A 144,179-nucleotide genomic window follows, 5' to 3' on the forward strand; every position below is an offset into this window, starting at 1 on the left:
CTCCCCCCTCCCCTCTCTTCCCTCCCCTCTCTTCCATCCAGTATCCTCACACCGCCTACTGCAGCTCCCAAACAACATCCAGTACCACCCGATAAGACGGCTGGCCCCATAATACCAGCATTCAGCTTGTTTTGGGACCCGGGAGATCGTCCCGCGCTAACCCCAGGAAAGCTGATACACGGCATTGATTGTTGTGAATTATAAATAATTATGAGAATGTTTTACACAAATGTAACCGGCACATGAAATTGTATGTAGGGGCATGATACTGCCATAACTGCACATTTAAGGACTGTTTTCTAACAGAAGGATTATGTTATTTAAAGAGTAAGCATTGTGATGCAATGAAAAGTACCATGCTAAGATGGCCGCCATTATCGATGCATTGTGAGAGTGTTCCCTACCGTCATCGAGTTTGTTACTCGGGTGACGTCAATTAGTTTAAATAGCTTCCTCGCAGTGATCATAGTTGACACTGACGAAGGATTTTCCGAAACGCGTCTGTTTGGTGGAGTTGTTTGCTAAATAAAGATCCACTACGCTACCCCCTTGGAGTGCTTGACTCTTTTGCAAAAAACGAAGGAAGTCGTGGCAGTATATATATATATTTTACACACATCTAATTGGCACATGTACTCCTAATAGTCACATTTTCGCTTCCATCTCCAAAACAGCTGAAAAAGAATTAATTGCATCAAAAAGAGGCATTGGATGACGAAAAGACTGCTGTGCCATTAGAATTTGGCGTATTTCTGTTCAATGGTTTCAGGGATGAGTGCAGAGAATGTTTCCTTTGGGAAAACCAATGTCAGTTACAAATTTCACCCTCACTCACCCTCAACCCCTCACCCTCACTCACCCTCAACCCCTCACCCTCACCCTCACTCAACCTCAACCCCTCACCCTCACTCACACTCACTCACACTCACTCACCCTCACTCACCCTCACCCACCCTCAACACCTCATCCTCACTCACCCTCACTCACCCTCAACCCCTCACCCTCACTCACCCTCACTCACCCACCCTCAACCCCTCACCCTCAATCCCTCACTCACCCTCACCCTCACTCACCCTCAACCCCTCACCCTCACTCACCCTCAACCGCTCACCCACCCTCACCCTCACCCACCCTCACCCACCCTCACCCTCACTCACCCTCACTCACCCTCACTCACCCTCACTCACCCTCAACACCTCACTCACCCTCACTCACCCTCAACACCTCACTCACCCTCACTCACCCTCAACACCTCACTCACCCTCACCCTCACTCACCCTCAACACCTCACCCTCAACCTCAACCCCTCACCCTCACTCACCCTCACCCTCACACACCCTCACTCTCACTCACCCTCAACCCCTCACCCTCACTCACCCTCACTCACCCTCAACCCCTCACCCTCACCCACCCTCACCCTCACTCACCCTCAACCCTTCACCCTCACACAGTGCAATAGGTCTCAGACCATTTCAGTTAGAGCTTTAAGAAATGTTTATGGCTTTTTTTATTTGTAATTCTTTAGCATTGGCTACAGGAAACAAAAATGCTAAACATTTACAAAAAAAACCCATAAACAATTCTAAAAGCACTAACTCTAATGGTGCGAGACCTATTGCATTTCCAATGCTTGTTTATGTAGCAAGTGGCGCAGTGCAGACGGTACATGCATAGATGCTTTTCAGCCGGCCCGGTACCCTCTAGCGCAGTCCACAGTCTCGGCAGATTGGGTGCTTTTACTGTTTATAATGTGTCTTTTTTAAAGCGCACATTCACGCAAGGGCATCCTGGCACTGAATAACAGATGCTTATTGTTACCCAACTCATTGGTACTTCGGGTAATACTCTCTGCACATGTCTCTCAAGCATCCATACCAGTAAGTTTCTTTAAACTACACAATAGCACATGATTACTACCCAGTCATCGGTCATTTAACGGATGTCTCTCTAGCTGCAAGCTGCAGCACCTACTGCCAGTGCCAGTGCAACGCCACCCTATGCATAGCGGCAGACTTCCGCCGCCATTTTCCACAAGCTTAACATGCGGAGAGGATATCCACCCTCAAAAGTGCTGCCACACCCCAACTGACTGTTACAAAGAAACAAGGGAACACAAAAGGTATAGGTATAGTATAGGGACCTTGGGCAGTATCATATTCTAGAGAACAGTGGTCCCTATTTTTGAGCAGAAATCACAAACATACAATAATCATACTGTAAATAGCTAGTAAGTCTTTTGTCCAGCCGGACAAGAATTTATTTTCAGAATAAGGGTGAAAATAAGGAGGTATTTCAAACACTGACAGCGGTTACAGCCAGACAGGCCATTGTGCTCCTGCATCTAAAATCGTGCGATTCTGCACTTAATTGGACCCGAACATTTTCCACTTGAGCAGGATATCCAACCTCTAAGGTCCAAACAAGCTAACCTTATTTATTAAATACGAACAATCGCGCCCTCACTTGGTGCGCGCGCTCACACGAGCGGGCTGTAATACTATTACAGTAATGCGATAAAGGCAATGTGTAGTTGGTATTAATTAAGACAACAATGATTGATCTAAATGTCCTGAAGATGATGCCCAGTATCTAGTGCGGGCATCGAAACGTCATCGACATCCACACGCCATATGCAATATGACTAAACAATATTGTAATGTGCAATGGTGGAGATAGTAATGATTTAAGTCTGAAAAAATCTATGATTACAAGTGTACAGACAAATTTTACCTTGCCCTTTGGCCATTCTGTGTTCGTTGTTGTATCTTAATGTTCTGTGGGTCACGGCTGTGCCCACTTGTCATCTAGTGTTTGAAATACCTCCTTATTTTCACCCTTATTCTGAAAATAAATTCTTGTCCGGCTGGACAAAAGACATACTAGCTATTTACAGTATGATTATTGTATGTTTGTGATTTCTGCTAAAAAATAGGGACCACTGTTCTCTAGAACAACCCAACTGACGGCCATGCTGCCAATAATAGCAAACCAACCACGCGCGACATCGTTCATTGTTACCCTGTGTTGCCCCACTCAGCAGAATTAATTGAAAGCATAGCAGCGGGCTGCACCAATTTACCAAAATGTTCACAGAGTTATCGTATCGCATCTCTGCCTTAACACCTCAATTTTGTAATCTGAATAACCTGGTGGGCGGTTGGCCGAGGCAACAACAATCGCAGAAAGCACGCCGCCCATATGGGCTATTTACGTAGCGGTCCATCTACGTCCTGCCTGACCTCTGCGTGTCAGTGCTGGAATTAAACGTTGGAGGTCCCTGGGCGCCAATGTATTAAGAAGCGCCTCACAGAGCAGCTGGTGGTAGACACCAAGCCCGCGAGACAATGTAAGAGAGGAGAAGTCGAGCTAGCGAGGACACATTCCCGACGCGTGGCATCAGCTGCTGCGGCACTGGGGGCACGTCTGGGACCTGAACCCCGGTCCGAACACCAACCCCGAAAGGGAGGAGTACACAGACTGTATGCGCCCACGCTCACATATTAATTACCACCGATCATAAATGCAGTCCTTAAACCTACTGTTACCCAGCAGCGACTACAGTCAGAAGGCGTCCCGCTCTGGAAGTACATGTTGTTACAGGACACAGGCACAAGACTTGCAAACGTGCTGTTTTTTTTTTTTTAAAAGCATGGTCCCCTTACCCCGTTACCACAAACAAGCAACTGGCGAGTATACTTAGGCCACACTCCCCCCGTGCAATGCTGGCACTCCAGTCTCTCCGCCTTCTGCGACCTCCCGATGAGCAGGCGAAGTGCCTCAAACCCATGCGCTCTTCCGCCGCTCGCAGTCTGCCGATAATTGCTTCTAGATAGACGCTCCAGCTATCCCGTAGTCTTTCGTCGGTGATCTCCCTGTGAGCCAGCGAAATTCCTTACGCTTGTCCGCTCTTCAGCCACCCAACGCCACCGCAAGCTTGTAACCTGCAGGGAGAAACAAAGACAAACATTATTTACTCCGGGGCCGATGCCCTCTAACGATATACAAACCTGGATAGAAGGGAAAGACAAAGAGAAAAAGAGTTAAGGCCTCCTAGAGGCTTGAAGGGCAGGCCGTGGCGTGCAGGAGTCAAAGAGGCAGACTCTCGCGCTCCACGGCCTTTTAATCCCTCTTGGTGGAGAAGCGTGGCTCAGTGGTTAGAGGCGGCAGACCCGGAAGCTGAGATCGACCGTGGACCAGGGTTCGATTCCCCGCCTCGGCGGGTCTCGGGCTCAAAATTCCACAGACTCAACAATTCTCGCTCTGGTGCCTACTCAACTCATGGGGTCACACTCTGCGACTCTGGGCAATAGCTTGCTTAATCTCCACTACGGCCCCTCGCGGCGGGATGCCTGGCTTTCACCTTGTGGACACCCTGCCGTGGTTTCTCACAGGGGAATACCAGGACGGGTTCCCTAAGCAAGCGCCGGGACGCTTACGGGCAGCTGTGCGCTTTACAAGTCCAGCACATTTACATTTACATTTACATTCTGCCAGGCCGGATCTAACCGGCCAGGCCTTTGTTCCCTCGTGACCCGGAAAGTGACTCAAGAGCGGGTGGGGGCTGGTGCGCCCCGCCATAACTTCGGCGGGGCCAATGTCAGCCCCGCCTTTCCCGGAGTGCAACCGTGCCCCGCCCCTTCCTAACTTTCAAGGCGTGGACCTGTCGACAGACTGCGAGAAGTACAGCACGTCTGCGCCCGTCTGCGACCCGTCCGCAACCAGCACCAGGAACCCTGGACCTCCGCCCCGCCAACGCTACGACCCAGCAGCACTCCACGCACTCAACCCAGGCTGCAACAACAACTGCAAGCTAGCATCACCAGCCGACACCCATGGACCCTTCAGCTGTCACCGCTGCCGGCACACCTGCAGCACCGCCAAGAACACAGATCCAGCACAACCCGCCCACAAGAACACAACCGAACCGAAGACCCTGCAATGCATCCTCCTCAACGTCCGATCCCTCCACAAACACGCAACAGAAATCTGGGACCCCCTCGACAGCCCCACCCCAGACGTAGCATTCTTCACCGAAACCTGGACCAACACCACCTCGGGACCGGACATCGCCATCGCCATCCCCCAAGGATACAAGATCTCCAGGAAGGACCGCCCCATCCACCCAGGAGGAGGAATCGCCATCGTCCACAAATCCAGCCTCCGCCTGAGCACACTCCCCGACGAGTCCACAGAACTGATGGAACACCTTCACTTCAAGATACTGGCCAGCCCCACCGCCACCCTCCGAGGAACCCTCATCTACCGACCCCCTGGACCCCGCGGACCCTTCGCCAACTCCATCACGGACATTATCTCCCCGCAGGCCATCGCATCCACCAACTACACCCTGCTGGGAGACCTCAACTTCCACCTCGACAATCAACTGGACCCCAACACCACATCCCTCCTGGACAACCTCCACAACATTGGACTCCGCCAGATCATGACCGAGCCCACGCACTCAGCAGGACACACCCTCGACCCCCTCTTCACTACAGGAAACTCCATCACCTTCAGCCACACCACCAAACTCCCATGGACCGACCAGTGTTGCGTCCACTTCACCTTCAGAACACCCACCATCCACAGACACCAGCACCTGCTTCCACAAAGAAACTGGACCAAAATCACCGATGACCAGCTCACCTCCTCACTCAACAACTCCACCCCAACCATCGCGGAAAACGACGACCCCAACACCGCAGCCCGAACCCTGCATAGATGGATCTCGGACAGCACCAACACCATAGCCCCCCTCAAGAAAAACAATACCCGTGCCAAGAAAGTCAGATGGTTTACCACCGAACTTCGAGAGTCCAGGCGCACATGCCGCCGCCTTGAAAAGGCCTGGAGAAACATCAAATCCACAGAAGCCCACAACAACTTCAGAGCCGCCACCAACGCCCACCATCAACTCATCAGAGAAACGAGGAAAAAAGCGATTGAAGACAGAATCTCCACCCACGCACACAATAGCAAGGAACTCTTCAGCATCATCAAGGAGTTCGCCCAACCCACCAGCGAGTCTACCGACATCCCTCCCTCACAAGACCTCTGCGACAAACTCAGCATCTTTTTCCACCACAAAATCAAGAGCATCTATGACAACTTCGACGAAGACAACCAACACACTGAACAACAGCCCTCACCACCGAAGACACACTGAAGACAATGAAGTCAATCCACTCAGGGGCCCCCACGGACCCCTGCCCCCACCACATCTTCAACAGAGCCGCCAACACCATCGCACCCATGCTCCGCCAAACCATCAACCGCTTCCTGGCGACCGCCTCGTTCCCCGGCGACTGGAAACACGCCGAGGTCAACCCCCTCCTAAAGAAACCCTCAGCGGACCCCACCGACCTCAAAAACTACAGACCCATCTCCCTGCTCCCGTTCCCAGCGAAACTCATCGAGAAAGCCATCAACAGCCAACTTGCCACATCAATTGAAGAACACAACATCCTCGACTCCTCCCAATCCGGCTTCAGAAAAAACCACAGTACGGAAACCGCCCTCCTCGCTGCAACAGACGACATCCGCACCTTACTGGACAAAGGAGAAACAGTAGCCCTAATCCTCCTCGACACCGTCTCCCACCGCACCCTAATACGCAGACTCTACGATGCAGGAATCCAGGACAAGGCCCTCGACTGGATCTGCTCCTTCCTCTCCGGCAGGACGCAGCGGGTCAGACTCCCCCCTTTCCTCTCGGACCCCACACCGATCACCTGCGGAGTCCCCCAGGGCTCCTCCCTCAGCCCGACGCTCTTCAACGTCTACATGGCTCCACTTGCCCCCATCGTCAGAACCTACGGACTCAACATCGTGTTATATGCAGACGACACCCAGCTCATCCTCTCCCTATCCAACGAGCCCAACACCGCCAGACGCAACTTTCGAGAAGGCATGGAAGCCGTCGCCAAATGGATGAAAAACAGCTGCCTTCAACTAAACACCAACAAAACAGAAGTACTCATCATGGGCCCAAACCCCGAACGCCTGGAGCGACACCTAGTGGCCCACCGCCCTCGGAAACCCGCCAACCCCCACAGACCACGCACGCAACCTGGGAATCATCCTGGACTCCGAGCTCAAAATGGACCGCCAGATCAACTCTGTTGCATTTTCCTGCTTCCACACCCTCCGCCTCCTTCATAAGACCTTCGAATGGATACCCCTCGAACACCGAAAGACGGTCACTCACGCCCTGGTCACCAGCAGACTCGACTACGGCAACGCACTCTACGCCGGAATAAACAAAAACCTCATCCGCAAGCTACAGAACATCCAGAACGCCGCCGCAAGACTGGTCCTCAACCTGCCAAAACACTGCCACATCTCCCAGCACCTGCGCACACTCCACTGGCTCTCCGTCGAGGTGAGAATCACCTTTAAGATGCTCACCCACGCACACAAGGCCCTCCACGGCACCGGACCAGCATACCTGAACAGCCGACTCAAATTCCACGCACCCTTAAGGACCCTACGATCAGCCCAGCTTTCCTACGCCGTGGTCCCCCGCACCAGAAAGACCCGATCGGGAGGCCGCTCCTTCTCCTTCCTCGCGGCCAAAGCATGGAACGCCCTTCCGCTCCACCTCAGACAGACAACATCGCTCCCCATCTTCGCAAGAAACCTCAAAACCTGGCTCATCGACAGACCCCCTCCTTGATGGAATGGAACCTGCACCCCCCCACCCCCTCCCACCCCTAGCGCCTTGAGACCCTTACGGGTGAGTAGTCGCGCTTTAACAAACTCCTGATTGATCGATTAATTGACAGCAAACCTGTGCTTTGAAATCCAGCAGACGAGACCAGGAGCTACATTCTGCTCGCTGCAGTGCTGCTTTCGTCAGATTCAGCGTTAGCATTGGCCTCATTGCCGTGCTGTTGATGTCGTCCCAGCACCAGACTGGAGCTCTATGAAGTGCTAGCATGGATCCCGCTGCAGCACAGCACGGATGCCGATGCAGCGTCTCCACGGATGTCTATGCAGTGCAGACACAGATCTTGCTCCAACCCGGAAAGATGGCATTGCTCTGGTGACACGGAACTTGGTGCCTGGCTAGCACAAGTCTCATGTCAACGCTGGCACAAATGACACTGCAACGCTGGCACAAATGACACTGCAACGCTGCTACAGATTGTGCTGCAGTGTTTCCACTGACGTCATTGCTTGGATTGCATGTATCTGGCTGCATTGTTGTCATGAGTCTTCTAAATTTCATTGCGGTTCTGGCCACGGTGTTGTTGCAGTCTGGGCTGGCATGAACCCACTGCTGCATTTCCATGGATATTATTGATTTGCTGGAAGCTTCTGAAGTGCTGACAGTGATCTCACTGCAGTGTCGGCTGTAATCCCGCTGCAGTGCTGACACAGACGCCTCTGCAGTGTTTCCACGCATATCATTGGTTGGTTTGCTATGACTCTGGCGCTATGCTGGCATGCATCATTAAAGTGCTGGGACAGATTTCGCTCTAAGGTGGCCTGGCATCAGTGGTCAAAGTGGGGTAAAAAGAGTAGGGGGGCGGCTGTGGGCAGAGAATCAAAGGGCAGGAATAACCAGTGGATTGGGTCAGTGGGTGAAGTCAGAGGTGTGGCAGAAAGCCAGTACCATTTACAATGACAATAGCTCACACTAGTGTAAATAGAATGCAATAGGTTTCGCATTTAAACTATTTTTTTTAGCAATTGCCATAATATAATTTACAATGCATTTTATTCATGTTTTACAAAAGGAAAACAAAACAAAAAAACTGTCATTTACAATGTCATTCAATAGCTCAAAACAATGTCAGTGCGAGACCAATTGCATTGTAAATGATTGTTAATATTGCCCACATTAGTGCCGGCTATACTACTGAGGCTAATCCCATTGGCTTTGCTACTAATCTATAATTCTGAAAATAATTAAAAATAAACCTTTTGATATTGGGCTGAATTGATTTGGGTGCGTTTCGTGGACGGGACGGAGTACAGGCGTAGAAATCAGCACACGCTGGTGAAAGCCACTTGAGCAATAAAGAAAGTACGGTGGCGCCGCGGCGGTAGGCCGCAGCAGAGGAAGGGTTTAGCAGAGAGCAGGGCATGGAGTAGGCGGAGCTGCTGCTATGTGCACAGCCGGGGAGGGGCGTGACTTAGCCAGGCCGGACTGCTGCCGCCTACACCGGGGCAGTGGAGAGGCGGAGGCGAAAGAAGAGTGTGGGGGCGGGGTGAGGATGCCCTCCCACTGAACTCACGCACATTGCCCGGGCAGGGACGGGCGCAACCAGCAGCAGGGAGCTTGAATTGTGAGGAGAGCCGCTCGGTGCCTTTCCACCACTGTGCCCCCGCCATTCCGCACACGAGGTGACACAGAAGCGACCCCCCACCCGCGCCCAAACGCCTTCGTGCCCTAGGTGAGCGCCCTTAAGTAAGTGTCCGTTGTTCTGTCGCTCATCCAAGCGAGCCTCAGATTCTTGTGATAGTTACAGAGCAGGAGAGGTTGGGTCGCTTCACGCTACTGACTTCGTTCAGTGGGTCAAGGCGCCCGTTTCTGTCGCGTAGAAGGGTATTTTGTTCGCTGACATGGAACCTGGCAGAGAACGAAACCGAAAGCAGCATCCGGGAGGGAGGGAGGGAGGTGACGGTGTGGGTAGGATCTTGCAGTGGTCGTTGTTGTCCAGTGTTTTCATGCGTGTGGTTGGACGTTGTTTCGTTTACAGGTTCTCAACAAACACTTGCAAAGCCAATAAGTTTCTCCTTTGCGGGACTGTATCGGCGGTTTTATTTATTTATTTTATTTAAAACGATATTTTTATAGCGTGAACATTACCCGAAGGTGTCAGGGAGCTTTACAAAAGAACCAGTTGCGTTACATAAGGACTTTGGATTACATGAGTTACGTAAGAGATGTGAACAGAAAAAAAATAGCAAATGTACAAGTGGAGCGAACGGAGGAAACAATTGCCAATGTAGAAGTTGTAGAGTTAGTCAAGGAAGAGATACAAACAGATACACTCGAAAATCACATAGGAACAGTAGTAAGTACAAAGGTCTACTACATATGCTAGTGATTAAAGATAAATTGCCGTTGTAGGTTTTTTAGGTCTCGCCTGAGCCAGCGCATGCGTTGCTCTGGCGAGACATTTAGTGAGTGGGCTTTCAAAAGTTCGACCACATCCTTTGGGGTGGCATAGAGCGTGCGGATACGCGTACAATGACGAGCAGAGGAGTCATCTGGCTTTCCTCTCGTCATGGTACACGCACATCGCTCGAGATCGCTTTCACTCACAGGCTCACCTCCTGCTCCCCCTCTCAGTTAACAGCCCCTCCATGCCACAGAGTGCGTCTTGTTGATTTTTGGACTCCTATTTTCAACTGAGTGCTGGGCAAAGCACAAACTACGACAACCCTCTCACACCAAATTACTGTCCTTTGCGAGTATTGTGGACATGAGAATAAACATGCAACGGCTTCCTGTGACCTGCACACTCCAAGATTTCTCCCCATGTGTGCATGTAATATGAAATAGCAACAGAGTCAGCAGTTACTACCATAACGCCACATCCTCTGACAATGTTTAAATCAGATTTAGGCGCGTCCGCGTCACTTTTACGGCCGCGCGGCTATCGCCCAGAATCGAAACCGAGTGGGCTGTTACTACCAGAACGCCACATCCTCTCACAATGTTTAAATCTCACTTTGTATGTGCGTTCAAGAGTCAGATTTAAACACTTTAGGCAAACATGTAAACACAACAAACTCTTTACACATGAGCGCCACCAGTCTTATCCCATGGCTCGCTGCGGGACTCCACTAAAATTCACTTCAAGAGACGCCACTACAGTAACCCATCAGATAGTTCGCTGCATGGGGTAGCTACAGGATCCAACCACCGCTCATTTCAACACCTGCTCCAAGCTGCTATTGTAGACTCCGATCCGCTTTTTCCAGCCAGAACTACCGACAGCAGCAGTTACCATCGCCTAGACAGGACGCCACTGCTCGGTCTGGGATATACTAACTCATCTCACGCGAGAATGCTGCAAACTGGGAGACAACGCCCGATAGCCAGGAAACCTGCTCAGTTCAAGCGCACGTGCAACTTCATAGCCTGTCAGCCCTTCGGACTTGTGAGCTGTGCACTTGGGTTGGCTTAGGTGCTGTCAATACGCCAATCTTGGGTCACCTGACACGTTAGCAGCACTGCCGACTCCCAAAGGATTTTCTAGAATATGTTCACTTGTGGGATTAGTTGTATACGACCCAGAAGTGTTGTAATCGCAAAAAATGACATCCGTTAAAAGATCAACAATGGGACACAGAGCTTAGGCTGTATTAAAGGAGGATCAGTGTAAGTAGAAGACGTACGGTTACCTTAGATACAAAATAAATTTCATGTCCTCTAAACAGTGACCACACGCAGAAGACGCCGAATATTTCAGGCAAAAAAGCCTTCGGTCCATGCAAGTTTTTCAGAGCTCCACGTCATGTTCGGGCATGATAATATTCCCAGCAGAGAATCATAGCATACCATTAGCATTGTTGGTGAGATAACAGCGAACACCAGAATGCATCATGCAAGGGGTAATGCAAAATGATGCACATTCTGGCCAATCAAGTAAGCTGAGCAAAATTTCAATAATACACAAATAAAAAAAACACATATGGTGCTATCTGCTGCCTGCTTAAACTTGAGGGGCAGGGCACGGCGGGAGTAGCGTTTGTTTGTGAAGTTGGGTCGTGCACTCGTCTTGAGTTTCTTCTTTTCCTGCCCGTTCCCAACATCTCTCCCTTCATCTTATTCCCCCGCGCCATCCCATCTCTCTCCACCCGCTCTCGCACCGGTTTCTTCCCCCCCTCCCACCCCCATCTGCTCGTTTTTTTCTGTTTTTATTGCACACTTCTCCGTGGCAGAGGTGAAGGAGGGGTGAGGGGCTGCGCTGTAAATCCATGCTCGCTGCGAGTCACTGGGCCTTAGACATTAAAGGGTACTGTGGTCAGAGGCAGGAAATGGATATTAATGGGACTGAAGAGTTTGGAGTGACTTTCTAAAAATACAATTGCAGGCTGTGCAGTTCAGCAACCCATTGGCGAGAACAGCTCGTTGAGGTTGGTTCGTGAGAGATAATGGGCACAGCGCGGGGGTCCTTGATGGCCCGCTTTAACCTATTATTTTAAAGGGTGCTGACCACAGCAAGCAGCACTGCTGGGATGAAAGCGCAGTTTATCTTTGATCTGGAACTGGAGTTTATTATCGGTGCTGGTCACGATGCTGTGCACTGGGTCTAAAGTACCGGTATCCACATATTATCACACGGTTATGTGAGACACTTTTCAGATATTCTGCAGTTCGTTTGTTTATTTATGTCACATGCCCGAAGTGTGTTAACAAATACAAATATTACTTTGTTGCTACAGCTCAGTGCGTTTTCGTGCTCAAAGGCCTATAACAAACTTGTTTCTAAAGGCCAATAATACCCATCCATCATGTTCTGTAGGTCACCGGTAGGAGTAAAAATCACAGAGTGTGATTAAGAAAGAGGGAGAAGCGAAACTCACGACAACACACCTCGCGTAAACATGAGAGTTTTAACCCCCAAATGTGACCCGTGGAATGGGGCACGTGACACAAGCTCCGGGCCAGCATCATAGAAGCAATCATCTGCACGGAAACGTCCAACAAAGGTACACATCGTCACACACACAGGGGCTATATGTGCACTGTACTAGCCACTGAGAATGTCAGTTTGGTTTTTCAGTGCGGTTCTTTCCGTCTTGTTAGCTAATAACTGCACACTTGGAGCACAGTTCCTTTTTTTTATCAGTGCTGCTCACTGGCCTACAAACTATTATCAAAGACATCAGCTGCATGTAAAGGACATAGTATGACTGCAGTCGTCGTGACTGAGCTGGCCTGTACTGTGGTGATGCTCACTCTGTCACTCACACGTGCCAAAGCTAAACACTTATAAGGTCCCAAAGGCGAGACCTATTGGCTATGCCAATGCTTGTTTTTAAAGATGTTGCATTTGCCCATCAGCGCGGGCCGTTGTACAATATGGCTCAAAGTAATTAAAAACAAAGCGCCACACTCGTGTCATAGCACCTTTTTTTGTTTTCTTTGATTAGTGGTTGAAGTGCATTCAAAAACGCAACGGAATTGTGATGCTACCCGCAATGCGATCGGGGTGAATGAGCATGGAGCAATGTCAAAGGTGTGTTTAAAATCAATATTCTGAAACTTTTTTTCTGTCTTTCACCTTCAGGCAACTACATATGAAATAAGGAACAGCTTAAATGAAAAACTTAGGCAAGTAACCTCTATTATTGAATGCCCTGCTGTAACCAGAGAGTCACAGAATTGACCCTGGTTGGTTCAGGGAAGAAAAGTGTCATTTATACATTTAGTGCTATGAGGACCCTGTCTGTGACAGAAAGCACTGTGAATATGTAAGTCATTAGTTTAAACTTGCATTACACACAGTATAAGAGATCACAACAAAATGTGCAAAAATGTTTTAAGGTTAAAAAAAAGTGCTTCCAAAATGTAGGTTTTACTAATGCCCAAACTTTATGTGGTGCATTTTTTTTAAATGACTATTTTAAAAGCACGTACTTCACAGCTCGGCTGGTAACTCTTTTGCAAGGCCACTCTAAAAGAATATAAATCTGTGTCATAAGGAAGCCCCAACAATTAGAGCCAATACTGGCTTCCGAGTACTCTTCGCTTTTACGGATTAACCAGTTGTGCACATTTAAATTTCTTTCAGGCAAGCAGGCACCCTGCAAGAAGGCTTGTTTATCTTTTTGACCTTCCCACGATTTCACAGCACAGGAGACTACTATCTGTCGGAATTAACCGCCCTGGGACAGTTGTCTTTTCAGAAAAAGTAGGTCAACTTTTCAATTTAAAAAAAATTGGGCACCGTATGCCCCTCAGATCCTGCAGACTTCGGCCACTGACTGTAAGCCATGTTGCACAGCAGCCAGTGCAGCTGTGCAATATGCCATAACAGCACTGGAGGATGTTGGGGGTGGCAAGCAATCCTCTCCTCGATGTGGTGTAATGGTCACTGCTGCCGACTGGGGACCCAGGTTCAGGTCTCGGCATTGGCTCAACATCCTGTGATTCTGGGCAAATCACTTAATCACCCATTGCCTCAAAACCAGGTTAATGTGCTTGTGCCTACGTTGCTTACATTATTACTTTGCATGGACGTTTGCCAGTAGCTAAACCTATACACATACTAGCGCCAGCTCCCACTAAATGCTAAAGAGCAAATACTGTTTGCACCTTTTTCAACCCTACTGCCTGTGCCTGGAATCCATGGCAGCAGCAGTCATGTTTAACCTGTGCAGTGTCAGGTGAGTGGTATGTAGATAATTAAGGTGATATTTAAACCTTTAAAGTAAATAAATAAATATCGGAATAGAGAATTTCTGGACCCCTTGTGGGGTTATTGAAGGACTGTATTCCAGTCTTTCTCCAACTTGTATCTGCCAACTACTCCCTCCTATACAGTTCTCGCTCTAGTCACATTTTCCATTGCCGTGGAGTATATAGTGTTGCATAGTCTCAATATTAGTTTTCGCCCCCTCCTCCACATGTCAATAATGTTGGTAAGACATTGTGTTGGTGGCTCAGTAAAAGTGAGCCCAGCCGATGTTCCTGAACGGATATCCTAGGAGGTCAGATTAGCGTGGGATTGATGCAGAAGCCAACTTAAGTACTGGTTTGAGTAGTCTCTTTGCCTCCCTGTGTCACTGTTAAATCGCACCTCCTAAAGCGTGGAACGACCACTCTCTGCATCAGAGCCTCCTTCTCCTCGCTTCTTAATTTCCGCAAGAAGCTGAAGACCTGGCTCTTCAATTAAACAACCTACCATAGGCAGGGCTAGGCACACACACCTGCTCATCTCCAGGACTCCCATGTCCCCCTTCAACAGTAATACAACAAGATCTAGACCCCTGGGCAATTGGTACACAGAGGAAATCCGACTGATGAAAGACCTCTGCAGATAATTAGAGCACAGATGAAGAATGAGCCAGGACAATGCAGTTCGGAGCACTTTTAAATCCGCCCTGAGGTGCTACCACCAAATGATCCAAACCTCCAAATGTGTTCCTCTGGCGGAATGCATCAATACCAGAACCAGCAGAAGCACATGTTTACCATTGTGAAAGATCTAACCTCACAAGTGGCTGCTTTCAACTCAATTACGCCTTGCAGGACTGCTGCAATAGACACTCCCAATTTATTTGCAACTATACCCCCGCCATATTGTCATCTTCAAGCCACAAAGGGCCAGATAAACCTCGCCAAACGCTGGCCTATGTTATCCAAAGAACCAATGCTAACCACAAGGCTGTCATACCACCAGAAGAAACGGTTGCCACCATAAATTCCATCCAGTCAGAGGCCCCATTTGCCCCCCCTCCCCATGCCTACTTCAGAGGACAGAAACCATGCTCCCACCCATTCTGAATGTCTCTGTCTCTAATGTGACCTTCCCAAATCTCTAATGTGACCTTCCCACACAACTGTCTTCCCATTGCTGAAAAAACCCTCTGTGAACCCTTCAACGCTCACCAACTACAGGCCAATCGCTCTGCTACTATTCCTGGCCAAAGGTCTTGGGGAAGATCATCAACAGATGCCTCACTGAATATATCAACGACCGCTAACTCCCTGACACCGCTCAGTCTGGTTTCAGACTCAATCACAGTATGGAAATAGACCTTATCGCTGCAATGGATGTTATCTGCATGACTTTGGATGGAGGAGACATGGTGGCCCTCATCCTGCTGGTCTTCTCTGCAGCATTTGACATAGTCTCGTCTCATCCCATCCTCATTTAATGCGTACACTACATCGTAACCCAGGGACATATACTCCAATGGATCTGCTCTTCTGGACTGGAAGGACTCAGTCCATCAGCTTGGCACAGTGTACTTCGGACGCCCGCAACCTCCTCCTCGGATCTTCAAGGATCGTCTCTGAGCCTACACCTCTTCAGCACATACATCATTCATCTAGCCCGCATTACCCGCTCTCACAACATTCTCTCCTACGCGGTTGACACGCAACTCCTTCTCTCCCTCGTGGACAAGAAGCCTAGTACCTGGATCAAGTTTAGTGTCCGCATGACTGAAATCACTCACTGGATGAAGGCCAACTGTCTAAAGCTGAACACCGTCAAGACCAAAATTGTGACCTCCATAAAGAACACTTCACTGTGGAACTCCTCCTGTTAGCCAACAGTGCTAGGACTCCCACGCCATGATAGTTGGGATCATATTTGACTGCAAACTCAACAAGACCGCACAAGTCCCACTCCATCATTGTCTCTTGCTTCCATGCCATGAAGATGCTGAGTAAGATTTTCAAATAGCTCCCAATTAGCACGTGGAAAACTGTCACACATCATGCCCTGGTCCCATGTAAGGTGGACTAAGGAATCAACAAAAAACTCACCATAAGGCTGCAGACCATTCAGCACTTGGCCGTCAGAATCACTCTCACTCCTCCATGCCTCACAAATCAAACCAAACCTCCACTGGTTCCTCCTGGACAAATGAGCACAGCTCAAATATCTCACCCACACTTTCAAGGCACTACATAGCATTGTCCAAGCATACCTTAACGATCGCATCTCGTTTCACAAATCTTCTAGACATCTCTGGTGATCCAGACTCCTACTTTCATACATCCTATCTTTACGAAAAACCCAGATCCTGCACTCGAGTCTTCTACATCTCTCAAGCATGGATCGACCTGCTGCTACACTTAACAGCCTGCTCATCACTACTTGAATTCCGCAAGAAGCTAAAGACCTGGCTTTTCGAGTAGTCCTACTAGGCTCTAGGTTTGGCTAAATTAACTCTTGCTCAGTGCCAGGATACCCTTTCGGGTGATGGTGCACTATACAAATCTACTTAGCATAACATACTAGGTTAGGCTTTTGACCAGCAATAACCTAACGTTGGAACTAGTATGGTTTACTCTTGTGAACAGAATGAACCTTCACTATTCCTATCCAGATTTGCACATTCATAACTAGACTATTAAGGATCATTAAATCAATTATGATTAATCCTGGCACTTCAGCATTGTGCCTTTCACAGACACCTAATACTTGAGTCCTCTTATTTCCAAAATTGCCACATCAAGTACAAAGATGTCAAAACAAATGACTCACAATGACATTTTAACCCTCACCATCACTAGTAATAATTTCAACAACCCCTCACAAACACAACAGAGACTCAATCCTCAATAACACGTTTCGCAAAACACACCATGCAAGGCACTATTAATACTCACCTAACTAATTTTCTAAACTGCTCCACAAAAGAATCTCTATCAGGCTCCAACCGCACACCAACACTTCACCACGGGACACCATCTTGGTGCTTCCAAGATGGCCGACAGGTGGGAGCTCCAGCCGGTAGCTCCCGGCTAGGGATTGCCTTTTTGGCTTTAATCCCCGAAAATCTACCCCCCACCTCCCCCCCCCACGGACCCTTTTTACTTACCTGGGGTCATGTTGGTCTGCGGTCATTGCCTCGCTAATCTCCATGTGGTTCCGAGTCCTCCAGAGGAATCGTGACCGATGTTCTTCCTGCGGAGCTAGAGCAACATGGCTTATGCCCAGTGAAGCTGCTGCGACAGCTATAGAGGAGATGGGCTCCGGTTCGCCTCAGCCGTCACCTACCCAGCTGGACATCGGACATAGCTCTTCATGTCCCTCCTCTGGTTCTCCTTCCTTCGCCTCCTGGACTCTGAGGGTCTGCCAGTTGCTGATCCTCTACGGAGCTGACCATGCAAGACTCAGCTGGCCTGGTGGCCCCTTCGAATGACACCTACCTTTCCGGACCTTTTCTGTATTGCGGTTGCCTGACATCCTGTGCTGCCTCTCCGGGACTGTAGCGGCGACGTGATCGGTCGTGCCGCCCTGTCGGAATAACCTACAGAGTGATGGGACGCCGATGCCCTTTTTACCGAGCCTGCCCTTCACTTTCTGTGTTTTGGCGCCCTCCTCACCCTGACCCTGCCTTCTCTTCAGGGGCTACTGCCTGGGCTGACTTAAACCCGGACTATTGATGACCCATGAGGGATCGACGACATCCAGACCTTCTACCCTCCAGAGCTTGTGACTGCCCCCCCCCCCCCCCCATCTGCCCTGCTCTTGGATGTACGGAGAAGAATGAAGCGTGAATACAATGACGCTGCTGCCCTGTTCAACCAAGCTCATTTTCCTTCCTCTACATCTCTCTTTGTAAGCTCGTACTCCTGACCCCTCTGCCGCCCCCCACTCCCTGGGCTGCCACCTGGGCACCTGAGCGGACTTCTCCTACTATCGCAGCTTATTTAATAGTAATAATGTTTAACATGTTGCCCGATTGCTCACCAGTGATGAACTGAGCTTGACTGGCTTTGCCAGCCTTTCCCCCGCCTGTTTCTTGTGGTGACATGGGGTTGTTTCCCTTGGTGACTTCTCCGAACTGATGTTTGCCTATCTGCAACTCCGCCATTTTACTGTGATGTTCCTGGGTCATTAATCATATCCTACATCATGGCGGCCTCAAGGGTTTTTCTGGCTCCAATGGTTTTTCTGTTTGATGTGTGCCCCTTGACTGCGCTCTTGTGCCCCCCTTCGCCCCCCCAACTCGTTTTTGCCATGTACTAGAACATCTGGTGCAATCAGTGAACCTGACTCCGGATGTTCCGATTCACTGGTCCTCAGCCTGTTTTTGGATTCTCACTCTGAGTTTTTGGTTTAAGTTCTTTCACCCTTTCCCGTCCCCCGGATCACTACCAAATCCCATCACCTCCTTACCTTACTCCTCTTCCTCCCTTGCCCCATTCGTCCTGTGTTGTGTACCTATGTAACATTGTTGTTTTTTGTGTTTGTATTGCTATGCTCCAGCAACTGTTTGTAACCATATAACTTGCAAATCCTTACGTAAAACGCCTCCACCTCCAATGCAATAGGTATCGCATTTACATGACTTTAAGCTTTTGGCATTGTAAATGACAATGCCTTTTATTTATGTTTTTAAAACAAAAACATTAAAAAAAGGCATTGTCATTTAAATGCCAATAGCTCAAACTCGCGTAATTCGAGACCTATTGCATTGCAAGTGCTTGGTTCTCTTGTCACCAGTCTGAAACAAACAACAGCAGGCGGGGTTAAAGGGTGACTTCTTGTACTCCAGAGCAAAACTATCATAAGCAGCTGCTTCCCAGCTTCCCGCCAGAGTGATTTATGGTGACTATTGGAGGAAAGAACAGAAGCAGGTAATTGTTGGCAGGGGTGGGGAATTCCTATCTCCCGACGCCCGAGACATCAAGATTTCTTACAAGGCCAAGAGGTTTTCATTTCTATTTTGTCCAAAGGACAAGTAGACAGTCTTACAGTAATCTGATACACAGCTGTTTAACCCTGTTGGTCACAGCCAGTTAATAAGTAGCTCTGCAAAGTTTATTGTCAGTGAAAGGGTAAATGTAAAAGCTGGGGTCTGCATTTTAATTTCCCAATAGCAGAAGCACAACATGATGAAGCTCTGCTGAGCTCAAGGTTGCAGCTCCGTATAATACTTCCACAGCACTGGAATCTTTTTGCTTTCTCCCAGAGGCTCATTTGTGGCTTTCAGGCCCTCCCCTAGTCCTTTCATTTTCTTAGAGCACAAAACGAACACGGAGCTTCTGCAGCGCCAGAACACTCACATAACTGGAAGGTAATGTTATCGGCCTCTTGGCTCCTGCTCAGACTTGAACCTTGTGACCCGCTGCCTTTTATTCTGTGCTTCACCCGTGGGCCTCAATCTGAACCCAGGATCGCTCCTCACCCTCGCCTCCGTGGGCCTGCAGTAAAGCACATGCTTTTCCTTATCATCATGCTCTTGCACAACCCTCCTTTGCACTTTGCCTTTACTGTGCACCTTATGTTTCACCCAGTGCCTGAATTAGCTAATCCCACCCCCCTCTGTTACCCCCCTCTGACTCCCCTGACCCGCCCCATTGGCCTCTCATATCCTGCATCATCCAGGGCTTACAATAACGCTCAATAGTTTCCCCATGGGGAATTCATGCAGTCTTCAGGCACACCCTCATGTCTGTCCTTGCACTGGGACTCTCGTCTCACTTCATGCGTGCACCAGGGGCATCTGAACACCCTACAGCAGCTGTAGGGTTCTTCATGGGCCTCTTCTTTCTGCAGGTCCAGACAAAGGTTCATAATTGACGTGAAAGGATATATACATGGATGAATGAGTTAAAGGATGGATGTAAGGATGGATGAGTAGATGGATGGATGGGTGCAAGGGTGAATGAATGGATGGGGTGAAAGTGGATGGATACGTGGACGGGTGAATGGTTAAATGAAAGCGTGGCTTGATGGATGAGAGAGTGGATAAATGGATGGTGGAGTGGGTGTATGGATGGCTGGGTGGAAGGATGGATAGATGGATGGATAGAAGGGTGGTGAATGTAGGGATGAATGAAAGGGTGGATGGATAGCAGGAAAAAAAGAGGATGGTTGGGGTGAAAGATGGAAGAGCAAAAGGACGGATGGAGGGATGAGTGAAAAGGTGAATGGATATGAGGGAAAAGAAGGATGGGGGGTGAAAGATGGAAGAGCAAAAGGATGGAGGGATAAGTGAAAGGGTGGATAGAGGGGGTGAAAGTGGATGGATGAGCTAAAGGATAGATGGATGGATGAGTGGAAGGAAGGAGGGATGAATGAATTTAAAATGATAGATCTAGAGCTGGAAGCATAGGTTTGGACCGGGGCATTGTGAACCCCTCTCTTTAGCAGCTACAGTGGGGGTTGAGCTTTTGATGGGCCTCATCTGTCTGCAGCTCAGCAGTCAAAGGCCCATAATTAATGTGTAACGGAGAGTGAGTGGATGAATGGATGGATGGATGAGTGACTAACTGGCTTACTAGATGGAGGAATGAGTGAAAGGATGGATGAGTGATGGGGATGGTGGATGGATGTGTTGATGAAGGAAAGGGTGAAAAGATAGATGGTTGCAGGGTGTATTGATGGATGAGTGAAAGCGTAAATTGATGGATGAGTGAAAGGATGGATGAGTGAAAGGGTACATTGATGAATGAACGGAAGGATGGGTCGATTGCTGAGATGGATGGATATGGTTGGGGATGGATGAGTAGGTTTGAATATGGATGGGCGGATGGATGGATGGACAAACAGAATGGGGAAAGTCTGATGAAAGAATGAATGTATACCAATGTAAAGGTGAAATGCTAGATATCAGTAGGTGAATGAAAAGATGAATGGGTAGATATAAAGAAATCACTAGTATTAGAAACCTTCTATAATCTGAGCCTGACATAACCAGAGAGGCTATTATCCGAGCTCTCTATAATGAGAATGCTGCCATTATTTGACGGTGCACTACATGGCACCAAAGGGACAAGTGGATTTAGTTACAGGACAAGTTGATTTTATAAAGCAACCTGTCCCATGGACAAGTAGATATTTTATTAAATTCCACACCCCTGTGTTGGAGTCCGAATACATTTTTACATACAGGTGCGTTCAATAAGGAATCACGTCGGGCTGACGGTACTTTGTGCGCATTAAAGTGCACAAACAATTCATTGCATGAATTTGCCTCGGAAAGCTGGATTGGAAACGATGTTTAAGAAAGAAATACCTGTGAATTTCTTTTAGGTGCGTCACTATTGTATTGCTATACATTTCACTTGCTTTACTTGTGTAATATTGAGTGCGCCTATATGTTTTATCATCCTTAGGACAGGCCAGAAGAGTCCTGCATATCCTTACTTGTATCAGGGTTATTTGGATTAGGCAGCAACAAAGAACAACATTTTACTGTAGATTTATCTAAATTATGTGTTAAGTAAAAGCAAATTATGCATCTCAGATTACACTGACATTCAAACTGGAGCCATGTTACTCCAGTACTTAACTAACTATATTGATTTAGCCTCTGCAATGATGGTTATAGTCAAAACCAAACCAGGAGCAAAGCAGTGGAAGGTCGTTTGCAAAGGTTGCCTGCTTACCTTTCTGTTACTTACAGATGAATTTAAGTGCCAAAGTGGTACAAATGAGGCGAAACATTTGCTCAGATACTGTTAACGCGCATACAAGTTAGAACAAAATAAGGTAATGTTATCAAAATGTGGTGTATTCTGCCACATAATTTGCCTATTTAAGCCACATAATTTAGACAGCATGGCCGTATAATTTAGTCCTTCTGCACCTTCTAATTTCAGCAGGCAGCCCTGATGCAGGGCGACACATTACCCGTGGCAAGCAAGACTCAAGCTGTTCTCCAAAGGCATAGCTGTGCTCCTGGTCATTTTCCTTCCAGGCTTTCAGCTGCCACGGCTCTGCTTTCCTGGAGATACTGTTTATCACATGAAAAGAGCAGAGATAAGGCCATGCTTTTGTTCTTGTGTACATGTATGTATGATTTGAGCGGAGATATGTTCATGAAAGCAGAAAGTAACAGTGCAGAGCTGAACCACCAGCGCATAGTACATTATTTATAGCAAATGGCTCTCTGTATGTTGGGGAATTGTACTTCGTAGTGTTGGAGGCTGGTGTTTCACTAAGGGCGTGCTAGCTACTGGCAGAGTAGGGAACAACAGTCCAGGAAGTAGATCAATGTGGTGCTGAGCATTTTCGGAATGGAAGGGTAGGCGCAATACGTACGTTGTTTATGCAAGGGCGCACTTCAATTTACCATGGCTGCTGCACGCTGTTGTTCCCTTCCCCATGGCGCACATGTGGCTCTGCATATGAACTGGAGGTTGGTCCAACCTGGTTTATTGCCCCTCCTGCATTTGCTCCACCGGACAAGAACAAGGACTCCAGTAGTTTCCTCTTTGCAACTTAAACAAGCATTAAAAAATGCAATAGGTCAGGCCTTTCAGAGATCTATCAAAGGACCATATTCTGGTGAGAGACTTAAGTCTCTGAACCTTTGCATAAAGATCTGTTTTCTTTACCGTCTTAAGAGGCGAGACATGTTTTGCTTTAACATGTGAGAATTACCTAGACCAACGAACTCTCTGTATGGCAGACCCACCTCTACCTGTGCACGGATCCGTCCACAAAATACATTCGCCTATACTATTTAAAGAGGAGGAAGGGGCGACAGATACATTTACCAGCCTTTTCTATGGTGCTGTAAATAGAAAAGTGTTGTCGAGAAACCATGAAACATGGAGAGTCGGGAATTACAGCATCATTAAAACTGGAAACCCTGCAAGAGGAAATAAATGAAATAAGAGGTTAAAACGAATGAAACTGCGCCCTGTTCACAGCAGACGATCAAAGGGACAAATCGATTTCTTTTAATGAGTAAGCACAGACGAGAGAGCGCGTTAAAGAATTAGAGAGAACGAGCAACAATACTCTTTCTTTGTCTGTGCATGAGAACAGAGAGCCTGGAGGCGCCGAGTGGGAACAGGCAGCGGGAAAGGTAAACAAACAAGTTTGAGAGGCAGCAGGGGGAGGGAAGAGAGGAGGGGGCCTGCGCCTGTTACCCTTGTGGGAGCGAGCAGGTTTGAAAGCTCGCTCCCACAAGGGAATTGTCCAAGGTGCATGCGTCGCCATTGAAGGCAATGCAACGCGTGCACGTTTTTGGGACAAAAACCGTAGCGATTGCTACAGGTCTTTTTCCTATGCAGCTCATGCGTGCTGCGTAGGCGAGACCTAAAAAGGCTTGATACGCTAATCTCATTTCTGTTCATTTATTCAAATAAGCAAATAATTATTTCTGAAAGCAAATTTATTAGTTAATCATCAAGTGAATTCGCATAATCCAATAGTAAAATCATAAACCAAAGTGTACCCTCGCCCTAAGTTTCAATCAGACTGATCTACTGTTGTCGTGATTCCCTCGGAGGCCTCTCGCGGGTTGGTTTGTTGCTCAAATGGGTCCACCTATTGACACCCTTAATACCGGTTTGCCATTATAGCACGGAAGCTTAAGGTGGTCAACCTGTGAAAACGAAAGACTTATTTAGAGCAACTGACTCCCAATACCACATCTAACAACAGAACAGAGTTTTTTATGAAAAACTTCTTTATATACCTGTAAAGGAAAATACTTTTAGGAAGGATGATTAGCTTTCGTCATAACCTTCCAAAAGTTGATAATTTTGTGTTTGTCTTTCTGAGCCGCAGAGGTATGGACTCAATCACTGTGCATATACTGTGAACAGAAACCAGGATTATAAGGCTTTTCCCCATAGGTATACACATAAACAAATAACGCCTTTATCGGTAATGTGAATCATACCCACCAATAGTGGTGTATGTTTAAGCTTCACAAGGGAGGAAGGATTATGCTTAGCTACCACCTCTCACTGTTTCCACCTGCTAGAAGACGAACAACAAAACACACCATATGTAACACATCAACATAAATGAATACAAGAATACTCTCGGTATCACTCCAATGGAATGCATGTTACATCACACATATATGAATACGTTTTTTTGCTGCATACACTTCATGGAAAGTAATTTATATAGTTCGCTATTTTGCAGCTGACTGTACCACCTGGTATTTTCGTAGTCTGCCGGATTGGCAGTATCCAAGAATGACAAAAATCTCCCTTAAGTTCCAGTGCCCTATTCCGAACTGAGATCAGGGCTCCTGTGGAAGTAAGGTAAAGAGAGTCTGTAGGCAAATCAAAGGTCGAGTGGTCTTTTCAAATAAAAGGCCTAGGCGTAATAGAATTAGAGGTGGTGTCAACGACACCCTTCCCGCACAGAAAGCAAGAGCGGATCCGACTCCGAAGTCCTGGAATCGCCAACCCGAATAGGATAATCTCCGGCGTCTTTCCTGACGCTGCAGGTTTTCATAGCCTTCTGGGTGATTTCTTTGATTACTTCCTGTGCGTGCGCGACGCAGCTCACAGGCTCTGGGAATTGTGGTTTCTTGCCCTGCGTGGCTAGAAGACAGCCAGGTTTTTTCATTGTTCCAGCTCGCCTGCAATACCTGATAGACTGTGAGGCATGCGTTCCAGTCCACCGCCCTCCCCTGTTGAAGACTGGGAGAGTGGTCAGCGGTCGTTAGCCAAAGGTATGTAGCAACAGTCAATCACATTCAAAGTCCAAAGCTAAGCTTTGCTGCATCCATTCTCCAACCCTCACTGTCTTGGGGCTAAAATTAAAATCTATAAAATGCAGGCTGTTTCCCATAATAACACATCTTTAGTAATGTTTTAGACCAGTGTTTTCCATACTTTTTAGATCCACGACCCACTTTTTAGAATGACGGTGCTGCGACTCACCTATCTAAAAAAATGAAAATGAGGCTGGTAATTTTTTTAATTTAATTTTTTTATGTAACTATAGCAGCGTGTGGCAGCATACTGTCATTTAGAGACCATACAGCACATTTCCATTGAAATGGCCACTAAATTTGCACAGACATGCAACTTTGCTGATAAAACTATAGTGCTCAGAAATTATATGTTGACATCGGGTTTCAGTGAATATTTATCATAGATACATCACCAGTAAAGTATCTTGGTTTGTTTTAATCCTATTTATAGATTTAATTCTCCACACATCATAATTACAATAAATGTGCTTCATTTTTACTTTCCTAACCCTGAAATATACAGTTCATTTACAGGTGTTTTTATTTTGTTGTGTGTTACAGAAAAGGACATCCTACAGCTTTTCCTTTCACACACTCTGTACCCCAGCAATATTGTCACTCACATAATTAATTCACAGTTCTTTCTCTGACTGCAAAGTTAGAGGACCTACTGTATAAACCTCCGTCTCCACAATAAAAAAAATTGCTGCAATTTGTCAGACATGTGTCGTGGGAGACACGCACCGTAATTTAAACTGGAAAATTTCAAACAGGTTCAAGGTTGTTGCGTGCAATCTAAGGTTTCGCTGTCTGGACAGCACAGCGTCGAAGTAAGTATCAAATGTAGCAATTCCCAATGGGAGTTGTCCCCCAGTGCACTGCTTTAAATGACCAAGAGGTATAAAGAAGTTCAAACAAACCAAAGTTTGTGTTTAGATGTGTTCAATGATTGTATTATTTCGGGCTTTTCAGTCTTCAAAATATCATCACATTTTAATAAGTCAGATGTGAATTTTCTTGTAGATCAGAAAGAAACATCCATAATCTTTGCATATAAATTCCAACCGTCCCAATGCATTTCGGGCTGGTATAGCCCTTCGTCAGGGGAATGGTCTGTAAATCAAGAGAATAAACGAACTCAATGGCGAGAAGACATCTCCACATATTCAAAGCATAACACTGTAAGGATGTACTGGTATCAATAAACAGCAAACGTATTAGCAGTACATCCATGATGACTATAAACAAAAGCAATGCGTTACCCCAAATTGTATCGTGGTACAGAAACGTGTGGCTTAACAGTGCAAGAAAAACCATGGAAAATCAGGTTTAAACCCACGTATACAGCGGTGTAAATAAGTAGGGGTGACTGTCTTGTGAAAATGATGTCGAGCCAAAAGTGAAGCGGAATCAAGAAAACGGGTGAAATAACGTAAGCGGAAGGTGAAATAGAGTGAGCAAAAAGTAAACAAACCGTGGCGTATAGAGGCAGAATACTAAGGGTGCTCGGAAATGGAGAGTAAACAACCAAGGTTCCACACGGCCGAAATCACGCGGTCCGTGATTCGGAAATCAGAAGATAAACATGCAACGGGCATATCAAGACTTAATAGTTAAATAATGCAGTCCGGGCGAAAAGTATCCGGATCCATCTGTGTTGCCGGTAAGCGTGCGCTGTGATTTAAAAGCGACGCTTCCGGGTACATAATAAACAGTGAAGACGGGCTAAGAAATGTCCGAGAATCAAAATAGGGGCCATATTGGAGTGGTGGAAAACCACCGAAAACACTAAGAAATGATAAGAACGGATAAAGAAAAGACAAATAGGAAGAAAAGTACATCAAAGACAACAGATAAATGTGAAGAAAGTTAAAGGGTGCTGTAAAACGTGATACCTAACGTAGGCACAGAAGATAAATCAATGGGGTATTCCAAAATCAGAAGGCGAAAGTAATTCATAGTTAACAGAAAAATGCAGTCTGTTCATGAGAAAATCAATATCAAATGTAAAGGGTCACAGATAACAGAAAAATTCCATGCGGTCATTCAGCCCCGTGGGCTTCATCGTGCTCCAGTATCGAATCCAAAAGTTCTCCCTCTGCAGTAGTTTGGTTTTGGGGTTCATGCCTTCCTTGTTCACAACATTTTCCAAAACCATGAACTGTAGCTGAGCTACATTATGTCTTCGATCAAGAAAATGTGAAGCAACAGACTATTTTGTGTTGGCTGTTCTTATGTTGCTTTTGTGTTCCAGAATTCTGGTCCTTATCTTCCTTTCCGTGTGGCCTACATAACATAAGCCACACGGGCATTTCAGTAAGTAAATCACATTAGACGTGTTGCATGTCGCATTCACTTTGAGTTTAATTTTATGGCCTTTCATCGGATGGTATAAGACATTACCTCTGATTACATTGTTACAATTGCTACAGCTGTAGCAAGGCTGTAATCCCTTGAATTTAGATGGTGAACATGCCGGTTTGGATGAGGTTAAGAGCTCCTTGATATTGGGTCCACGGGTGTGAGCAAATATGGGTTTTTCTTCAAAGAGTCCTCTGAAGTCCGGTTCCTTGCTGAGCAGGGACCAGTGTTTCATAATGATATTTCGGTATCTGTTACTCAAAATGGAATATTTCGAAACAACAGTCATGCATTTTTGGGGCGTTTTGTGTTTGGATATCAAAAGATCTTCTCTTTTCATTTGTTGACATTTGAGTTTGGCGTTGTTCACGATGGTATCAGGATATCTACGGTCAATGAACCTTTGGCACGTGACATCCATCTGTTGGTCTCCATCCATGTCGTTGGATACTATGCGTTTGATCCTCATTAGTTGAGACAGAGGAAGATTGTTCTTCAGATTTTGTCTGTGAAAACTATTGTAATGCAAAGTACTATTGCGGTCCTTGTCCTTCCTGTACACAGTGGTACGAAATTTGTTATTCTCAAATATTATTTGAACATCAAGGTAGTTCACTGTTCACTGTTCGTAGTTCCAAGTAAATTGTATCCGGTCATTCAGGGTGTTCAATTTCTCCAAGAAATGTAACAAATCAATTTCCGTTCCTGACCATAACAGAAAAATGTCATCAATGTAACGCATGTACTTTTTTACTGATTGTGTCCATTCTGGTAGGTTCAAGATGTTATTCTGTTCGAAGTGATGCATGAAAAGGTTTGCATAGACAGGGGCGGCACAATTGCCCATCGAAGTTCCATTGAGCTGAAGGTAGCATGTGTCTCCCCAAACAAAATAACTTTGATAAAGTGTGAAAACAAGTAGTTCCATAAGAAATGGTTGAAGTCCAGGATTGATATCTGAGTTTAAGATAGCGTTTTCAATCGCTTCAATTCCCAAGTTGTGCGGAATGGATGTATATAACGCTTTAACGTCAATCGTGCACAGCCAGTATTCTCCAGAGTCTGTAACTTGTATATTGGAAAGTTCATTGAGGAAGTGGTCTATTTCACCTTCCGCTTACGTTATTTCACCTGTTTTCTTGATTCCTCTTCACTTTTGGCTCGACATCATTTTCACAAGACAGTCACCCCTACTTATTTACACCGCTGTATACGTGGGTTTAAACCTGATTTTCCATGGTTTTTCTTGCACTGTTTAGCCACACGTTTCTGTACCACGATACAATTTGGGGTAACGCATTGCTTTTGTTTATAGTCATCATGGATGTACTGCTAATACGTTTGCTGTTTATTGATACCAGCACATCCTTACAGTGTTATGCTTTGAATATGTGGAGATGTCTTCTCGCTATTGAGTTTGTTTATTCTCTTGATTTACAGACCATTCCCCTGACGAAGGGCTATACCAGCCCGAAATGCATAGGGACGGTTGGAATTTATATGCAAAGATTATGGATGTATCTTTCTGGTCTACAAGAAAATTTACATCTGACTTATTAAAATGTGATGATATTTTGAAGACTGAAAAGCTTGAACTAATACAATTATTGAACACATCTAAACACAAACTTTGGCAATTTGCCAGACGACATAGCCTGACATTTGACCTCTGTCTTTGAAGCTCTGGCAAATGTAACAAGATAAATACAGAATGAAACACTGTTTTAGTCAAAGCACTCAATTTTCGTAGCACAATGTTATGTAAATGTGCAGCACTGAAATATTCCAAAGTACCAATCACGTCGTTGTGTAAAATAACACAATACGTACACTAACGGCACACATCATGTGTTATTAATGCAAAACACAAAAGAAACAGTAAGCTGTATTTACACATAACTTCGACATGTTATGTTACAGTATCAGAACATCCATTCTAGAGGAAGCTAGTGAAACATTATTTGTTACATGCAAGGAGAAACCATGGTTTTCTGTTGAATTAAATGATTTTGTGAAACTGAATGAACGTGCAGGGCTCCTGCACAGAAATAAACCCACCGTCTTAAAGGCCGCAGCCATATGCGACCTAATGATGTCGATTAAAGCAAACCTAAATTAGGCACCATTTTTAAAAAGGAAATTAGCTCCCACAGGGCAAAGTGGAGTGGTGTGGTCCCCTTTAGGAGATCTGTTGCATTGTAATATTACAGAGCAGTCCTGTACACTTGTCCTTTGATGTGCGGTTGAACTTTCAAGATTACAAGCTTACAAATCTTACTGAATATGCTTAAAGGGCTGCTAGTTTGCGTTTAATACCCCTGGAACCATTTTTAAGTCCTGGGATTCCGCATCCTTTGAGAGGTCTATTAGGCCCAGGTTGGGAAGTGGGGGTTGTTAGACATTCTACCAAGCTGAGGCTCACTTTTAGAAGATTTCAACGAGTGTTGAGTGTGAACTTATCAAGGTGTCAGGAGAAGATATGTTGCAGCTTTAAGTTATGCCTTAGCCTATCAAAGGAAAGGATTGGCTCCAATCTCCTTGGAAGAAGAGGGCATGAGGAGTGTTGATGTGGAGAAAATGTCTTCAAGAAGACCTTGCATTAAATGCATCCTTGTATGGACTGGCGAGTGGTCACTGGGTGATACGTGGGCTAGAATTTCATGCAGTTGGATACCACAGTTGTTAGGAAAGACCAGATCATCCTATCCAAGTATATAGTCGTCAGATATAGTCCAAGAGAAAAGTCCATTTTAAAAACCAGAGTAGGGTGGTGAGTATTAGCTGCACTTACAGGGAGCCCTCCATGGTTTTGTCTGTTGGCCTAACACGTGCACTCTTGAGTTTCTGCCCAAGCTCTCTTTCCTGCTAACACATTCCTTAATCTTCGCTATCTCATGCTGTGGTCTATCAGTCTTCAAACATGGTTGTTCTGTCATGTGCTATATCCACCAGTTTCCTACTACATATATTTATCCTAACCCCTCACCTTTCCATCCTGGCTGTCACATTCACTAGTGGTGACACTCAGTTGTTTCTATTATTGCTTTCGGCAGGTGCCATCAACTTCCAGGTGGGACGGTGGAGACTGGTTGGGTGTCCATAGCAAAGAAGTGTCATCGTTCCCGCACGGTTCTGCATCAGAAAGAAGAGTCTTACATCCACACATTCTATAGGCATAACCTTTCACCTGTAAGAAGTAAAACCAAAGCTGACCATGGCGGTGGCAGCAGCAGCAGCAGCTTCACCCAGCCTTGAAGAGGAAGTGACTTGTTCCATCTGTTTAGATTATTTCACTGACCCTATAACTATTGACTGTGGTCACACGTTCTGCCTCCACTGCATCACAGAGTACATAAAGAAGGAGGAGATGGAGAATAAGCTCGCCTTGTGCCCAGAATGCAGGCAGCTGTTCCGGAGCAGTGACCTTAAGCCCAATAAAAGAATGGCAAACATAGTGGAAATGATTCAACGGTCAAAGACGCTGCCTGTGCCAGTGAACCCATGTGCGGAGCATGGGGAGAGTTGCCTGTTCTTCTGCCGGACCGATGGAACCCCTATGTGTTTGGTCTGCCGGGACTCCCATCATCACAGAACGCACAGTGTGGCTCTCATACAGGACGCTGTCCAGGATCACAAGGTATGTGCTGTTTTAGGATTTGCAGCCAGCAGTTCATGCTGTCATCTACAGATAGGTTACTTCTTTTGATGGTTTATGTATGTGACTTAAATGGTTTTTTTCGCATCGCCTCCAACTTTTAGATTCTGAATTTTGTTGTCTAGCTGTCTTATGCAATGTACAACAATCTTTTCCCATCAGAAGATCAATGAATTACAGCAATTCTTGAGAAATCATGGTCCTATCTTAACTTCATATTTGAGTCTACGCTTATCTTGAATCATTGGTCAACGTTTTTAACCCTGTTTAAATTTGAGCTACATGTCTTATGATATCACGGCCACATGACTGTGTTAAGAATTTTACTTACAATTGTGTTTTATTTTGTGTTTTTAACCCTTCATCTGTATGATTGTGATAAAGCTTCATTAACGTTCATCTTTTTATGGCCATATGCCGAATAAAAGCATTTAACTGACTTACCAGAGTTGGGCATAATGCTAACGATTACATCTCCAAACCACAGTACTTACACTAACAGAATATGTTTCCATGCCACAGAGTGTGATCTAATGTAGACATTACCATGTAGTGGATATTGCATCTGGGTAATTTTAGCAAGTTTGAGTATTCTTGGAATTCATTAGGACTCCTTAGAAAGTCTGACATTTACTTGAAGTGCAAGTGTAACCCTTATTAAGCTGATTTCCAATTTTTGCATTACATACCCACCTTAGTGAAATGGGCATATTGTAGAAGGCATCTATTTTTACTATGATACATGCATATATTTAAAGCCAGCAAAAATAGAAGAGGAGCAGTACTGAGAAGGTAGCAGAGCTTAAGAGAGAAAGTAATTATCTTAAAAAACCGAGAATCTGTAATCCTAAATCCCTTGAGGTACAACCTCGAAAAAGGAAGAGTTAAAGAGCTGAATCTCTCAACAGTCTCCTTCAATTTCTATCTTTCTGTATAATTTCATGAGCAATACATACCTCTGACCAATTGCTGAGTATACACATACAACATTCCAAAAAAGTAACAAAAGAAAAATAGCAACAAAAAGAATACACTGTTCCCCAAAGGATGAAAGTAGCAAAACTAAGTAATCAAGCAAAAGTGGGCAGCGCAGAAGCGAAAAGGGGGAGGGGTGAGGGAGGGGGGGGGGGCGGGGGGGGGGAGGAATTTCCCTGTTCGGAACTGAAACCCTCACACACCCAGCAAGCTAGGTGTCATGCTTCATCATATGGGTTTTACTCCTCGTTAGACTGGCGCTGCAATGTCTATCGGGAACCCATAAAGGGGCTTTTTATCGGAGACCTTCTGTTCCTGCTAGTCGGTGCATGTGGGAATGAGGGCTTCAGGGGATGTGTAGAAGTGTGTGAATAATTGGTGAGAGTTAAAAAAGGTTGGTAAATCCACGGCAAGTTTTATTGGTGTGGTTCACCACCTTACTAAAAACAGTGAGGCGGAAAAACACTCTGGTGCAATGATCCAGCAGTGTTAGATCCACCTAAAGGTCAACATGTTTCATGCTGTAAAAGCAATTAGTCAGGACCAACAGTGAAAAAGTACTACACAGAGGGAAAGTGGCAAATACTACCTTCCACTAGAAGTAGGGATACAGGCCAAGAGGTCCTGCTCAATCTGGGTTGGACCCTACTACGACCCAGGAGGGCTTCACCGGTTTTCTTAAGTGTGCTGACACCAGGATGGTTGGTACCTGTCCGTTGGCCGGATCACGCCATAGACCTACCCGCACGTAAAGGTCAGGAAGAAGCCAGAGTTTCAGTTCCGAACAGGGAAATCCCTCCCCTCCCCCTTTTCGTTTGTGCGCTGCCCACTTTTGCTTGGTTACTTAGTTTTGCTACTTTCCTCCTTTGGGGAACAGTTTATTCTTTTTGTTGCTATAGTTCACTGGCGTATACACTGGACCCCGCTAAAAATTGCCCTGTTTAGTTTCCTCCATTTGTTTACACAGTAGAAAAATACCTTTATAAATAGCCTCTCTTATAAAACAAAATTATATTTTGTTTTCAGAAAAAATATATATTATTTTAATACGAAATAATTCATTAAGTGTACCCATCCAGCTTCCATGCAAATGTTCAGTGCTGGGGCAGAAATGCTCTGATCCACTTTATATTGAGGAAGATTGTTATTTTTTTTCTCTGCCTCCCACTGCCCGGTTTCGATTGCTGGCCACCACGTTATTCATTCTGGCTCCTTTTTAGTTCTGTACTAGACAGACCACTTCATGATTTTATAAGATAATACACAATATACCTAGAGTTGGACTTTGGTTCAGCTGCCTTCAGCTACTGCTTATTTGCAGTATTTGCAGTATCCGTAACATTTTGGAGCAGTCCCCATGCCAGCATACAAACAGATGACCACCGGGCCAGTCCTACAGCCATGTCTGTGCAGAAATTTTTGTTCAGTTTTCTGATCAGCCCACTGGATAGTTATCTGGTGATCGGCATGCCAGTCATCATGAGTGACAGCATGTTGCCTTTTTGTATGTGAATCTTCCAAGGAGAGGTGCAAGCACAGAGAGACAAAACTGTCTGTTTCTTATATATTTTTGTCAAGAGTAAACAATCAGAAACCACAGTGAAGCGTTACAAGTCTCAGACCTGTGACACACCAACCACACTTGGTCAACAACTACAAAACAGGCATTTTCAGTGCAAGCTTCTCTCATAAATATTAGGCACATCACAGAAACCTGCAGTGCAAAATTCCCTTAGATTGTATTCACAGGATGGAGCGCCCTTACACACAGAACAGGTACAGCACAGACATCCATAGTGCAAGCTTTCAACACTGATGCAACAGGAATAGCACACGCATCTTCTGTGCATGCTTCCCATGTAAAGGAAACATACCATCTCTTCTGCCACCACCGCTGCTGTTATAAAGTAGACAGAGGCATCTCTAACTGCACTTTTAGTGTTTCTATACACTTGCACAAAAGTACCTAAACACACTACTGCGACTGGCCCTCACAAAGATAGTGTTTATCAGGTTCTGACTAGGTTAACCCACACTGTGAGGACCGAGTCCAGACCCACACTGTGAGGACAGAGTCCAGGCCCCACTGCGTGGAGAGGGGCGGGGGGGGGGGGGGTGACGACGACGGGACACACACACACACACACACACACAAACACACACTTAAAAACACTTACACACACTTACTTTATTTGCATAGAACAATTGCAATACAGCCATCTCTGGTAAAAACAGGTACATTATAATTAACCACTGTGGTAGGCTTCCTTACTCACAGAGCAGGTCCAGTACAAACACCTACTGCATATGCACACTACACTGAGTAGATACAGTCTAGGTATCCACAATGTAAGCTCCCCTAACATACAGTAGTAAGCTTCTCACACACTCCCCACAGATACAGGACATGGTTGCTTGTCCTGAGGCCAGGCTTCAGCACCACAAACTATTCTCACTTAATGAACAGTGAAGCTTGCATTGTAAATCATTGTTTCTGTACCTGCTATGCTTATGTGAGCAGCTTTCACTACAGGCACCAGTACAACACACAGACTGAATGACAGCCACTTATGTATTGGTGGTTGTCAGTTATTCAGAAGACTGGTTTTAAAACGCAGGTGGAGTGTCATTTTCCCATCAAAACTGTCTGAACATGGAGTACACAGAATTATTCACCCATGATTTAGTATCAACAGGTTTCAGCATTCTAGGATCTGTTGACAATCTGATGCCTTCTTCTGGACAATTCTGTACGTTTTTGACAACTTAAATTCAGCATGTTGCTGTCCTATTCCGGCTTCTAAACTCTCCTGCTACTTGAAATGTACTCTCTTGCAAAAGTCTATTTATGTGAGACCTGGAAATGAACACCCACTTGGAGCAGTAGATTCAAGGTTTACATAAGTTCTGCCATAGCCTCATGGCATCGTGGAAGTGTTGCCAAGCTCTTTTTCTCCCAAAGAGGAAGCAGTTGCTTTGGGAGTACATGCCAGCTGCACTTCCATGCAACTAATAATTTGACTAGCATCCTTGCATAGATAATGGTGCCATAACATCACATATAATATAGGAAATGTCACATAATAAGATTACTCTCTTCATACCTTATCCATTGCTGCCTAAGCAACATTTTGCACCTTTTTCTCTCTTAGCCTGTATATTTCTAGTTTTTGACAGAAGGTCAAGTGGCCTGTTAACACTATGAGCTAGACTAATTTTAGATCACCAGAAGCATTGAAACCGTCTGAGCCTCTGGTACCTCGGGGCTCCAGAGCAAACAGCTTCTGACACCCTGGTTTTCTCCTCAGCCCCGTCTTCTGGGTAGTCTGGCATTACTGAAGAAGCAGCTGGAAAAGGTGCAGAGACTGATGATCGATGAAGATTCCAGACTTGCAGAGTGTCAGGTATTGGTGCATATCTTTGTTCCTTTAAGTGTATCACACTATTGTATCATATTATTGTTATGAACTTTTATCATCATTTATTTGTCTATTGCATTGTTGCTATTTGTTTATCTTTTGTTTCTCTAAAGCTTAACCTTGAGACTTGCCTCAGTTCTCTTAATGGAAGAGGATAACATTTACTTAAAAAAAAATAGCAATGGTGAGCCTTCTTTGAAGTCACACCCACTTCAAATAACATCTGGGTATAAGTACTGGGTCTCTGACCCCCCCCCCCCCCAATCGAATATTTCTGGACCTGTAACTGAACTCTTTCAGAAGAACTGCTCTGCTGCATCAAGGACTGACACCCTGCTGGACTGCTGATCTGGAAGGCCTGCTTTTCAGCTGTGCCTGCCCTGCTCTTGTCTGACCCTGCTGAGGAGAGCTGGACTCTGCTTTACAACCAAAGTGTTCGCCAAGAGCTTGCTGGGTTTGAAGTGCACAGAAGCCCTTTTTTCCTAGCCCTAGCTCTAGACTACCTGTAAGGGGTAATCAGCCCTTTGTATGGGGACAGGACCCTGCCCCTTCAGGTGTAAGTGTCATCTCTTTCTTCCATCCTGCCGAGGGTGTGCAATCAGAATGCAGATAGGCACTTAGACACATTCAACCTTTCTGTGTTTTGTGGCTGTCTAGAGGGAAGGCACAAAGTGAATCTGTCACACACCCCAGACCAATATTCGAGACAGGCTGCAGGCATACAGAGCTGTAAGAGCAGAGAAAAATGTCCAATTTCTAGAAGTGGCATTTATAAAATAGTAAAGTTAGATCCAACTTTACCAGTAAAGAGGATTTATCATTACCATTCCAATGATATAAACCATAACACTGCTACTCCTTTCTTTTATTAATTGCAGCTTAAAAGTATATTAAGGAATTCCCAATGATAAACGATGAGAGGAATTGGCTTTGCAGTAGTGAAAAACGAATGTAGTCATTTTTCACTACCTGGACATGCAAATTGTAAAAGTATGTCCTGTCTTTTACATACACAGCACCCTGCCCTACGGGCTATCAAGGGCCGAACTTAGGGGTGACGTGTAATAAAAGAGGAGTTTAAGGCTTGGCAAAGGGTTTTAAATGCCAAGTGGAAGTGGCAGTTAAACTGCACACACAGGCTCTGCAGTAGCAGGCCTGGAACATGTTGAAAGGACTACTTTTGTGGGTGGCACCATCCATGCTGAAGGCCCTCTAGTAGCATTTCATTTACAGACCCAGGGCACAGGTAGTGCACTCTACTAGGGACTTGCAGGTAAATTAAATTTGCGAAACCAGTGCAAACTAATGATACCATGTTTAGGGGATAAGCATGTGCACTTTTGCACTGGTCAGCAGTGGTTAAGTGCTTAGAGTCTCATGTCCTACATAAAGAAGGTCAGTACAAGAGGAGGAGGTAGGCAGAAACGTTTTCGGTGACCTTTCAGAGAAAGCCATTTTCTAACAGGCTGGACTTTATGCTGCTCCAATGGAAAACCACTGAGCCTGTGTATAGTAACACCTGACCTTTCTAAGCAATTACACACGCCTTCCTACGCTGCTCGTGTAATCATCAGTGTTTTGAGATCTAAATCGTGACTGCAGCCTGTCTTGTGATGCTTCCATCTTGAAAATAGGAGGCCAGGACACAGCCTGTGATGTATTCTCTTGTTGGGCTTTATTGCTGACCAGCATAGAGCTTAAACTTACATTTAGTCAGCAGTTGAAGTGAAATTAGAACAGTGGAATACATGGTGTGCCATTGAAGAGAATGAAGTGGTTCCGGGTTTATAATGTCTGGTGTAAGCTGTCTGCTTCTCAAACATTCCAATGATTGTCTTTCTGTTTCTCCCATTTTAATTTACAACACTCTACAATCAGTAGGTGGAATGTTCTAATAGCCTTATAACCCTTCTGCTTTAGGCTATACCGGTTGTTAAAGACCCTCTTCCTCATTATAGAATTCAGGGCCTTTAACAACGGGTATAGCCCTCGGTAGCAGGCTGTAAGGCTATGTGGAAGAGATCAGAGGTAATGGCTTCCTTTTTCCCAAAGCACCTTCAGTACAAGGAGACTGAAACCAGCATTCACACGTCGGTCCTTCCTTTACCATTACTCAGTATTACAAAATATGACCGGTATCGCTGGCACACATGCACTGAAATTGAGCACATTATTTTCCTGAAAGTGGTGATTTATAGACTTGAGCACTTACTAAACACAGTTTGATGTTTATAAGCTGTGGTTGAAAGCAGCATTCCAGGCAGCTAATATTTGGAGCCTTTGAGATTTGAAGGTTACAATATCTTCTTTGGCTCATTTTATTATACCTAACATGTTACCTTTTTACTGGCTAAGTTTTAAGGGAACAGCCCGGTGACAAATAGCATATTTCTGTGCATATAAACTGTTGGTGTTCAGTTCTTAACTGCAGCATTGACTCTGCCTCCAGAATTTACTTTTGAGGTACTTCATGTCTGTTTGCGTCTCTTGCAAACCCTACTCAGGGCTTCATTTAAAGTTACTGTTGGTACTTCTATGACTTAAGCGCAGCATGTCTGGTCTTCGGCAGTCAGTGGTTCTCCCGCATTGGATCTTAATAGATTCACTTGCTTTGAAGCGATCCCTCATTCTTAATGTGGCGCATGGCAGGATTTGACCCTCCTGCATCCTTAGTAATGTAGCAGGAGTGGTTCTCTTAGGTTAGCACGCGGGTAAGAGGGAATTCTGTCCAGTCACCAGGTGCTTGCCTCAGCAAGATGACTGGGCAACGGGTAGTGCGTGTGGCTTTTCATGCTCTCTCACTAATTCACAGATTCACCCTAGCGCAGTGCAAGGCAAAGCTCCCAGAGTGTTTTACTGTGTGCAGTGAGCACTGCCACTGTACATATTATAATTGGAGGTAATATGGAGAAAACTACATGATGTAATCACCCTTGCAGTTTTCTCCAAGTTTTTACTACCTGGTTTTTCTTATTTACTTTGTAAGTAGTGCTGGATTTTATTGTAATGATTATGTATTTTGGTCCAAGCGTCATTACACAGCGCAAGCTGTCTGGTTGCGGATACTGTAGGCTTACCAAGAACTCATAGTGGGTATACAGCCTGTCTGTGCATTGCTTAACATTGGTCGGCTTTATTGCCACTCTTAAATATTGGCTTTCCATGCCCATCGTGAGTTTGTCTGTTTGCTGGAGCATAGCCTCTCTACCATCCATTTGATTGCCTGACTTGTATTTGTTTGTGTTCACTTTTAAGGAGGTACTTGTTTTCTTTTTGGTTTAGTACTTTTAGAGATTACATGTGTTTTCCAGCTCTCTCCCTCAGCTTCTTCCTTCTCTCACCAAATACATGCCCCATGCACTATGTTCTGCTGTCCTCCTCATGTGCTGCTCGATCTTTCTCAAGTACTCCCCCCACCCCACCCCCCTGCTCTGTGTGGGTCTCTCCCTCCTGTTTCTTTTACCCCAATCTGGGTTTATTTTGTAACCCCTTCCTCTGTACTCTGTCGCCACCTACCCGTTCTTGCATACCTCCACTATCTTTAGCACCATGCGCGCTAGCAGAATTCCGCTCGCACGCTGGGTTTTGCGGAAACGCACTTTACGTGACGAGCTGGGCTCGTCATCAGCGTGCGAGGAGGCTACGCCATGACGAGCCCAGCTCGTCATCAGCGTCGAAGGGGTTAAAAAAATATGTAATTTAATGTATTAATTTCTTTAAACCTTTTTTTTGGGAGTCATGGCAGCAAATTACTGTTGGCCCTTCAGCCTTACTAAAAAAAGCACCTAAATGCTACCTTAATTTAATTGGTAATTTGTTTTTATTAATTGGTAATTCATTTTTATCAATTGGTAATTCGTTTTTATCAATTGATTATTAATTGTAGTAATTTATGTGGGTATACATTATTTAATTGTTAGCATTTGTTAATTGGTAATTATTTTTTATAATTGTTATTTTTCATATATTTAATTTTTAATTAGTATTTTTATTTATTGGTATTCGTTATTAATTTGTTAATTAATCCATTGGTAATTATGTTTTTAATTATTTTGTGGTATTTTTAAATAGTTTATAGTCATTTAATAATGAATTCAATAATATGTTTTAATATTTTAATTTTTTTTAAGTATGTTGTTTTTAACTTCTACACTATCCAACAGTTTCCCTACTGTTGCACTCACTGGAGTTGGAATAGTAATTTTTACCCCTACGCTATCCAACACTTTCCCCACTGTTGCACTCTCTGGAGTTGGAAAAGTAATTTTTACCCCTGCGTTATCCAACACTTTCCCTACTGTACACTCTCTGGAGTTGGAATAGTAATTTTTACCCCTGCGCTATCCAACATTCTCCTTACTTTTTTAAATTTGTTTTACATATTTATTCTAGTAACAAACTCCCCGGAGCCCACAGATGCCAGAAAATGGAAAAATTCCCAAGTACAGAAACGTTTGTGTTCCTTATCTGCCCATGGGTACGGAAAGAGTATTGAAGCCTCAGCCCTCTGCGTGGCTTCCACTTTGAGCTGGGACTTCCACTCAATTGTCTTGCAAGACTTTCTGCACCTGTTGCCCATTGCTCGGGCTAGGGCTACTGAGGAGGGCTAACAGAACCCACAATCCTTTGGACCTGTACCTTGCTTGTAGAACCTTGAAGTCTGTTTTCAGTCCTTTCTTTTAGGGAGGGGCAGGTGGCACCGCACAGACCATGTTTACTGGAGCCATTGTGAATTAATTACATGGGTAGCTTACTTGATTAATTTCTAGGGATCAGAGTAGTTAATATTTTACAAAGCCCTTACATTTGTAGATTTACTGCTGGGTGAATTGGTTGTTTTATACAAGACTTTGATCTAGACGTCACCGCTCAGTGTTTGTTGAGGCAGAGTGAGTTCATTCTTCGTGTAACTGATTTCTTCAAGATAACAGGAAATGTATCCATGTTCAGGTATTCGAATAATCGTCAGTGATAGACATTTATTTCAAAATATCAAGTTCTGACACCTTTTTGTGGTCTCTCTACGGAAAACTCTAGGCTTTTTGACTCCCTTTGTCATCTTTTTAGGTCTCGCCTGGCTTTGAAGTGCGCATGAGCTCCTCGACTGCGAGAGCTATAGTAATGAAGTCAGTTTCAAGAAGGGGACACGAATCCCCGCCCCTAATTTTCATTGGGTAGCGTCAGCGTTTGTTAAACACTGGCTTCCCATTGAAAAGGAGGGTTGTCGGTTGCCTCCCTTTAGCTTTTTGTTCCGGCCCACCTGGACTGGCTCGCCTGCATTACGGCTGTCGTTACGAAGTTTCTTATCAGAAGTTTCGTCATGCTGCCTTGCACGCGCCAGTCCAGCTCTTTAATTGTGCTGAACAAAAAAGGAGACATGGCACTGCATGTTTATTTTTGCATCTTGCTTTCACTTTAAAGTGAAAGCGCGATGCAAAAATAAATAGCTGATGCCTGGGGAGCGCTTGTTGTCTATGCCGGCGTGCAGCTTTTGGTGTCATTTCCTGCTTCCCTCACGCTCACCGTGCTTTCGAGCTCGTTTCTCTTCTGGTCTTAGTTCCAACAGCCGTAGTCATCAAAGTCAATGTCCTGCGCAAAAGATGTCAAATATATAATTTCAATAAAAAAGTGTCTATGCAAATACCAGTACTTCATCCCCTCGGAGCTTAGCCTCTGGTTTCACGTCGCCAGAGGGGCGTGCTGGAGATATGCTCGTGCCTCTGACATGGATAAGAATGACTTGCCTTCACAAAAGCTCTCATCTCCTTCTCTCATACAGCAGCACCCAACAAACCTAAAGTTTAAAAAACACACGCAACTTTCAGCCGAGAAGGAAGCCAATGCAGGTCAGGTCTTGTGGGGGGCGGGGGGGCTGCTTTGAGCAGAATTTATCTAAACAGCAGCTGCTGAGCCACGGGCCCGCACACTATTTTCAGAAGCGGGGGCCCTTTATTCTGGCTTGACACAGAGGAGGTTAGGTCAGCGTCCCGACCCCCAAATGAAGGACACTATCATTAAATCGAGGTCCTTAAATGTTGCTTGCGGCTTCCACGCCGGGAGAGCCTCAAAGTAATACAGAAGCCTCAGAAGCGCCTCCCTTTTCAGGACTGCCAGTTGTCTGGCCATTCGTCCAGCCACCAAGAGCAGCAGTGTCCCTCCGAACCCTACAGAGAACCGTATTGAGCGGATCGCTCTGACTAAATTTCCCTGTAACAATTTAGCTGAGCCATGGTAAATTTTGACTCCAAGATACGGCAGGCAGTCAGGGTCCCACAGTAAGTTCTTTAGCTCAGACGGCGGGGGTTATTAGCCCACGTAGGGTGAAGTCTTGATTTTTGCCAGTTACCCACTGAACTGGGCCAGCATGTCCCTTGCCCCTCTCAGCTCTGTGGTTGTGTTGCTGAGAAACAACAGGAGGTCGTCTGCGTACAAGGCTATACGGTGTTTCAGATCACCTGTCCGCAGGCCACCATAGTCACGCCCGATTCTCGCCGTGTATTCCAGGGGTTCAATGGCGGGGGTGAACAGTAGCGGGGACAGAAGGCATCCTTGCCTCATGCCCCTTTCCACCCTCTGCCTAGGCAAGATTGTTTTCCCCGTACGTACTCGGACTGTAGGGGTTGCATACAGTAGTTTAACCCATGCAAGAAAGCCTTCTCCCAGTCCCAGATCAGACAAGACCTTATAGAGGTAGGGCCATTCAATGGTATCAAATGCCTTCTTGATGTTCACTGCAAAAGCCGCCTACTACTTGTCATACTCGCTCGAGTCCTTAACAGTCAAGAGTCGACCTATGTTTATGGCCGTGTTCTGCCCCGGGATAAAGCCTACTTGGTCAGCATGGACCAGCGTCGTCATTGTGGGGCAGTAGGCGCATCGCTAAAATCTTGCTTAATATTTTATAATCCATGTTGAGCATGGATAATGGTCTGTAGGCTGTAAAGTTGTGAGCCTGCTTCCTGGGCTTCAGCACCAGGACGATCAGAGCCTCTCTAGTGTTCTCTGTAGTGTTCTGTTGTCGCGTGCCTCCTGATATAATGCAATTAATCTAGGTGCCAGCTCCTTCACATGCGCAGCGTAAAACTCGGCTGCAGTGCCCAGGGTCTTGTTACGCGGCATGCCCTTGACAGCAACCCTAACCTTGTGCTGTGTGTTATCTGCACCTAGACTGTTGGACTCCTCAGGGCCCCACCTCCTCATCTGTAATACTGCAAAACATTCCTGAACCTCCTCCCTATCACATTGTGCGGAGCTGTTGTACAATCTGGCATAGTATCGAGCAAGGATCTTGTTGATCTTTGCCTGCGTATAATGTCTGGCTCCTGCCTCATCCTCTATTTCCTACTCACCGGGTTCGCCAGCCATGCTAGGAGGGATCCTGACTTATCCCTTTCTAGGATGCACTCTAAGTATTTCTTGTAGTCGAAACATCTGAGTCTGTTTCGCCACCTCCTCTTTGACTTCTAGCACGGTTTGGTGGATCTCTGGATGTTCTGGCTGCCTGCGCTCCAGTACCCTGTGGATCGCCTCTGCCACCTTTCTCAGCAGGGTGCTCCTGACCCCTGTAGTGCGGGCTATACACTGGCCTCTCAAAACTACTTTAAATGCATCCCACTCCGTACTCCGTGATGAGGCCGTCCCTCAGTTATCCTCAAAATATTTTGTGATTTCTCCCCTGATCTCCTCCCGAAAGACCTGGTCCTCTAGGATGTCTGGATGAAGCCGCCAAGTGGGAATTGATGGCCCATCCCAACATCAAGACCATGGGGTTATGATCCGATATCGTGCACGCGAGATATTCTGTAGCAAGAACATGGCGCTGTATGTCTGTTGTGCATAAAAAAAGGCATCCAATCGCATGTGCACTTCATGGGCCGCAGAGAAGTTGGAGTAGTCTCTGTCTCAAGGGTGTATGATTCTCCAAGTGTCTGCGTGCCTCCAGCTCTGTTGCCATGTATTGAATGCATGCGAGGTGTGCACTGCCTGGAAGCCTCTCAGTGGGGGATGAGATCTGTCCATGTGTATGTCATCCACACTGTTAGTCTCCCCCCATTAAAGTAGCCCCAGTCAAATATGGGGTCAGGCAATGGCTCAGTCGGGCGAAGACGTCTGGCTGCTCTATATTGGGGGCATAAATACTCACTATGTTTAGTTCCCGGCCCTTCAGTCGCCACCGCACTGCACCATATCGTCCCTCCGGGTCAACACGCTGTCGTAATTGGCATGGCCGCGTTAGCGATTAGCTGAAACTACACGTTGTCCTCCTTAACTTGGCTATATATGAAAACGCCATTTTGAATGTTGCGGCAGCCATCTTAGACCATAAGCGGCCTCGTGGCCGGCGTGCCCTTTAGTCCGTTGTCCGTACCACTGACCACTTCAGTCTGCCCAGCAACAGGCTATTTTTAGTACTGGTCAATCGTGCACATGCGCAGTCCCAACTGACCAGTAAGCCTTTAGGAATGTGCGCCAAACTGACCAGCGGAGTTGTACCCCCTCCAATGAGCTGGCTGTATTCCAAAACATGACCATATATGTACCTAAATGTGTTCTAAACTTGTGCCGCCTATCTTTTATTGCCCTAAAACTGTATATAAATCGGGGTCACACCGGTGTTCGGTGTGATACCTCTTGCATTACCGAAGGGTGTTGTTTGAGTGTACCACCACCCCATGGGGTCTTAATAAACTTGTTCTTTGCCTTTTACAGTTTCCGTGCCAACAGTTCTTGAGTGTAAGTGGGTTATCTTCGGAGCATGTAGGCCTTGGGAACCCTGATTACTTCAAATTGGCGACCACGAAGGGACTCATCGGCGACTCGGATGCCCGAAGGAGAGGTCGTGACGAAGGCTTGGAAACTCGCCATGGACGCGCGCTGCCACTGAGTGACCCGAGTCTTGGCTCCCACGGTGTTTCTTCCTTTCCTTCCGATCTGACCTTCCAGGTGGCGCCGGTCTCCGACTGAGTTTTCGAGTGTCTGTGTTGCTGGGAAAGTGCCGTTTGGCTGATTCGATTACAAGACCTTGGCAGTTGGAATCTGGACATTTGAGAATTTGGGTAAGATTTGTGTTCGGTAAGGTAGTCTTCGGACGCTTACTGAAGTTCTATGATTTGTGATCGGTAAGGTAGTCCTCGGACGCTTGCCGAAGTCCTACGATCTACGTTTTGATTTGAGTTAGCTAACATTGTGACTTTGTGATCTTTGAACTTATATGTGTAGTGCACTTCACATAGGCAGGCATGTAGAGATGTTTCTCTAACTTTGTTTTTTTCTTCTGAGCGGCACATTTGTGTGAAGTACTGTAAGTGCCATTTTGTACGGTGTCACGCTTTTGTGATACTTTTTGAACATGCCTGTTTTCAGCACACTCCGAGGGATGTGCTGTCTTGGAAATGGTACCACAATTAGGTTAGCGGAAGCACAGCCGGCTCCCCCAGAAGGAACACCAAATCGCGAGATGTACATCAAATTCGGCCTTCCCCCTATTATGTACAGCAAATTATGGCATAAGTATACAAAGGCTGATCCTGAATTGCAATGGCCACTACATGGGTCGTTCGATTTACGAAAAGTACAGTTTGTGGAGCAATGTTTGTTTCAACGCAGGTCTAGACAAAACATGTTTGATTGTGTGCGAATGTGGGAGAAAGCGGTGCGTGAGCGTATGAAGCGTGAAGTTGCCTTGGCGGACAAAGAGCAGTGCAAGGCTGCTCGGAATAAGGCTTTACAGCTTGAGGAAAAGGAGGCTCAGGAGAAGAAAGAGAGGGAGGAACGGGAACGTAAATTGCAAACGACTGGTCAATTTCCTATTCGCCGACCGCTTTATCCTGTCCTTAATAATGAAATTGATGATTTTTCATTGCTAGATCGGTCACCGCCTCCGTACGTTTCGCCGACGGCACCAGCTGCAGATTCGGAGGATGATGGACAGGATAAGTCGGACCAGAAGGGTGTATCTGCTCTCAGGTTTACTGCGGAGAGGTCCGCACATTTACGCAGTTGGGCTCGTAAAGTGAATAAGAAATGTGTTTCTCAGGATGAGTTGCTTGCGGAGAAGAGGGCGTGGTCGGATCTTGAATTAATGTATTTTTTGTCTAGTTTGGCGGATGAAGTTGTTGCCGCGTATCGTGATTTCAGACAAGTTAGAACCTAAATTGTTGTCAGTGTATCGTGAGAATTTGGTTAAAGGTGTATTTGATCTTGCAGATGTTGACGACCTATTCAAGCAACTGATCCGGCTGCGAGACGAGACGACGAGATTGCGGGAGGAGCGGAAAAGGAGGCAAAAGGAGTCCGAATCGGAGAATAACGGGCAGATTAAGGAGTGTTCTCTCCGGGGTTCAGATAAGAGTTTTGCATTGCATGTTATGCCTATGCGTGAAGCCGCGCCCTTGTATGTTCCACCTAAAGGGGAAGGTACAGATGATGATAAATCGTCAAAGGATGCGAAAGGGTATTTTGTATATAACTGGGTATACACGCCTTGGAATAGAGCAGATGTTATGGCATTGAAAAATTCTCTACCTGATCTTCGGAAAAATCCGGCGGCATTTTATGAAGGGGTGGAAGGGGCTATTTCGTCTTGTGTGATGACTCTTGTTGATATAGATTTGTTCTTTGGGCTAATTCTACCACCTGATATGTGGAGACAAATTCGTAAAAATAATGATGAAACAATATTGGGGGGCACATGGAAAGAAATAAATGCTGCCGATTTAGATAGGGAACCGGCGTGTAAGCCTTGTCAGTTAATTCTAGATCTTCCGGCAGCTATCTTGATTAAATTAAAGACGCTTGTTCCCTCTAAAAAGATCGATTGGACTATGTTAACTTCGTGCAAACAGAAACCCGATGAAACGGTTTCAGATTTCTTTACACGCTTCGAGGAGGCATTCCATGATTACAGTGGTCAATCTTTAACAGACGATACGGGTCGGCATTTGTTTGTAGATAAGTATGTGGCTAATCTCCTACCGGAGATTGCAAAAAGATTGAAATCGAGTGAAAGTTCCTGGGCCACGGCGACCCCTGCGTCTTTGTTAACTATGGCTCAGTATTATGAGCGGCAGGAATTGGAGGCTAAAGAAAGTGTTGAGAAAAAGGCGAAGGAATTGAAAACGAAGGTGATTTTGGCGCAGGTTCGGGGAACACAGGGTAGAGGGAATGGTAGAGGTAGACGAGGTGGAGGGAATACGTCATATGGTCGTACGGATATAGCGGAGGATCAGTGTGCTTATTGTAAGGAGTTTGGGCATTGGGCTGATGATTGTCCGGTACTTCGTGAGCAGCGTAGTCAGCGTGGTCGAGGAGGTGGTAGGTCGAGAGGAGGTTATACGGGAGCGAGAGGTGGCGGAAGTGATCGTGGAAGAGTTGAGGAGAGGGGCCGTGGCCAGGATGAGCGAAACACGTTTGATAGACGAAATCAATATCAAATTTCGGAGGGTGAGAATGTGGAGCACCAGGATTATGTGCATGCATAGGACTGCGTAGGATGGGGTAAGGAATCAGTTGAAGTGCCGGTAGATCAGCAGGGTCCATATGTAACAGCGGGTATTCTGGGTTCTACTGATCAATTTCTAGTCGACACAGGAGCTACACGTAGCGCTTTGTCGAAAAACTTGGTTCCGAGGGCTCCCCTGTCTGGCGAAATGATTACATGCGTAGGGTTTGATGGCACACCCTCCCCTAGCCCATTGTCAAAGCCCCTTGCACTATGTCTTGACAAATATTTCAGTTTTGGTCAATTTTTGTTATCACCCCATACGCCAGATAATATCCTGGGTATTGATTTGCTTAAATATTTTCGAGCAACGATACGGTGCGCTCCTGAGGGAGTGCGGGTTATCCTGAATGACAATTATCCTGACCCCGACAGGTTTTATGCTATTTTAGATATTCCAGCTTTGGCCTCTCTACCGCATACGTTATGGGCGACCTCAGATACGGATGTGGGAGAGATGCGTATTCCACCAATACACATTACTGTTAAGGAGGGGGCCCCTCTACCACGAGTGCCACAGTATAAGATTTCTAGAGAAGGTGAAATTGCATTGACACATATTGTTCAGGATTTAATTTCTGCAGGGGTCGTGGAGGAGGTCCCTTACAATGTTTGCAACAGTCCTATTCTTCCGATCCTTAAGAGAGATACTGACGACAAAGTCTATCGCTTTATTATTGACTTGCGAGAGATCAACAAAATTGTCATTCCCCAATACCCGGTGGTGTCTGATATCACGACCTTGCTTACGTTGGTTCCACCAACGGCCACAACGTTTAGTGTAATAGATTTGAAAAATGCGTTCTTTTCCATCCCTGTCCATCCTGATAGCAGATATTTGTTTGGCTTCACGTTAAATAATAAATTGTATAGATTTTGTCGTGTTCCCCAAGGTTATACTGAAAGCCCTAGCATCTACAGCCAGGCTCTGAAAAGGCAGCTAGATTCTTTTAAATTGCAGTCTGGCGTTGCTCTCATCCAGTACGTGGATGACCTTCTGCTTGCTGCTGACTCTTATGCACAATGTGAAGAAAGTACACTTGCGTTGCTTTCCTTTTTGGCACAGAACAATCATAAGGTTTCGAAGAAAAAGCTTCAATACTGTAGATCTCAGGTGACCTATCTCGGTCATCTGTTGTCTAAGGAGGGGCGTGCATTAACATCTGACCGGATTCAGGCAATTCTCGACACACCTGTCCCTCGCACGCAGAGAGATGTACGTGCCTTCATAGGGTTGACATCCTTTTGTAGACAGTGGATCATGGGTTTTTCACATATCATAAAACCCTTGCTAGCGTTATTGTCCAAAGCTACACCAATGCCCTTAGAATGGACAGATGAATGTCAGAAGGCTTTTGAGCAGTTGAGGCAGGCCCTTTGTTCCGCACCCGTGTTAGGCACACCAGATTACACGAAACTTTTCACACTATACGTACACGAGAATGATGGGTGCGCGTTGTCAGTGTTAGTGCAACTACACGGGGATAAGCAGAGACCATGTGCATACTTCTCTGCCATTCTTGATCCTGTAGCACGAGGGTTGCCTGGGTGTTTTCGAGCGGTAGCAGCAACGGCAGTAGCCATACGACAGAGTGAGGGAATAGTGTTATCGCACAAACTGCTGGTGTTAGTTCCTCACGCAGTAGATGCTCTGCTAAACCAAACAAAGACCCAATACCTCACGAGTGCACGGCTAACAGGATATGAGCTGACACTTTTGGCGCCACATATTACACTGAAAAGATGCGCTACTTTGAACCCTGCCACTTTATTGCCCTATCCGGCCGAGGAGGGTCAGGAAGAAAAACATCACGATTGTGTTTTCGTGACCGAGGAACAGACAAAGGGTCGTGTCGACTTACAGGATGTGCCACTTCCAGATGTGGATGGGGAACTGTGGGTTGATGGATCGTGTTTAAGGCTGCCAGATGGTAAGACTTCCGCAGCCTATGCGATCACGACACTTAAGACAGTGGTAGAAACAGCTAGGATACCACAGAAATCGGCTCAGGCAGCAGAGCTGATAGCCTTAACAAGAGCCTGCGAGTTGAGTGTTGGCCTATGTGTGAACATATACACAGACAGCCGATACGCCTTCGGAGTAGCACATGACTTCGGGCTACTCTGGAGAGAGTGTGGGTTTTTGACATCTCACGGAGAACACATTATGCACGGAGAGCTAGTGCGTGATCTCCTAAACGCGTTGCTTGGCCCAAAGAAAGTAGCGATAGTAAAATGCAGTGCCCACAAAAAGATCACGGATAAAGTGGGTCAAGGAAATGCCTTTGCAGACAGCATAGCGAGACAAACGGCTATGTCCCGAACTAGCTCCCCCATGTATGTGATACCAATCGCAGGCTGAGCGATGGAGTGATGCTAGAGCAGAAATATTGGACATTCAAAAATCAGCTACTGAAACTGAATTTGCGGCATGGGCAGCAGATGGGGTACTAGATGACGAGGGTTGTTGGAGAAGCAAAGACATGGAGAAATGGAAATTGCCTGCGGCTTACTTGCAGGCAATGGTCCAGATGACGCATGGACTGGCACATGTCGGAGCTCTTGCAATCACTCGGCTGTTAACACGAGTTTGGGAACATCCTGAGATTGCTAATACTGCGAAGAGAGTAGTGCAGACCTGCCTGGTTTGTCTACAACACAATCCTGGAAAGGGGACCCATACTCCGAAAGGAGGGTTCGTTCCACCTTCTGCACCTTTTGAGGTACTCCAAATGGATTACATCCAACTCGAGCGCTGCAATAACCTGAAGTACGTCCTAGTGGTGGTATGTGCCTTTAGCAAATGGGTTGAGGCTTTCCCCACGAAAGACAATACGGCTTTGACAACAGCTAAGGTGTTGCTTAAGGAATTTTTTCCTCGCTTTGGAGTTTGTAAATTTCTGTGGAGTGATAATGGGCCTCATTTTGTTGGAAAGATTGTGGAGTATGTACTGAAGGGGTTAGGGATTCAGCAGAAGTTCCACGCTGTATTCCACCCTCAGTCGGCAGGTCTGGTTGAGCGGTACAATGCTACGTTGAAACTTAAGCTGGCCAAAATTGTGGCGTCTACATCGTTGAAGTGGCCAGACGCTTTGCCGCTAGCACTGCTCTCTCTTAGATCAGTACCCCATTCACGAACTGGCCTTACACCCTACGAGGTGGTGTTTGGGCGCCCCATGAATATCTGGGGGGTGCCTAAGCCGCGATTAATACATGATGTGCCTTGTGTTATGATGAACGACTATTTAGCACGATTAACAAATGATTTGCTTTCTATTCATCAACAGGTTCGAGAAGCGCTCCCTGACAACTCTACTGGAGAGGGCCATGATCTCCGCCCTGGTGACCACGTGATGATCCGGTCGTTTGAGAGAGCGAGCAGTCTGGAGCCCAGGTGGAAGGGCCCCGAACAGGTCCTCCTTGCAACCCGAACCGCTGTACGAGTGACCAACAGGTGGCGGTGGGTGCATTCGACACACTGCCGCCGTGTCTCTCCGGATTTAGTGACTCCTGCTGTGCTGACCGACTACAAGGAGATTTTGGAGAAAGAAAAGAGCCCAGCTGTGACGTCGGCCGAAGTTGAGGGAGCCTTCCCGGACCACGCTGTTGCCGGACGAGAGCACTACAACCTGCGTCCTCGATAAGAAGATTTTTGTTTTCCTATGTGACTGGTTGGTTACCGCTCCAGGTTTGTGAAACGGAAACCGGGAATTCCAAGGGGGGGGGGGGATCAGTTCTGCCAGTGTAGCGACACCCGTCTTGGCCCGGAGAAGAAAACAACGGCTACCTCTGAGTTCAGCACCGCATTTTTCTTTTTTTAGGTATACACGTACGTGTATCTGAGACTCTGTGAACAATTTGTATTATTTGAGACTTTGCACGAACATTCCTGAACTATGGCATCAACGGCAGCACGAGATAAACGAATATTAGGTGCCATTCTCTTTGTTTTGACTATTGTGGTGATAGCTGTAATAGCCTGGGTAGTTGAACTTGTGGTGCCTGTACGAGAACATTTGCTGCCGACTACCCCGGCTCCATCTGAACATTTTCACTTTAAATTGCCCTACCATGAAGAGCGACATCGGCAAACTTACCTGAATAACAGTTTTATTCAGATTCTTCATCACACACATAATATGACTAATACCTCGAATTGCTGGGTGTGTGGGATGTTGCCGGGGCACCAGAAGAGAGGGGGTACCCCACTCATTCCACTCCCGTTTTCGCATAATGGATCATGCAACGCCTGGTACACCCTCCTCTTTACTTTGAGATGGCCAACGAAAGGGGGGGTGCTTTTCCGTTTGAATAAAGTATGCTTCCATGACAAGGATGGGTTTCCACGGGCTGAGGGTACTCGATTTGAATGGGAAGAGTACAGGCCCGACAACGTGTCTGCCCCGCGTGTGTACAGCAATCAAAGAAATATTAATGTATCTAGCGCACATGTTATTAATGTCATTTCTACTAAAGCCGATTTGTGTATTAGGAATAAAGGTTCGATTGCAGTGGGGAAAAGTGAATGCAACACTACTCTCACTTTCGACAGTCCGAATGGCATCTCATTTGTAGCATCACGAAACACGTATTTTATTTGTGGCACGAAGGGTTACCATCCGCTTCCATTGGGATGGTTGGGCACATGCTACGTATCGTTTGTGCTACCTCCTGTATTCATTGCCCCACCAATGTATCACAATGATTATACCTTGTATCATGATTTTGTCCTGAATAGGGTTAAGCGGACTGTTGTTCTGGATGACATAGACCAGACCGACACTGCCTTGCAGCAGTATGTGGACTTTAATTTGGGACTATTCTCCTTCGTGGGGGCTGCATTGAACAGTCGGAAGATAAGACGACTGACACGTGTTGTCGAGGCTGTAGCGAATGACACTGCCATTGCCCTGGGAAACATCACTGAGGAACTACAGATTTCTAGAATTGTTACGCTCCAAAATAGGATGGTGCTGGATGTAGTTTTGGCTGACCGTGGGGGGGGCATGCAGAATTATCGGAAGCAGCTGTTGTGTATACGTACCGGACAATTCTCCATCTGTTTATGATGCCATATCCAAGCTCCACAAGATCGCAGCTGAGATACATCCGGACAATGGAACTTGGACACTTTCAGGATGGTTCTGGTCCATGCTTACTACCTGGGGCTGGAAACTGTTGACGATTCTATGTATAATCGTGGGAGCAATGTTTTTTATATGCCTATGTATTCAATGTGGCCCGGCCTTATGTTCTATGTGCCTATCAGCTTGCATACCATCAAGACGAGCTCTTGCTCATGACAAAATGATGCTTCATGAAGAAGTAACCCAAATAATGTTAATAGACATTGAGGACGAACATCCTGATTATGTTCACTATGAGGTAGATTCAGCTAAACGCTAAAAGGGTCGTCTGTCGTAATTGGCATGGCCGCGTTAGCGATTAGCTGAAACTACACGTTGTCCTCCTTAACTTGGCTATATATGAAAACGCCATTTTGAATGTTGCGGCAGCCATCTTAGACCATAAGCGGCCTCGTGGCCGGCGTGCCCTTTAGTCCGTTGTCCGTACCACTGACCACTTCAGTCTGCCCAGCAACAGGCTATTTTTAGTACTGGTCAAGCGTGCACATGCGCAGTCCCAACTGACCAGTAAGCCTTTAGGAATGTGCGCCAAACAGACCAGCGGAGTTGTACCCCCTCCAATGAGCTGGCTGTATTCCAAAACATGACCATATATGTACCTAAATGTGTTCTAAACTTGTGCCGCCTATCTTTTATTGCCCTAAAACTGTATATAAATCGGGGTCACACCGGTGTTCGGTGTGATACCTCTTGCATTACCGAAGGGTGTTGTTTGAGTGTACCACCACCCCATGGGGTCTTAATAAACTTGTTCTTTGCCTTTTACAGTTTCCGCGCCAACAGTTCTTGAGTGTAAGTGGGTTATCTTCGGAGCATGTAGGCCTTGGGAACCCTGATTACTTCAACGCGAGTCCCCTGCCTGAATCCAAATGAGCACTTCTCTTGCGTATGCTGAGTATGTAGTGTAATAGAGTTGGCCCGCCAGCATCACTGTAAAACGGCCACTTCTTTTTGTGTGAGGTGCGTCTCTTGTAGTAGAGCTATCTGGGCCCCACGCCTCCTAATGTAGGAGAGGATTTTATATCTTTTCGTCATTGTGTGCATGCTTCTGATTTTCCATGTCAAAGAAGTGGAAATTTTACAGCGCCTCAATGCCAATAAAACGGAACTCCTCGTGGTTGGAAAGGCTCCCTCCATTTGGTCCCCGGTGTGGTGGCCATCGGAATTGGGTCCCTCCCCGTGCCCCGCGGAGCAGGTGAAGAACCTAGGGGTTAGACTGGAAGCCAACCTCTTTCGAATGCCATACTAGAGAGGTAGCAGGCAAATGCTATGACATTTTAAAATGCCTACTACAAAACGCTGGATCTCCTTCCATCGACCAGCAGGAAAATTCTGATCCACACTCTGGTTACACCCCATCTTGACTATGGCAACTCATTATATGTGGGCCTGAGTCAAAAGGGGCTCCATCGCCTGCAATGTGTTCAAAATGCAGCGGCCAGATTGGCACTGAATCTTTCAAGAAAGTCATCCGGGAGCCGTGCTCTAGCTAAACTGCATTGGCTTCCGGTCCGTGAACCTATCGGGTTTAAAACTCTCTGTTTAGCCCACCGCACTGCACAGGGGAAGGGCCCTTTTTACCTACAAAACTTGCTATCCTTGTACCAGCCTAAACGTCCGCTAAGGTCTATTGGCTGTATGCTCTTCGAGGTGCCCCGAATCCATTGAGTAAGGATGGGAGGGCGCTCTTTTAGGTACTTGGCCAGTAAGTACTGGAATGAGCTGCCTCTGGAACTCCGTATGAGCCATCGGAGCCGAGATTTAGTCTGAAACTTAAAACGCTCCTTTCCCCTAAATATTAGGATTGCTCTGGTGCTGTATGCGGCTATTTCTACGCGCTAGATGTATGAACCGGTTCCTATGAGTCTACACAGCGCGGGGACACACTATCACTAGTGTAACCAGGCGCTTTACAAACTTGATTATTATTATTATTATGCACTTGTATTTCTGCAGGTCAGCCATATGGTAATTTCTGAAGTCTCAGCCCTATTCCACCCCAGGACCCCGCCCCCAGCATGCACTCCCCAACTACTGCATATTGAATCTCTACACTTTGCAACTGAAGGTGTCTTCCCCCCTGCCCCCTTACCAACAGCAAACCGTTTCCCTAACTCCCACTCCCCAGGACCAGTATGAAAACACCCCCATTCAAACTAAAACTGTGAGTCCACAAGAGATTGCTTGCAGTTCGATCAGTCAAGTACAAGGGAGGAGAAAGCCAATCCGTCGCTCTTCCGACCCCCGCTGCCGCCACCCAGTTCTGAGGTAACAGGGAATGGGTCAAGCATTTCAAATATCCCCCTGGTCTTGCTTGCAGCTAGTCCCTTCTCTTGCGGCCTAGCGATTTTGTCCCCTATCTGCGGTGTCACATCCGGGAGTATCACACTTTGCACTTCTTTCTCGATGGACCCCTGTTTCAGAGCCAGAGGCCGCTGCAACCTCACTGCCCTCTGGGGTCTCTCCCTTTCCCACTCATCAGCGCCACCACCTGCATTGCATTTTGGTGCACTAATTGCGTTTTTCTTGCATGGGGGCCAGGGTCTCCCTCACGGCTCGCCTATTCCGAGAGCGTTTCACCCTTCACCGCCGCTGTCCCGGCTCTTGCTGTGGTTCTATTCCTTCATGCCTCTCAAACCACTCCCACTCCTCTTTTGGGGTTCTGAAAAAGTCCAGTCCACCCTCTAAGGTCACTCGCAGCATGGCCGGATATTGCATTGCATACTTATTATTCAGTTGGCGTAGTTTTTGTTTCAAACCTTTAAACAACGTGGACGGCCCTGGTTATGAGGGAGAAGATAGGCCAACTATCCTGTAATCAGATATACAGAAGAGCCTGAAAACCATTAGGTTTTTTAAAAGACCCCTCACCCACCAAGCTATTTGGTCGCATTCTTCATCATTGGGGTCCTAACCAGGTTGCCGAATGCCACCCGGTTGTGCTACGATGCCTGATTACAGTGGAGCTGGTTCTTGTGCAATATGTGAGGGAAGTGGTGCAAGTTAAACTTACCTCTGGGAATCCTTGCCAAATGATAGTGGCCCAGGGTAACGTTAAAAACAAAAAGATAACGTTGGAGAAAAATGATCCTTGTTGTCACATTAGAAGATGTACATGTTTCAGCCCCTATACAAATGAAGATCTTTCTTCAGGACCGTGTGAAAGACGTGATGTGGCAAAATTACGCCACTTGTCAAGTGATATTTCAACACACTCGTTAAGGTGTGTTGTTATGTGGCTGGTGTCTGAATACTCAGTAAAACACAGGCTGCTTGTAGCTAGTAGCTTTTTTAGGACCTGGGAGGAGCGCCCATCTATTGTCACACTTTCATCAAGATTGGGCACCCTCTTGTTGCACCTGTTTCGGTCTCCGCAGTGATCGTCGGTCCAACACCGAGGACCACTGCGGGGACCAAAACAGGTGCAACAAGCGGGTGCTCGATCTTGATGAAAGTGTGACAATAGATGGGTGCTCCTCCTGGGTCCTAAGCAAGATACCAGCAACACATAGCCTGTGTTGTTACTAAGTGGTCCAATACAGAGGACCACTGCGGAGACCAAAACGGGTGCAACAAGTGGGTGCCCGATCTTGATGAAAGTGTGACAATAGATGGGCGCTCGTCCAGGGTCCTCATAAAGCTACCAGCAACAAGTAGTCTGTGTTTTTACTAAGTGGGTCAGTAAGTATACAGACACCAGCCACATGCTAGACTTCTTTCTGACTACTAGTAATTGCTTGGTTCTGCATTCCAATCCATTGTTTTTTTTTCACTGTGCAAGTATAGAACGTGTTCTCCTATATCTAAATCAGTATTGACCCACTATAGAAAAGGGACATTGAAGCCAAACTGCAACACCAGGTTGCCAATGAGCACACTGTTACCAGTCTTGATGTGGTACAGGAAGCCGCTGCAATTTGTAGGTCTCGGCTGTGACAGCGCAAACGCTGCATGTGCTCTTGCTTGCGATAAATATTGTAATCAACAAAGGGCTTTCAGCCCGCCTATTGCTTAACATTTGTTGTCTTCATTGTCACTCTTATGTGCTGCCTTCTTATTTGCCCACACTTGCTAGATTCACTCTTCTTTCAGCTGGAGTATGTACCAAGTACTGATTGCTTCAGCTTGATTGCCGTCCTTCCGCTGATTGCGCTGTGATTGACGGACTTTTTATTCTTCTTCTCTGTCGTCCTTGTTGAGCCTTTTGCCATTTGTAGCTGTGTTTTACTATGCCACATGCACATCAAATAAGCCCTTTTCTCTTTTGAAGTGTTTGTTTTTGGTGACATCAGATTATGTTTGCTTTTACTGTGACAACTGTATTTTCAGTGAGACATCGACTTGGGCGCAATTGCTTTGTTTATGTGATAGGATTTTTTACTAAATGTCATGTGTTTTTTCCTTTTTCACTCATGGGAAATTAACTTATTTGCTAGGAATCACAGGGGTGTTATGCAGGGACATAATAAACCTTAGCAAAGCCATTAGTTCTCGCATTTGAGACTATTCGTTCTGCTATTGCTTTTTGTGCATGTTGTACAGTATGGGCATTGCTGACTTTAGCAATGATTTGTAGCATTTTGTATAGCAGCGTGGCTGCTGTGCAGTATTGCAGAACATATTTTAAAAAGTAATAGTATACATCCAGCGTTAATGCATGTAAAAAAAAAATAATAAGCCCATGCTGTGTCACAGCCTTTTTTGAAATTACTTTTAGCCACACTGCAACGCATCTGCACTTTTCTAAAGCATGGCTACATAACATTGCCAAAGCCAATCGCTCTCACAGGTGAATCCTTTTGGCTGTGCAAATGCTTGCTATTTTTTGTGGTTGAAATATTAATTGGAGTCCCACTATAATGCATGTGAGGTTTTACAGCAGCCATATTGAGAAGGAAAGTGTGGATACAATGCCTTTCTTAGCGTATGATGGCAGTACATAGCTTGTTTTAACTTTGACAGCTACACTCATGCCATTCTTCAATATTAAATAACTCTGGCGCCGACACATGTTTCGTCTATCAAGACTTTCCAGTATGGCATTATTAATATCAATGCATTTTTTTTCCTTTCATTCAAAACAAAGGGACTGGTGTCAAGAGAGAGGCAGAAAATTGTGAGCGAATTTGAGGATCTGCAGAAGTTTTTGAAGGAACAGCAGGATCTTCTGCTCCACCAGCTGGAAGAAAGGGAGACACTTGTCTTGATGAGAATCAAGAAGAAAGTGACTGAAATGGAAACCCTGCAGTCCACACTCCAAGAACTGGTCAATGAGATTGAATGCAAGTGTCGGCAGCCAGATGTGGAGTTCCTGAAGGTGAGCAGATATGAGATCAGATTTGAAAGACATCAGAATTCCTGAATGAGGAATCTACTTTCAGGGATGGATTTATTTATTTATTTATTTTATTTTGAAAGTTTTATAGAGCGCGCACAAGATCCTTTCGGATATCAGAGCGCTTTACACATAGAATGGGATAAAAAGGCAAAGGAGTAATAATTAAACAAGTCATTTTGTGCAAAGATGAGCAAATAGTTACACAATAGAAAGAAGGTAAGTTCGCAACGGTGCATAGGTGATCAAATATACATTGAGATTGGAGGAAGAATAATGAGTTACGAGATTTCTTTAGTCTAAGTTCAGGTAAATTTAGCTAAGAGGAGAGATTTTACTTCTTTTTTGAAAGATGCCGTGGATGAGATAAGTCTGATATCTGGAGGGAGGGCATTCCAGATCCTGGGCGCCATCCCTGAGAAGGAGCGTTTATATGTTTTTTTTTCTTGTGCAATCTTTGAGGTTTCAAAAGAAGATTTTCTGCGCTTCTTGTTGCTCTTGAGCCACCAGAGATTGTCAGTTTCTGAGCGAGGTAGCTGGAGGAGTTGTGGTGTATAGCCTTGTGTGTCATGCAAGCGATTTTTCAGGTGTATTCTAGCTTCGTAAGGCAGACAGTTCAAGGTTTTTACATTGGGAGAGATATGTGAGCGTTTTTTTGAGCCCGTGATTAGTCTGGCTGCAGCATTAATAGAAGCTTTTAATGGTGCTGTTGTCGATATGGGGAGGCCACAGAGGGCAGCACTTCCATAATAACTCGAGGGATAACTAGGGCTTGGACTGCAGTTCTGAAGTCATTGGGAGGAAGGAAAGGTTTCAGCTTCGGCAATGTGTTGATTTGGAAATTGGCACCCTTTGTTGCATTGCTGATGTGATGATGCATATTGAGATTGCAATCGAGGGTTATGCCTAAAGATTTAGCTGAGTCCACAATAGTAGGTTGAACGTTGAGTGCAGTGAGATGATAAAGCCAGGCCTCAATGTTGGGGACTTTGGAGGGAGGCGCTATTAGGAGGAATTCCGTTTTAAGAGCGTTAAGTAGGAGGTGATTCTCTGCCAGCCAAGTCTGTGTGTTCATAAGAGTTGTGTTGAGTAGTTTTGATGTCATCAAGGGTGTGTATTTTAAGGTAGAGCTGGGTATCGTCTGCGTACATGGGAAATTGAACATTAGATGCTTGAAGTAGTGCGGTAATTGGTTCTATGACTAGATTGAACAGAGCAGGGGATAGGGATGATCCTTGTGGGACACCTAGTGTTACAGGAACTGGTGCGGACATAGTATTGTTAATCTTGAATTTCTGAGTCCGGTTATGCAGAAAGGAGGTGAACCACTTGAGTACTGTCCCTGAAATACCCATTCTGAGATTCAGCAAATCGAGTAAGTTCTCGTGTTTGACCGTATCAAAGGCTTATGAGAGATAGAGTAGGATGAGGAGGCAAGAACCTTTCTAATCAAGAATTTGAAGCGCTTCATCAATTATGTGTGTCATGGCTGATTCCATACTGTGGCCTGCTCGGAAGCCTGATTGGTGTGAGTTGAGGAGGTGAAAGTGCTCGATGTGTTTTGTCAGTTGGAGGTGTACACATTTTTCTAGTAGTTTGGCCAAGGTAGGGATATTGGTGATAGGGCGATAGTTGTTCGGCTCGGAGGGGTCCGCTGTGGGTTTCTTTAGTATGGGTGATATCTGTCCCACTTTGAGGGAGTCTGGGACGCATCCTTGTTGAAGTGAGTTATTAATGATTTTGGTCCAGAGCGGGAGAAGCAATGGGATAAAGTCCTTTACGGCATTTGCAGGTAGAGGATCAGTGAGGTGATTGGAAGGCTTCAGTGTACTTAGAATCTTGCCAATAGTTTCTTCCGAGTAAGTTTCGAAGGATGACCACGAAGCATTGTTTTTAGATCAAGGGGCGTTTTGCTGTGGGGGTTAGAGTAAAGACTTAGATCAGTGAGGAGATCTTTCCTGATAATGTCTGTCTTTAAATTAAAGAAAGTAGAGAATTCTACACAGAGCGTTAGTGTACTAGAGGTGTATAGAAGTCTTTGAGGTCCATCCCTGGATTGAGTTTGGATTAACTGGAACAGTTTTTTTTGGTCGGTTTCTTGCTTGGTCAAGCTGGTGGCTAAAGAATGCTGCTTTCGAACGTTTGATTTTTCTAAAGTATGCATTTCTTTTTTTCTTTAGTGTTTAGAGGTGCATAGCTGAAGGGACAGATCTCCAAATGCGTTCCGCCAGTCTCATCGCTCGTCTATCTTTATTAAGAAGCCTGTCGTACCATGGTTTAAAGATTTTAGAGGAAACTTTCTTTAACTGAAGGGGGGCAGCATCGTTGATAATTGAGGTCATCGAATTGAGGTAGTGGTCGGTAAGAACCTGTACGTCCGCAGCACCAGTAGGGGGTAGGAGAAGATTGTAGTTGGGGGAGGGTAGTGAGTTGGGATTGAGTTTCTTCAAGTCTCTCTTCCAGACCTTTGATCTGGTGGCTTGAACCAGGGTAGATTTCACTTTTTCATTGATGAAGACTGTGATAATGTAGTGGTCAGACCAGTCACAGGGTTGGATTGACTCGAGTTGGATGGAGTCTGCTTTGGAAATGATTAGATCCAAGATAGAACCTTTATCGTGGGTGGGGCTGTTGCAAATTTGGGTGAGGTTTAGGGCACTGAGGAAGTTTTTGAGACTATTGACCACAGGGTCGTTGTGATCATTCCAATGGAGGGTTGAAATCACCATGGAATATTTGTGTGTGTTGTCGTCCAGAGTTCGTTGTGACCAGGTCCATGAGGTGTTCAGTAAAGGTGAGGTTGTCTCCTGGTGGGTGGTAGATAATATGATGATGTGGTAATTAGGGGGAACTAGAATGTCGATGAGTGGCGAGGAAGATTCTGTTAACCAGGTTTCGGTGAGTATGGTCCGGGCTAGGTCATGTGCGATAATGAGGTCTGCAATGTCTGATGCATGTCTAGGGGCCGATCTACAGTTCAGAAGTGTGCATTTAAGCCGAGGAGTGATAAGGGAGGAAGAGGGGTCAGGAGTGAGTGTGACTTTTAAGATTATTGGAAACTATACCTCTATCATTCTGTTAGGAGACCTGTGGGGGTTGGGAAGGATAGTAGGGATGGGAAGGTGTGTGGGGGCTATGTGGGTCGAGGGTGCGAGATCATATGAGTGCAGGAGGGAGCGTATGTCGTACGCCGAAAGTGGGTTGAAGCTTCATAGAGGACGGTTGGCAGAATTACGGGAGAGAATGGAGGTCCAGTGAGGAGGATTCTGTTTGTATGAAAGTGGAGAGTGGGCTTGTTGGGTGAGGGGGTTCCTGGGGGGGTGGGGTGCCTGGGTTGTTTCGAGATCAACTCTTTGAAAGAATGAAGTTCATCTTTAATTTGAAGAAGAGTTGACATAATCTTGTCCATATGTTGTTTGGAACGGTAGTGGTGTTAGACCGAGGTATGAGTTGGGGAGGATTGGCTCAGTTAGGTGTGAAATCTGTTGAAGGTAAGGGAGGGGCAAGGGGGGGTGGGTGAGTAGAGTGTTGGGCACATCGTTGGCATGGATGTAAGGGAAGTGGGAATGGTTAGAAGTGCAGCAGCTCTCCAGAGCGTACTGTAGCCGCAGATGGAGGAGGAAGCAGATGCAGGGTGTGACACGACATGTAATTATATATCTATAGAACCATTAGAATCTAGATTTCAGCAATAGCCTGGTTGCCATTCACAGGATGCCGGGTAATTTATTGTGAGATAGGTTTATTAAGGCGGGCAGCATTCTTAGGTTTCAGCATTCTTAGATTTCTTTAGGCGGGCATCATTCTTAGGTTTATTTAGGCGGGCATCATTCTTAGGTTTATTTAGGCGGGCAGCATTCTAAGGTTTATTTAGGCGGGCGGCATTCTTAGGTTTATTTAGGCGGGCAGCATTCTTGGGTTTATTAAGGAGGGCAGCATTCTAAGGTTTATTTAGCCGGGCAGCATTCTTAGGTTTATTAGGGCCGGCAGCATGCTTGGGTTTGTTACGGTGGGCAGCATTCCCGGGTTTATGAAGGCGGGCAGCATTCTTGGGTTTGTGAAGGCGGGCAGCATTCTTGGGTTTGTGAAGGCGGGCAGCATTCTTGGGTTTATGAAGGCGGGCAGCATTCTTGGGTTTATGAAGGCGAGCAGCATTCTTGGGTTTATGAAGGCAGGCCGCATTCTTGGGTTTATGAAGGCGGGCCGCATTCTTGGGTTTATGAAGGCGGGCCGCATTCTTGGGTTTATGAAGGCGGGCCGCATTCTTGGGTTTATGAAGGCGGGCCGCATTCTTGGGTTTATGAAGGCGGGCCGCATTCTTGGGTTTATGAAGGCGGGCCGCATTCTTGGGTTTATGAAGGCAGGCAGCATTCTAGGGTTTATGAAGGCAGGTAGTATTCTTAGGTTTATTAAGGGCGGCATCGTTCTTGGGTTTATTAAGGATGGCAGCATTTTAAAAAAAATATTTTCATGAGCATTTTCTTAATTGCGATACGAAAACATTCTTCAGTAGCAAAACATATTGACATATTCAATTCGACATCTGTATCCTATTCAAAGAGCAGTGGTGGACATTCAAATTTATTTATTTATTTTATTTATTTTTAAAGTTTTATATAGCGCGAACAAGATCTTTGCAGATATCAGAGCGCTTTACAGAAACAGTAGGTAGGATAAACAAGACTCTTAAATCAATATGATATTCCGTAGACAGTGAGTTGCAAAAATAGGGTATCAATCATACAAGAGTATACAGAGTAATAACAATCAAGAAACAATAATATGGAAGCAGTACAATGTCTAAACGGATAAGATTATAGCACCCCAGAGGGTGAGTAAACACAATGTTGAAAGCAAAGCATTAGTCAGTAGTGGGTGCGTTGCAGGTTATTGAGGCCGATAATGTGTGAGCCAAATACTGTCATTGTTCCAGTATCAATAGTGTTTAGGTGTATTTAGCCATAAGGATGGCCTTCACCTCTTTCTTGAAGAGTATAGTGGACGGGATAAGCCTGGTTTCTGGCGGGAGTGCATTCCAGATCCTAGGTGCCATTCCAGAGAAGGAGCGTTTGTATGTTTTTTCCTTCCGGAATCTCCGTGGTTTCAGGAGGAGAGTGTTTGTGCTTCTGTTGGATCTTGAGCCTCCTGATATGGTCCGCTTATGAGAGAGGTAGTTGGGTGCCTTGTGGTGTACGGCCGAGTGTGTCATACAGGCAATTTTCAACTGAATTCTGGCTTCAATAGGCAGCCAGTTCAGAGCTTTTAAGTCAGGGGATATATGCGAGTGTTTTCTTGAGCCAGTGATGAGTCTCGCGGCCGCGTTCAGGGAGGCTCTTAGGGGAGCCGTTGTTGTCAGGGGGAGCCCGCTGAGAGCCACGATTCCGTAGTCTATGCGAGGAATGACTAAGGCTTGTACCACAGTTTGGAAGTCCTTGGGTGGTAGGAAGGGTTTGAGTTTTCTCAACGTGTTGATTTGGAAGTTGGCTCCTTTAGTTGCTATGCTAATATGCTGCTGCATGTCGAGATTGCAGTCCAGTGTGATGCCAAGGGATTTCGCTGAGTCCACGATGGTGGGTTGGACATTGAGTGCGGTTAGATGATTGAGCCAGGTTTGGGTGATGGCCTTTTTCGCAGGAGGAGAGATCAGAAGGAACTCAGTTTTCAGAGCATTTAGTTTGAGGTGATTGTCGGCCAGCCAAGCTTGGGTGTTTCTTAGTGTGGCATTCAACAGTTTGATGTCTTCAGGGGATTGAAGCTTGAGGTAGAGCTGAGTGTCATTGGCGTACATATGGAAATGTACCTTAGAAGATTGAAGCAAGGTGGTGAGTGGTTCCATGACGAGGTTGAACAATGTGGGGGATAGGGAGGAACCTTGCGGGACGCCCAGTGTTACTGGCACCGTCGAGGACAGTGCGTTGTTGATCTTGAACCTCTGAGAACGGTTGTGCAGAAAGGACATGAACCATTTGAGAACCGTCCCGGATATGCCCATTCTGGTATTTAGGAGCTCCAGTAGATTCTCGTGTTTGACCGTATCAAATGCTGAAGAAAGGTCAAGAAAGATGAGGAGGCAAGACTCATTGTGATCAAGGATTTGGAGGGCATCATCTATTATGTGTGTCATGGCCGTTTCCGTGCTATGCTTTGCTCCGAATCCGGATTGGTGAGAGTTGAGGAGGTCAAACTGCTCCGATGTGTTTTGTCAGTTGGAGTTGCACGCATTTTTCTAACAGTTTTACTAGAGGGGTGATATTGGTGATAGGACGATAGTTGTTTAGGTCGGCCGGGTCAGCTGTGGGTTTCTTGAGTATAGGCGTGACTTGCCCAATCTTGAGGGAGTCTGGGATGAGCCCTTGTTGCAGGGAACAGTTGATGATTTTAGTCCAGAGTGGGAGGAACAGGGGGGTGAGGACTTTAACAGCATTGGCAGGTAGGGGGTCTGTGTGATGATTGGCGGGTTTCAAGGTGACCAGCAGCTTGTGAATTGATTCTTCGGAATAGGTGTCGAAGGATGTCCATGAAGCGTTGTTTTTAGCATGAGTGTTAGTTATGCATATGGAGCCGGCGAATCGACGTGCATCCTTGATGAGATCGCTTCTTATAGTGTCGTTCTTTTGCTTGAAGAAAGCAGAGAAGTCTTCGCAACTTGGGATAGCCTTTGTTAAGTTGTTGGGTTGTGGAGGTTGCATTTTGGTTTGGGTTTTGACTAACTCGAACAGTTTTTTTGGTCGGTTTTTAGCTTGATCCAGCTGTTGGCTAAAGAATATTGATTTTGAGCGTTTGATTTTTCTGAAGTAAGCGTTTCTCTTACTCTTAAGCGTTCTAAGGTTCACTGCTGAGGGGTCCGATCTCCATGCGCGCTCAGCTAAGCGCATCACACGTCTGTCTTCATTGAGTCTGCCATCGTACCATGGGTTCGAGTTCTTGGTGGAGACTCTCTTCAATTGCAAGGGTGCGGCTTCATTGATTATTGTAGACATGGAGTCTAGGTAGAGGTTGGTCAATGAATGCACATCAGAGACGTCCGTCGGGGGAAGAAGGAGACTGCCTGTGTGGGCAGGCAAGGACTTTGGGTTAAGGTTCTTCAGGTCCCTCTTCCAAATCTTGGTTTTGGCAGGTTGCGCCGGGTTAAGTTTGACTTTTTCGTTGATGAAGAAGGTGATGATGTGGTGGTCTGACCAGTCACATGGTTCGATTGCGACTAGTTGGGTAGAGTCTTCTTTGGCGATGATAAGGTCAATGATAGAGCCTTTTTCATGTGTCGGACCGTTGCAGATTTGGGTGAGGTCAAGCGCGTCGAGGAACGTCTTAAGGCTCTTCACCACAGTGTCTTTCTGGTCATTCCAGTGGAGGTTGAAGTCTCCCAGGTAAATTTGATTGAGCTGTCGACCGGCGTTGGTGGATATTGTGTCCATTAGTCGTTGGGAGAAGATGAAGTTGTCACCGGGTGGGTGGTAAATAACATGAAGGGAGCACACAGGTTTGCCCTCACTAGTAATCTCAAGGCAGATGAGTTCGCAGGAGGAGAGGGAGGGGGAGGGGCCTTCAGTGACAGCTAGGTTGCTCCTGTAGATGCATGCGATTCCCCCGCCCGTCTTGCCATTCCTGTTGAGCCTAATAATGCGATAGTTGGGGGGGGACTAGTATGTCCATTATAGGTGTGGATGTTTCAGTTAACCACGTTTCAGTCAGAATGATTGCATTATACACCAGTACATCTCCGGGAGGCCCCTCCACTCCCTCCATCTGCTTACCGACCCTAGGAGATTATTGTGAATCAGAGCGAAAGTCCATAATGTTCCAGCTATGGTTTCCATATTTTCCAAAACTTTTTGGGACAGCCTGTGCTTTATAAGTAGTCTTTTCTTCCAACATATACATGTCCATACTCTTTTTTTCCATTCAACCAGGGATGGAATCGTCACTGCCCCCCATTCCTTAGCCAAGTCACGTTTCGCCACCACTAATCCCAATTTGAGTAAGATTAACCATGGCTTGGGGAGGTCAATTTTAGTGGATATTGCTAGCAGAACAAACTGGGGATTAAGCGGAACCGTCCCTCACAGAATATTTCATAGTTCCTCCAACAGATTAGCCCAGTACAGTTTAATCTTTGAACAGTCACATACTGTATGTAAGAATGTACCCTCTGACGCTCTACAGTGCAAACAATCAGGTGTCTCTGCCCTCCCTATACGATGCAGTCATGCTCTGTCATAGTATACTCTGTGCAGGTATTTTAATTGAATCAGTCTAAGCCGTGATTTAATGGCCACCTCTCGAGGAAGCATCCGCGCCATTTCCCAATCTAAGTCCTCCATCTCTCCCAATTCCGACTCCCATTAAGGAGGGCAGCATTCTTGGGTTTATTAAGGTGGGGAGCATTTTTTGGTTTATTAAGGATGGGAGCATTCTTTTTTTTTTTTATAAACTTTATTTTTGTAGGCGAGGAGAATAAAGCAGCACCAATTATACAATTTACAGGTCAGTTGACACGTACAAATCAGATAGGCCAGATCCAAAAATACAGAGAAATAAAAAAGGAGGTACCCAGCCAGAAGTGGCCCACATCCCGGAGGCAGGGCGGCATCTCGTTGAACCTGCAAGACTATGACAGGAATACGTTCTTGTGCTCCCAGAATCCCGTGAACAATCTCAATATCGTCGCCAATTTACTTTTTATGAAGCTGCCCCAACACAAACAACAGCATAACAATAAGAGACCCCCCCCCCCCCCCCCTCCCCCCATGAATGGCATTTGTGGCATTGGTGTAATCTCATAAGGAGATGTAGGCAAGGGCCCACTGCAAAGCGATCCTCGTAGTAGAATGTGGTCGATGGTAATCACAATGACAGATAAGTGTACACAACAAGGAATGTCGGCATGGCCCATGGAGCAGCTACACTACCTCATGACAGTCCACCCCGGACCCCTCCCCACCATCATCAGAGTCCGAGGAAGCGGGGGAAAACAGCTCCGCACTAGTTGCGTCAGAGTCATCCTCCTCCATCCCCTCGATACACATGGTCCTCCAAGCGAGTAAGTCATCCTGGAGTTTGCCATCCCTGCGTGTGCTCTGCATATGTGTCTCCTCCGCTAAGGCCCATTCCCTAGCGTCCCGCAACCAACTAGTGACTTCAGGTGCCCCCCGTCCCATCCAGGTAATGGCCACCCGTCTCCTCGCCAGAACCAATAGGAGTTGGAGCAATTTGTAGGACAGTCCCCTCTTCCTGGGCTTGGGTACCAGGGCAAGTAGACAGTGAAGCGGTTCCAGTGTGATGGTAAGGTGTGTAATCCGGGCAATATGTGCCACCACCGCCACCCAAAAGTCATGCACCAAGGGGCACTCCCAGGCTAGGTGAAGGAATCCCGCCCGTGCTGCACTACACCTCGGGCAATTATGGCTTCTATCCGAAGAGATGCGGTGGAGGGAGGCAGGTGTCACATATGTGCGATGGAGAAAATTAAAATGTATCAATTTGAACCGCGCATTGCAGGACACTTTACGAGTCAACAGCCCTATTCGCTTCCTCTGAGCCGGGTCTAATGTTATTCCCAGGTCCGCTTCCCAAGCCCTCCAAGCAGGCATCAATGGGGGAGTCGAGTCCCTGCGCATCGCTGAGTAAAGAAGGGAGATTAGTCTCCTGCCCCTACCACAGGACAAGATAACGTCTAGGGTGTTAGTGAGTTCGGGCGCCTCTGGGAATTGGGGCCATGTCGTCCTGGCCACATCCCGGAGACATCCATAATGCAGGTACTGGCCCTCACGCAGTCCAAAGGAGTCCGCTGCTCTCTCAAAGGACACAAACGAGTCGTCCGGGTAAAGATCCGCAAGAGTTTCGCAACCGCCCAGGCGCCACTCCCGGAAAGACATACTCGCCTCCATCGTAAGTAGTGGGGCCAGGATCCAAAGGGGGAGCTCCCTATGGAATGGCGCCCGCCGCAACACTCGCTCAACGAACTGCTGCCAGATATGAGCCGTATGCCTGACGACATAGGGCAGTGCTTCATTAGCGCCCCGGCCCTGCATCAGAGCCTCCTGTAGCACCCTTTCCGAGGCCACTCCCGCCAGTAATGCCAACTCCCAGTTCTCGGTGTCAGCAAACCATCTGGCCGCCGGGAGAAGTTGTGCAGCATAATAGTATAAATCAAACCTTGGGGCCTCAAGGCCTCCCGCATCCCAACACTGCGTCACCGTGCGCAACGCAACCCTGCTGCGACCACCCGCCCAGAGAAGAGACGTAAGGAGCGAATTCAGTGTACGGAACACCCGGGAGGGCAACGGGCATAGGGTATTCTGCAATACGTAGAGGACTCTAGGGAGCATCACCATCTTGGCAACAGCTAGACGGCCCATAAGGGAGAGAGGAAGCGTATTCCAGAATACTACGGACTTGCGGAGGGCAACAAGAATCTTGTCTATATTATGAGTTAAGAGAGCCTCATCAGAAGCGGCCACCTGAATACCCAGGTACCGGAACGCCAGAGATTCACACCGGAGGCCCGCACAGCAAGAATCCGCCGTCGGGGCGAGATCCTCAGGGGTCAATGGGAACACCAGGGATTTTTTAACATTCATGCGCAGGCCTGAGGCCGCACCAAAGCGGTCCAAGAGGCGCAACAGAGCGGGGAGGGCCTCCACCGGAGAGGTCAGGTAGAAAAGCGCATCGTCGGCGTAAAGGGAGATGACATTAGTGGTGTCCCCCACCACAATACCCCATTCATGCAACTCCTTGCGGGCGGAAATGGCCAGGGGCTCAATCGCAAGAGCAAATAAAAGGGGGGACAATGGGCAACCTTGTCGGGTGCCCCTCCCTAACGTCCACTCATCAGAGCGGGCTGAACCCAGTCGCACTCTGGCTCGAGGCGATCTATAAAGGACCCGTATCCATTCCCGAAAGTTGGGACCAAATCCCATCTTGACGAGTACATGCATCAGGTAACCCCAATGCACTGTATCAAAGGCTTTAGCCAGGTCAACAGAGACCAGCACATGGGGAGTGTCCCTCCCCCGGACCTCGTGCAAAATGTGGTTCAAGCGGCGCAGGTTCATCGCAGTATTACGACCAGGGACAAAGCCACATTGGTCCGGGTGGACGAGCTGGGCTACGTGTGGGGCAAGGCGATTGGCCAACAGCTTGGTCAAAATTTTCGCGTCCGAGTTAATCAAAGTGATAGGACGATACGAAGCCGGGTCCGTGCTGTCACCACCCGGTTTCAGGATCATACAGACTTCACCCTGATTCAAGGTGGGCGGGAGGTCACCCGTGCGTAAGGCTTCATTGTAAACCTGCAAAAGAAGGGGGGCCAGGGTGTGCCCGAATGTATGATAAAACTCTGCAGGGAATCCATCCCCGCCAGGGGTTTTGGCTCGTGGGAGGGCGGCTATCGCCGCAGAAATCTCACCTAACGCCAGTTTGACATCGAGGTCTTTCGCCGCCGCCTCAGGGAGGGTCGGCAAGTCGAGGTTTTCGAGGTATAGGTGGTAAGCCTCTTCAGATATAGCCCGATCAGCCTCATACACAGTCCGCAGGTGATCCCGTAGAACTGTGAGTACAGCAGCCCCCGAATGGACCATCTCGCCACCGGGCGCCCGCAGGGCCACTATACGCTCAGCTGTAAACTCCCGGCGAAGTATCCAGGCCAACAAACGGCCAGATTTATCCCCCTCTCGATGCAGTCTCTGTCTATATTGGCCCAGCGTAAACCTATCGAGCCGCGTGAGTATATCGTGGATCGACCCAAGGGCTAGGCCCTCCACGCGTTGATCCGATGAGTCCGGATCAGGGCGGGCCTGGACTCGCAGGAGCTCAGCCTCCGCAGTTTGCAAGTCTGAAAGTAGTTGTTTCCTGACCCCGTATGTCAGGCCCATGCACGCACCGCGGACAACCGCTTTCAATGCCTCCCATTTAGTGGAATAAGACAGGTCATTTCCCGCCCAGTTAAGGTCCAGATAATCGGACAGGGACGTTGCCACATGGTCCCGGGCTACCTGGTCTTGGAGCAGATCAGTCGGGAGTCTCCACGTGCGGGGACGTTCCCCCTGGTCAGGCCAATGCGCCACACACGTGACCGGAGCATGGTCCGATAGGTATCGGGCCTGGTGTGTGACCGTCAACGTGAGGGAGGAGGGGAGATTGGCCGCCAACACCCTATCTAGCCTACTGTGAGTGCCATGGGTCGGGGAATAGCAGGTGTAAAGCTTCTGTGTGGGGTGACACGCGCGCCAGACATCAATCGCCCCGATATTATGCATCACGTCTCGCAAACACGCCGTCATACGGGGCTTAGTTCCCGCCCGAGGTGGATTACGATCCAGTTCATGGTGTAGGACGCAGTTAAAGTCCCCGCACCAAAGGAGGGGCGCGTCGAGGCTAGGGGCTACTAGATCCTGCATCCGGGAGAAAAATGCCGGGTCATCTACGTTCGGTGCGTACGTATTAAAGACCAGGAGGACCTTATCGTCCAGTCTGAGTTTCGCCAATATGTACCTGCCTTCCACATCCGCATCAACATACTGGACAGTGCATGGGACCCCAGGGGCCACCCAAATTAGGACCCCTCTAGCGTATGTAGAGTAGGAGGAGTGAAAAAGCTGGCCTCTCCACTTCTTGGCCAGTCGCTGCGCACCATCATCATCCAAGTGGGTTTCCTGTAAACAAGCAACTGAAATCCCATGTCGTTTCAGGAAGGTGAGGATCCTGTGTCTCTTAGTGCACGTACCCAGGCCACGCACATTCCACGTCAAGAATTTAAAACCCATGACCACCATTCGTGCCCAGCCGGGCAGTAGCATACACACAGCCTAAGTCGCCGCCAGGAGACCCTTGCCACAGGGAACTTCAAAAATGCATCACCTAAAGCAGACGCCCCGGTAAGTAGGGGCAACATGCGCCAAACGCCAGTGCCATCAGTTTCACATCCAAAATCCCACCCCCCAACAATCCCAACATACGAAATTCTGACTGGAACCCCCTTAACCCCCCCACCCACGAGCAAAAGGATAGCAACAACCAAAAACGCCACCCCGCTCTTCCCCCGCCAGTGCCAGGACGTGCACAGCCACCCCATTCAACACTCTCCACTCACACTCACACACAACAGAACAACCCAACCCACCCTCCCTCCCAGCTCCCCAAAAGACCCAATGAATCCGATCAGTGGACCCGGACAGCTCTCCCCCCCCTAAGTCAGCAACGCGGGAGGAGCAGCCCATATACACAGCTGCCAGCATTCGGTGCACACCCAATCCAGAGTCCAAGTGCGTGGTATCGAGCAGTAAACAAGTACTCGCAACATTCATGCTGCGTGAGCAGAGGACTAAAGGGCTGGCGGACCACAGGGGCCCACCCAATAACAGCAACAGCACAGCAGCGTCAGTTTAGACAGGGCAAGGATCATTCCAAGTCTAGGGTCTGCAAGGCAGTCTCCGGGACCACTGGGGCCGCAGAGTCCACGTTCACCGGCGTCTCCTGCAATGTATCTGGCACCAAGATGTCACCAGGCGCAGTCTCACTGTGCAAACGTTCCTCAGACCCCCCAGGTGATTTTTCCATCATGATGGCTCCGTCCGGACCCACCGTAGGCCGAGTCTCAGGAGGACCACGGGATCCAGAGCGCCGATTCCTCCTGCCACGCCGTCGTCCCTGCGGCCTGGTCCCCCACATATCTCTCGATCCCCCTCTCTCACCCGGGGGTAGATCATCCCCTCGGATCTCAAGCCACTCCCATACCTCTGCTGGCGTCTCAAAGAAGTGTGCCCGGCCCTGGGAGAGCACCTTGAGCTTAGCTGGGTATAAAAGCATATACTGCAGCTGCATGTTGCGCAACTTCTGTTTGACCCCCAGGTAGGACTTCCTTTGCTCCTGCACCTGTTGGGTGTAGTCGGGGTAAATTGAGATTCGACTATTTTCAATCATGTGGGGCCCCAATTCTCTCGCCGCCTTGAGGATGCAGTCACGGTCTTTATAATTGAGGATTTTTGCAATGAGGGCTCTAGGGGCTTCTCCAGGGCGCGGAGGGGGCACCAGGGCCCTGTGGGCCCGCTCCACAATAAAGACATTGGACAATCCACTCGGACAGAGACTCTCACGTATCCAAGTCTCCAGGAATCGTTCAGGGTTTCCTGCCTCCAGCCGCTCCGGGACCCCCAGGACGCGTATGTTACTTCGGCGCGCCCTACCTTCTGCATCTTCGGCCCGTCTCTCCAATGCTCGGGTAGTAGAGGCAAGTTGAGAGAGTGACTTCTGTAGTGACGCTACCTCTCCCTGCAGTTGAGTGATGTTACCCTCTGCGTCCGAGACTTTATCCGCCACCTTGCGAAGGTCGGTTCTCAACAGGTTCACATCCACGGACACCGTCTCAATCTGGCGTTCCAGGGCAGTGTGTGAACCCTGGATAGCCTGAAGAAGTTCCGCTCTAGACGGCTCCGGCGGCTCCCCGTCCCCATCACCTGCGCCCGTTTGGCGCGTAATCCTCTGCGGCGGCAGACGAGGGGTAGTGTACTGCGTGATTGTGTTGGGTTGGGTAGCCTTAGGGCCACGGCCAGTCCGGCCCGTCATAGCCGCTGCGCCAAGGGTCGGTGCTCCCAATGGGGCCTCCACTGAAGCCACCCGAGCAGGGCGGAGTACGTGCTACCACAGCGCCGAAGGAACCGGGCAATCGGTATACGGGTCCACAGGATCAGAACCACAGTGGGCAGTGCAGGTCACAGACTGGGTGCCACCAGAGCGCAGTGGCACGGGCCCACTCCCTCCACAGAGCAGGGCAGAGCGGGGCACGAACGCACTTCTCTATCTGCTGCCACCGAGCCCCAGGGGGCCGTCCAAGACCAGCTCCAAAATGGCGGAGCGCCGGGGGAGGGCCGGTGTTCCTCCACGGACCCAGCAACACCCCTCCGTGAACTCCCCCGACGTCCCAGAGGTGGCGGATATTACAATCTGCTGCGAGGCACAGGATACTGCTCAGCGGGAGGGGGCACAGGAGTGGCAGAGGCACCGTAGGAAATCCCGGCAAACACAGAGCAGATCAGGGCCCCCACACGCACCCTCGCGCCACAAGGGGGGGGCCAGGGCAGATGGGATCCACAGCCCCCACTTCCAGACGGAGGCGCTCCGCCGACGGGTCGCGTGGCGCTATAGATCAGAGAGGGGGGGCGCCCTACACACTCCAGCCCAGCGAGGCCGTGCAAGATGGACGGCCCCTTCGTCCTTACCCCCTCCTCACCGCACCTCAGCAAAGCCTCAGTCCTCCGGCGCCGCAGTCTTCCGATCTCAGGACTGGGATCCCAAGCAGGGGGCCGGCGGGCATCCGATGGCGCACCGAGGCTGGGGTCACCACTTGCGTCCTCCGCCGCCCGGTCCGGTGAGTAGGCCAAAGCCGCGGCGCCGCGTGAGAGAGCACGCCGGCGCCGCCGTCAGGATCAGCTAGGCCACAGGTCTCGGCGGATTGCCGACCACGGGTCCGTTTCGCCAGGCACCGGAGCTCGGCGGGACTTCCACCGCCTCTCCGACACGCTTTCTCGGGGTCGAGAGGGTCCGGGCAGGATAATTGAAGGTATTACTGCGGTCTTCGGGACGGAGCTGGTGGAGCTCACGTCCTGTCGGCCATGCTGCTTGGCCACGCCCCCCGATGGGAGCATTCTTAGGTATATTAAGGCGGGCAGCATTCTTGGGTTTATTTCGGCGGGCTGCATTCTTGGGTTTATTAAGGTGGGCAGCATTCTTAGGTTTATTAAAGTGGGCATCATTCTTGGGTTTATTAATGCGGGCAGCATTCTTGAGTTTATTAAGGTGGGCAGCATTCTTGAGTTTATTAAAGTGGGCAGCATTCTTGGGTTTATTTAGGTGGGCAGCATTCTTGGGTTTATTTCGGCGGGCTGCATTCTTGGGTTTATTTCGGCGGGCTGCATTCTTGGGTTTATGATGACGGGCAGCATTCTTGGGTTTATTAAGGTGGGCAGCATTCTTAGGTTTATTAAAGTGGGCAGCATTCTTGGGTTTATTTCGGCGGGCTGCATTCTTGGGTTTATTAAGGTGGGCAGCATTCTTGGGTTTATTAAGGTGGGCAGCATTCTTAGGTTTATTAAAGTGGGCCGCATTCTTGGGTTTATTTCGGCGGGCAGCATTCTTGGGTTTATTTCGGCGGGCAGCATTCTTGGGTTTATTTCGGCGGGCTGCATTCTTGGGTTTATTATGACGGGCAGCATTCTTGGGTTTATATCGGCGGGCTGCATTCTTGGGTTTATTATGACGGGCAGCATTCTTGGGTTTATTAAGGTGGGCAGCATTCTTAGGTTTATTAAGGCAGGCAGCATTCTTAGGTTTATTAAGGCAGGAACCTTATCGCTTTGCAGAGAGTACCAACTGCACAACGTAGTGTGTTTGAAGTTGAGGCTGATGTTAACCTAGAAGAAGCCAACTGCAGGAGTTATTGAAGGTGACAAGAGAATACAATTTATAGCACCAGTGAGCATTCTTTCTGCAACAATCCTGGTTTTAGGAAGATTGGGGTGTCACATGACATGACTGAGCAACTCCTTGGAAGGGGCATGCTGGAAAAGTAAAACAATCTCAGGCAATGTAGTAGAGCTAGGCAGATTTAGAGGCTCATACAGCTGTCTGTCTGTCCTGTTTATGATACCTTTCAGTTTAGAATAGTTGACCGGTTACACTGATTTTACAGATTAGGGTTTCAGATGGTGCTATTGATTATCACTTAAATATCTGCTCTTAGTATAGATGTGGAAGGAGTGATTTTTGCCCCCAGACATTAGGTTGTAACTTTATGTAAACATGCACATTTTGCTATCCGATACATAATTTATATTTTAGGAAAGTAAATTCTCTCAAACAGAACGCTTATCATTTTCATTTTTACCATACACCGGCTTAGTATCCAACTAGGAATTAATTATGTTCATAAACTATTCATTTGCCCTACTGCCATGCATAGATGAATGATAATTTACAAGCCCCATTAATCCTGATCTTAATCCATGATGTTCACAATATACCTTGAGTTGCCAATATGTAAGCAATCTCAGACTACTGTATGGTAGTACAAAGACCGTGATGAACTAAAAAATAATGAAAACTTGGTAGATATCGCCATGACCTGAACACGTGCAATAGGCTGGGTATCACCACTTCTTCACACCAAAAAAGGTCTCCTGCATGGCTCTGGATAAGGTGAACTTCAAATTCTCATTGTACATTTCTACAGTTTTCTTTTTTCTTTTTAACCTCCGCACACATGACAAGCATACATGATTGCCGAGTGTTCCTTGTCTCAGAATGAGACCCAGAGCACAAAGTGATATTGCCTTTATTTATTGTTTGTTGAGTGTGTCTATTGTCACTTCGCTTTTCTGTAAAAGACTGACCGTGCTGGCACCAACCAGTTGCAGGACAAGCCTAACCCCTTCTCGTTCCAGGGAGAGACGCCTGCTGGCTTCTCTATTGTTTAAATTGCTTTGTTATTCCTCTGCAGTGGAGTCCTTTACCCCATCTTTGTGTATACATGTGTAGCAAACATGGACAGTCGAATGTGCTTGGAACAAAAATTCTGTACATGAATATGGCAACACAGGAATCCATTTTAATTTACTGAACCAAAGTGATACATTAAATGGAGGTTATAAAGAATAGAAGATGACAATGGAAACTTCCCAGCTCTTTGAAACAACTCCCTTTCTGTGGACCACACTTGAGGGTGTCGAGTAGGGGGAACGAGAAAGTCTCTTTGAAGTGCAGGCATTTCTCCTGTCCTGTACACCTAGAAGTGTTACTTCCAACAGATGAAGTGGGGGCCTGTGGCGGCCTCAGACTTTAATTTGCTGACCGGGAAGATTAGCTTTTTAAGTTGCAGTTACTTTATCCTTTGGAGTCGAACTTTAATCTCTGTTGCTGTCAGAACACCTAATTTGGATAAGGTGTGCGGGCATCTCCTTTGATTGATTGTTCTTTTCAGTTGACAATAATATAAGAATTTCACATCTGCTCTGACCTGTGCCTTCTGATTTTGGTTCTTTCTATGGGAACCAATGCAGAAGATATACATTCTTCTGATTGGATAATTTTAACATACAGTAGGATTCTCCCTCACAGCATTCCTAAAACATTTGCAGCATTTTGGGTTTTACAAGGCATCCATGATTGGTAATTAATTAAGGGCTTTATGGCGCCTTCGAGCATCTTATGTTTATGTCAAAGCCAAGACTACATCTGCAGACTTCCAGCAACATCTGCTACTGAATGTGATTTGTAAAACTTTGTGGACTTAAATACACACTTTCTACATAAATTCTGCATTAGGGACAGACTAGAGATACAACTGTCAGTTTCACTGCATCCTACTACAAAGACTTATTTATCGAGATTCATTGCTTGGCTTTTATGCTGCTTCTCCCCAAAGATCACAAGGGCTGTTGGCTGTATGTGTAAACCCAACCATTTAACCATAGTTCTGTATGCTGCTCAGCACTTCCTCTATCTTTCTTTGTGTGCCTCTGGTCTTTGGTATGGATGGAGAGTAGAGAAGCTGTGTAAGCCAGTGAGAATGTGGATAGATAAATGGGGCAGGACCAAGCTTGTGCAGTGACTTCAAACTTCTTAAAGAGTTTCACACCTCGTACACCGGGGGCACCACATGGCAGGCAGGCTACTGGACTTCCGCCATGGTGGTTGTGGTCATTTTCCACTTGGGTCGTAGGGTCCATCCTACAAAGGCTTTTGTAAAACTGGGCCAAGTACATTCTTTCCACACTTGACTCTGAGTAGCAAGAAGTGAAAGGTTTCTCTGGAAGGTAGTAGGTTATGGGGTAGGGGTGCAGTGACTCAGAACTTGGCAGGCAACCCACAATGTATAATCCAGCCCAGTACTTCTCTTTAGTTTTTATGGGCTTAAGGCCGGTGTAGAAAGGCACGCGTCTTCAGCATTTGTGACCCCAGGGCTAGTGCAGATGACCCTTCACAGGTGAACACCAAAGGCGGGAAGCTGCAACCTTAGTCCTTTATCCTGTGGCAAGGATACCTTACAGCACTATGATCTACCGATGGTTAGCTTCTTATTGCAGTTAACTTCAGAAGCTCCACATGGAAAACAAGAGCACTTCTGGATTGCAGTCAGCAATTTTTGGGTGTTCCACATACTGGGAATACGCTTTGCTTCTGTCTCTGTACATTCTCTCCTCACACTGGGTTAGGCAGTCATTTTCTCTCTCTGAGCAGGCAGGCGTTTGTGCTCTAGACAGACCCTTAGCTTCCCCTGCACGATACCCCCAACCTCTGGTAGACTGGCTGTCGTGCAGACACCAACCCTGGTCGCACCGCAGTACTTTGAATTCTTTGCAGAACACTCTTCCTTCGCTAAGAAGAACTTGGAACTAGATTAAAGTGGGGTGGTTTGCATCCCACGTTTATACTCCTTTTACATACAGGGGATGTGGATCCAATATGTAAGGTTCCTGAACCGGATTGGGGTGTTTCATTTTCAAATGTAATTTTCTGGTTGTTTTCAGACACCGCCTTTTGTGCTCGTGAATGGCTCTCGCAGCAGATAGAAGTGTTGCTGGCTCAAAGCAGTATTATCCAAAACAAGGGAGATGTGAATTGTGAAGTCTCTATGCTTTGACTGTCGTCAACCTTCCTGCGCAGTAATGGGGGGTAGACAAATGGGCAGGCCATGCCTACAAACATCTTCACTTTTAGTATCAAACTGCTGATTCAGCCTTCACTGGTACATCTCCCAAAAAGAACTATCCAGCAGTCCTCTGAAACCAACCACAAGACTGCAGATGAATGCATTTCTGAATCAAGAATAATTCTTCGCTGCAAAAGGTGTTGCCGGTAGGTTACTTTTTCCTTCACTTCTAGAGACCCAGAGATTGCCAAAGAAATCTAGCAGTTGACCTGCAAGTTTTAGTAAACACGTTCACTAAAGGATGTCTGCTCGGAGAACGGTAAGAGGTTTTATGCGAGCAGGCATGAGGCAAAGATCTCCTTTCTACCCCCAAAGTCTGTCCTTTTAGTGGTCCAAATAAAGATGATCACAGTGCAAAAACTTTCAACTTGACCTAAATAAATGAGCAAGGAAGACTGGTAACGTTACCGTTTTTTTCTTTCTGAAGAGAAAGGTGTGTACCTTGGTCTCCGCTGTCTGCTGGCAAGGGACGTCTGGTATCACACATGCATTAAGAAGACAGACTTGGCACACTCAGTCATGTGACGCCAATTAGAAGTATGATCCCATATTATTTCTTCAACCTTGGTCACCACCAGTTCTGGTATGTGTTCAACTTCTATCCAAAAACATGGGTAGTATGAATTGTGAAATCTCTGCACTTGGCTGTCACTCCCCTTCCTGAAGCTGTAATGAGGGACAGATAAATGGACAGGCCCTGCACAGGGACTTCCTCATGCACAGAAACTGCTGATCCAGCCCCATTTGTATTTGTATGTGTTATATTAATAGCATAAACCTAACCAAAAGGCAATGGAGCTGTGTACAGGGTCCACTTCCGCTGAAGTAGGAGCAACTTTATGGACTTTCCACAGATGTCATCTGCCTGCACCAGGAATACCTCTAGATGCTCCACTTCCGCCTATCTTTGTAAGCTGGAAGAGAATTTTTGCTTGTCAAACACTGAAATGTTTATGGTGACCAGCAAAGGCTGCAGCAGATTGAGATATAGAAGCTTGGATTATCTAACTGGACTCTTGAACCTAGTAAATATTCTATCCTTCTGCACTTAGCTCTGTTCTGTCCGCGATCGTGCGCCCTAATGGGACAGTGCGCATCTAGCAAGTGCTCTCTAGTTATTTCAAGTTATTTAACCATTTAAAGGAACTTTTCTTATTTTTTTTGCTCTGTGACAGAACTAAACTTTCACCTGTTTTGAATGTTATATTACTTCTTTGGTACATGTTCCATGTAAGCCAATAACTAGAAGTGTGACCAATGGGTCATTGGTTACATCCACCAAAAGGCACTCTGTGTTGGTTCCTCTTTGAATAAGGACTCCAATTCAGTTTCTTTGTCAATGTTTTTATTACTTGAACTTTTTTGATTGGAGTCCTTATTCAAAGAGGAACCAACACAGAGTGCCTGTTGGGGATGTAACCAATGACCCATTGGTCACACTTCTAGCTATTGCATAAAGGACGCCAGGGACGGAGAGCGTCACCCGACAGCAGCACCTTAACTTCACGAATCTGAGTAAAAATTATAAAATTAAGGCTGTGCATTGATCCCATATTTTTGAAGTTATCCATGTAAGTCAGTAGCATGAAGTTCCTTAATCAGTGTCAGCTTTAAGTTTCTTAGTGTCAGCTTGCAAACCGAAGGAATTTTCTGTGTTGATCTTGCAATCCATTTTCCAGATTTTCATGATATCCGCAAAAGCAAACGTACCCTTAGTGAATCAAAATGCAAATATCTACATGGTCAGTAGGTAGCCTAATAATCTGACCATGATTTGGCTCTGAGCTTGTCCTCCAAACCATCCTAACCATCCTTCATTCCCAAAATGGTTTCTGATTACTGTAATATTTTGGCGCTGGCTCACCCAGACTTATTCCCATGTAACCTCCATGTCCGATCAAGGAAAGGCTGCCTCACTTGGATTTCAGACATGTCTATGGTTCTACAGTGATAGCATGTGGAGCATCATTGGTTATGAATAGTGTAAGATCTGTTTTTAGGCACACGTAAGAGTACTGCACTGAAACCGTAATACATGAAAATGTATCAAGAGGCAGTTTACAAAAACATGATATATGTTGCCATGACTATTGAATCTTACTGGGGGTATAGCTTTCCTTGCTAGTAAGTTAGTGTTTTCCACAAGTGTTTTTGACCATTCCCTTCACTGGTTACCACCTACCCAAGGCCACCGCTAGCCGCCTGACTATTTGCCACTGCTAATTATTTACAATCCAGGTCGAGGGCAGTGCCTGAAGTGACATTATTATTTTGCAGCCCTTAGAAAAAGACTGGGATTGGAAGCTGTGGCTGCTTGAATAGGGAAGGCAATATCTAAAGTGTGTCAAAAATGGCTCTTTAGTTTTGCTTACTGCACTGGAACTTAATATTTTAGATGAAAACATTTTTTATTGATAAAGGCAGCAGATGAAATACAGTGAACATCATACACAGAATGTAGAAATGACCCAGATTCGAATTTTTAATGTTAAATAAGATCTAAAATATCATGTCCCCCAGGAACAAAATAAAGAAACCAGCAGATGAGTGGGCATGTTATGTTACAATACTTGGCGTCACCACTATATTTCTTGGAAAATATTTTGAACTGATGAGGAAGCCTCACCTGCAACCTCTAACAAACGAGAACTCAGTATCTGATTGTATTCTAGACTACCCACATTTGAGCATATAAAGAAACCCCACTAAATAGCACCTCTGTGCCATCACTATGGCATTGAGGCACTCTAGCCTTGTGGCCATGGATTCCATCAATGCCAGAGAATCCCTACCATCAATTCAGTGACTAAACACCAGCACTGTACCATCCATCACTACACTCAGTCCCACTGGGTGCCAGAGCGATGCCTTCAAGCAAAGTGCAATCGGCTCCTTTTGTAGATCCTGTAAGTCGTGCCTCCCCTGAGTAGCATGTCACAAAGCGGGAAAAATGTGGATCCTCTTGTTCCCGGAGAGCAGCCCTTCACTTTTTGCAGCCACCTTGATGAATTCCTTTATCTACCAGACGGAGCCCATATGCGCGGCACTGGATACCCTCTCACGTGGAAAATATCTTAGCTCTAGTGTGGAATTTACTGTGGCAGTACAACAGTTCCTATTATTGAATCTCTGATTTTTGGGACTACAGCTGTTAGAATATCAAACACTGAAATATCACGTGTTCTAAATATCGTCTTTTTGGGTGGAGAGACGATATCTGGGCTGGGGAGAGGGGAGGCGCAATTTGCTCCCTCTATTTGTGGGAGCCCTTTCAAGACCTAATGAATTTATAAAGAAGGAATTACTCTTTGTCTTTGAAAGGTTTTGCTCTTTTCAGCATAGTGTAGCATTTCTGCATTCAATGATGTATGGTCACTTGAGTCATGCAGGGATCTACTATACAATCCAGGATATGCACTCAATGTTCACCAGCAAACTGGGGCAGAACCGTGGTCATCCTGCTGAATCTCCTCTGATGGCTGTCTCGCTTGTTGGCTCCAGCATGAGCCTCCTCTATATCACCCAAGCACGCTCCAGGTGACCACTGATGCTGAGACCTTCCTCTCCTAAAGGCTACATGGCCCTTCAGTAGGTAATTATGGAGATGGTGCCATCTTAAACTGGCCTCACTGTGATGTCTCATTTCAGACTCCTATCCCAACCGGGGTGGTTCAGGAAACCCCTAGGCATGAATCCGCCTCATACACAGTCCGCAGATCTGTGTGATCCCTGACACACTTTAGAACCCTTACCTGCAGTCCAAGAAGGGGGGCTTAGCCGAAGCTCCATGCACGAGTGGCCATCTCTGCTTAAATGTAATCTTTTCATCACATGGGCTGCCTGCACCTTGGTTGCACTGTTCCACTGGCGCTGTCCAATGACCTACTACCATTGGTGAGCAAGAAGCAGAATAATTAGTTGTTCTGTGCAGCACATTGCACTGACTGTACTGGTATAATAGATATGGATTTTCCATTGCTTGTTCATAACTGTTGTCATGTTTTTTCCAACCACCTTAAAGAGGAAATGTCAGTTATTATTTTTCTTTTCTTTTTATCTCCACAGGATAGTGGACGCCTGCTCACCAGGTAAGCATTTTTCCCATCTCGCATTGTGTGTAATGTGTGTGGGTGTGTAATGTGCTTAGGTGCTGATAATGCACAGACCTTGCCATGAACAACTGAGTGACGTAAGGCCAGTCTGCCAAGATCATGATCCAAGATCGATGACAGATGAGATGAGGGGAGGGGTCTAAATGAATCAGTAAAACCCGCTCTATGGTGTTGAGGTAGATCAGGATTTAAGACAGAAGAAGGAACTGTGCATCTTGTTTCTGGCACATTGAACTATGTTGTCCTTATTCAAAGAAGACATGATGCACTGAAGATGCCATGTTTTATATTACAATGTGACAACTTTGGAATCACCCCCTCCCTCCTTCGTACCTCCCCCTTCCTGTGTTGTTGAGAGGCCATTCGCCTCACTTTTATGTCATATAAGAATTGCCAATAAAAACACTTAAAAAAAAATTCAAATTAGATTATTCCCTCTCTCACCACTTGAAACTCGGTTAGAAGCCAAGCAGTCGGCACTTTAAGGACCTGATCCTGCCAGTGCTTTCAGACTGTGAACTCATTGGTAGGCGTGCACGAGTTCTTAGCACCGTTATCAACTTGTTAGCAGATCAGGATATTTGAGAAGGCCACCGTGCTGCAATTTTTTTTTTAAGAACATAATTTATTGGTTTTCCTCTAGGCAACATCATGTCCTTGTTGCAAATATTAAAGGTGATAGTTCTCTCTACGTCATCTTTGGACCACAAAGACTAGGCATTTCACTTTCGCCAGCAGGGCCTTCCCGGATGCCAACTAAATGTACTGGTCTAACCTCCCAACTTTTGCTGGAATTGTCCGATAGTTCCACTCTGACTGCTGGGGCCACAGTCACAGCAGCAGCGGTGCTGATGCTGACTCCAGCTGCGCCTGGGCCAAATCTATACTGAAGCTGATCTCTGATAGGAGCAGCGTCGGCCTGAAGTAAGTCCATGTCACACTACGAAATCACCAAGGCACAACCAAAAACCGTACAGTGGGATTCCCAGCCTATTCACAATGCCAGTACTATAAAATGACGGAGGCTTCGATTTGGATTCAGTTCAAGGGCCCCCAGAATATTCCTCAGGATGAAGGCAATGATGGAGGCAGACAGTGACTCTCTCCCCTTTTATTATACTGATGCTCGCCTGTACATAGAACTACAGGATACAGGGTGTTGGATACCTGTTCAGAAACTGAGCTGGAATAATTTCAGTGTCCACCCACTAAGGAGAGTGCCTCTCTCAGGGTAGTGGTACTCAGGGCAGCAAAAGTCCTTAAATTACAACTGCCGACTGTACCCACAAAGTCAAACCTTCTTACAAAGATTCTACAAGGAGGGCAAACCTCATCAAAACTCTAACTGCCATTCGCTGGGGCTCTTACAGACACTTGGACAGCCTTGTGGGCAAAGCCATGCTCGGCTCCCCTAGTGAGTTGACCTTTGGCCAGGCGACACTGGCCTACCCATTATGACCCGGCCTCCTTGACTCAACACCTTGACTCTTCTGGAGCAAGCATTTATAAGTAAAATAAACCAAATGCATTCTGTCCTGCTCTGTCAGATAGGGAATCTAAATGGATTGTTGCATTTGGTAGAAAGGTGATCTCATCTGTCAGTCTAGCCCAGGGGTCTCCAACCTTTTCTACACTGAGCTAATTATGTTCAATGAAATGCTTTGAGAGCTACTAATATTATTAGTGTTGTGTAATTTCAATTTTGGTAGATCTATATTAATTCAACCATGCAAAAGCTTTCTAATTTAATGAGCTGGGCTGCACACAAGTGTGCTACTCGGAGGTAGCTAAAGTAGCTTATGAGCTGCTCATTGGTGTCCCCTGTTCTAGCCCAATGCTCTTTGAATACAGGCTGACTTTTGGGCTGGTACATAATTTTTACACTTTGGAATCAACAGCCAGCTGACCAGAAGACTCCAGACCCTTCCAAACTCAGCAGCCAGTCTCACGTTCAGGCTTTCTCTCCACACTCATGTCACGCCTCACCACAAAGACCTCTACTGGCTCCCCATCTATAAATATGCAGTCTTCAAACTCCTTACACATATATGAAGAGCCATGTAAAATCTAGGGCCTGCCTCCCTCAAAAATTGTATTGATTTACACACACATACAAGACACCCCCACTCAGTTGGCCTCTCACTCAAACACAGCCCCCACATATTTAGAAGCAGATCATGAGGTTGTGCCTTATCTTGCCTTTTATTTTACTGGAGCCTGGAATGACCCGTCCCTTCACATCAGTTCTCGAGTTCATAAAAAAAACTGAAGCCCTGTGTTTCATGTAGACCCAACCTAAGCAGCACCTGCTTATCAGCACCTGGATACCATGAATTTGAATTTGAAATTAAAATATTTATAGAGCGCTGCGTTCACCGTGCTGTTTCTTGGCGCTATGGAGACAAAAATTAGCAGAGGGGAGTCAATGGGTACTGGTGCAATGAAGGGAGCAGTAACGACAATTTACAGAGGGAAAGCCTGATTGAATAAGAAGGTTTTGAGGTCTTTGCGTAAAAGAGTAGTGCTTGGCGAACCGTAAGTGGTCGGGGAGGGAGTTCCAAAAAGTGGGTGCCAGAGATGGGAAATTGGCCCCTCCCCACTTTTTGCGCTTGTAGCGGGGTACCTGCAGAAGTGATTGGGATGATGAGCGAAGCTCTCTGGCAGGGACATACTCCCTTATCAGAGAGGTAATGAAAACGGGAGCTGAGCCCTGGCGCGCCTGGAAGACCATGCAGCCAGTTTTGAAAAGGGATCGCTCCCTGATAGGTAGCCAGTGGAGCGCCTTCAATAAAGGAGTTGAGTGATGGGAACGGGAAAGGCCGTACACTAGTCGGGCCGCCTGGTTTTGGACCAGTTGGAGCTTCCGTAGGCTGTACGCCGGAATGCCGTTGTACAGGGCATTGGCGTAGTCCAGCCGGGAGATCACCAAGGCGGACATAATCAGTTTAAGTGCCAGGGGAGAAAAGAAGCGAGAAACAGTACGAATAGTGCGGAGAGTGAGAAAGCAAGAAGAGACAACAGAACTAATTTGTGAGTGTAAGGTGAGATGTTTATTCATTTTGATACCTGAGGTCTTAACTGTGGAAGAGGGAGTGGGAGGGGGACCAAAGGAAGGGGGCCAAAATAAAGAGTTCCAGGGACTGGAAGAACCACCCGTGAGAACCAACTCAGTTTTATCCGGGTTCAGCTTTAGATGGTTGTGGCTCATCCAGTCCCTGATAAAAATCATGGTAGTCTGAAAGTTAGAAATAGAATAGGAAGAAGAGGAGAGGTTGAAGATGAGCTGGAGGTCATCCGCATAGTTATGTACGGTGACCTCCAGCTGCTGGAGTGCAAAGATTAGGGGATAGATATAAAGATTGAACAAAAGAGGAGAAAGAGAAGAACCCTGGGGAACACCACAAGTGACCATCTGGGGTGAATGATGTGCTCTACAAATACACATAACATTAAGAAGTATGTTTCAACAATTTGCTCCTTGAGGAGTTTGCTGGTGCCAAGAACAAGCATTTGCAATGCGATAGCTCTCAATTTTGCGAGAGTTTAAGATATTGGCATTGTAAATGACAATACCTTTAATTTATCTGTTTTGATAATTAACACATAAAAAAGGCATTGTCATTTACAATGCCAATAGCTCAAACTCTTGTAAATGTGAAACCAATTTCATTTGAAAGAAGTGGCCGCCATTGCCCAGGGGTGCTTGGGAAGTGAAAGCGCACATGGATTGCTGAATGTTGCAGGAAAGCATGTCGTTCCCGCAGTAGGAGAAACTCATTAAAGAAAATAGTGCTTACCGACTAAATAAGACATACTGTGTAACAACCAAAGTAAAAGTGCCAGTCCTCTTGGGAGGTTACAAATGAAGACAAAGTGGTACTAAGGAGGAATTAGTGAGCCTATTAACGAATCAGAAGCCAGCATTTACAAAGGAAAATTACACAAGCCAATGAAAAATATGGGCAGAGAGTGGGCGGAGCTTCACGTCCTTATTCAAATACAGCATGCCTCGCAGAGCAGTGTATGCGCTGCACAGACTCGACCTAAAAAGGTGGTATAGAAAAGCACTCTTGTCAAGATAGATGATACTGTGCTCTGAGATAAGCTATTCTCTGGCCAAGAAGGATCCCTGTGATGGTCTGTATGCCCATTCCACCAGGGTTAAAGCGACTACAATAACATTAGTGAGGGATGTTTCTGTTTTGGATAATTGCCAGGCTTGAAAACGGATGTCTGCACACATTCACCAAGCACTACTGTCTCGACAGTGAGGTCTTCCGAGAGGGTCATTTTACCCGCTCATTTCTGTAGGACATTTTGGTATGAGCACGCTCTTTAGACCCTCCACATTTGGTTGGCGTTGCTTGGGTATCTGTTTTATGGTTTAAATCTTTTATTGCATTTTATGAACAGACAAAACCTTCCACAAAGTCAGGCTGAGACACAGCCCATCGAAGCTATACTGCATGCTTAATTAGCAGGCCCAGGCATGTGAGGAACAAAATTCACAACATATGTGTAACGCCTAGCCCCCTTCAATCCCTCCCCCCACCCCGTCCCTTGTCCGCCAAAGAAAGAAAAGTGTTCAGCATTAAGAACTCATTGTGTTACTCTAGTCTCGCCCCCGGTCTCACTGTGGTCGGATAATCTCAACAGGCGAAGATACCTTGTGCAAGTGACTTCCCTAAACTCGGAGGAGAGAAGGGATAAAAAGGGTCGCCACAGCTCTGCAAACGAGGAGCCCTTCCCAGCCATAGTCAGTGCTTGGTCGTTATTCTAAAAGTGACTAATCTATGATTAGATAAAGAATCCACCAGAAACCATATTAGCCTTAGCGCCTTGATGCCCATGGGCTTAGTTCGCGCTTTATAAATCCCTAATTCGTTCATTCATTCATTCAGGTAACTTGTTTATTAAATATAAATGTAAATTAACACAAACTTTTGTGTATGACAGTAGACCTAGAATATTTTAGTATTTATTACATTATTCAACAACGCATTAAAAACTATGATTGGAAGAGGCTTACTGACCTTGTGTTTTTTTCTTACAGTAATTGACCTGTCTAGAATGCATTTTCTCCTTCACTCCGACTTTTAGCACCACTCCAAGCAAAGCTGAGCTGTAGAAAAGCTACTTCTCTTCAGATTACTTTGTAATAGGGTTTTCTAGCAGCCTTAATTCAGTTATGGCGGTCGCCTTGTAAAGTGTGAAAAAGGTTGTTTATTGTGCCATAATCTGTTCATTGCAGATTTAACATGTTCCGCCTATTTGAGAAATGTGATATTGGTTTAGCTCCTACGCTGATAAATGCGGAAAACTTGTGGTTAATGATATGTAATAGTTCCCATTTATATACATAAATTGCTAAAACTGAGGTAATAATGCAACTGTAGCAACATGTTTACCTCGTTGGCGATATTACCATGAAATCATCAATCACGCATGTGTGTTCAGCAAGTAGTTAAGAGCAAATATTTGTGAGCAAAATGCATATTCATGACCTATATCAGGCTGTCCTTAATTTGTGCTGGTGTTTTCCAGTGCTAAGCACTGACACTTATTTTGTAACATGATCACATATATATAGGGCAGCCTACCACACGGTGCCGCTGTCAGTCTATTGTTTTTAAAACCACATGAGCAAGGTGTTTAACAATTAAGTATATGATCCCAAGTAATACCAGGGTCTCAGGCCTCTCTTACAGCTTTATGCCACTTAGTACGGTCCAAATTTTTATATTTGTAGGACTGTAATGGTAAGTAGGTATTATCGGTATTGGTGTTTGGCAGCACTGGCTGGGGCCTGATGTGACACAAGCAGCAGCGGCCTCCTGAGAAATATCCTGGGCCCTGGCCCTGGCATCTACTATTTTACAGATTGAGGACTGGTATCGGGTATTATGCAAGAAAACAACATTGAAATTAAGAGACCTGAAAACAACGTAGTCTCCCAGTCCTTATGCTTTTCTGATCGATTCCACCTCCTAGCCATGCGCACAAAAATGTAAAACCTGTCCCCTTAATTATGCATATTCCGTTCTCCTCTCCTCAACCCAGCAGTGCATCCATGCCTCCAAAGTGTGCTGTGTGCTCAAGATTTAGATAATGACATCTAAATGTTGCTCGTAGGTGTGAGGAGATGAAGGTACCAGAACCATCCGTGCCTTCTCCAGAAGAGGTTCCTCTCCAGAGCTTCCATCAGCAAAACGTCCACCTGAATAGAATGATAAGCGATTTTAAAGGTAAAAACATTAGCATGTTGTTGAATTATGGTACACTTATATTAAATGGCCTTTAAGACAAGTTAAAAGTGACAAAGGGGAAAGGAGCTAACAGAAAAGGGCGTTTTTCCCAGACTTCTTTAAGTTGAGATGATTGGTGATTTGTCGTACGTGACGGAAGAGAGCTTTCTAGTTTCTGTAGGCCAAGAATTGAGTGTCCGCAGTTGAAACATATTAATGAAGTCTGAAGTGACCCAGTAGAACAATAGGAACAGATTTGTCCTGGATGAAAGTAAGGCCATAACCATGATAGGATAGTCACTAGTGGAGAGATTCTTAAGGAGAATACACTTGCGACTGGGGTGGATTGTTTTGGATCTAGACATGCTATAATTCATTAGAGCATGACACTTTTTAGCCTAAGAGATGAATTGAGTGCTAGATGGTGGTTGTGGACCCATTGCTAGTAGCTAACAGATACTACTGAGCCCAACAACAGAGACATTAGAATGTTGAACCAGTACAGAGATCTGGGCCTAAATCCATCGTTTTTATGCTCCCCATGCCAGTACAGTTTGAACCCAGCCATATACAAATCAGTCTTGACCCTGCACCCAATGGTTGGGTGAGGGGTGTTAACCTGAAACTGGTCCCAAGAGGCTTGTTTCCGGTTCAGGGAATACCTGGCTTGGCAGTTCGGGCTGGACTGTTCCCATGAGGCACAGAGTCAATACTGATTTGCATTTAGCTTGATCTGAACTGAGGTGGCGAGGAGAGAGCTAAAGAACGATGATCGATTCAACCCAGATTTGTGGCTGGGGGTGAGTGACTGAAAATTTCAGTGCTCCATCTATCATCTCCTTGTGTTTGCTTTGTTTGCCCTAAGTTTGCAGGGTATGCTCAGACGTGGGTCCCTTGCTCACTTTTCCACTGGATTCATAGCCTGGCTGATGAGGGGTGTTACCCCGAAACTGGTCCCAGGATGCTTGTTTCCGGTTCGGGGAAGCCCTGGCTTGGCAGTTCAGGCGGACTGTTCCCATTGGGCACAGGATCAAGACTGATTCTCATATGGCTGGGTTCAAACAGGAATGACATGGGGAGCAAAAAATGATGGATTCAGGCCCAGATCTCTGTACTGGGGTGAATGTATGACATTGTTCTGCATGCTGTCCATCAATTGTTTTTGCATTTGTCACCCAGAGTGTGACGGGTAAGCCCAGACGTGGGTCCCGTGCTCTCCATGCCACTGGACTCCAGCTATCCTGGCTGAAGAGCGGTGAAATCCCGAAATCGGTCCTCGGATGCTTGTTTCCAGTCCAGGGACGACCTGGCCTGGCAGTTCGGACTGTTCCCATGGGGCACAGGGTCAAGACTGATTTGCATATGGCTGGGTCCAAACTGGGGTGGCGTAGTGGGCAAAAGAACGATGGATTTAAGCCAGATCTTTTGACTGAAGGAGAATGTTTGGATTATCAGCATTCCGTCTATCCTTTGTATGCTGTAACACTTGTCACCCAAAGTGGGATGGTTATGCCCAGATGTGTGTCCCTTGCTCACTGTGCCACTAGATTTAAGCTAGCCTGGCTGATGAAGTTTGACATACCCTGAAACCAGTCCCAGGATGCTTGTTTCCGGTCCAGGGAGGACCTGCCCTGACAGTTCTGTCTGGACTGTTCCCATAGGGCACAGGGTCAAGACTGTTTTGCATATGGCTGGGTCCAAACTGGGGTGGCGTAATGGGCAAAAGAACGATGGATTTAACCCAGATCATTTGCCTGGTTAAGAATGTTTTTATTATCCGCATTCCGTCCATCATTTGTTTGCTGTAACATCGTTAAATATTGAGACATAAAAATTTAAAGTTGAGAAAAACATTTAACTCAATGTTTCATAGCAATGTCTTTCTTCACTATAAATTTCGCCCATTTAAAACTATATTTGCCAGTTATAAATATGGCACAGTATCTACTGGCCACTGGGAACTAGAGGACTGCTGCTTGTAAATAGGACACTTTGAAGTGGGAAAAAACTAAAAATTAAGAGTTAGCTTAATCATTAAGGTAACTATTCATATGAATTTTCTCCCACTTAAAAGCATCTAGAAGCATCATTTTTGTTCTCACGTAATATTGAGTTGACAAGGACATTTATTATTTTAGACTTGAATACCTCAGTCCTTGAGTTCTTCACATCTGTGCCTTGGGTCATAAATCTTAATCCAGCACTGTTCATTATCAGGCCCTGCTCCCTGAAGATAATAATGTAAAAGAAACACATCCTTCCCATAACTTTAAAAGAAAAATTTGACCTTCTGCTTATTTATAATGAACTCAAGGCTGTGAGTTACTCTGAAGGTGTCTTTGAGCTCACAATCGAATGGTTGGAGACACCTGCATTAAAGTAATAAGGACAGGGGCACTAGACCTCTCCCTTCTTAACTTCTTCCTCCTCTACCCCTTCTTCCTCCTCCTCCTGCTTCTCCCTAACTCTCACTGTTCCCACCATCCGTGCCACCTCCTCTCGTTCGTTAGAAGAATCACTGCACTCTTCCTAAGGGCAGGGCATCCCCTTGTATACAGTGGAACCAAATACATCCCCTATGATCCTGAATCCACGGATGAGCTGTTGGACCACTGCGATGTCCATCCCTGGGTGATCAGAACCTGTTCTTTACCTGTCAAAATCTTCCCCACCCGATAACACTACCTCACACTACAAGGTTACACATATGGCAGCTACCTTTTATAAAGTAGATAGTGACTTCCTGGTTGAAACATTTTCAAAGACCCAACGCACACTCCAGTTCCTTTCAATGCTCAAAACAGCACCAAAGACCTTCAAAGGGCCAGTCGAGGCTTTGGTCCTCACACCCAGGGTCAACAAAAATACAAACACTCACCCAATGAGGGGTCTGTTTTTATCTGTTATGTTGATCAAACACTGCAAGTTGCCTGTGGAAAGCGCCGGGACACTCTTTCCGAGTAGCCGAGCGCTATAAAAATGCAATCTAACATAACATAACATAACAATGACCCGCCTTGTGGTCCATCCAGCGCAGAAACGTGTTAATTCCCAGGGTACAGGGGATACCCCACCACTTGACAAGAAGAGTAAAAATATTGTTGCAACGGGTTAGAGGGTAGCAACACAATCAGCCACACACTGGTAGATTGCTAACTCTGTTGACCTGCTCTCCCGATTAGACAATATATTCAAAACAAAACGGGTCTCATTGGTTTCATTAGTTATCCCAATAATAATTTAGTCAACCACAATGGCTGGGCACAATCAATGTTTATTTAAAGGAATGATAAAAGATCATTACTTCCAAATACAATATTAAAAAATACTTTATAGTTATAAAGTAAGTGCAGTGGACCTATAAACAGTAAATAAGTGCATAGTATCTCCGGTGAAAGTGAACCACCTAAAGCCAAAAGATCAACAACCAAGTACACATAGGGGGAAAAAAGTGTATTCTGTAGGCAACAAACAACCATAAATATAAGATTTCTTGGATCAAATAATCCAAACCTGTTCCTGAGTTAAGCTTATTAGGTTTTTTTGTATGCGTGGTGTCGACAACATTTTGACTCTATTAGATGTAGGGTCTTGTCAGGACAAATCTGTGGCTAACAATCTATTGATCTCCCCAGTGGGAAAAGAACCATGAGTGAGACAAAATGTCTTATAAAATAAATTAAGTACTTACGGAGGGAACCCCTAGTGCTTCTACAAAAGGGAACCAAAATTTGTGGCCTCAAGTGGGGTCTTGATTGCTGGTCAGGAAACTGCCTGTAAATAATCGGAATGAAGGCCCATATAGACGTATCTTTCAGATGGAAAGAGAGAAACCAATGCTGCCAATGATGGAGTATCCGCTAGCCAGAACAATGTCCAATGTTCTCCATCACAAAGTTTTCTATAAACTTAAACTCTCTGGGGCAGATTTACAATAAACTAACGCAGCGCTGTGCAGCAAGCCATTTTGCTGTGCCTCGCTGCGTTAGTTTTGATGCACAGGCATGCAACATATTTACAACAATGTGTCGCATCGCTGTGCTTCCCCCTGTGCTGGCACACAAACTGCTGCCATGTCCTGACACAGGCACCCTTGCACCATGGTGCTAGGATGCCTGCATCACGAGGATGATTGCTTATGTGCAGGAAGGGTTATCTTACAATCAGAAAGGGTGTTTTACAACTTCTAAGTGTGCAGCATTAGCACACATAGAACTTGCAAAACGTAATTGATTTAAATGATTGTTTATTTACAGGAAGGGGCACATCCCTGTACATAAACAATCAGTAGATGTGATTTCCTCTTTCAATGTGTGCTGCAGAATGCAGCACTCATGGAAGGAGGAAAAAACTAGGAGAAATGAATACATTTCTCCTTGTTGCCCCTCCCTACTCCTCCCCTCCCAACCCCCCCTTGGGAGGTGTGACATTCAGATGCATTTCCAGATTTACAATTTCTTGTACATCTGGAAATGTGTCTGGTTCCATGGGTGTTGCAACACCCATGGAAAACCCCTTTCACGAAAAGTGTAGCTTGTAAAGGGAACATATTTACAAGGTCAGGAAAAGCCACTTGGTGTGTCTTTTCCTATCCTGGTAAATATGGGGCAGAAAAATGTGCTGCCAGTGCGTCACAAAAAGTGATGCACTGGCAGCGCAAGGGGCTTGTAAATCTGCCCCTCTGTATTTAACTCTTTAGATGATCAGCCTAGTGTTCGAGGCATGTGGGCTGCTGAATTCATATCTTGTGCATAGATCGCTGCCTAGTGTTGGGTCCGGATGATTGCACTTGTTGTCTTGGAAGAGTCTTCGAAGTATCATGAGATAGGTGACTCCTCCCTTGGACTACAGTGCGCATGGGCATCCTCTCCATCCTCAGATTGTTTTTTTCCGCCATTGGGTTCGAATGCAAACTCCTATACTCCAACTTCAGAAGCGAAAACAAACACTTTCTAAAGGCCAAAAGGCCTTCGATTCGATGGAATTGTTCTCGATTGGTACCTCTCTACTCGATCCAGCCTTCCATCTCCAAGCGGTCGCCGACGCGGGCCGTTGGGCCTGTTCGACGTCACTTGAGCCGACCGTCGATGGAAAGAATCCCATTTAAAAGGTGCCCGCAATGCCATGCAAAGTTCCCACATACTGATAAGCACTCAGTATGCAACAAGTGCCTTTCCCCAAACCATAAAAAGGAAAGCTGTCCTGCCTGTGCACAGTTTCGATCCCAAAAAACTATTCGGAACATACGTGCAGCTAGGCAAGAAATGCAGCGACAGGCACCAGATCCGGACAACATCTTTGATGACTACCAAGAACTACAAGAGGCGCCGGACTCGGACCTAGAGATCGTCACCGTTGAGGACTACTCTGACTCCGATGACGAGATCCCACCAGGGCAAATCGTGAGTACCCTGCCCCCGACACCATCTACCCCAATAACAACGGCTCCGGTCAAGGTATCGCCAAAAGGCCTTAGCCGAGATCATAAAGTTTCGATTGCCCCGCCATCCGGCTCCGAAACTTTCAGAAACCACAGGGCCCAGTAACATCGTCCCGAAGAAGGTTCCAGAGCCAAAGAAGGTCGTCGACCCGAAGGGCGTAGATCCGAAAGCAGCCGTACAGCCAAAGAACGTTGAGCCGAAGGACTGTCGACCCCAAGAAGGCCGTACAGCCCAAAATTGTCGACCCAAAACACGTTGTCGACCCGAACAAGGACACACAACCCAAGGGCGCCGAACCAAAGAAGGTCGCCGACCCAAACAAGCCTTTGGCACCGAAAAACGTCGACCCGACAAAAGGCGCCGTGCCGAGACACGCGTCCAAGCCAGAACGTCCTCTCGGGCCGAAAACACCGGATCCGAAGACACCAGTCGATCTGAAAAAGCCAATCGACTCTGGAAAAGACGCTCAGCCGAAAAAACAAAAGACTCCAGTCGATACCAACAAAAACATCGACTCTGGAGACAACACTTCTCCGAAGAAGTCTACGGAGCAAAAGAAATGCGTCAACCCAAAAGTCATTCGACCCGAAAAAAGGCCCGAGCCGAAAAAGCCGGTTCCTAAACCTAAAGTTGTCTACAAACCAAAGCCTAAGACTCAATCCAGGAATGTTGAGGAAGAACTCTTCCACCCAGATCCCTCTGACGACCAGGCAAAATTTTTTATTGATAGTTACCATCCTGCATAGAAAAAAGAGGCCTTTGGACTTTGAACCTCAGTCCCCTATTCCACTAAAGAAAAAGGACTTTGGGACTTCTCCTTCTAGACCCTTCAGTCCTTTTCAACCTATCATGCCTACTACTCCTTTCAATCCTTATATTCCTTATTCTCCCTCATCACGGGGACAACGAGGGTGACACAGGAGATGAGCCACAGCCTCAATATGACTTCCCACAGGATCCTGAACCTCAGGAACCACGGGAAGAGCCAACTGACCCTTATAACACCCATCCCATCCCTGACATGTCCTCTTATCCTACTAAACCATCTCCTACTGACGACACAGTAGTTTTTATTCAGCTCATAGACAGGGCTGCACAGTTCCACAACGTGGATCTGCATGATGACCCCGTTGAAGAAGACTTCTTATTTGACACCTTTCCTACATCTGAAAAAAGTGTCAAAACACTTCCCATGTTAAAGGGAGTTCTGAAACATGCCCCTGACATATTTAAGGACACAGCCAGGGCACGGGTAATCAACCCCAGAATAGAGAAAAAGTATAGGGCAGCCCCTACAGACCCTACTTACATCAAAGGGCAGTTACCACTTGATTCACTGGTAGTGGCCAACGCACGTAAAAGGGCCAACTCCCAAACAACCGGGGTAGCACCTCCCCCCCCAGACAAAGAGTCAAAGATACTAGAGGCATCAGGAAAAAGAATAGCGGCACAAGCCTCCAACTCGTGGAGGATAGCTAATACACAAGCTCTACTGGCTCGGTACAACAAGGCGCATTACGACCAGCTAGAGACCCTAATGCAACACCTACCCGAGCCTTTAAAAGCACAAGCCCAAGATCTCATACAGGAGGAAAAATTCATAACAAACGCCTCCATCAAATGGGCGCTTGACGCAGCAGACACTGCAGCTAGGTCAATCAACACTAGCGTTCTACTCCGCAGACATGGATGGCTACGTATCTCTGGTTTTAAAAATGAGGTACAGTCCACTATCCTTAACCAGCCTGTTAACCAGGACTTTCTGTTTGGCCCTGCTGTCGACACCAATTTGGATAAAATGAAAAAGGACACAGAGACAGCAAAATCTGTTGGGGCATTGCAATTTCAGCAACAAAGGGGCTCCTCTTTCCGCTCCTCATACTAGGCAAACACACAAGGACATACCTCACAAACAACAGCCTCTTATAAAGGTAATGCATAAAGTTCCTTTGCTAAGAACACCACCAGAGGAGGCTACAGAGGTAACAATACCAAGGGAAGAGGACGTGGAGGCAATAACACCAGAGCCTCAACTGCCTTAAAACAGTGACTCTATCACACTACCTCCAGACCACATAACACTGGTCGGAGGCAGACTACAACAGTTCCTACCCGTCTGGAACACAATTACCACAGACAGGTGGGTGGGAGAAATTATCCAGTCTGGCTACTGTCTAGAACCACCAAACATACCACCAAGACATCGTCCATTGTCCAGAGAACACATCACCCTATTACAACAACAGGTGAACTGCATGCTAAAAAAGGGGGCCATAGAGCAAGTCCCTTTCCATCAACAAGGGAAGAGAGTGTTCTCCCTATATTTCCTTATTCCCAAGAAGGACGGCTCTCTCAGGCCAATATTGGACCTCACACCCCTAAATCAATACATACTGTTGGAGCTCTTTTATATGATCACATTACAACAAGTGCTCCCATTGCTACAACAGTGGGATTTCCTAGCAACACTGGACCTCAAAGATGCGTATTTCCACATACCCATCCATCCAGCCCACAGAAAATACCTCTGGTTCACAATAGAAGGGCAACACTACCAATTCACGGTTTTGCCCTTCGGGGTTACCACGGCTTCAAGAGTGTTCACAAAATGCTTAGCGACCGTGGCAGCACATCTCAGGAGGCAGCACGACCATGTGTACCCTTACCTGGACGGTTGGCTTATACAAGCAAAATCGTACCAACAATGCGCAGCACACACATCTCAAGCAATCCAGCTGCTACACAGCCTGGGATTCTCAATCAACTACACAAAATCGCATTTGCAACCGTCCCACATACAGCAGTACCTGGGAGCCACCATAAATACCTCGGTGGCAAAGGCGTATCCAAACTCAACAAGGATAGCCAGTATGCAGACCCTCATTCGCAAATTCCAACCACAACACTCTCTGCCTTTTCCCAAGTCTTTATGCAGCTCATAGGCATGATGGCCTCCTGCATATTCATTGTCCCCCATGCCAAACTACAAATGCGCCCATTACAGGAATGCCTATCACGGCAATGGAACCAGGCTCAAGGACAACTAAAAGACCTAGTGTTGGTCGACAGTCGCACTCCCAACTCTCTGCAGTGGTGGAACCCACAAAACCTTTCCACGGGGCGACTGTTCCGAGAGCCGGTCCCACAACTAGTACTAACAGCGGACGCATCACTGACAGGCTGGGGAGCCCATCTCCTTCAATACACAGTACAGGGGCTCTGGACAAACAAGCAGAAAAGGCTGCATATCAACCAACTAGAGTTGCTAGCAATATCCGGACGGACAACATGACTGCAATGTACTATATCCAGAAACGGGGAGGAACGCACTCTCCACAGCTGTCCCATCTGGCACAGATGATCTGGAGGTGGGCGATTCCCCCCCAAAAATTTCTCCTAGCAGAACACCTTCCAGGGAGGGACAACCAAGTTGCCGACCTGCTCAGCAGGCACAGCCAGCAATTACACGAATGGGAGATTCACCCCCAGGTCCTCCAACCATTCTTCCAGGAGTGGGGTCACCCGGAAATAGACCTGTTCGCCACAAACAAAAACTCAAAATGCCAATACTTTGCCGCCAGGTTCCCACATCCATTGTCACAGGGCAATGCGATATGGATGAACTGGTCAGGCAGATTTGCGTATGCTTTTCCCCCAGCACCACTGATCCCGCTGGTAGCACGCAAACTGCGGCAACACTCCCTCACACTAATCCTAGTTGCTCCCACATGGGCGAGACAACCTTGGTACACAACGTTCCTAGAACTCTCAGTAGTTCTCCATCAAAGACTGCACCTTGCACCTCCTCTTCTAACTCTGAACCATGGAGAAATCAGACACCCAGATCCCAACCAAATGAACCTAGCGATCTGGCTCCTGATGTCTTAGAGTTTGGATATCTGAACTTGCCCCCATATTGCATGAATATCATTAAGGAGGCAAGAAGACCAACCACACGTGCGTGCTATGCAGCTAAATGGAAAAGATTTGTTATTTACTGTTACAATAACCAAATCAATCCATTAGACGCATCAATACAGAACATTATATGTTACCTGCTGCACCTACAAAGATGTAACTTAACATACTCTTCAATACGGCTACACCTTGCTGCCATTGAAGCATACCTTCAAAACAGACAACACCTTTCACTGTTTTAAAAACCAGCAATCAAAGCTTTTCATGGAGGGTCTAAAAAGGGTGATTCCTCCTAGGCACCCCTTCCCCAGTCTGGAATCTCAATATAGTGCTTACCAGACTAATGGGCCCTCCTTTCGAACCTTTACATTCTTGCGAAATACAATTCCTAACGTGGAAAGTTGCCTTTCTAGTGGCCATCACCTCACTCAGAAGAGTGAGTGAAATACAAGCGCTTACAATTCAAGACCCTTTCATGCAGGTATACGAAAACAGGGTGGTTCTTAGAACAAACCCTAAATTTATGCCTAAGGTTGTATCCAATTTCCATATCAACCAATCAATAGAACTGCCAGTATTCTTTCAAAATCCACAGTCAGTAGCTGAAAGAGCCCTGCACACACTAGACGTCAAGAGAGCTCTACTTTATCATGTGGACAGAACTAAAGCCTTTAGGAAAACAAAACGACTATTTGTTGCTTTTGCACCACAACACAAAGGGAACCCTATTTCAAAAGCAGGAATAGCCAGATGGATAGTTAAATGCATTCAAATATGCTATCAAAATGCAAAACGCACTTTAACCGCCCCCCCAAGAGCACACTCCACAAGAAAAATGGGGGCATCCATGGCTTTTCCCCTTGAAGATATCTGTAAGGCAGCCACATGGTCCACCATACACACTTTCACAAAACACTACTGTGTAGATGTACAAACAAAACTGCAAGCTGCTGTAGGCCAGGCTGTCCTCAAAACTATTTTTCAAACTGCTGCAGCTGGCGCAGGTAGCCACCGCTAGAGGAGATACTGCTATACAGTTTATGCACAAGATATGAATTCAGCAGCCCACATGCCTCGAACGGAATAGGCTACTTTCCAGCAGTCCTACATGGCAAGAACAGATGCATACTGATAAGTAGCATATTCCTTCCTGTCTAATGCTCCATTTTTACGCTCATCGACTATGCGGTAAAATAACAATGGAATTGTGCCAGTGGGTTTTAGCAACTGAGGGAGTAGTTGCTATACTTCATGACTCGAAAGACTTCTTCGAAGAAAAAACAGTTGCAAATGTCAGTGCCCAACATTAGGTGGCATCAGTATGCAAAGCATGTGAATCTAGAGCACTCCATGCTTTGAGCAGATGCTTACAGGGTAAGTAACGTATTCCTTCTGGGCGCTGGATATTATGGGCTGATTTTAGTGATCCAGGGGCATATCCTGCGTTTGGTATTATTAACACTGATAGTTGCTAATTTTGTTTTGTTTTTAAACACAACAATGCTATCCAAGCTGGAGTTTATAGGCCCATATCAATATTGCCAAAAGTAAAATACAAAGTCAGAATCAGGATAACTTTATCCAGGTGCAGAAGCAAATCTAAAACGGCACAATGCCAGAATAAAAACATATGGTATATCAATATTTCAATATAAATTAAAACTGCACAGCAGCACATCTTGTTAAAAAATACAATACAATATGATAAGAATCTTGCATATTTCTACTTATTAGGATGAAGACGTGGTATATTAAGTTCATTGAGCTTCGTGACCACACAGCGCCTCTCCAAAAGGAGCTGACATCAAAACAAGGCTCATCAATCAGATGTTCTATGAAATCAAAATCTGGACTACTATGCCTGAAATTCCGAGACTTCATAAAAGGAATTATACATTGTTTGCCCAGATCTACCGTCACAGGGACCTGGGCTAGTTCAGGATTCATTTTGGAAACCCGGTGGAAAGCAAAGTAAATACTTTGTGTCCGCCCTGAAACAAAGTAATAAACATCCACTGCAACACAATTGTGCACTAAGCAAATAATTGGGTTGTGATCTATCGGGGTCAAGCACAAATAAGCCGCAACAATGCGCTTTAGCATTTCCATATTTAATCTGTGGGATCGGACTAGGTTGGATCATCCCCTTTGCACATGCTTTTCTTTTCAAGTTATGGCTTGAGGCAGGCTCAGAAAGCATGGGGTATCCCAATCTCCTGAAAGGTTTTCGTCACCTACGCTATCCATGGGATAGCAAGGCCTTTGTCTCATGCTGGGCAATCATTCATAATCTCTCTGGTAAGAGACGCCTCCTCAGTTCTCCAGATGGATAACCACTGGAGTGGGGGTGAGTTGGAATGCGATCCCCCATATAAATAAGTCCCATCTCCTCATGACAAAGTGGGAAGAGGACAAACGGGCAGAGAGGGCTTTTCTGCGGAAGCGAATTTCCTCCTCCTGAATAGCTTTGTAATTTGCGATACCCCAGACCTCAGTCCCATACAGTGCAGCGGAGACACACTGTGTCACATACATCTGTGGAAGTGGAAAAAGTGCCCTCCGCCCAGGTGGCTGAGGTAGACTGAAGAGAGTCTTCTGCCCTGGTAGCTTCAACCTACAGTGAGTAATATTAGGTACCCATGAGCCAACTGCAGCAAAACTAATCCTAGATAAGAGAAAGTGCTTGTGCTTTGTAAACATTTGGGAATGACAGCAAGTGTTGAAAGCTGGGTGCGTTCGGGCCACACGCCATGATATATGACTTTGAGAAGTTGGTTTGCAAATCAAGAGAAGCCATAAATAGAACAAATGAGTGCACCAGTAGACAGTGATTTTTGGGTGCGAACCCTCCGTACTGCATCGTCCACGTACAGCAATGTAGGAAGTAAGGTGCCATAAGTGGTGCAGGTGAAAAGCTCATTAATATACAATATACATAATAGGGGTGCCAACACGCAACTTGCAACGCACCTCAGCAGATCTTAATTTCATTAGAGACTTCACCGTTGGACCAAACCTTCTTCTGGCTTTCATATTTTCATGCAGGTATGCTAAAAAGTGCACGATTCCCTCCTCCATCCCCATTAGAAGTCCTAGTGTAAAGTGCCATTGGCTCAAACGCCAGGCTGGCTAGGTGGTCAGATGTCAGATGTGCATAAATGCACACAAACAGGCACACACGATTAACCACATCTCAAAGACACGCAACTCAATCTGCTAATAGCAACTAGTGCCTCTGCTGTTTGTGTTCTGTGTTGTTTTACATCATTTTCTAATATGTGCTGCTTCCTTCCTTTGTTTCAGAGTGGAGACGAGTCCGCTGTTTTGCAGGTAAATTTATCTGATCCTTATTGGTTGTAAAGGGATAATGGGAAATAGTTATTTTATCTTAATCCTACATTAAGCTTAGGTCAAAGTGGAATTCTGGTAGGAATACACAGAATTGTGTCCGGGTTTGCTGTCAGTGTAACAGGAAAATCTGATCTTGTGCTAGGTTGTGGTTCTGGAGGTGCCACTGTACTAGGGTAGCATGACTCCATGGATGACTGTGACGCACTCTGCTGAGGGGCGGGCCCGACACTGTGGATACTGATCTTGTGCATCGAAACCTTTTTTGTTGTTCTACAGGTCCCATTACTGTCCTCCTCTCTTCGGCTCCTGGATCACCAGTATTAACACTTTACTTGACGCAGGATCATTCTGTGTAGTCATGCTCTTAAGACAGCTTGAATGACTGTATGTAAGCCCATCTGTTATTCAGGATTCAGACTTCTACTAACATTTTAGGGCCCAGATGGATAATTGTGTCCAACCCCTAGTGTGGGTATGGCAGGTGCCGTTCATGTATCGGTGCTTAGGATCCTGATGGATCATTGTAGCCAACCAGCTGTTCTGGTTATGAGACATCACTTGCCATTCGCCCCTGAATTGCCCTATCCTGCGCCAGCTCTTAGGAATTACCTTTTATATCACATATCATTACATGATTTAAGTCTTGCTTGGCTCCACCTCCCATGAGGAAGGTAAGTCTGAAGTTAACGGCTTTGATTTTGTGAATATATCGAACCACAATCTATTTCTAGCTTTAAACCACAACCTTTTCTTTATTTAAATATACCATTTGCTTCTATATTAGCTCAGTGTTAAAAGGAGGGGTGGCTATCCAGGGCTGGAGTAGTACCTACTACCAGGATGCCTTCACGGGTGATACGCCGCGCTATATAAATCTACAAACCTTAACTTTAACTACCAGGATAGCACCATGAGATAAATATTTATATATTGAAGCTAAGTGGAATCATTAAGTAATTATTTTATAAATCACACGTCTGAGTCTCATACCCCATGTGTACTGGCGCTCTAATAACTGTCCTGAAGCTAACCCCATCTTTTTTTACCTGCAGTGGATGTCAGCCTGGACCCTGAAACAGCCCATCCTTATCTCATCCTCTCTGACAACCTGAAGAGTGTGAAGTTTGGGGTGACCAGCAATACTCTCCCCGAGAACCCAAAGCGATTCAGCAGCATCGCTCTAGTCCTTGGGAGCCAGGGCTTCAGCGCTGGGAGGCATTACTGGGAGGTGGAGGTGGGAGACAAGACGGACTGGGGCCTGGGCGTCTGCCGGAAGTCGGTGAAGCGGAAGGGGAAGACCACCCTGCTGCCAGAAGACGGGTACTGGGGAGTCTGGTTGGTGAATCGAGACTCCCTCTGGGCGCTCACCTCTACAGAGACGCGGCTGAACCCCAGAGTAAAACCCAACGCAGTAGGCGTGTTTCTAGACTATGAGGTAGGAAGGATTTCCTTTTACAACGTTGAAGATCGATCTCTGCTATTTACTTTCAAGGACACCTTCTCCGAGGACTTGTACCCATATCTGACGCCATGCCAGCCCGAGAATGGTGAAAATACAGGGGCCTTGACAATCCGGAATACGAAAATACGGAAATCGGAGCATCTGATAAACATGTTGTAACCATTTGTACGTCCGCTGTGTCTCTGGTGATCAGAGTGGTCAAAATGGTAGTGTAGGGAAGGGTCTCTACAGCCATCAGCAGACAAAGGGAATAGGAATTGTGGCAGCACTGTTTAACTTTAAAATGTTTGTATGAATTTTTTTATTTGCAAATTACTTTTAATATTTGATTACACACATACATTTATCTTAAACATTAAGAACTCATTTACAGTTATATTGAAAACCACATTAATTTAATGACAGTTTCACAGCTGCCCTGATCGAATCTCTCAGTGCCCTGTTCTTCGGCATGTCCAAAATGAAAACTGCGTTGGTCTAGCGAGTAGAGAATATGAGAAGCCGCTAATATTTGAGATATGAAAACCGCCATTTGATGCAGCCCAGTCAGTTATTGCAGTGATGCCCCCTCGAAGTGGGAATACGAGTTAAGATCTTGTGCATTATTGCCTTTGACCAAGTACAGTGTCCCCCTACCTCATGGCTAGGTTCACGTTGTGCAGACTCCACATACATACAAACAACTTATTTAAACATTTCTGTATATAAGTCTTGTTGCTGAGCTTCATTCAAGACGCTTTTGTTCTCCCAATCGCCAATGGATTTTAAGATATATATCCTCTTACTCAGTTGTCAGTCTATTATGTTAAATCTTTTGCATAATACAAGTTTACAGTATTTGTCGCTTTGAAGATACATATTTGCATATTGTATGTATTTATTGTAAGGCTTGTCTTGAAGAATCCACCCATTTCGTAAAAAATAACAATTGCATTTCAATTTTTTTCAAATTCAATTCCTTTCCTAAGTGTGATTTTCAAAAACGTACTTTTTTTAGGGCATAACAGTTCATCAAAAAAAATAAACTTGGCCTCTTTTCAGAGGAGATCCATGACTAATCTGCAAGCAGGTGTTGGTGTACATCTGTGGAAAGTTGCTTTTAGGACTTAACAGGCATTATTTCTCACTTGCCAGACAGTGTGTTGAAGATCCTTAACAAATGTTTGTATAGCCGATGCCGCGGGCTATACCTGTTGCTGAAGACCATAATGCAGGTGAGGGCCTTTAGCAACTAGCCATTTATTAGCACTGGGGCACTTCATTGTCTTCAACTTGGCTCCCAGCATCCCGATGTTCTCATTTTCCTTACATTTGTGTGTACCTGATGCGCTGGTCTTTATCCAGCAGTGCTTGTTTGAGTATGAGATGACCAGCTTCCCTGTCCCTCATACACATGAGCTATCATTGCCTTCTTCACTCCAGTTTCCCTTCCTCTCTTTTCCCCGATGCTTCCCTATCCCTCTGACATTTGATTGCATTGGGAATATAACAGTTTTTGTTCTAGACTACATCGTTATAATGCACAAATTACTTAAAGCATGTGGCCTTCTGTATTTATTTATCCTCTTGGAACACAATTGAAATGGGACACATTACATGGAATTTTGCAAAACGTTTTTCAAATGCGCAGTTCTTGGTAATAAAAATGATGAAACAAGTATGGATCTGTGTCCAAGAGCATTCATATTGTGGTCATGAACACTTGTCATGTGAATGAAATGGCAAGTTATCTACAGCTGGGAAATAACACACAATTACTGCTCCAGGCCTCTCAAAATCCTAAAAATGGTACTAGACCTCCAGGTCTAGTGACTTAAATAATCTACTGGGCCTAACTACATGTTCGAGGCATGTGGGCTGCTGAATTCATATCTGTGCATAGATCGCCGCCTAGTGTTGGGTCCGGATGATTGCACATTGTTGTCCTGGAAGAGTCTTCGAAGTATCACGAGATAGGTGGCTCCTCCCCTGGACTACAGTGCGCATGGGCATCGCCTCCATCCCCAGATTGTTTTTTTCCGCCATTGGGTTCGGATGTGTTTCGGTTCCCTCTGTCGGAATCGATAGTTGTTTAACTTTCCTAACTTGAGACCAAAAGGTCTTTAGGCTTGGCGTCGGTATAGTCTTCGTTCGGGTTTTGTCTATTTCTCAGCTCCGAACTCTTGCTACCTCTCCGCGTGCTGTCGGCGCGGACGGTCCTACACGACGCTCCAGACTACTTCAATGGAACAAACTCCGTTTAAGAGGTGTCTGGTGTGCACCTCCAAGTATTCACACTTCGACGTGCACCCAGTGTGCAACAAATGTTTGTCGCCGGACCATGATGAGGCCAGGTATATGGCCTGCTCAAAGTTCCGGTGTAAGAAGACTCTCAAGCTTCGTCGGGCCGCTAGACTCCAAGCCCAGTTATCGGCACCCCCGGCGCCCCCGCCGGACAACATCTTCGAAGAATTTGTTGGAGACGACGATGTATTTCAAGTTTCGGACTCTAGCCCTGCGTCGTAGGGGGATGACTATGACGCGGGAGACGAGGAGTTTGATGAAGTCGTCGACGAGGTAGGGGACGACGATGGGGCCATTGCCACCGTGGAGGATAGCTCGGAGGAAGAGCATCCTCAGACTGACTCAGGGGTCAACCCCCAACATACGGCCCAGGTCGAGGGATCGCCTTCGGGCCTTACCCAAGACCTCATTAATCGTCCCGCAGCCCCGCCTCCGGGCCCGGCCACGGACATTTCTGATGCGCCACTCCCGTTGAAGAAAACGAAAGTGAAGCCATCGGGGTCCACACCAACGGTATCGAAACCGAAAGTGAAAGTCGCACTGGTGGGACAGAAGGCTCCAGAGGCATCGATGTCTAAGAAATTCAAAATGGCCGACATCAAGTGCCACGCCAAGATGGCCGACCCGAAGACCTCGGGGTCGAAGCCGAGGGCGAAGTCGACCGACGCGGCCGCGTCGGCGCCGAAGATGGTCGAGGTCGATGACCCGAAGAGAGCTTCGAAGAAGCGTCAAGGCGATTCCAAAGCTCTGGCTGCGCCGGCTCCGGCCGTCGAGGCCAAGGATGGTGATGTGTCGGCTCCGAAGACCGTGCCTTTCGCCGACCCGACTCCGGACTCGGGGAAATCGCTCGAGCCGGTCCAGCCCTCCCCGGCCTTAGCAAAAAAGGTCGCGGAGTCCTTGCATCGGATTCGGAAGGACGCTGTGGCTCCCGAACCAGAGGATGTGGTGCCGAAGCCCACGCCGAAGCCGGCAAAGGCGCAGACGCCTATCCGCTTCACGCTACCGCCGAAGTCGACGCCGAAGGCTTTCGCTCCAAGGCAGGGGGCAGGCGTGCCCTTGAAGGTGGTGTCAACGCCCAAGGCGTCATTGGTGGTGTCGAAGCCTCGGTTCCAGCCACTTGCGGAGGAGGAGCGTCGAGAGGTCATCATCGACGCCAATACCGGGAAGCTGTCTCTCCTCAAAAGGAAAATCACCACGGAGCCGGTGTTGGAACATTTTCGTATTCCACTCAAAAACAAGAAGGACTCTGCGGGTACTTCAGCCCCTATAGAGCCAGCATCTCCCAAGAACTTAGAACTTTCACCGACGCATTCCAACGCTGGGGAAGGTGACGGAGATGAGGGGGACGAGTACAACTATCCGGCGGACTCGGATCCAGAGGAGGAACATGAACCTTGGTCTGCCGGAGGCGACCCAGAGGACCCTCAGTCGGGTCAGGAACCGCAGCTCTTTGCGGCGAAAACCTCACCAACGGAGGACTCTGCAGCCTTCAACGCTTTGATTGAGAGGGCTGCAGCAAATCATGATGTCGACCTACATTCGGATCCTGTGGATGTAGATTTTTTGTTTGACACTTTCTCAGTGGCTGAAAAGTCAGTCAAGACATTGCCGATGCTCAAGGGAGTGCTAAAGCACGCGCCGGAGGTCTTTAAAGAGCCCACTCGGGCGCGAGTCATCAATCCTCGCATTGATAAAAAATACAAGGCGGCGCCCTCAGATCCAACATACATCAAGGGACACTTGCCACTGGACTCTTTGGTTGTATCCAACGCACGCAAGAGGGCGAATTCGCAGACCACGGGTGACGCTCCTCCCCCAGACAAAGAGTCAAAAATATTGGAGGCCTCAGGGAAACGAATTGCTGCACAGGCAGCTAATATTTGGCGCATTTCAAACACGCAGGCCCTACTTGCACGCTACGATAGGGCACATTACGACACCCTAGAAACACTGCTGCAGCACTTACCTGATCAGTACAAGGAGGCAGGTGAAATGTTGATTCAGGAGGGGAAGCTGATCACCAACGCTTCCATCAAATGTGCGCTGGATGTGGCTGATACCGCCTCCAGGGCGATCAACACTAGCGTGTTGCTGAGGAGACATGCTTGGCTTAGAATATCAGGCTTCAAACCGGATATACAGACAACCATCCTGAACCAAACAGTTAATCCTGACCACCTGTTTGGCACCGAGGTGGATGCGACGCTTGAAAAAATGAAGAAAGACACGGACACTGCTAAGTCTATGGGGGCCCTCCAGTCTCAGCAGTTTCGGGGTGGTTCCTTTCGCCGCTCCAATAACAGAGGCACCTCAAGGGGTCAGGCATCGCAATCCACACAGTACTATAAGAGCAATACCCAAACCTCATACACCAACAAGGGTAGAGGTGGCTACAGAGGCAACAACGTCAAGGGCAGGGGACGTGGAAACAACAGCTCCAGGTCCTCCACCGCCAACAAACAGTGACGCCTTGTCACTGCCCCCCGACCACACAACACCGGTCGGGGGGAGACTCCAGCAGTTCCTGCCCGCGTGGAAATCCATCACCACGGACAGGTGGGTCAAATCTCTTATCCAGTACGGTTACTGTCTGGAACTTACTTCCACTCCACCAAACATACCTCCAAGAAACCGTCCTATGTCCGGCGAGCACTTGCACTTGTTGCAGCAGGAGGTTCAAGCCATGCTGCAAAAAGCGGCAATAGAGCTTGTTCCACTGCAAGAAAGGGGAACAGGAGTTTACTCTCTGTACTTTCTAATCCCCAAAAAGGACGGATCCCTCAGGCCCATCCTGGACCTCAGGCCCCTAAACTGGTACATTCTGTCGGAGCACTTCCATATGCTCACGTTGCAGCAGGTTCTCCCTCTGCTTCGGCAGGGGGACTTCCTGGCTACGCTGGATCTCAAGGATGCATACTTTCATATTCCCCTGCATCCTTCACACAGGAAGTACCTCAGATTCACGATCCAAGACCAGCACTACCAGTTCAGGGTCCTACCTTTCGGGGTCACCACAGCGCCAAGAGTTTTTACAAAGTGCCTGGCGACTGTGGCAGCGCATCTAAGGCGCCAGAACGTCCACGTCTATCCCTATCTGGACGACTGGCTCATTCAGGCAAAGACAGAACAGCAGTGCGCCGACCACGTGTCCCGCACCATTCATCTCCTGCACGATCTGGGATTCTCGCTGAATTACCCGAAGTCCCATCTCCAACCCGCCCATATACGGCAGTATCTGGGCGCGACAATAGACACTCTGGCAGCCACTGCGCAGTCAAATTCAGTGAGAATCGCCGGTATCCAGACGCTGATCCAACGATTCAGACCTCAGCACTCGCTTCCAGCGAGGGTGTTCATGCAGTTGATAGGCATGATGGCCTCCTGCATCTCCATCGTCCCGCACGCGAGACTACACATGCGTCCGCTTCAGGAGTGCCTAGCACGTCAGTGGACTCAGGCTCATGGGCAACTGACAGACCTAATGTTGGTGAGCGGTCGGGCATACAACTCTCTGCATTGGTGGAATCCACAAAACCTTTGCAAGGGCCGACCGTTCCAAGAGCCTGTGCCACAGATTATCCTGACGACGGACGCTTCTCTCCAGGGATGGGGAGCGCATGTACTCCACTACACGGTGCAGGGACTATGGACACTACAGCAAAGGAAGATGCACATCAATGTATTGGAACTGATGGCAATCTTCATGGCCTTGAAGGCATTCAAAGTACATCTGTGCAACAAGGTCGTGTTGATCCGGACGGACAACATGACAGCCATGTACTACATTCAGAAGCAGGGAGGCACACACTCTCCGCAGCTGTCTCATCTGGCTCAGAGCATGTGGAAGTGGGCCATTCAGAGGAACATCTTCCTCATGGCGGTGCATCTCCCAGGCAAGGACAATCAGATGGCGGACCTGCTCAGCAGGCACAGCCACCAAATGCACGAGTGGGAGATACATCCATCAGTACTCCAACCGTACTTCCAAAGGTGGGGTCATCCAGAGATAGACCTGTTCGCCACAAAGGAGAACGCAAAATGCCAAAGCTTCGCCGCCAGGTTCCCACACCCGCAATCACAGGGCAATGCGATGTGGATGAACTGGTCAGGCAGATTTGCGTACGCTTTTCCCCCAGCACCTCTGATACCGCTGGTGGCACGCAAGCTCAGGCAACACTCGATGACTCTCATCCTGGTTGCTCCAACGTGGGCTCGCCAACCATGGTACACCACGTTTCTGGAACTCTCCGTGGTACCGCATCAAAGCATTCACCTCACACCCAGCCTTCTGACGCAGAGCCATGGCGACATTCAGCACCCAGATCCGCAACAGCTCAACCTGGCGATCTGGCTCCTGAAGTCCTAGAGTTTGGCTACCTCAATCTTCCCCCCGATTGCATGAACATCATTCGGGAGGCCAGGAAGCCCACTACTAGAGCATGTTATGCGGCTAAATGGAAGCGGTTCGTCATTTACTGTGTAAACCACGATATTGACCCGCTGGATGCTTCCATTCAGAACATCATTTGTTACCTGTTCCACCTGTACCAATGCAATTTGGCCTATTCTTCCATCCGCATTCACTTGTCTGCAATGGCAGCATACCTCCAGAATAGGCAACACCTATCCCTTTGTAAGGTCCCTGCTATCAAAGCTTTTCTGGAAGGACTCAAAAGGGTCATTCCACCACGGACACCACCAGCTCCGGAATGGAACCTCAATGTGGTTCTTACAAGGCTGATGGGTCCTCCCTTTGAGCCACTGCACTCTTGTGAGCTTCAGTTTCTGACTTGGAAGGTTGCTTTCTTAGTAGCAATTACATCGCTACGGAGGGTTAGTGAGTTGCAGGCGCTCACCATCCAAGAACCTTTCTTCCAAGTACACGCTAACAGGGTGGTGCTCCGCACTAACCCTAAATTCTTACCCAAGGTTGTATCTCAATTCCACATGAACCAGACAATTGAGTTGCCAGTGTTTTTTCAAAACCCAGAGTCGCTGGCGGAGCGGATGCTCCACACCCTTGACGTTAAAAGAGCCTTAATGTACTACATTGACAGGACAAAAGATTTTCGTAAGACCAAGCAACTTTTCGTTGCATTTGCCTCACACCACAAGGGAAACGCTATCTCCAAAGCTGGGATCGCTAGGTGGATCGTAAAATGCATTCAGATCTGTTACGCTAAGGCTAAACGCACTCTCACAATTCCACCAAGAGCCCACTCAACCAGAAAGTTGGGGGCCTCTATGGCTTTCCTAGGTAACATCCCCTTAGAGGATATTTGTAGAGCAGCCACATGGTCTACCACGCATACTTTCACTAAACATTACTGTGTAGACGTGCACTCCAAACAGCAGGCAGCTGTTGGTCAGGCTGTTCTCAAAACACTTTTTCAGACTGCTGCAGCTGGCACGGGCGGCCGCCAATAATGGGAGGACTGCTATGTATTCTATGCACAGATATGAATTCAGCAGCCCACATGCCTCGAACTGCAAATGCTACTTACCAGTATGCATCTGTTCTTGGCATGTAGGGCTGCTGACATTCATATCGCCCACCCTCCTCCCCGGCGCCTGTAGCAGCTGCAGTATTCATATATATATATATGCTCATAGCATGGTCATCACTCACATACTTCACTCCATCTCTGCCAATGGCTAAAAACAATCTGGGGATGGAGGCGATGCCCATGCGCACTGTAGTCCTGGGGAGGAGCCACCTATCTCGTGATACTTCGAAGACTCTTCCAGGACAACAATGTGCAATCATCCGGACCCAACACTAGGCGGCGATCTATGCACAGATAGGAATGTCAGCAGCCCTACATGCCAAGAACAGATGCATACTGGTAAGTAGCATTTGCATTCTCTTGACCCATAAACTGGTTTCAGTCTGCTGTACAGAAAACTCTTTTGTTTGATTTAATAGACTAAACATTAGCTCCATGTATAATACAAATCTAGCCACATATAGGATACACATGACCACTGACTTGCCTCTTAGTTCACAAACCGCATTGTCATCAGGACCGGAGTGGAAATGTTCCTAAATATCATGTTTAAAAACGATCACTTTCATTTGTAATCAGCAGATTTTATATTGAAATGGCCACAGCATTTGTCACTGACATATTGTTTTAAAACTATATATATATTGTACAATGTTTGGAAATAAGGTTCCTGCAAATAGTTGTCACTTGCACATCACCAAGTAAAGTGTTCTGATTTGTTTTGCTCCTATTTAAATCATTGTTTGCATCACACTTCTGAATTACAAAAAAAAAAAAAATCATAATTTGCGGATATATTTTGAAATACTTGTTCTATTTATTTACATGCTGTTTAAATAATTTTGTAGAAAACAAACAGTAATTGTTAAACAAAAGGCTGTAAAATGTCAGTCAGATAGCTCACTTGACAAAAAGCCCTAACTAAACAAAGAAAGAAAAGTAAACCTAATTTTCCAGGAACAGATAAGCAACCATTAGTAAAAAGACAAACTGACATTTGACCTCTGTCCTTGAACAGAAGCCAAATGTGTCAAGATAAAAACAAGATACAAGATTTAAAGGCGTCTTAATTGCTCATTCACTTTCTGAATGAACAGACAAGCTGTTTCTTCCACCTTAAGTTCACTTGCTAAATTATATGAACAATGGTTCTGTCTGGTTCGGACAGATTGCTTCAAAGATTATGTAAACAATTTACTCTATGCTTCATTACTTATCAATTCAATCAATCAACACAGTGAACAAAATAGCATTACAAGTCCAAACCTTTTTTTTGGGTAAATCAAAATTATTGTATGAATTATTCATATTCATAGATACCCTGTTTTCATTTGAAAAACAAATTAGCTAGATAGCTGTACTGCAAACAACGGTACATCTATTTGTGACGAGTGAAGTTACAGTGCTTAGTGATGTATTGTGCAAATGTGAATTTGTGACTTTTATATACAGTGGGGGAAGGAGAAGGGATATTTGGCCAGCAGGACTTTGATAAAGGTGGTTCTGTGGGCCATGTCAGTTGGTTATGTCACAGATTGCTTGTAGCTGGTCCAAAGAAATTTTGAGTCGACTTTTCAACCCTAGGAATGTCCTATTTGTGGGTCACTGAGGGTCTTCATCAGGACTGGGGGGGTGGTGGGGGAGGGGAGGGGTGGAGTGGAGTGAGCAGCCTCTGGTTGCACACCTAGGGTACTCCCAGGCTAGCCAAAATGGCTAAATCCCTTGTCTTGCGGATAACTAGGACTCTTGTTCCAAGGATGAATGATTCTAGGCTGGCAAAAGTATTCTTGGGAGTCCCCAGGGATCTGGTTCCTATGCAGAGTAATTCTGCTGTAAATTATTGGTCAGCGGTCTACTTCAGTACTCGGGCTTGTCCATCTTATGGAGTTAATATGTTGTGATCTTCGATCCAATTGCTTATTCCAAATGGTAACAGACACGCCGTATTTCCCCCGCGCTGACTGTTCTCGCATGTAATCAGAGTATCTGTTTTTCAACCATTTATGTACTGTGAGGATGTCTGAAAGTGAAACCTTGTCTTACAGTGATGAATATATAGCTAAGCTTATTCAGGAACAAAGTGCCTCCAACTTTCTTCTAGGGACAGATAGATTGCCTGCTGAGGCAGGACTTAGTGAAAAACTAGCTAAGATTGAGAGATTAGAGAAAAAACTCATCAGACCGCGCCTTCATGGGCATGTTTTGACAAAATACTTCGTATCAAACATAATACCAAAGGGATTGCAGGTTCGCAACGAACCCGCGATTTTCATTGACGTCCTGAAATGTAGGTAATTTTGTAAGTTCACTTGCCAGCATGGAGGAGTAAGTGCTAAAAATAGCTTGAACCGATACAATCTGACTTGAAATTGCGAGTGGATTTTTCCAGGCCATCTATCTCTACCTTATCCTTACTTCTGAGCCTGGCCATTTAAAACTTTGGCGCTGTTTGTATTATAATACTGCCTATGGATCGCCTTTGTCCGAGTGCAAAATCTTCCTAGTACCGGAGGAAGCACGATGAGGTGATTTCGAGCGGTCGGGTGAGGTGTCTCTAGGGAGGCAGGTGAGACCTTTGACACTTCTTTGTTGAAGGATAGACCTCTTCACTTTCCATGCAGTTTTACGTGATAATTATTGTCAGCAAAATCGACTTGCACATGTATCAACTCAGTATTGACTGTCAACATATCATCAGGGAAGTATAGATGTACTATTCTGCTCTTTTTAACCATTTTTCTTTCTTTATTACTTTACAGATACTACACAGATACTGAAAGGAAAAGTGAGCAAGGAAAAACAACAAGCATTTACAATGCAACGGATCGCCTTTGCAAAGGTTTGAGCTATTGGCATCGTAAATGACAAACTTTTTATTTATGTGTTGGTTTTGAAAACAGATAAATAAATGGCACTGTCATTTACAATGGCAATAGCTTAATCTCTCGCAAATGCGAGACCTATTGCATTTTCAATGCAATAGGTCACGTATTTACGCAAGTTTCTGCTATTGACATTGCAAATAATTACCATTGCGCAGCACGCAGACCCGGTGTGTACCAAGGGTTTTATTTATATAGCGGATGGAAACAGGGGGAGGGGGGGGGGGCACGCCAACTATTAAACCCCCTCACACACATTACCAGTAACAACACTATGAATAGTTCTAGTTTAGTTGCTGTGTGAGAGAAGATGTCCTATCTTTACAGTGAAATGACAATCATACTCGGAAACACGGGATATGTACTTTTTCAGGGTTTTCTACCATAAATCAATTCTCCTAAGCAAAGCACTTTAAGAATAAAAAAATGTAGTGGAAGATTGTTGACTGTAAACCTCGAAGGTGGTTCAAAATGCAGCACCCCGTTGTAAAATTCAGGGAAAAAGTCACTAGCAACTCTAAAGTCAACAAAAACAGACCGTAGCAACGTATTTAATGAGCGCAATGAGTGAGGGAGGAAAACAATCAGCCGAATTACCAGAAGCTGTTAAATCATACTAAAGGAAAGTTGTAAAGAATGGCAAAAAAGACTTGCCTTTCTTGAGAAAAGCGCATACAGAATACATTAATTTAGAATTGTGTGGTATTAGCTACAGAAATTGTACTGTAAAATTGTTAATCCGTTCTCTAGCGGAAATAGGTCAATTAAAAGACCCAGCAATAAAGCACAGAATGCTTAATCTTCTGGTGCAAACTTCAGCAGATAGTGGCCAAGCACTCAAACAACTGATCGTAAATGAGGCGAACAAAACACTACTCTCTTAACAGTGACCCTCTACCACCTCAAAACTGGTATGCTTTCAGTAAAGGCTTCGTAACTCGTCTAGCAAAAAAATCAAAAGGGAAATTTGACAAGCATTTTCTAGTCGGCAGGCAACTACAAGTGACACTAAAGATACCATTTTCAGCAGAGGGAACCAACATAATCGTAATCATCCTATAAATGCTGTAATGCATTGTACTGCAAAATACATTGATGGTGGTAATACTTCAGTATCCAGTCTCTCTGCCATGGGTGTAATGGTTAAGAGTCATGTTATGGTTTGAGAAACACTTATAATAGTAGTCGGCTGTTAATGGTACATCAGTCCTCTGCTGAACAGACGTGATTGTAAAACGCCACTCTGCAATTTTGCCTCAATTTCTTTAAAAAGAAAAATGCCTTTTCAGCATTAAACTTGTCAGCTATCCATAAAGCAAGGATAAAAACCAGCCTACGACAAACATTCTAGAAAGAGAGGACAAGTTCATGACAAGCAGATTACAAACAAAAACACTGCAAATCACTTAGGACTGCAAGTCAAGCATCGTGTTTGCAGAAACACAAAACAAATATAGGTACTTACAAAACATTGCAAGAACACTGCAAAGTGAGAAAAAAAGTGGATATTTAAGAACGGCCCCACAACAAAATGTAAGTTGTGGGGAGGACCATGTAACAAGAATCAGCATTAGCGTAGAAGAATATTTCAGTCCATGTCTCTCACAACGAGCACATCAACACACAAAGTAGTTCTCATCAGTGCCAACGACTACTCAATGTTAGCGTTTTGACACTGAGAAATAATTTATGCTTTTGCCAATCTAAAGGCAAGTCCCAACATATTCACACCTTATAGTCAGCTGCCAAACTTTTGGCTTTGTCGGTGCTTTTATTCATAGGATTTGTTGTGAAACGATACTTTTGTTACCCAACAAAAAGTGTATTCAAAAACCATAACAAAACAAGCACTGACAAAGCCAAACAGGCGACAGCCAGTTGCAAGGTGTGAACATGTTAGGAATTGCCTCTACGCATTTTGACTGGAAAGAGATGAAAGAAAATGTGGTAAGTATGGGCACTACCATGTAATGGACACAAATTCAGAGACAATATGACTGGCGAAGTAAAGAGGGGAAAATTAATATTCTTGGCAAAAAATTAAGAGGTTAGGATAAGCGGAACATTAATACTGGGAACAGAATGTAATTATTACAGAGCGGAGGCCGCAAGTAGAGCATATAGGTCAATCAAAGAGAGACAAAAAATATGGGGTCAATTTTTAGATGCACAGACACCGAGCCCAGGGTCAATATGTAGGGCACATGAATCCAGAAGGAGGGTCATCTGGTTTACGGGCTATTGTGATTACAGGAATGCTGGGGCGACAGGAGCAACAAAAAAAAGGAGAAACGGCGAGGAGAGGGTCTGTGCTTCAAAGGGCAGGAGAGCTGGATGCGAGCTTGGGGCTCCAAAAAGGAAAGACGGCGGGAATGGGCCCAAGGACAGCGGGAGGGGGGCAGGAACGGGCACACGGACAGCGGGATGGGGGTAGACGGCCTTCAAAGGGTACGTCACCTCATGCCCAACAAACAAACAGAATTGAACTCCGTGTATCTTACCTGCGGTGGAGCAGAAATGCACTCAGAGCTTAGGTCGGGAACTTTCTGAGCCAGTGTGACTCTTCTGCACTTTGCAACAACGGAGCTGTCCGAGTGTCTTCTTGGTTACACCACCTGTATACGAAAGTGCGACTTTCACCTGCACAGCAAACAACCAGCCCCCTCTACCTATAGCAGCCAACAGCGTTTAATCCCGACCAAGCCACACACGTCCCTGCTGCTGGGAAGAGGGGCAAGACAAAGTCCAGGCTGCTGGTTGCTGGTTGCTGGTCTGTACAACTAACCTTAGAGGTCTCCTGACAAGAGTCCCTTTTGTTCCTAACCATGCACACTTCGCAATGCCGAAGTGGAAGCGATCACGCCTTTCCACGGAGATGTATTACACACACAGAACTAATCATTAAGCCTGTTCCTCCCGAAGCACAAGGCAACTGTAAAAGCAACAAAAAAAACGAGAAACGGCGAGGAGAGGGTCTGTGCTTCACGGGGCAGGAGAGCTGGATGCGAGCTTGGGGCTCCAAAAAGGGAAGACGGCGGGAACGGGCACACAGACAGCAGGAGGGGGGGGGGTGGGAACGGGCACACAAGACGTAAATCAAACAGGGAGACGACATGAGACGGGGTAGACGTACAAAGTGAAAAGAAAATTTTATCAAAATGCTGCTTACCTGATCGCATCCTGCCAACTTAAATCTCGCAGCCCACTCCTGCAAAAGCCACTATGAAATTAACAAAACATGGCGCCCCCTCCTCCCCCCCAAAAAAAACATCCGCCCCCCACCGCGTGACGTTTTAAAAGTGGCGGAGAGGGAAGAAATCGCCGGAACGCCCACAAATCTCCTCGGACAATGACGGACAGATCTCTCTTCTAATGGCTAGCCTCCATTTATGGAGCTAGCCAATGGAAGAGAGAGGCAGGAATAAGCCACATACTGTAAAAACATAAGATTTCGCCTGCGCGAACGCTGCTGCGCAGCGGACGCCAGGTGAAACCTAAAAAAACAGGGAGGACAAGGCAGTGTAGAAAGGGAAAAAAGCAAGAAGTTAGTACAAATGTTCCTAAATTTGGCTCACTTTTGAGCTCTTGCCTCTTGTATTTCAATCTATTAGTATGAAGGAAGAAATAGATTAAAATTTGTGTGACCATTACTCAAAATTAGGTTGAGTTTTTTTACGGTTTACAGCCTCTAACCTAGCAGAACCTGCCCTAATGGTTAAAATACATAACTAGAGAGCACACTTCCTAGTCATTTGATTGATACTTCCCCTCACAAAGAACTGACTGGATGAGCCTTTAAGCACCTGGCATATAGAATATCAATCTGGCCTAATTTACCTGCATAAGTAACAAGCATTTACAATGCAATGGTTTTGCCTTTGTTAAAGTTAGAGCTATTAGCATTGCTCTTGACATTATTTTTATTTATGTTTTTTTTAACATAAATTTACAATGCCACTAGCTTTATCTCTCCCAAATGACACACTCAAACACACACAGAGCCCCCACACACACACACCCACACAGAGCCCCCACACACACAGCCACACAGAGCCCCCCACACACAGAGCCCCCCACACACACAGCCACACAAAGCCCCCCACACACACAGCCACACAAAGCCCCCCACACACACAGCCACACAAAGCCCCCCACACACACCCACACAGCACAAGCAGGCAACAGGGGCACACGGAGGCACAAGCAGGCAACAGGGGCACACGGAGGCACAAGCAGGCAACAGGGGCACGAAAACGGAGGCACAAGCAGGCAACAGGGGCACACGGAGGCACAAGCAGGCAACAGGGGCACACGGAGGTACAAGCAGGCAACAGGGGCACACGGAGGTACAAGCAGGCAACAGGGGCACCCGGAGGCACAAGCAGGCAACAGGGGCACATGGAGGCACAAGCAGGCAACAGGGGCACACGGAGGTACAAGCAGGCAACAGGGGCACACGGAGGCACAAGCAGGCAACAGGGGCACGAAAACTGAGGCACAAGCAGGCAACAGGGGCACGAAAACTGAGGCACAAGCAGGCGACAGGGGCACGAAAACGGAGGCACAAGCAGGCAACAGGGGCACACGGAGGCACAAGCAGGCAACAGGGGCACACGGAGGTACAAGCAGGCAACAGGGGCACACGGAGGTACAAGCAGGCAACAGGGGCACACGGAGGCACAAGCAGGCAACAGGGGCACACGGAGGCACAAGCAGGCAACAGGGGCACACGGAGGTACAAGCAGGCAACAGGGGCACACGGAGGCACAAGCAGGCAACAGGGGCACGAAAACTGAGGCACAAGCAGGCAACAGGGGCACGAAAACTGAGGCACAAGCAGGCGACAGGGGCACGAAAACGGAGGCACAAGCAGGCAACAGGGGCACACGGAGGCACAAGCAGGCAACAGGGGCACACGGAGGCACAAGCAGGCAACAGGGGCACACGGAGGCACAGCACAAGCAGGCAACAGGGGCACGAAAACTGAGGCACAAGCAGGCAACAGGGGCACGAAAACTGAGGCACAAGCTGGCAACAGGGGCACGAAAACTGAGGCACAAGCAGGCAACAGGGGCACACGGAGGCACAAGCAGGCAACAGGGGCACACGGAGGCACAAGCAGGCAACAGGGGCACACGGAGGCACAAGCAGGCAACAGGGGCACACGGAGGCACAAGCAGGCAACAGGGGCACGAAAACTGAGGCACAAGCAGGCAACAGGGGCACGAAAACTGAGGCACAAGCAGGCGACAGGGGCACGAAAATGGAGGCACAAGCAGGCAACAGGGGCACACGGAGGCACAAGCAGGCAACAGGGGCACACGGAGGCACAAGCAGGCAAAAGGGTCACAAGCAGGAATTGTAATTTAGACGGGTCTGAAGTGGAGAACGGTCAGTAGGGAAGTAGTGCGGCTGGTGCAGTGGTACCAGGCCGAAAGGTGAGAGGGGCTGTCTGCACCCCAGTTTGGACAGTTTCCACTACCTAACAGGGATTGGTGGGAGGAGGGCGTACTTCTTGCTTGCTTTAGGGCTGTTACTTCGGGGACGCAGTGCACGCTCTTGCCTGCTGCCGCCGGGACACGACAACAGGCAGGGAGAGGACAGGCTGGGAGAGGGAAGGGAGGGGACAGGCTGGGAGGGGACAGGCTGGGAGAGGGCAGGCTGGGAGAGGGCAGGGAGTGGACAGGCTGGGAGAGGGCAGGCTGGAAGTGGACAAGCTGGGAGAGGACAGGCTGGGAAAGGTCATGGAGGGGACAGGCTGGGAGAGGGCAGGCTGGAAGAGGACAGGCTGGGAAAGGGCAGGGAGGGGACAGGCTGGGAGTGGGCAGGCCGGGAGAAGGCAGGCTGGGAGAGGACAGGCTGGGAGAGGGCAGGGAGGGGACATGCTGGGAGAGGGCAGGCTGGGAGTGGCAGGCTGGGAGTGGGCAGGCTGGGAGTGGGCAGGCTGGTAGAGGGCAGCCTGGGAGAGGGCAGCCTGGGAGAGGGCAGGCTGGGAGAGGGCAGGCTGGAAGAGGGCAGGCTGGGAGTGGGCAGGCTAGGAGAGGACAGGCTGGGAGAGGACAGGCTGGGAGAGGACAGGCTGGGAGAGGACAGGCTGGGAGAGGACAGGCTGGGAGAGGACAGGCTGCGAGAGGGCAGGCTGCGAGAGGGCAGGCTGCGATAGAGCAGGCTGGGAGAGGGCAGGCTGGGAAGCAGAGAGGGTCTTAACTGAGAAGTCTGCCAGCGCGGAGCTCTCTGGGGCGCAGAGCAGCAGCAGGGCCCAGCAGAGCAGGGCGGGGGCGGCAGGGGCTCGCAGAGGTGTCTCCTGGGGCAGCCGCCCAGGTCCACCATGGTGCGGCTCCGAGCCCCAAGCTCATGTGGTGCCAGCGCTGCCCGCTGCCGAGCAGCGCAGAGTCTACGGGGCGCAGAGTAGCAGCAGGGCCCAGCAGGGCGGGGGGCGGCAGGGGCTCGCAGAGGTGTCTCCTGGGGCAGCCGCCCAGGTCCACCATGATCTTATGTAGGCTGTGTGTGGTGAGCCTGCTATGTTCAATTCTAGGCGCACTGTTTGGCTGACTTAGAGCATCTTAAGACAAGCTGGTGAGAGGGTCTTGATAATCGAAAACAAAATAATAGTAATAAAAAATAGTAAATAGAAGTCACTCACTGCAAGATTAAGCTCTTAAGGTTTGAGGAGATAATGCTGACATGTTGGACTTACTTGCTAAGCACTGGTGTCATTGACCCATAGCCCCAGAAAGGTCATTGTAATGTAATTCTTTGTCACCATCTCAGCCTGAAATCGCATGATGTCCTTTTTCACTCTCTCCTGCCATTTCCCTGCAATTCCTCCATATTTACTGAGTGGCATGAGGTAGTCCATGCCGCAACTGAATACGCACAACTTGTCAGGTCCCAAAGCGTATCTTTACCCGTCAGGCAAAGACCCCAATGAGCAGAGAGGTGGTTCAACAGAAAGCAGACAACACAATGGAGAAGCAGCTGGTGAGTGTGCCACTATACATTATTATAAGGTGAGAAAGAATACCATAAATGCATTAAACTTATCTTCAATTGACAAACAATTGGCAACCGATAAGCTCTTTCGCACGACAAAAGCAGAAATAAAGGACCTTGAAAGTGGGCACTGCAAAGGGTGCTGCTGGTCAAGTGGAAAATTATTTTTTGGGGCCCGTAAAAGACAAAACATTCCCTACCCCTAATTTTGACCACTTAAAGACAGTTCCTGCTTGTAGTGCACTCGGGTACAAAGAGGGCTGAGGATTTGATTGACAATTCAAGCAACTTGCAGATGTGCTGGTAATGTTGGCCATGGCACTTTAACAGAGGAGAACTTTTAGCTTCACTTCATCATTTAGAACTAGAGCAAGCACCTTTATTGCCCATCTCTCCGGCTCTCCATATGAACATCATCATACCAGCATGACTACCCTTATTACCATACTGCGTACTGTCAAGACCCAAGCTGCATACCCACAAATCGCATTCACTTGATTGGCATTGACAGGGGTGTGTGATAGCAGGCGATGGCTGGAGTGTTATGGGTGAAAGTTAAAGGCAGAGAATACTAACAGAAGATAAGGGGTTAGTGTGACTAAACAGAAAGGGCAACGGGTAATTAACAGATTATGCTAGAAACACCCTCAAGAGAATCCTCCTGTACGTTTACGTGGCAATTCAGTCACAAAAGTAACTTTGAGCAGTGGACACAGCTGAGCAATCTCCAATGCAGACTGCATGGCGACTCTGCCTGGGCGGATTGTTCTGCTGACTCGAGAGGACGCAGCGCGCGACAGGCGGCGCCAATGCCAAAGGATAACGGGGGAACGTTGGAGGGACGCCCGTGCTATGAAGAGCGGGCGACTCCGAGTCACCACGTGCACAGATACCAACCCTGGGCGATTTCTTTTTTTTTAATCAAACCCTTTAGTTTGCAATACAATCCAAACTTCATGCACGCACGGAAATGAGACTACATTTAATGAGCTAATAAAACAAGGGCTCTGTGGTGGAGTTATTGGTGAGGAGATGTGGAGATTCGAGTCGGCTCAAACAATTCTAGGAAAATCACGTAATTTACTCCAAAAAAAAAAGAATGTGTTCTTATGTAAAGTAACTGGTACTCAGTTAATGCTCCCAATACCTTCGGGTCAAGTCCACGCTACCTAAAAACGGATGCCAAGAAACAGCCCTACAACCACCTGCCACGGACCAGCGTGCTCTGCGCATGCCCGGCCCTTTGTAGGAAGGGGGGCAATTAGACGAACAGCCTAGAGCAAAAGAATGACTAATCGGAAAGAGTACGGCGGACGTCAAGTAACCCGGCGCAAGCCCATCTGGGGGCTGCACTTCTCAAGGGAGACAGGCCCAGGTGAAAACGTGACAGCTGCATCTGTGTAGGTAGCGCCTGAAAGGGGAAGAGAGGCCATTAGAATGCGAAACGTGTTAGGGAAGACTAAGTAATCCAGAACATGCGAAGATCTAGCATCAGTAGTGGAACTATGCCTGACACATAGGAGCTACTGTGTTGCCTCGGGCGAGCAAGCAACTTACTGGATTGTGTTAATGCGTGGCGCGAGCAGCGGCCGTTCCGGCTCACACCGAGAGGTAAGTTGGCCTAGATACACATCGGCTGGGAGGGCAGAAGGCTCGTGCGTAGTGACGCGGATATAAACTGCACCTGTAGCCGCCCAAAACTTCCGGCAAGGGCGTGCAGCGCCTCAGCCGAGCGCATACAAACGTGGCACTGTCCCGGTAAGCAGCCTCGTGACAACGGAGCGCACCCGGGGCAGACACATCAATTAGTGCAGCACCATCTTTGCAGTAAGGGAAAGCAAGTACAAGGCTCTCCACTCCTCCTCCGGATGACGTGGCGGAGGCTCGGCCGGCTCGGCCTGGCTGGAGGCACACGGCTGCTTCCTTCGGGCCGGCTTCTCGCTGCGGGCAGCATCTCCGGTCTCCCTCACAACACGGGAGGCCGGCAAGGCAGGCAATGGCTTCCCCAAGGAAGGGGGAAGCAGAAACCACGTCCTCCCGGCCCCGCCCACAACCAGGCTGCGGGCCGGACATCTTCTTCCGGTGTTTCCAATGCCGGACCAGATTCGGGGGCGTTCCCGAGAACAGGTTTTCGGCTGACGTCGTCAAAAGCCAAAAATTCTCGGGAACGCCCCCGAATCTGGTCCTGCATTGACGGACAAACGTGTCTTCCAATGGCTAGCCTCCATTTATGGAGCTAGCCAATGGAAGACGGGGCGGATTCCAAGCCCCATATACTATACTCATTAGGTTTTTTCCTAGCACATGCGTACTTCGTACGCATTGGCTAGGCAAAACCTAAAAAGCATGGCTGAGACAGTCCTCCTCCTGTTGGCATTTAACTTAAATTTAGGTATATCTAGGTTTTTATTGAAATATTTTGCTGTGGAATCCATATCCATACTAATATAATAAAGAGAGAGCCCAAACCTTTAAGGCAGGTAATCTCAGGAACCACAGCACCAATCATAACACCCAATACAGCGTTGGAAAGGGCAGTTGCAGCAGAAGGACATAGGCTATGGAGACGCCCACCATATTCTTTTAAAAGGTATACGAACCGTGCCAGCAAAGTAGTCCCTTGTGGGCGTGTCTGCGTTGTGCTGTGGGCGTGTGCTGGGGGCGTGTGGTACGTTCCGCCCTTCATGCCATGTCTCATATCGTGTGCTAATCCCACCCTGCTCCCTTTAAATACCCCTGCACCCCATATTCATAACCCACCCTTACTCCTTAAAATACCCCAACACCCTTAAACACTAACCCATCTTAACCCTATAAATATACCCTGCACCCCAAACCTATCCCTAAACCCTAGAAATACCCCTGTACCCCAAAACACAAACCTAGCTCTGAACCCTATAAATACCCCTGTACCTCAAAACCCAAACCTACCCCTGAACCCTAAAAATACCCCTGTACCCCAAAACCCAAACCTAGCCCTGAACCTTAAAAATACCCCTGTAACCCAAACCTAGCCCTGAACCCTTAAAATACCCCTGTACCCCAAAACCCAAACCTACCCCATAACACTAAAAATACCTCAAAACCCAAACCTAGCCCTGAACCCTAAAAATACCCCTGTGCCCCAAACCCCATACCTATCTCTAAACCCCAAAACTACTCCTGTACCCCATAACCCAAAACAATATCTGAACCCTTAAAATACCCAAACACCCCAAAACATATACCCCTACTTACCTTATCCAAACATTGAAAAAAAACATGCTTTTACCATTCATGCATTTACAACGAATTTCGATGTAAATGTATGCGTGGTAAAAGCATATAAAATGTAATGCCATGTGTTATAATGGCATTGCGGAGTCATGGTACTTTCGTAATGAAAGTATGCAGAGTGATGGTATGCGGAAAGAAAGTTGCGGAATAATGGGTGTTTACCCTCCCCCGGTAAGTACATTGATGGCACGGCGGCCCACATCTCCGGCAACATACTCATATTCTTTCACAACCCATTTGAAAAATGCACAGGGCTCTCTCATTGATGGCCAGCACCGACATACACTTTTAGACACACCTCCCGCCACAAGTTCTAGAATTGCAAACTTTAGAGCTGGGGAGCTACGTTCGAATCTCGGCATCAGCTCAACATCCTGTGATTCCTGGCAAATCGCTTTGTCTCCCCGTGCCTACCACAAATGAATGTGTTCTTCTGTAATGTAAATTGTGCTCATGCCATGTCGAGTTCGCGCTATATAATATTGCAAGGAAAAATAAAGTAGGGAAACTCGAGTTCACACACTACTGAACGAGCACTCTTAAGTGCATCAGCAGTGCACTGTGAATCGGAGCGTTTCACAGGCCTGTCACAGATAAGAAATGCTATCAAAACGATATCCTACAAAACAATATACTGGCCGGCAGCAATTCATACCGGGACAATGTCAGGACGGGCTGCTAGTATCACAATAAAACAATATCTGAAAGCTATAATTTCAAGATGGGTTGCATTTCAAAATGTGACCTGCATTGCAAAGATGTTGTTAAATTGCTTGCAAAGTTTTGACAATATAGAAATACGACCCAAAATGTTTTTACAACATGTATACACTAGGTTTTGGAATACCTTTGAGAAATATGTTGAATGTTATCCAACGGGCTGGTGTTGGTACCTCTTGGCTATCTTCGGAAATCATCTTTTCTAGTCTAGAGTTTTGAAACATCCTCATCCTGTGGACCAGCGGTGGCAGGTGTAGGACTTCAGTGTAGCAGGTTTACCATCAACAATGGCTGGTGGATTTTAAAAGTGGTGGGACTAAAACTTGGATCTGTGTATGTGCGCGCCTGAACTGAAAGAGGTAGGTGTTTGGGTGTTGGTTGGGGAGGTTCTCCCTCCAAGAACGTTTTGAAGAATTCAAAGAGAGGATTTTAAGTACAATTACTACATGTAATGAATGTACTGTTGATGGCTCATATTGCTACCACATTCTAAATCAGTAGACAAGAAACCCATATTTTTAAGTTCATTAAACCAGGGGTTGGGTTTTGTGCTGTCGTGTACAAAAAATGATTTATGGTTAAGAAAGGAGAAGACCATTCTGCTGAATATATTAGCAAACATTTGTAGTGAATTTACTGCGGCCATCTGCGCCAAGAAGAAATTACCAAGTCCGAATCACCTCTGTAGCCTCTTCGGAGTTTGTTTCAAACTAATAAATCAATGCGGCATTGTTTAAAACGTGCCTTATACGGTCTGGAGTTAACGGGGAAAAGAGCAGCTGTACTCCCCCTTCAGCCTGCCCTATTCCTGACGAGCAAGTCATTGCCATCCACTGCTCCATTGCTTCTTGAAGGCCTGACCAGCCCCCGGCTATTTAAATTAATAAAGTTGAGTTAACTCCGCCCTGGGCCATTACAAGAACGCTCAAAATGCATATATATGGACAGAGTGAAAATGTAAAGCGCTCTCCACTATGACGTAACACATGTGGCTTGTGCCTTCAGGGCGAAGAAGATCTTGCCCAGCACATGCGCAGCCAGCCACCTTCAAACCCCGCTCAACACACAGGAAAATAAACCAAACCGATTTGGTCTAATTTAACATCGAGCAACAAGCAAACATTTCTTCCCAGCTGCTCGGTGTTATACCTCTTTTTCTTTCCTTCCCCCACGCAAGTAGGTTGACGCCCATTACTACCATTAATACCAGCCACTCCTGTTTTCTATGGTCTCAAATAACTGTAATGTGTATATATACATAAATATACATGTGACACATTGCAGTTTTTAATAGCCGACATAACCTTCTGTAAATGCACCTACATGTAAACCGAAGCAGCAATTTTGACATAGTCTGATATACACATGTATCTTGTGTTGTAAGATATAGTGTTCCCCAAATTGTACATGTTTCTGCTTTAAACAGGAGGCATGGTTCAAAGTACAGAGATGTATAACGACCGCTCAGTTCCATAATGTGAGAAGTATAGTTTGTCCTGAGAACTGTTGAGGTATATTCTTGAGATGTGAGCTTAGTTGTCATGTGGGAAAGAGCCAGCTCTTGACTAATCTTCTGAAGCGTAGATGGTTGTCCGTGGATCTTATGTTTGTGGGTAGGAAACTCCATAGCTTTGCTGCTTGAACAGAGAAAAATGTTTCACTCATGTTTTTTTCTTGTATGTAGGAATTATGAGGCGGGAATCCATTCTTGAGCGTAGGTTCCTTTGTTGAATGTATTTGTTGATTTTCTTTTTTTATTTCCTGATAAAAGAGTAATCCTTTGCCATATAATACTTTGTATGTGATACAAAGTAGCTTGAAGAATTATCTTCTGGGAACTGGTAACCAATGTAGTGCCCTTTAGGCAGGAGAGACTTGTGCTTTTGGCTTTACATGGAGGAGGAGTCCAGCGGCAGCATTCTGAATTCTTTGTTTTCTATTCATAGTTGACAAAGTTTAGCCGTGAGACAGACCATTTTTGATAGGACATATGAGATGATAGCTTGAACCTTGTGTGGGAATCCTGTGTGTGAAGATGTTGCACTGTTATTATTGTGAGAAAGCTTGATTTGGCCACCTTATCCATTTGTGGATTAATTGACAGTTTGGCATCCATTGTAAATCCAAGGTTTTTTTACTTAGATATTTTTGGCAGTGGTCCTAGATCGTCGGGCCAGGCACAGAGAGGATCGTACGTTTTACAGTCACCACAGGTGAGTATCTAAGTTTTGGAGGCATTCATTTTGAGGTGACTTCATGTCTTCCATTGGTCAATGGCCCAGAGGCAATCAAAGAGTGTTAATGTTTCAACATCCTTTGGGTTTTCCAATTTCAGAAGTATCTGCATGTCATATGCTTAGTTATTGCAGGTGAAGCCAAACCCAGTGATCAGATCTGGTAGTGATTTCATGTAGAAGCTGAAAAGCATGGGCGAGAGGATTGAGCCTTGAAGGATTCCTGCTTTAATATTGTATGGTCTGGAAGAAAATTGTGGGGGGGGGGGGGGGGGGGAAGGGGTTTATAATACTCCGGTTGAGTCGGTAGGATCTCATCCAAATGAAAGCTGTGCCCTTTATTCTGGCTTGAAGTCTTTGGATGAGTGCATAATGATCCACTGTGCCTCTTCCTGGACAAAAACCAGTTTGAGAACTGAGAGCGCTGAATTGTCTTCAGTGAATTGGAATATCTGGCGAAACCTGCTCTTGCAGCAAGTTTAACCAGGAATGGTCCATTTGTTATAGGTCTGTAGTTTGTTGGGGTCTTGAGTGTCCAGGTTAGGTTTTTACAAAAGGAGGTGTGTGTGTGCATTTTTCAGGTCTTTTGTGAAAACTCCTGTTAAGACATTGTTGACTGGTTTATTGGGATGACCTCTGAAGTTGGTAGGATTTTTTGGAAGATTTGAGGTGGACAAGGGTCAGAAGGGCAGCCAACTTGCTTGCCTGCTTGCTTTGACAAGGTCCAGGTAAGTCAATGATAGTCTACGAAGAAGCGTAGTTGGCCTTTGGCTTGAGCGTATTGACAAACTGGTTGGGACTGTTGTTTTTTTATTGTTCAAGTAGGTATCTAACATATTTGCTTTGATGGTTAACCAGTTTGCCACCAAAAGTTTGAGAAATTTGTTTGGTAGCCTCTGCATTTTGATTTATGGAATTCAGGGAGTATTTTATAGAATGCTTTATTGGCCCACTTTGTGTAGTGGATTCGGTTTGAATAGTAAAGATTTTATTTGCCTTTTTGATTGTTGACTTTTATATTCTGTTGTGTCTGTGAAGGGATATCTTGTCTTCAGGGTTGTTTATTTTGAGCCATTTGCATTGAAGCTTAGCATTTTCTTGTTTGATCAATTTTAATTCTATATTCATCCAAGGTGCATGTTTCCTTTTGTTATGCTTGATGTCTTCAGAGGAATTAGGAGATCAAAAGCGCTCTGGAGCCATCCATAGTGTCTGTACAAAATTAATCGGGACGAGATCTGTGTTGAACTTAAGCAGTTTTCTAGTTCTCCAATCGGTTCCATGATCTGAATGTGGTTGAAGGTAAGATGCATGTGGTGGGTTTTAGTGTCTTGTGTTGGAAGACGAGGGAACGATTTGACCACATGACAGGAGTCACTCTTGGAGTGTGATTAGGTATGCATAAATAACGTAGCTTAAACATGGTAGAACCAACATTAAATGAAAAGTTCAAAAAACTTTTTTTTTGAAGCAGAAGATTAATGTGCGCCATTTGACTGCAGACATGTTTCCTCCTTGGTACCTTGGCCTACCTGTGAAGGGCAGGTTGAGAAACTGAATGCCTCTCTTCACAATCAATTGTGAATGTGAATGCAATTTATAAAGCACAACTCGTGCCCGAGGGCATCTTGACACTATCGGAGGAGGGAAAAGGTGCCGAAGTAATTTGAGAGCATAGTTTCAATCAATCAATTATATCATTTGTAAAACGCCCTACTTACCCGTGAGGGTCTCAAGACGCTGGGGTGGGGAATGCTGCTACTGCTCGAAAAGCCAGGTCTTGAGGAATTTTCTGAAGGTCAGCAGGTCTTGGGTCTGCCGTAGGTGGATGGGGAGGGTGTTCCAGGTCTTGGCGGCGAGGTGAGAGAATGATCTGCCACCGGAGGTCGCTCTTCGGAAGCGGGGGACTGTGGCGAGGGCGAGGTCGGCGGAGCTGAGCTAGCGGGTGGGGGTGTAGAAGCGGAGTAGTCTGTTGAGCTTCGTGGGCCCGGTGTGTGGAGTGCCTTGTGTGCGTGGGTGACGAGCTTGAAGGTTATCCTCTTGTTGACCGGGAGCCAGTGCAGGTCTCTCAGGTGGGGTGTGATGTGGCTGTGGTGAGGAATGTCGAGGATTAGGCGTACAGAGGCGTTGGTGAAGTCTCAGGAGTTTGGCCGAGGCTCCTGCGTCGAGGGTGTTTCCGTAGTCCAACCTGCTGCTGACGAGGGTCTGGGTGACTGTTCTTCTCATTTCAGTGGTGATCCACTTGTAGATCCTGCGGAGCATGCAGAGGGTGTTGAAGCAGGTGGAGGAGACGGCATTTACCTGTTTAGTCATGGAGAGGGTGGAGTCGAGGATGACCCTAGGTTGTGTGCGTGGCGGTGGGTGTTGGGGCAGTTCCCAGTGCGGTCGGCCACCAGGAGTTGTCCCAGGCTGAAGAGGTGGATCCGAGGATGAGGACCTCCGTCTTGTCCGAGTTCAGCTTCAGTCGGCTGTTCCTCATCCATTTAGCGACGGCCTTCATTCCTTCGTGAAGGTTGGTTTTGGCGGTATGGGGGTCCTTGGTGAGGGAGAGGATCAACTGGGTGTCGGCGGTGTAGATGATGTTGAGGTTGTGCCGACGTGCGACGTGGGCGAGCGTTGCCATGTAGATGTTAAACAGAGTTGGACTGAGGGATGAGCCCTGGGGTATGCCGCAGATGATCTTGGTGGCTTCGGAGCGGAAGGGGGAAGGCGGACGCTCTGAGTTCTGCCAGAGAGGAAGGAGGTGGTCCAGTCCAGGGCCTTCTCTTGGATCCCGGCGTTGTGGAGGCGTGTTCGTAGTGTGTGGTGGCAGACCGTGTAGAAGGCGGCTGAAAGGTCCAGGAGGATGAGGGTCGCCGTTTCTCCGTTGCCCAGCATGGACTTGATGTCATCGGTGGCGGCGATGAGTGCAGTCTCGGTGCTGTGGTTGCTGTGGAACCCAGACTGGGAAGGGTCCAGGATGTTGTTCTCTTCGAGGTAGAGGGTCAGTTGTTCGTTGAAGGTCTTCTCGATGACCTTGGCCGGGAACGGGAGCAGGGAGATGGTCCGGAAGTTCGTTAGGTCCTTGGGGTCCGCCTTGGGTTTCTTGAGTAAGGCGTTGATCTCGGCGTGCTTCCAGCTCTCCGGGAAGTTGCTGTCTCAAAGGAGGTGTTGATGACTTCCCAGAGATGGGGTGCAATGGCTGTGCTGGCTTTGTTGAAGATGTGGTGTGGGCATGGGTCTGACAGAGATCCGGAGTGGATGGTGTTCATGATCTTGATGGTGACGTCGTCGTTGATGTTGGTCCAGGAGAGCAGGCGGTTTGTGCGGATGGTGGTCGTGGGGACGGAGGTCTCAGTGGTTGTCGGGGCGGTCGTGGCGTTAAAGCTGTCGTGGATGTCTGCGATCTTGCGGTGGAAGAAGGTGGCAAGCGAGTAGCACAGGTCTTGCGGGGGTGGATTGTCGTTGGTGTTGGAGCTGGGGTTGGAAAGTTCCTTCACGATGTTGAAGAGCTTTTTGCTGTTGTGCACGTTGTTGTCAAGGAGGGCTTTGAAGGAGGCCCTTTTGGCAGCTCTGATGAGGTGATGGTGTCTGCGGGTGGCCTTCTTGTGGTCTGCGTGGCTGTCCGGTGTTCGTTTACGGAGCCAGATCTTCTCCAGCTTTCGGCAGGTTTGCTTGGAGGCCCGGAGGTCTTCAGTGAACTAGCTGGCTTTCTTGTTGGTGTGACTGTTGGAGGGTTTCTTGATCGGGCGAGGTTGTTGGCGCAGTCGTTGATCCACTGTCTGGGGTTGCGGGCGGCGATGTCGGGGTCGGCGGGTGCGCTCTGGGCGGAAGGTGGTGTGTAGCTGGTCTTCGGTGACTTTGCTCCAGTAGCGGCGAGGCATCTGTTGGGTGCGGTGCTGCATGGTGGGTTTCTTGAAGGTGAAGTGGATGCAGTGATGGTCAGTCCAGTGGAGTTTGGTGGTGTGGTTGAAGGAAACGTGGGGCCTTGCGTAGAAGATGGGGTCAGGCGTGTGACCGGCAGAGTGGGTGGGTGTTGTGACGAGTTGTCTGAGCCCGAGGTTGGATAGGTTGTCAATCAGGGTGGTGGTGTTGGTGTCGTTGTTCTCGAGGTGGAAGTTCAGGTCCCTGAGGAGGATGTAGTCCATGGAGGCAAGGGCGTGTGTGCTGACTAAGTCGGCGATGAACTGTGGTCGAGGTCCGCGGGGTCTGTAGATGAGGGTTCCTCTGAGGGTGGTGTTTGGGTCGGCGTGGATCTGGAAGTGCAGGTGTTCTATGTTGGGTGCCGAGGCGTGGTTCAGCCAGGAAGGCGACGTCTGGGGAAGTTGAGTCGAGTAGGTCACAGAGTTCAACGGCGTGTTTGCAACTATCACTTAGTCGTGTGAGAAAAGCCAGGTCTTTAGAGGGCAGTTTTTAGTGTTCAGCTGGTCCAGACCCCAGCAGTAGCCCTAAAGAAGCTCCTTCCACCCCATGTGGACCTCTTATAACAAGGGACAAGTAGATTCTTGGCGGATCCTGAACGGCGAGCCCTTCCTGGGGTATACCATGCGAGCTTATCCTTGAAGCCTTCCAGTCCCGATCTATACAATGATTTGTAGGCCAGACTGAGGGCTTTAAACTTACACCGTTTTCTGACCGGAAGCCAGTGAAGTTTCCTGATGGCTTCCTTAGCCGATTCTTATTTTGAAAAGAAAGCGTGCAGCCGCATTTTGCAGCGTCTGGTGCCTTTTCATGGGACCTACTGCAAGATTAAGATATAGAGTGTTGAAGTAGTCAAACCTCGAGAGTACCAGAGAAATAATCACTGTTGTTAGTGATTGCAAAATGGCAGTCATCTTAGGAATTTGTTTTTTTTCTTTCAGAAGTGTCTTCATGCCCTTACCACCCATTTCCCAATCCACTGCGAACCCTGTAGCACATTAGCCAAACAAATCTTGGGATGTGAGGAGGCAAAACTACAAAGTTTGTTGTCTATTTTTCAAATATGTTCTTCAACTTCTGCATGCTGTCTAATCAATAGAAAGGACAATTATTTGGCACATGCAATTTTTACATACAAGCATAAGGCAGACAGAGTACTGTTGTACGTTTCTTCACTTATGGCAAAAAAGGCTTTCTCTTAGCATTTTAAAACAGGCAGTAAACCTTTTCTGCGCTTTTTTAGCACCACGTAGCACAGTTTTTAATCCTCTAATGGCACAACAATGTGTGTTCTATGTAATAAGAGGCAAAATATTGTCAAAAGCAGCTGCAACATTTCAAGTCACTCCTGAGGCATTGGCCCTTTCACAGAGGTCTGTATAGCACCACCTGAGCATAGGCGCTGGACGTAGCTGTGCTTCGCCACCCTCAAAATAATCATGGCACAGTTCAGAAGGTAAATGCTCAATAGAGATGCCTTTATGTTATGTTTTTATCTGGTAACGTTTGCTGTGCTTCAAAGACACAGATCAAATGTCAGGCAATTTCTTCTGGCAGATGGCTGTTCATTATTTTAACATGGAGATTGGTGTTTACTTTCTCGGACTGCTAAGTGAGTTGATTTTGTAAAGTGAGCTATGTGGCAATCTTGCAGGGTTACAGGGAGTGAGAACCCAAAAGCTGGAGGAAGAAACTTTTTTCTAACACACAAAATATAAATACTTTTAAATGAACTGTACAGATGTTTCAGAATATAGCAGCAGTTTGGGAAGCACATATGTACGGCAGTGGCCCATCCTTAAGGGCAGAGGGGCCAGGTGCCGCCACCTTTTTCCTGCCATAAAGAGTGTCTCAAAGACAGAGGAAAGGTCACCCTGACAGACACGTTATGTTCAGGTCAGGCAGCCAGGTGCTATACATGCACTACATGTGCAGGCGCCTAACTTGAACTTTGCTGGGTACCTGTGGTCGTGACCTCTTCAGCCTGGCAAAGCGATTGGAGGACCTCACCCTCATGACGATAGGGATTGTCACTGATTGCCTCAGACCTGGGTGCTTCAAATCCTTTCTTTTCTTCTCTCTATGGCTTATTTTCTCAGTCCTTTTCATCTTTTTTCTTCCCATCTATCTTATATTTTAGTGACGTTTGGTATTGGTACATGTTTCGAAAAAAGCATTTGTATCTTATTATGGTTTTATGCTGGAATTGCATGCCATTGCATTTACTGATATTTCTTTTTGGTACCTAAATGATGCCAATAAAAGAATTAATAAACACACAGTTTAAAGGCCAAAAGTGCCTAGGGCAGAGTGTCTATCACTGAGATCTCGTCACAGAGTGGGGTGCGGTCAGCAACTCTCACTGACTTAATCTCAGTCTGTGACAAGGTACGGACAGCCGCCTCCTCTCACTGACTAGAGGTCAGCCAGTGAGAGGAGGCAGCAGCCTCAGCCCTCAGGGAACCTCTGAGAATTACCTCCAAGGATGCTGCAGAAGGCAAGTGTTATGTTTTTAATTAATGTGTGGTGTGTGCATGCATGTATGTTTCACTGTATGTGTATATGGATACGTGATGTGAATGGGTACATGTGAATGCATGGGTGTGAGTATGTGTGTGTGTGACCCCCCGCCCTCCTATGCTCTAATTACTGGCAGCCACTGCATAGGAGCTTAATGTTTTTTGTCATTCTAATGTGTCAATTACATTTTTAAAAGAATCAAAACATATCAAGACATACTTATTTTCTGAAGCCCTATTTCCACACTGTTGCGTTTGTGTGCTTGTTATCAGTAAAACTGTATGTCTGAGCAAATTTAGTGGCCATTTTAACCCCATCGCTGCAGGGCTAATTGCCCCGTGGCGCGGGGGAAAGGGGACGCGTGCGGTGCTGATGACGAGCTCGGCTCGTCATGCAGCATGTTGGCGCTGTCCTGATGACGAGCTGAGCTTGTCATGGCCACGCCCACTCAATGGAACGCCCAGCATAGCGGGGGAATTATCCCCGCGTGTACGTTCCGCGGAGGTCATTATGAGCTCAGCTCGTCATCAACACAGCGCCACTGTGCTGCATGACAAGCTGAGCTCGTCATGGGCACCCAAGAGGTTCAAGGAAGTATTCTGTCTGTAAATGATACTGCAGTACCGTGGTATCATTTAGGATATATTTGCGACAGTGTGCTCCAAAATGCAGCACCAGCTACACACCACACCCTTACTACTCTACTGCTGAATGGGCGTGGCTCATTTGCAACAATTCTTCTTTCTTTGCCGTTTGGATTTTTAGAATCCCTATGAGTTCAGTGATGTAACATTGATGGTAGCACCACCCCACTCCCAAAGTTGTTCCAGCACCACTGCACATGAGGCGAGGAGCACCCTTACACAGGATTGTTCAACACCTTGTCAGGCAGAAGAGTTTCTATTCACAGCACCGCTGCACCACACAAGGCAGAAATGGCTTCCCAGTTCTTTAAAGACAGAGTATTTTCTTCTGGGTGCTCAGCGTCACCCCTCTGGAATGATCTAGTGTGTTGCGGCTGGACTGCAGTGGGAGCTCTGAACACTCTAGAGGAGTTCCCAGCCCTTCCTTGTGCTACAGAATGTATACAGCTCATTAGTGTGACCTCGCAGCGCTATCAGAATTCTGATATTTTCATTCATGGTTTTGAGGTATCAGTCAGACGGGAGTGCCTTTCCGATTGTTTTAGAATTCTTGGCTTTGTTCAGGGTGCGACTTAGTCGCTCCCCTTAGCCGTGTATCATCTAAACGCACCAACGACGCCAATTGCTGGTTCAACCAGGATCTCAAAGATCTAAAACTCCATGTCCGGCGGGCAGAACGCTCATGGAGGCACGGCTACTGTCCAACTTTAAGAAAACAGTATATCACACTTTTGGCCCAGTATAAAAAAATCCATTTTAGCAGCCAAGAATACATATTTTTCTTCCAAAATTTTAGCCGCTGAGAATCAGTCCAAAGAAATCTTCACCATTGTGCACGATCTCGCCTACTCCGACAGGGCCTCCCTGAAACCTTCTCCCTCCCAGCACCTTTGCGACTCCCTCAATACTTTTTTTCTCGATAAAATTTCTACCATCAAAGCTAATATTCCTCCGTCTTCCCCTTCCTTTGTAATTCCTCAGTGTCCCCCAAACCCAGCTCGTCTCGACTCATTTCTTCTCCTTACAGAAGAAGGCTTGCTTTCTTTTCTACCAATGATCAAGTCCGGTTCCCCTCTAGATCCTTGCCCTGCACCCATTCTGAAACAGATTTACTCTGCCTGCACCTTACCCCCTCTCACTCTCCGCAACAGCTCGCTATCTGAGGGCACTGTAATCCCTTCTCTCAAAACGGCCGTCATCTTACCCATTCTAAAAAAACCTGGAGCGGACCCCTCTATACTTGTCAACTATCGCCCCATCTCTCTCCTACCCTTTCTGGTGAAAGTCCTGGAGCGCCACGTAACTAGGACGCACAGCACTTTTGTAGAGGAGAATATGATATTAGCCCCTCGGCAGGCAGGGTTCCGCCCTTCACACTCAACTGAGTCCGTGGTTCTTTCGGTTCTTGACAACCTCAGAGAGGGTATGGACACATATCATCCCCAGGCCCTGGTTCTCCTCGATCTCTCCGCCGCCTTTGACACGGTTGATCACTCCATCTTACTGCCCCGTGTCAAGGCGGCGGGAATCGGAGGCGTTGCCCTGGTCTGGCTGTCCTCCTTTCTGAGTGGCCGCACCCAAGCTGTGCACTTGGGAGACTTTGCAGCGAACTTCCAGTCGGTCAAATGCGGGGTCCCCCAGGGCTCCTCCCTGTCCCCGCTATTATTCAACCTGTACATTGCTACCCTTATCTTTGCCCTCCAACAGCAGGAGGTCTCTGTCTATAATTATGCGGATGACCTCCAGCTTATTTTTTCCTTATCTTCTTCCCCTGAGTCCATTTCTAATTTCCAATCTATCATGACCTTTATCCGGGACTGGATGAATCGCAACCACCTGAAGCTCAACCCCGACAAAACGGAGCTGGTGCTGACAGGTGGTTCCTCCAGACCCTGGTCCCCTTCCTTTTGGCCCCCCTCATTGGGTTCTCCCCCAATCCCTTCTTCTTCTGTAAAAACCCTCGGTTTCAAACTGGATCACCAACTCTCACTTCACCCCCAAGTCAGCTCTGTGGTGTACTCATCCTTTCACTCCCTTCGTACCATCCGTAAAGTCTCTCGATTCTTCTCCTATCCGGCTCTTAAACTCATAGTTCTTGCAATGGTGATCTCTCGTCTGGACTACAGTAATGCCCTTTATTGTGGCATGCCCGCGACGCTTGCGACGCTTGCGACGCCTCCAATTAGTACAAAAATAAGTCTCACCATGTCACTCCCCTCCTCAAGACACTTCACTGGCTCCCCATCCGTGAACGAGCCCAGTTTAAACTAGGATGTATCATCTTCAACGCTCGTTCCGGCTCAGCCCCTGCCTTTATCACTTCTGAAATTCACCCCTATGCCCCCCCCCCCCCCCAGGGAGCTGCGTTCCTCCACCCAACAACTGCTCCTAGTTCCCCGTTTCAAACGCAAAAAGTGGGGCGGATCCAAATTTTCCACACTCGCCCCCACTTTTTGGAACTCCCTCCCGGCTCACCTGAGATCCTGTCCTCAGTACTCACTTTTTCGTAAGGCATTGAAGACTTTCCTTTTCACTCAGGCGTTTTCCTCCTAAACCCCCTCTTTCCATCCTCCCATCTTTGAAGCTTCAGGGGTTCCGTTCAATCAGCGCCATGAAACCGCTAGGTGTACGCGCGCTTAAGAAATATTTTAAACTCAAACTCATGGGAGGGTGTGGTTAATAGGTGGCTTTAGTGTACAAGCTCAGTTGTACGTATGTGGGGACTGACTTGTGTTCGTGTGTGTGAGCTGAGATTTTTTTGCAAATTCAGGTACGTGCCATCTGCAAAATAGTTTGGTGTATGGGCTGTGATGCACGTAGACTAAACCTCTTGTTCGCATCTAAGAAAGCAATGTCTTGGGAGAGGGAGGACTTTTAACTTCAAGCCGTGAAAATAGAGGGCATTTGATAAACCTACATAAGTTTAAGGTCACAGGTTCCTCCTCAGTGGAACAATATTAACATGGCTTACCTAGAAACAACAAGCTTTGGCAATGCCAATAGACCTGGCTTTAAAGGAATGTTGTATGGCAATGTATAGCATTTTTAGTAAAATGGCATGGAACTAAATATGTATTTGAGTCGAAGCAAAGAACTGTAGAATAATATGTATGTAGATTAAAAGGTCAGGTACCAGTTGCACTGACAAGCCAGTCTTAAAAATCTGGATAGGTTAAGGACTGACCTCCCCCTGTCTGTGCTGTTGCCAGAGGAAAACAACTTAAATTATCTAATTCTGTCAGACACTTTAAAGACAATCCATTGTCATCTGTGCCCCTGAGGATAAATAAAATGTTTACAGCTGTGGAGGGCAAGCAGGTTTTTATGGAAGCACACAACTTCTGCCCAATCAAAACATGTACTCCTGGCTCCGAAAATGTGAGTGGAGCCAAAGCCCCTCGTGATGGGCTGTAAACTCTGTTCCTACGACGTAGTTTTACCCACTCTGTGCTGCTCTTGAAGAGTGGAGTTATTTTTTTTTTTTTTTGTTTTTTTTTTGTTGTCCTCATATTTGCCACCAGAATATATTTGCTCTAGATGGGTCTCACCGATGCCTCTTATACTGTTATTTTTCGAGTCCGCCATGGAGACAGTATCATAGCATACAGGGAAGTCCCAGAGGTAGGCTGCTTTCCTTATCCTACTCCTCCAGGCCTATATTGGGCGCCCTAGGCCTGGTGGAGGACAGGACCGACTCAACCTCTGGCATAATCACAGGACCGTTCACCTATTTATCCAGACCACCAGTTTAGACCAAACGTTCTCAGTGTTCTCTTTTCGACCAGCCAAATCCATTTTACAGACTTCCATTATATACTTCAGGCATTCTGCAAAACAAGGAGGAGACACTGACTTCCACTCCATACAAATTTGTCTCCTAGCAATGATTATTATATAAAAAATAAACTGTGAGTCCAGACTATTGATATCATAATCTTTCGATAAACCGAAAAAAACAAGTCTACGGGAACAAATAATAGTCGTTAAGAGTACATCACACAAAAAATCCATTACCGCTTTCCAGAAGTCTTGAATGGCTGGACATTCTAAAAAGATATGAATATCGTCAGCTGCATTATGTTTACATCGGGGGCAATAGTAGTTCTTTCGTGTGATCTTGTGCAGTTTGGCCGGAGTCCAATATACTCTATAAGCCGTAAATAGATGGTTACGTCTTAAGTTTGCTGGCTTAATTAGCCTCGATGACAACAAAAAGGAATCTAACCATACTTTGTTAACTTCATCGGGAGTGTCAGGTATACAATGTCCCCATAAATTTATAACCTCTGAATTGGTTTTACTCTCTTCTTCTTTGATCAACAGTTTATACCAAAATGAGAGTTCTTTTACCCATTTCCCCCTCCTTCCTATAGAGTCAAGAATATCTGTGTCTTTCTCTTTTTGCATATTTTGACTGGACCACCAGGAAGATAGTTGATAGTATTTGAACCTAGTCAACTGCCCATCAGTAAGTTGTACTAAAGAATTCCAGTCCACCAGGCCCGAATCCCTCCTGAGATCACCCCATGTTTTTAACCCAGCATTTCTCAAAGGTTGTGACAGATGATCTTGGAGGCATAAAGGTGTACCAGGAGAGTCCCAAATTGGGGTATATGTATGGTAATATGGGATATCAAATATCTTCCTGATGAACCCCCAGTTTTTTAGTGTGGTCGATAGGATTTTAAGGCGAATTTTTAAAAAAAATTTCTGGTCTCCGAATTTAAACAAAAAATAATCATGGTCGTAGGGTAAGTCAATTAATAAGGCTTGAAACAAGCGGCCCTGTGATGATGCATCTAACTTATTTGCAAGAAGCCTAAAATTTCTGAAATGAAATGCATGACAATATGACAGAAGATCTGGGAGGGCTAGCCCTCCTATACTTAAACCCCTCCTCAGTTTCTTCCATGCGATTCTTGTAGACTTGCAGGCCCATATAAATGATCCAATTTTACCCTGTAAGGTATTAATATCTTTCAGTGAGAATGATAAGGGGATACAGTTGAATAGGAAAGTCAATTTTGGGAGAATAGTCATTTTAATGAGGTTGACTCGACCGTATATATTCAGGGGCAAGTTTCCCCATCTTATTAATGTTTTATTAATATCTTTAACCACCATATTCCAACTGAGTGATGTAATGTCTTTTAATGATTGGGTTAAGTAGATTCCCAGGTACCTCATTTTCTGATTAGCGCCTGATATAGGTGCGTTGTTATTCCATCCCATGATCTCAGTTTTCTCCTTATTTATCTGGTAACCTGACAGTTTCCCAAATTCTTCTGATAAATAAAATAACCTCGGTATTGCTACTAAATGGTCGGAAGTATATAAAAGAAGATCATCTGCGTACAACGCCACCTTCAAGGGCAGATTTCCGAGCAAAAAAGGTTGAATAATATTGTCCTCTCTAATCCCACAAACAAAAGGCTCCATATAGACATCGAACAAAAGAGGGGATAAGGGACAACCCTGTCTAGTACCTCGGGATATATCGAACCATTCAGATAGAATTCCATTAACTAAAACCTTAGCCTTTGGGTTGTAATATAAGGATCTAACCGCCTTTATGAAAATTTGAGGGAACCCGAATGCCGCCATAGAGGCCCAAAGATACTTCCAATTGACCTGATCAAAGGCCTTAGCTGCATCTATGGCGACCAGGGCCAATGGGAGATTTTTAACGTTAGCGTAGTCTATAGCTCCTATTGCTTGAAATGTTAGTTCGTTTAACTGTCTCCCTGGGATAAAGCCTCTCTGATCATGATGGATTATAGACTTAATAACCTTCGATAATCTAGTTGCTAAGATACCAGAGTAAATCTTCATGTCTGTGTTCAGCAAAGAAATGGGTCTATAAGACTCTATTCTTTTAACATCCTTATTGGACTTCAGAACCAACAATATCGGGACACGCCCACGAGGAACATGGCGGCGGGCTGAGTGCCGGTCGCGGTAGCACCGAGGTGGTTTTTCCGATGGCCGAGCAAAGACGCTGCATTTTTATCTGAAGGTGAGCATATGATGCGCAATTTCCCTTAACCATCCGAGCCGCAACTAAGCCGATCCCTCTGCTTCTCTTGCCGAGGTAAACGGCCGTCTCCGTGGACGCTGCAAGCTGCAGCGGACGGCGCTAGGACCTGCCCACCCCAGGATCGGGGGACGGAATGGACGGAATGGGTTTCCGAATCGCCTGAGGCAAGCGTGTAGAAAACACCTCTACTGGAGTTTGCTGCTAAAGTTCGTAAGCTGGATGCATTTTTTCACCTAACCCGACTTTAAACTCTGATTAAGAGATCGGCAGGCGGCAGATTTAAATATGCCTCGGATCAAGAGCAACACATCACGGTAAGGTGGAGAACAAGGGGGGAGCAGCGGTAATAGTCTCCCCTATCTCGTACATCTAAGCCAGCTGTGTCTCGCAATTCACTTGACTTTCCTTCCTTTGAGGTCGGGCAGGTTTATTCAAAGGCAAAAAAAAAAAAAAAAGAGTGCCCACAGATCTGTGCTCTCTATTTCCTATGTTGGAAGAACGCAGACGGTATTTTTGGAGCAGACTCCGCTCCGTACTACCTAGGCTCAAGCTAGGGAGTCTGGCAACTCATATACCCGAGCAACAGCCCCACAAAACGGAGGCTGAGAGAAAGAAGTTGTACTCCCTTGTAGTAAGGGGCGGGGAGAAGGGGTGTAATGTGGTAGAAACTCAAGTATCTAACACCGGGAGGTGGGGTTGTATGGATCCAACGCAGCCCGATCTTTCAGCATATGAGAACAGTAAAGCCCCAATACAAGAGTGGGTTGTATCAAAATGTTCGGAGTCTGAAGGGCAAAAGCTGAAGCAGAAGGAAAGTGTCACACTTGAAACTACTGGGTCGGCTAATGCTGTTCTAAGCTCAAATCCGGTAAAACAAGGAAATATCCCTTCTGCAAGGAGAAATAGGTACCAGTTGAGATCTAGGGTAGAATTAAAAGGGAAGGGCGCTTTAGAATTTGAGGAGAGGGAGCGGCCTATGCCACTAACCCCTTGTAAAAGTAAAAAGAAAAAGATTACCTTAATTAAAAAACTTAAGGGAGTATCGCACGAGAGTCAAGCTGTGAAAATTACCCCCTCCCTTAAATCTTTTTTTAAAGTCCTAGATCTGGCTAAACGCTCCCCAATTTTGTCGGAGGACAACATCGGCATCGTACCTTCAGAAAACCGTTACGGGGTTTTGGAGAATTTGGGAAATATGGAAAATGCAGAGGAGGGAACAGAAACGCCGAACATAGCAAGTTCAGAGCTGCACAAGGGTCAGCCAAATCTATCAGAGGTTGAAAGCACAAAGGTACTTCAAGGATCAAATGCTCAGGGCAACCTAAATAAAGCACCCCCTGTAGATAAAGCGCGAGGGAAGCAAGATACTAGACCCAAGAGTCAAGCTGTACATAGTAGCTTTAAGGAAGGTGAAGACGGGACAAGAAGAAAAGATGTAAGCAAAGACAATCCATCAGACTCTGTTCAAATGACTTTAGGTACAAGGAGAAGGTCTGAGGACTCAAGTGAGCAGGAGAGTGATCGGCTAGGGGATCTTTTTCGATCCTTAAGATGTGATATGATGTCGAAATTTGAAATATCGGATAATAACCAAAAAACAATCCAGGACAGATTTGACGTGTTAGAGTCAAAGTTAGAGGAAGTCACTTTGCGTACAGGGAACCTAGAAACAGAAGCAGCTGCTTTGAATAAAACGGTACACAGTAATCAAAAAGACATAGAACTTCTTAAAACCCAAAACAGATCACTGGTTATGGACATTGAGAGGCTGGAGACTCAAGCTAGGAGGAGTAACCTAAGGATCCTAAAGATTCCGGAAGGGGAAGAGTTGGAGGATTTAAAGGGATTTGTTTGTGGACTTTTGAGGGATGGTGTTTTAAAAGATCGCCCGGATATAAACCTGGAGGCAGAAATTCAAAGGGTACATCAGGGGTGGGGAATTCCTATCTCCCGACGCCCGAGACATCAAGATTTCTTACAAGGCCAAGAGGTTTTCATTTCTATTTTGTCCAAAGGACAAGTAGACAGTCTTACAGTAATCTGATACACAGCTGTTTAACCCTGTTGGTCACAGCCAGTTAATAAGTAGCTCTGCAAAGTTTATTGTCAGTGAAAGGGTAAATGTAAAAGCTGGGGTCTGCATTTTAATTTCCCAATAGCAGAAGCACAACATGATGAAGCTCTGCTGAGCTCAAGGTTGCAGCTCCGTATAATACTTCCACAGCACTGGAATCTTTTTGCTTTCTCCCAGAGGCTCATTTGTGGCTTTCAGGCCCTCCCCTAGTCCTTTCATTTTCTTAGAGCACAAAACGAACACGGAGCTTCTGCAGCGCCAGAACACTCACATAACTGGAAGGTAATGTTATCGGCCTCTTGGCTCCTGCTCAGACTTGAACCTTGTGACCCGCTGCCTTTTATTCTGTGCTTCACCCGTGGGCCTCAATCTGAACCCAGGATCGCTCCTCACCCTCGCCTCCGTGGGCCTGCAGTAAAGCACATGCTTTTCCTTATCATCATGCTCTTGCACAACCCTCCTTTGCACTTTGCCTTTACTGTGCACCTTATGTTTCACCCAGTGCCTGAATTAGCTAATCCCACCCCCCTCTGTTACCCCCCTCTGACTCCCCTGACCCGCCCCATTGGCCTCTCATATCCTGCATCATCCAGGGCTTACAATAACGCTCAATAGTTTCCCCATGGGGAATTCATGCAGTCTTCAGGCACACCCTCATGTCTGTCCTTGCACTGGGACTCTCGTCTCACTTCATGCGTGCACCAGGGGCATCTGAACACCCTACAGCAGCTGTAGGGTTCTTCATGGGCCTCTTCTTTCTGCAGGTCCAGACAAAGGTTCATAATTGACGTGAAAGGATATATACATGGATGAATGAGTTAAAGGATGGATGTAAGGATGGATGAGTAGATGGATGGATGGGTGCAAGGGTGAATGAATGGATGGGGTGAAAGTGGATGGATACGTGGACGGCTGAATGGTTAAATGAAAGTGTGGCTTGATGGATGAGAGAGTGGATAAATGGATGGTGGAGTGGGTGTATGGATGGCTGGGTGGAAGGATGGATAGATGGATGGATAGAAGGGTGGTGAATGTAGGGATGAATGAAAGGGTGGATGGATAGCAGGAAAAAAAGAGGATGGTTGGGGTGAAAGATGGAAGAGCAAAAGGACGGATGGAGGGATGAGTGAAAAGGTGAATGGATATGAGGGAAAAGAAGGATGGGGGGTGAAAGATGGAAGAGCAAAAGGATGGAGGGATAAGTGAAAGGGTGGATAGAGGGGGTGAAAGTGGATGGATGAGCTAAAGGATAGATGGATGGATGAGTGGAAGGAAGGAGGGATGAATGAATTTAAAATGATAGATCTAGAGCTGGAAGCATAGGTTTGGACCGGGGCATTGTGAACCCCTCTCTTTAGCAGCTACAGTGGGGGTTGAGCTTTTGATGGGCCTCATCTGTCTGCAGCTCAGCAGTCAAAGGCCCATAATTAATGTGTAACGGAGAGTGAGTGGATGAATGGATGGATGGATGAGTGACTAACTGGCTTACTAGATGGAGGAATGAGTGAAAGGATGGATGAGTGATGGGGATGGTGGATGGATGTGTTGATGAAGGAAAGGGTGAAAAGATAGATGGTTGCAGGGTGTATTGATGGATGAGTGAAAGCGTAAATTGATGGATGAGTGAAAGGATGGATGAGTGAAAGGGTACATTGATGAATGAACGGAAGGATGGGTCGATTGCTGAGATGGATGGATATGGTTGGGGATGGATGAGTAGGTTTGAATATGGATGGGCGGATGGATGGATGGACAAACAGAATGGGGAAAGTCTGATGAAAGAATGAATGTATACCAATGTAAAGGTGAAATGCTAGATATCAGTAGGTGAATGAAAAGATGAATGGGTAGATATAAAGAAATCACTAGTATTAGAAACCTTCTATAATCTGAGCCTGACATAACCAGAGAGGCTATTATCCGAGCTCTCTATAATGAGAATGCTGCCATTATTTGACGGTGCACTACATGGCACCAAAGGGACAAGTGGATTTAGTTACAGGACAAGTTGATTTTATAAAGCAACCTGTCCCATGGACAAGTAGATATTTTATTAAATTCCACACCCCTGGTACATAGAGACCCATACAAGAGACGCTCGGATAGGAAAACACCAAGGAAAATCCTAGTAAATTTTCAAACTGACAGCGTTAAGGAACTTATTCTAGGAAGATCCCTATCAAAGTCAGACTTACGTTATAAATCTAGTCCTTATATTATAAGGTCCGATATTGGTGCGAGAACCGCACAAAGACAATGGGAGCTGGGCACCAGAATGCCGGATTTAAGATTAGTGGGAGCGCATGTTCAGATGAGATTCCCGGCTATGCTCAGGATCATGTGGAAAAATAAGACCTACAGTTTCACACAACCAGAAGAGGTCGATAATTTTTTAGACCGAATAAAAAGCGAGCAGGAGGAATAGTAACAGATAGAACTGGCGATTACTTTAAAGGATGAATTTAATAAAAAACAAAACGAAAAAAAAAATAGGTAAATATAAATATAAATATAAATATGCTGTATGACAAAACTGAGGGACATGATGATTTATTTGTGATTTAATTTTGTCTCACCAAAATACAGTTAAAGGTCACGGGCACCAACCGGTTGCTCCGAAAGGCGAAGTCATCGCCAGGTACGCTGGGGGGGTTCCTCAGGGGAGAGAGGCTCAAGGGGTGGGGGTTGCAAGGGGGCAAATAAAAAACAAAAAAATCCTCATATATAAATAATTCTACACTGAACAAAGGCTTGGATGGGCATGAACCTATATTAGACCCATGATTAACCTATACAAACTTAAGGTCCTGTCATGGAATATTAACAATATAGGGGAAAAAGTAAAACAGAACAGAATTTGTGAATTCTTAAAAAACTCAGATGCTCAAATTATAATGCTACAGGAAACACACTTAGAGGCTGCACTATGCAATTCTCTCTTTAAGAAATCAAGGTGGGTTCAAGACATAATCAGCTCTAGGCAATCAGGTGTTACAAGGGGTGTTTCTATTATATTTCGAGCGAATAGCGGGATAAGCCTGAGAAAATTCTAGACAGATCAATCTGGAAGATGGTTAACTGCGGAAGTATTTATTCAAAATACCCCCTATACAATTGCAGTGTACTATGGTCCAAACGAGGACAATCCGGTTCCACTGTCTAAATTGGAATTAGCACTATTTACGACAACTGGTCCTTTAATTTTAGGTGGTGATTTCAACTTGGTCTTTGACCAAAAATTAGATAGAACTTCTAAGGTGAAATACCATGCTCCCTTAAAATCACTTGCCACCTTAGACGTCCTAATGAAAGATTTCACCCTAGTAGACGTTTGGAGAAAAAAATACAAAAATAAATTAGGCTTCACTTTTTACAGCAA

The 144,179-nt window shown here is 46.6% G+C and overlaps 1 protein-coding gene across 2 annotated transcripts; it reads left to right on the forward strand.

Annotated features, from left to right (window-relative positions):
• The first annotated feature begins 9,142 nt into the window (after nt 1–9,142).
• LOC147717671 (E3 ubiquitin-protein ligase TRIM39-like) lies at nt 9,143–103,390 on the forward strand. 2 transcript variants are annotated; one of them, XM_086924462.1, is made up of 8 exons: nt 9,143–9,415; nt 30,522–31,105; nt 35,407–35,502; nt 57,251–57,481; nt 81,267–81,289; nt 87,446–87,558; nt 100,221–100,247; nt 101,321–103,390. In XM_086924462.1, exons 2-8 carry the CDS (start codon nt 30,683–30,685, stop codon nt 101,887–101,889), a joined length of 1,482 nt encoding a protein of 493 aa, XP_086780588.1. In that variant the 5' UTR covers nt 9,143–9,415; nt 30,522–30,682; the 3' UTR covers nt 101,890–103,390. The 2 variants fall into 2 exon arrangements, with proteins under 2 accessions (XP_086780588.1, XP_086780589.1); XM_086924463.1 differs by having other exon boundaries at nt 9,191–9,401.
• The last annotated feature ends 40,789 nt before the right edge of the window (nt 103,391–144,179 follow it).

Source organism: Lissotriton vulgaris, chromosome 5 (assembly GCF_964263255.1).
Source record: "Lissotriton vulgaris chromosome 5, aLisVul1.2, whole genome shotgun sequence".
In the NCBI taxonomy this organism is placed as follows: Eukaryota; Metazoa; Chordata; class Amphibia; order Caudata; family Salamandridae; genus Lissotriton; species Lissotriton vulgaris.

What these genes read in the sequence shown, in the direction of transcription:
- LOC147717671 (XM_086924462.1), top strand. Translation starts at nt 30,683, where the DNA reads ATGGCGGTGGCAGCAGCAGCAGCAGCTTCACCCAGCCTTGAAGAGGAA. An exon ending in AATGATAAGCGATTTTAAAG is followed by an intron (nt 87,559 to 100,220) that starts GTAAAAACATTA and finishes CCTTTGTTTCAG; the next exon opens with AGTGGAGACGAGTCCGCTGT. An exon ending in ACGAGTCCGCTGTTTTGCAG is followed by an intron (nt 100,248 to 101,320) that starts GTAAATTTATCT and finishes TTTTACCTGCAG; the next exon opens with TGGATGTCAGCCTGGACCCT.